Source organism: Anolis carolinensis, chromosome 1, assembly GCF_035594765.1.
Source record: "Anolis carolinensis isolate JA03-04 chromosome 1, rAnoCar3.1.pri, whole genome shotgun sequence".
Classification (NCBI taxonomy): domain Eukaryota; kingdom Metazoa; phylum Chordata; class Lepidosauria; order Squamata; family Dactyloidae; genus Anolis; species Anolis carolinensis.
Window position 1 is genome coordinate 302,259,136 of NC_085841.1, and position 116,125 is coordinate 302,375,260.

Consider the following 116,125-nt stretch of genomic DNA (forward strand, 5'->3'; position numbering starts at 1 on the left):
ATGTTTTTGAACTGCTGGGTTGGCAGAAGCTGGGGTAACAGTGGGAACTCACCCCGCTCTCTGGATTCGAATCACAATCCTTTCAGTCAGCAAATTCAGCAGCTCAGTGGTTTAACCTGCTGCGCCACCATACACTCTGTATAATAGGTGGGGAAAAATACCAGTATATGAATGACCCCATGTTCATCATTGTTATGTGTTCTAAATAAATAACATATGTTGCTAATATATTTACTGCATTCTAGTTCTGGAGTTTGATTGGGTAGCTATTCTACCAGCAGAGTGGATGTGAATCTCCCTTTCCCAGTGGATTCTTCTGCTACTCTCTGCTGCTATGATCAAGATTGTTATCAGAGACCAAAGAAGATATGAACTTTACATGGAGATGTGCTTGTAATTTCTCTTTTATTTCCAGCATAGCCTCAGGTTGCTCATTACGTTCATGGAATTTATCCTCAAACAGGATTGCAATTAATATCTTTCCCTCTACATCGCCTGTCTTGTTCCCTCAAGCTAATCCTAGAGATTTGAGCAATACAGGGGAAAATAGTTTACTTGCTTCTGACGAAAAACGCTGTCTACACTGAACATTTTCTGAATTCAAACAGGAACAGATGCATTGAGGCATGCACTGCAAAACCTTTGTAAACTTTCAACCTTTAGTGCCCCACTGCTAGCAAATGACAAAAGTGACAGAGCGTTATGTCACTGTTTTCCTCCTTTCCTTTGACGTTTCCAAAGCATGGTAACAGGTGTTTTCTATACTTGGCAAAGGGACTGAATGAACAAGGAAGCAGGAAATGGAAAGCAGTTGGATCCGGCTCCAAGTGCAACTCATTCTTTAACCAGCACTTGCAAGAGAATAAAAAAGCACACAGATGTCTTCTGTACGGGGTGGATGAAATCTGGGAGCAGTGATGAGGGGTTTTCAAACAACTTCAGACCCTTCACTGCTTTTTCTTGAAAACACATCTGGTTGAAATATGTCTTGTCCTTGTGCACACACATTTATTAAACTACCCAAAAGAAATGATTAGCATGACAGCTAATATATGAGATAAAGGTATTTTAGACTTTCTTTAAATCAACCTTACTCAAATAGGTTCCCATTAATGTGCTGGACTACAACACCTATCACACCAGTCAGCACGGACAATGATGACGGTTGTAATTAACACTTAGAAGGCACCAGGTTGGTGGCCTATCCTCTCAATTTGATGTTTGTGTGCTTAAGATTGAAATGAAAGAAACTAGGGAGAAATCTGGCTGGCAAGTGCAAAGCAGTTCAGGTTTCAATTCAAGCTATGCAGTTGGTCTTGCTTTAGCATGCTCCTTTCAGTCCTTGCAACATTTCTTTAAATGATAAACAAGCGGAGGATTAAGATGATATAATGGTACATGTGTCACCCATAGGCAGTGTATGCACATCCATCTGTCTTTCTCCCAGACCAATAGATAGATGCAACCAATCTCTTTATAGTTCTGTTTTCTTTATACAATTGAACTAGTTTTTATAAAGCAAGACCAAGTTTGGAAATTTTAATTATTGCAGGAGTATCTTTTGTTTGAAATAATTATGTCCTGCCATTGTTTTTATTGTTGTTGTTGAAGTTTCAAATTAAAACAGAATTAAACTACCAACATTTAAAAGCAATTTAAGGCATATACTTAAAGATGACAAACTAAATAAAACTACAGCATAAAATATTTTTGAAAAAAGCAAAAAAATGACTATAGATCATTTATATTTATCCCAGGAATGGGCAAGTGTGGAACTCCAGGGCCAATTTTCTGCTCCTGGGATTCTCAGAGGCAATAGAGACTACTAAAACAACCCAAATCAAATAAACAAAAAACTGGGAACTGGCTGGAAATTCATTTAAGGTTTTGAAATAAGGATATTTTTATGTTAATTGATGATAGAGAAGTCTATCCCCTTGGATTTTCTTGGTCACAAAAAGGTGGTTGAAGAAGCTTTAGGGGGTCAAGGGCTACCAAAGCAGTCTATATGTGACCCAGATCCATATTGACCCCTTATACTCTTCAATAAAGTGGTATATCTGCACATAACAGGTCAGATATTCCTTATTCCTGACAGCAGAATCCTTTTCAAAGAATTATAATTATAGATATATCTCACAAGTTGAAATTGTTCTGCTGAATGGCAAGAATTACCTGCCTTCAGAGAGGTGCAATTTGGGACTACTTCACAGTTCCTTCTATTTCTGGTGTTTGTGCATGAGTGCCATTCTTTTGTATGGCCGAAAGTTGCTGTTCTGTGTCTTCAAATTATTTTCAAATTCTGATGGTCCTAAGGCAAATGTAGTACAGCATTTCTTTGCTATAATTTGTTCAGTAGGGGTTGGCTTATTTTGAGAGTGTGTGATTGTTTAAGGTCACCTAGTGGATCTCTATGGCCAAGAGGAGCTTCAGTGTGGTCTAGTGGTTTGAGCATTGGGCTACGACTCTGGAGAACAGGGTTTGAATCCCTGCTCGGCCATGAAACCAACTTGGCTAGCTTAAGCAAGTCAAAGGAAGACAAGGACAAGCCTCCTCTGAGCAAATTTTGCCAAAATAGGTTTGACATGAGGCACACAACAACAACAACTCTCAAAGTACTCAAACTGCTAAATTATGCAAAATAATCTAGGCAAAATAGAACCCAGTGCCAAAAAAGTGAGTATAAACAAGACTGGATAAACCATAAATTTGTAGATTTTTTTAAAAAAAACGTAAAACAAATTAAGAAGGAAAATACAAAAACAGGAATTGGAATTCTGGATGCAATTTTGGCTAAGGCTGTATCTGCACTTAAGAATGATAGCAGTTTGACACGACACTAATGATCATGGCTCAATGTTGTGGAATTGTAGGATTGGTAGTTTTGCGAAATGGTACCTCTAGTGTCACAACAAGCTACACATCCTAAAAATCTATATGATGGAGTCATGGCAATCAAAGTGGTGTCAAACTGTTATAATTCTGCAGTGTGGATGTCTGTTTGTATTGCAGGGTGAGAACTGAATAATTGAATTGTGGATTGGATAATCTTGGAGGAAGTCATAGCCAGAAGTCTAAAACATTAATGGTGACATTGACACATCAGAGCTGAATGTGTAAGGAGATCTAATCCACTGAACTCACAACATTAAGAATGTTAATTTGTGCATTTGTTCATTAATCTGTTAAATCACTGAACTTCAAAAACATTGCATGGAATTGCTGAAACACAGTGTTAACAAGTTAACATAATGAGAAACTGTAGTACTGTGTCAATTATCATTGTATCAAAGTAACATTTTTGACAAAAAGTGTTACTGAAAACTTGAGCAAATTAGGAGAATTAATTCATATTTTTGCCAATTATTTCTAAGCTCTGGGCATAGCTGGCTGATTGGAACAGTAGCAGACTGATCAAAATAATTTGGGAGAAGGAAGTGTTCATCCTGAACTATAATAAGATTGTAAGTGTATTCATTTATTCTAATAAGGACATCACTTTGAATTAAAAATTACTAGAGTTTAGACTTCACCACACCTCAGCCAGCTGCAGACTGATATCTGTACAAGGCTTGTCTGCCCTGAAGTATGAAGCAGGGGAGAAGGGTTTTACTGCTGGCAATGTCTTTTGGGAAACACAACTCTGTTTTGTACTACAGACAGGCAAACCTTTTCTAAAAGATTATTCAAAGAGTTTTCCCTGGATTTCTAAGAGGAAAGAGGATAAACTTGGCCAAGGATCTGTAATTTCACCCCTATGAAGCCCTGTAATCTTCATGAAACTCAAAAATAGTGCTTCAGTCTATAATTACAGTGTTATTAAACAGGCTGCAGGGAACAGGCCCACCTGCATTGACAGATTAACTGGTGCTATCAATTTAAAGTTACCATCAATTTGGATTTTCTTTTTTCTTTGCTTTGCATTCAGTTTTAAAATGTTGGCTTTCTAATTCATTAGTTTCTGTCTCTTCTCCCGGTTTTTATTTTATGAAAATGATATGAAGATCTTCAGAAATTAGATCTCTTTAATTAGGATATTTGACCTCTGGAGTTATGATTTTAGACAATGTGAGATCACAATATGTCATGAATGGTTCTGGTGGTGTGCCTTCAAGGCATTTCTGACCTACGATGGATTTAGAGGAAGTCTATCACATGGTTTTCTTGCCTGAATTTATTCAGAGTCCATGGTCATTACTTTCCTCTGAGGCTAAAAGGGTGGGATTTGCCCAAGATCACTCAGTGAATTTTATGGCCAAGTAAGGACTTAAACTCTGGCCTCCAGAGTTGTAGTCCAATCCATAAAGCAATGCACCATATTGGCATTGATATATTTTTGAGGTATGAGCAAATTGGTAGACAATCCCAGGTCTCAAAAAATGTTGCAAAGTCAGAACAAGGTCCACCCAGATACCCAACTTGTTTACAATCACTGCACTTTATCATTGTCCCTCATCCTTGTTGGCTGTTAATATTTTTAATGAGACTTTTCCCCGCCTTCCCTGAGTGCCCCTATTTTATCCTCAAGCCTCACTCGGAGTCCCGCACAAGCTCACCCCTGCACATACTGTACTTATGACCAGGTTTTTAAAGTAATTGATATGTTTTTATGTTGTTTTATGCTGTTTTATGTTGTTTTCTACTATATTGTTATACTGTTTTTAATTTCATGGATTGTTTTAACTTATGTCGATGTTGGACTCATGGCCATGTGAGCCGCCCCGAGTCCCTTCGAGGAGATGGAGGCAGGATGCAAAAATAAAGTTGTTATTATTATTATTATTATTATTATTATTATTATTATTATTATTATTTTATATCAACGGTATGCCAATTGTTTAATGTCCTAAAACTGCTTAGAGGTTTGAAGCATCCTTTACAGTTGCTGCAGATTACATAGGAGAGAAATGTTGTACATATGTACCCTGTAAATGAGACAGTGGTAAGGTCTAATCTTAAGGTTTTTTCCAGCTGTTTGTGGGGAAGCTAAAACACTGCTTTCTTAATTTAAAATTTAGGAAGTCTCTGTGATAACTGTTATGCTGTACAATCAAAATAGTATTTTAACTGTGACAGAACTTTTCAGAGATGATAGTGTTCCTTCTGGAGAGGTGATGTTCAAATTCACACTTTTGGGAGCAACTCAGATTTTTAACATGAGGGTAAGAGAAGAACACAGGCAAAAGCATATGGCTTGCATGCAGATGTCCAGTTCAGGACATTGGAAATTAAAATACTCTTAGGTTAGCTCCAATGGGAGAATATTTCAGCCTGAAAACAGCTGACCAGCAGTGGTTTGTAACCATTACTCTATTATAGCTTGAATGCCTCATTATTGGGAAATATCCTAATATGCCCCACATAAAAACATTATGTCAAAAACAATACAATCAGCCCTCCACATTTGTGGATTTGACTTTTGTGGGTTTGATTAATATGTTCTTTTTGGGAATCTCTAAGTCCTCTAGTCCACCTTGGGTCATCTTGTGCCACAAGTTGCACTGGAGGGTCTAGAGATCCCTAGAGAGGACATTTCTCTGAGCATTTGCAGGTCCTTCAGTGGGATTCAGGTAGAAGGTGACCATAGAATTGTGTGGAAGACTTGGAAAGGTGTTCTCTTGTGTAAAAAAAAAATAGTGTTTTCTTTATTTGCTGTTTTTCCACTTTCACAAAGGTCCTGTGCCCCAAACCACAGAAATGTGGAGGGTTGACTACACAGCCCACATATAGCACCTTATCTTACATCCAAGTACTAACCCGGGATGATCTTGCTTAGTTGATAGGTTAACCCTGTGACATACACACAATCCAGTTTTTGTAGGGGTACCTGACTGGTTTCCACAAAACTGACAGCAGATTTTCACAAATGTTAAGGATATGTGTTGGGTGACCTCTCATGTGCTATCGAAAATCAACTGTTGAGTGCAATGGGACATCCTGCTGCTTCCTGAATGTCCAGATTTGCACCATATTTGGACGTCATGGTGGGAAAGCTCTCACAATAATGATGGTGATGATGATAATAATAATATTTCTAACCCTCCCTCTCTCCCCAAAGGGACTCGGGGCAGCATGCAAGTGCAAAGGCAAATATTAAATGTCATATACAATCATAAAAATAAAGGCAGGTATTCAATGCCATATGCAATCAGAGGTGTACGCAGAGGTGAGAAATCCCATGAATTTCCTGGGACACAACTAGATGGATTATCACTAAATTTGGAAGGTTTAGGCCCTTATATGCTGCCATATAATCCAGATTACCAAATTGTTTAATTCACATTACAGTATGTGCTTTGAACTGGATTATATGAGTCTACACTGCCATATAATCCATTTCAAAGTAGATAATCTGGATTTTATATGGCAGTGTAGAAGGGGCCATATACTTGTAATGGTCTGATGTAAAAGGCAGGCTATTTGGCATGTGGGAAATCCACTTGGTGGAGCACCCCAAATTTAATCCAAGCAAAGATAAGCAGTTTTGCTAGATAACGTATAGGTTAAAGATGTTTGTGATACAGAGGTCACAGGCATATATTTAGAGCAGTGGTTCCCAGCCTTTTGGCCTCCAGGTGTTTTGGACTTCAACTCCCCAAAATCCCAGCCGTCTTACCAGTTGTTAGGAACTGTGGGAGCTGAAGTCCAAAATACCTGGGGGCCCAAAGGTTGGGAACCACTGGCTTAGGGTGTCCCTTCTGTAGCCATAATTTAATTGCTTAATAATATTGAGTTTACTTGACTGAAACTTTTTTGTCCCCAGAGACTGCTCTTTCCTTTTCCAAACTATTCTTTGTTGCTATAAAATACTTGTCTGTTGCTTCTGTTTTGGCAGTTTATCATGCAGAATTATAAACCACTGAAAAAGTTTTCATTTTTGCTGAATTTGGCTGTAGGTAGGGGAGACTCCACTTTGTGCCACCCTTTTAAAGGCCTGATGATGAAAAAAAAAACTCTTTTCCTGGTTTGAAAGTGTTATTTCTTGTTTAACTGTGCAGTACTTACTTTGAAAGTAGTTGTTATACTCCAGAAGCAGTACCTAAATTTTCTACTCGACAGATGCAACTGTCTTTCGAGCTGCATACGTCAACAGCAAGCTAGACTATTAATGGTCAGGAGCTCAGTCCAACCCAGGCTGGCTTCAAACTCATGACCTCTCGGTCAGTAATGATTCATTGTAGCTGGCTACTAACCAGCTGTACCACAGCCTGGCCCACAATAGGGACATGAGGGTGTTTAAAATAAATGTTGTTGTGTAGACTAGTTGCCCAGATTGCTGTGAGTTTTCCATGGAAAATGTATGGCCATGTTCCAGAAGCATTCTCTCCAGACGTTTCACCCACATCTATGGCAGGCATCTGCAGAGGTGTGATGTCTGTTGGAAACTAGGCAAGTGAAGTTTATATATCTGTGGAAGGTCCAGGGTGGGAGAAAAAACTCTTGTCTGTTTGAGGCAACTGTGAATGTTTCAACTGGCCACCTTGAAAAGCATTGAAAAGCTTTGCAGCTTCAAAGCCTGGCTGCTTCCTGCCTAGGGGAATCCTTTGTTGGGAGGTGTTTGCTGGCCCTCGTCATTTCCTGTCTGGAATTCCTCTGTTTTTGAGTGCTGCTCTTTATTTATTGTCCTGATTTCAGCCAAGCTTTGAAGCTGCAAGGCTATTCAGTGCTAATCAAGGTGGCCAATTGTAACATTCACATGTTCCTTAAACAGACAAGAATCCTTTCTCCCACCCTGGACCTTCCACAGATATATAAACCTCCCTTGCCTAGTTTAAAACAGACCTCACAACCTCTGAGGATGCCTGCCATATAAGGGGCATTCATTAAAGATTTCCCTGACCTACTTCCTGTGGACTGTGAGCAATGAAACTTGGTACAGTTATTAGTCTTCTTCATAGCTTTTTTTCCCTTCATGTCAGGAGCAACCAGAGTTGCTTCTGGAGTGAGAGAATTGGCTGTCTGCAAGGAAGTTGCCCAGGGGACGCCCGGATGTTTTGATGTTTACCATCCTCGTGGGAGGCTTCTCTCGTGTCCCCGCATGGAGCTGGAGCTGATAGAGGGAGCTCATCCGCGCTCTCCCCGGGTGGGATTTGAACCTGGCAGCCTTCAGGTCAGCAACCCAACCTTCAAGTCACGAGGCTTTTATCCCCTAGGCCACTGGAGGCTTCATAGCTACCACCTAGGGACACACACTTCTCCCACCTGTAAACACCTCGCTTGTAGAAGTCCACAGGTTGCTCCAAAAGTCAGGTTGTGACTGCGGAAATCAGAGTCTCATCATCTGAAAAATACTTGCCCTTCAAAAATAACTTCATTGTTGGAAAGAGGTGGAAGTCCGATGGTGCCACTGTGTCCAACTGCACGCCTAAACTAACTCTTGGATACTGGAGTTCTGCTTGAGCTCCACTCAGGGCTCCCATTGGCCGGGCGGGAAGAGAGGGGGCGGGCCTCCGCGTTGCCTGATTGGCGGGGCGCCTGTCTCTCCAGGAGGCTGGATGTTTGCATATTTATGAGTGCCCAGGGCTGGGAGGCGTGGCTTGGGGAGCTGCTGCTGCTGCTGCTGTTGAGGCTCGGGGGCGGCGTGTGACGGTGAGAGCGGGGCAGGGATCCCGGCGGAGAGGAAGGCGCCCCTCCCTCCTCCCTCCTGCTCCCCCTCCGCATCTTCTTCCCAGCCTCATGGATTACCAGATCCCCCGGGAAGCAGGAGGCTCAGCTCCAGGAGATCCGCCGCGAGGGGCTTCCCGAGAGTGAGGAGGAGGAAGGCGCCCTCCACCCACAGCATCCCCACCATGGACAGCCTCCTGGAGCCCTTCCCCTCCGAGCGCCTCTTCCCCGGCGGCGCCCCCAGTTTCCTGGACCTGGGAGACCTCAATGAGTCCGATTTCCTCAACAATGTGGTAAGAAAGGGACGACGAGGAGGAGGAGGTGTGTTCTGGGGAAGGAGAAAAGGGGGGAAAGGGCCACAGCCCCCTCCCTAGGGTGGCCCCTGGGTGCATCTTTCTCCTCTGCAGAATGAAGGCAGCTGAACGGCCAGGGCTCAAGGGGAGTTGTAGTTCCGGGAGCGCTCTTTTGACAGATCCCGCGAAGCTACAACTCCATGCGATCCCGTTGCATGGAGCCATTGGCAGCTAAAGTGAAGTCAAGCCGCACCAGTTCTGCAATGTAGATGCATGCACCTACATTGAAGAGTGAGTTTTGGAGAGGACCCGCTGTGTCCCGGAATGGCCCCGGGTTTGGCTTCCAGCCTCCAGCCCTTTCCCGGCTCTCTCTCTCTCTTTTACACTCACTCACTCTCTCTTTCTCTCTCTCACTCTCTCTCTCACTCTCACACACACTCTCTCTCTCATTCCATTTTTATTATACTACTAGCTTGGGTACGAGGAGCCCCGATGGCAAAGTGTGTTAAAGCGCTGAGCTGCTGAACTTGCAGACTGAAAGGTCCCAGGTTCAAATCCCAGGAGCAGAGTGAGCGCCCACTATTAGCTCCAGCTTCTGCCAACCTAGCAGTTCAAAAACATGCCAATGTGAGTAGATCAATAGGTACCGCTCCAGCGGGAAGGTAACGGTGCTCCATGCAGTCATGCCAGCCACATGACCTTGGAGGTGTCTACGGACAATGCTGGCTCTTCGGCTTAGAAATGGAGATGAGCACCAACCCCCAGAGTCAGACATGACTGGACTTAACGTCAGGGGAAACCTTTATCTTTACCTTTAGCTTGGATACCCAGCATTGCCCGGGTTATTTGAAAAAGTCAATGTTTTAATTGTACGAAATGTATAAGTTTGTGAATGAACTACAACTCACATCATGCCAAGTTAACCCCAAAAAGCTCCATCAGTACTTAAAAGTTTGTTATGTTGGTCAAGTTTGCTCTGGATGCATCATCAGTGGGGTTTAGTGTGCTCTCTGGCTGTGGGGTAAACTACAACTCCTGCTAGGATGAGTCAGTCCTCTCAAACCCCTCCAGTAGGTTGAATTAGTCATGGGGATTCTGTGTGCCAAGTTGGGTCCAGGGCCACCATCCATGAAGGTCACAGTTTCACTGGTTATGGGTGAACTATAACTCACAGAAAGGAAGGTCAGTTCACCCCAAACCCCTCCAGCATTCAAATTTTGGCATATCAGGTACGTGTGCCAAGTTTGGTCCAGATCAATCGGTGTTTTGGTTCACAGTGCTCTCTGGATGTCAGTGAACTATAACTCCCCCAAATCAAGGTGAATTTCCCCTAAAGACCTCCAGTATATTTTGCTGGTCATGGGGGCTTTGTGTGCCAAGTTTTGTCCAATTCTATCTTTGGTGGGATTAAGAGTACAGGTGAACTGTAAATCCCAGTACTGACAACTTCAAAATGCCCAAGGCAATTCCCCTCAAAAATCCACCAGTATTCAAATTGGGGCATATCACGTATGCATACCAAGTTTGGTTCAGATCCATCATTGTTTGGGTGCATAGTGTGCTCTGGATGTAGGTGAACTACAACTCCTATAAATCCCTCCAAAGACCTCAGTATTTTTATTGGTCATGGGGGTTCTGTGTGCCAAGTTAGTTCCATGTCCATCATTGGTGGAATTCAGAGTGCTCATAGATCGTAGGGCCATCTGTCCATTTGCAAATTGCACATTCAGACATGATTCCAGCCAGGGCTCGAACCCAGGGTGCATCTATATCAGGCATGGGCAAACTTCAGTCCTCCAGGTGTTTTGGACCTCAACTCCCACAATTCCTACCAGTCTACCGGCTGTACATGTGGAATGAATGCCATTTGACCCTACTTTCACTGCCATGACACAATGCTATGAAGTCATGGGAATTGTCATTTTATGAGCTCTTTAGCCTTCACTGCCTAAGAGTGCTGATGCTTCACTAAACTACAACTCCCAGGATCTCAGAGCATTGAGCCATGATAGTCCAAGGAGTGTCAAACTGCATCCTGGAGTTGTAGTTTGGGCAAGCACAGCTTGGGCAGAGAAGTCTAAACTGCAACTCCAGTGATTCCCTAGCATTGAGGAAGGGTAGTTAAAGTGGTATCAAACTGCATTCATTCTATAGTGGGGGTGCACCCCAGACTAATGCAGGATGAACTTGTGAAGTGCTTTGGGGTGCTTCTGCAATGTAGAGCGAATGCCATTTGACCCCCTTTTAACTGTGGTGGCTCAGAAATCCTGGGGGTTGTAATTTTACAAGGTCTTTAGCTTTCTCTGCCAAATAATTTCATGGCACTGAGCATTAAACTGATACCAAACTGTATTAATTCTGCAGTGTACATGCACCTTCTGTTTGGAAAGCGGCAACATTTGGCCTGATGAGGGAAATCCTAGTTGTGTGGGACTGTTTTGCGGCAGTTCATTGCCTCAGGCAGAGTCATTGCTTGATTGTAGTCCTGGAGTGTTAAGAGGTTCCAACCCTTGCTTCGAAACACCATCACCATCACTCGACAGGTTAATGTGATGAGCCAGGTTTAGGATCCAGATGGATCTTCCTTCTGTTCTGAGTACAAAACGTCACCTCCATGACTGTGTGAACCCGTCCTCTCTTTTCTAGATGGAATCTCTTAGGAGAAGCTCACATTCAGGATTGTTTTTCAATATTGCAAGGCAACAGTTATGATCACTTAATGGAGGGGTTTCATGCTTTTCTAAAGTTGTATATAGCTCAACATATGGAGAAGACAAGCTTGAAAAGTGGATTAACTATCAGATAAGATCCTATTACTTCGGGTGCACCCACACTGTAGAATTAATGCAGTTTGACATCACTTTAAGTGCCATGGCTCTATGCTATGGAGTTGTAGTTTTGCAAGGTCTTTTGACTTCTTTGCCAAACAGTGCTGATGTCTCATCAAACTATAAATCCCAGGATTCCATAGCATCCAGCCAGGGCAGTTAAAGTGGTGACAAACTGCATTAATTCTACTGTGTAGATCAGTGGTTCTCAACCAGCAGGTCCCCAGATGTTTTGGCCTTCAACTCCCAGAAATCCTAATAGCTGGTAAACTGGCCGGGATTTCTGAGAATTGTAGGCCAAAACACCTGGGGACCCACAGGTTGAGAACCACTGGTGTAGATGCAGCCCCAGCTGCTTTTAGTGCTGCAGAGGAATCCTAGGCAGAATCTCTCCCCTTGTATATTTATATGCGTAGTGGCAATTTGATTGCTCATTGGGATTGTAAAGATAGTGACATATATTGGTCATTATTACCGCTTAAGTACACTCAGATGATAAGAACATCCTGTGAAGGCTTCATATCCGTATTAATATGTTTTACCTACTGCATTTACTCATGCCTACTGTGCCATTGAATTTAATGTACACCTCAAATTTCAAAACCCTGAAACCAATTTTTTTTTGCTGTTGAATGTAATGCGCAGCAGCAAAATGTGCGCTCTTTGTAATTTGACCAAAAAAGATTGGTGTGTGCTTAGAATGCCTTATTTAAAAACAAAGGTGTTAAAACACCAAAGCTTTCACCCATGGAAAACAAAACCTTGGGGTGCATCTATGCTGTAGAATGGATCCACTTTAACTGCACATGCTCAATGCTATGGAATCACAGGGTTTGTAGTTTTGTAAAATGTTGAATTTTCTCTGCCAAAGAATGCTGATGCCTCACCACACTACAAATCCCGGGATTGCATAGCATTGAGTCATGGCAATTAAATTAGATATAATATTCCCCAAACAGGAACTCCAAGTGCTCCTGAAGCAGCTTCCCCTTTTGCATGGGCTCACCACTAAGATGACCTTGTTACACAAATCTAATGTGCACCCTCATTTTGATAAAGCAATTTAACCAAAAAAGGTGAACATTAGATTCAAGTAAATAGAATATTATGTCTTTTTCAATGAACCTAGAGTTCTCCATTAGTGTCGAAAGGAGACTGTCTCCAGATGTACAGGGGGATGGATCCTAGATGTTGGTGAAGGGAGAGATCTTCATCATTTTAAAGAATAATCAATCATACACATAGAATCATAGAGTTGGAAGAGACCTCACAGGCCATCCAGTCCAACCCCCTGTCAAAAAGCAGGAAAACACATTCAAAGCACCCTCAATAGATGGCCATCCAGCCTCTGTTTAAAAACCTCCAAAGAAGGAGCCTCCACCACACTGGGGCAAAGAGTTCCATTGCTGAACAGCTCTCACAGTGAGGAAGTTCTTCCTAATGTTCAGATGGAATCTCCTTTCCTGTAGTTTGAAGCCGTTGTTCTGCGTCCTGGTTTCCAGGGCAGTGGAAAACAGGCTTGTTCCCTCCTCCCTATGACTTCCTCTCACATATTGCTATCATGTTTCCTCTCAGCCTTCTCTTCTGCAGGCTAAACATGCTCAGCTCTTTAAGCCGTTCCTCATAGGTCTTGTTCTTCAAACCCTTTCTCATTTTAGTCACCCTTCTCTGGATGCAATCCAACTTGTCAGCATCTCCTTTCAATTGTGGTGCCCAGAATTGGACACAGTATGAACATAGTCTGCCTAAGTATTAACAGAGCAGAACTGAAATCACTGTATCACAGGTAGCAAATGTTTGGCCAATGGCGGGTTTATGCATAGACTTGTTACAGTTAAGGATCTCAAATAATAAGGGGGCCTCTACATTTTGAAAAAGAACATGTATGAAAGTGTCCATTAGAGGAGCATTCCTATTTTTGATAATGCCATTGGGACTTTTCAACTTAATATAGTTTAAAGGAAGAGTGGGGAACTGTGGCCCTCCTGATGTGTTTGGCTTACAGCTTCCATCTGCCTTAGCACTAGGATTGATGCAGAGTTGCGGTCCACAACTATCTAGTTGGCCATCCTGGTTAAGAATTTCAGCATAGCACTGTGTGCCTCACACTCCAGATGTTGTTGGATTTCAAATGCCATCAGCAAATGTGGGCTATTGTGAGGTGTGATGGAAGAACTGTAGAACAACAACTGTGTGGATTGTGCTTAAATGGACTGAATGAATTGGGAGCGTATTTCAGAACACTGATCTGATTCAAAAGCCTTGTAAGAAGATAAAATAAAAATACTGGCTGAAAGAGTAGAGGAATTACTACAGTTTATCCCCAAAGCAAACAGCAGCTTTAAGGATGATTTTCAACTTTCAGGTGAAATGGCATGGGGGCACATGATCTCCAGTTCCTTCCCATAGAGGTGAAGTTGTAAGCCAAGTCATGGTACTTAGACATTTATAGGAAAGAAACAAAGGAGTTGGCAGTATCTCGCCATTTCTTTCCATTGCATTCTAAGGCCAGCCTACACCTGAAATGTGAGCTTTTTCCTTGAGCAAACAAAATGGGTTTATCAGTATTGTAGAGAATATTTAAAAGTCTTTGTTTCCCAGATACACTGTGTTTTCTCCCCTGATTTTAGATTACAGCAGTGCTTTTCAAAGTGGCAGCTTAGTGCTAGCCTATGATTTATTGACTGCAAGTCCATGGTGAGCATCTAGGAAAGAATGAAAGAGTTGTAGTCAATGGGCACATGTTGTTCTTGTGTGCTTTTATTTGTTTCTGACATGTGGTGACCATAAAGCCAACCTATGATGGGGTTTTCTTGACAAGATTTTTTCAGACAAGAGTTTGCCTTTGCTTTCCTTTAAGTCTGAGAGAGTGTGACTTGCCCAAGATCACCCAGTGGGTTCCCATAGTGAAGCACTGAGCCATAGTCCAGTGCTCAAGCCACTATACTATGCATGATGCTAAGCACAGAGAAGGCACCAGATCCTGTCTAAAACTACACAGGGTCAGATCTAGTTACTAGTATTCAAGAGGAGGGACTGCCAAGAAAAACCAGGAGCTAAATAGCCTAAAGACACCAGATCCCAACTGATCTTTGAATCTAAGCAGGATTAGATCTAATTAGTACTTGGATGGGTGAGAAGTACTAGGTGCTGTAGATAGGCTATATTTCAGAGGAAGGAACTGGCAAAACTGACAGTTCCTTGCCTAAGAAAACTATACAGTTCAGGGATGATCATAAAGCAACTTGAAGACACATACACATAGGGTATATTCAAGCAAGGGCAAACCACCTCATAGAATCATAGAGTTGGAAGAGACCACATGGAATATCTAGTCCAACCCCTCATACAGAAAAAGCACATTCAAAATACCCTTGACTGATGGCCATCCAGCCTCTGTTTGAAAGCATTAAAGGAGGAGCTTCCACCACACTCCAAGGTAGTGAGTTCCACTGATGAACAGCTCTTATGGTCAGGAAGTTCTTCCTAATGTTCAGGTGGAATCTCCTTTCCTGTAATTTGAACCCATTCCTCCAAGTCCTATGTAGTTTCCAGGGCAGGAGAAAACATGCCTGCTCTCTCTTCCTTATGAAATCCTTTCAAGTATTTCAAATAAAATGTTTATCGTGTCTTGTCTCAGCCTTCTCTTTTGCAGGCTAAACATACCCAGCTCTTTAAGCCGCTCCTCATAGGGCATGGTCTCTAGACCTGTGATAATTTTAGTTGTCCTCCTCTGGGCAAGAATCAGATTTCTAGACACCTTCCTAATATTGACACAGCTTGTCAATATCCTCCTTGAATTGTGCTGCCCACAACTAGACACAATATTCCAGGTGAGGTCTAGCCAGAGCAGAATTGCTTCCCTTGATTTAGACATTATACACTTTTTGACATAGTCCAAAACCCCATTGGCTTTTTAGATGCTGCATCACATTGTTTGCTCATGTTCAACTTGTTGTCCACAAAGACTCCAAGATCTTTTTCACATGTACCGTTGAATGGTGAATCCGCAAGGTGGTGATGAAAATGTGGTGTTCCAATGTGCAAGAGATGGATTATTATTCTCACATATAAATTGATTATTGATTCTACTTTACAGATGCAGAGGCAAAAATAACTTGTTATGTTCAAATACAGCAGCCGTATATATATATAAATACAAACAAAAAAATACCCTGCAACCTAAATCAGCTAAGGGATGTTCAGTAGTCACAGAGTGCTGCTCTGTTGTAGGAGCAGAGCCGGCTCTACATAATTTTCAAGAGTAGGCGAACAGAATTTTGGCGCCCCCCCCCCCCACACACACCAATTGCTCCCATATAAAATTATCAAAGCAGATAATCCACATTATCTGCTTTGAACTGGATTATTTGAGTCCACACTGCCATATAATCCAGTTCAAAGCAGATGATATGGATTTTATATGGCAGTGTAGAAGGGGCCTTCTACACTCCCATATAAGATTATCAAAGCAGATAATCCACATTATCTGCTTTGAACTGGATTATCTGAGTCCACACTGTCATATAATCCAGTACAAAGCAGATGATCTGGATTTTATATGGCAGTGTAGAAGGGAACCTTCTACATTGCCATATAAGATTATTAAAGCAGATAATCCACATTATCTGCTTTGAACTGGATTATCTGAGTCCACACTGCCATATAATCCAGTTCAAAGCAGATGATCTGGATTTTATATGGCAGTGTAGAAGGGACCTTCTACATTCCCATATAAGATTATTAAAGCAGATAGTCCACATTGTCTGCTTTGAACTGGATTATCTGAGTCCACACTGCCATATAATCCAGTTCAAAGCAGATGATCTGGATTTTATATGGCAGTGTAGAAGGGGCCTTCTACACTCCCATATAAGATTATCAAAGCAGATAATCCACATTACCCGTTTTGAACTGGATTATCTGAGTCCACACTGCCATATAATCCAGTTCAAAGCAGACGCTCTGGATTTTATATGGCAGTGTAGAAGGGGCCTTCTACACTCCCATATAAGATTATCAAAGCAGATAATCCACATTACCCGTTTTGAACTGGATTATCTGAGTCCACACTGCCATATAATCCAGTTCAAAGCTGATGATCTAGATTTTATATGGCAGTGCAGAAGGGGCCATTATCAAGCCTAAAACAGCAGTGTAGTGGTTTGAGCATTGAACGATGGCTCTTGAGACCTGGGTTCAAATTCTTTGCTGTGCTATGGAAGCCCATTAGGTGACCTTTGGTAAGTCACACTCTCTCAGCCTCTGAGGAAAGCAGCAGCATCCTCTCTTTGAACAAGTCTTGCCAAGCAACCCCTGTTATTGGATTGCCATAAGTTAGGAATGGCTTGAAGTTACAATGACCTAATCTCACCTAAAACTAGGAAATGAAGCACCTAAATATTAGGAATAATGTTTGTATTCTGTGTGATAGTGGAATTGATTGTATGGGACTGTTGTGGACTTTCCATCTTTGGGGAAAGATGGTCATCTTTCAGGAATGCTTTAAGTGTGTATTGCTGTATGACAGAATGCGGTTGAATGTGATGGCCATTAAGGTCCCTTCTAATTTTAACATTTTATGATTCTACCAGCCAGTTGCTGTGGCATAGTCAATTGGTCACCCTGATAAGCACTTAATGGCCTTGGAGCCTGAAAGCCTGGCTTATTCCTCCCTGGGGGAATACTTTGTTGGGTGGTGTTAGCTGGCCCTGATTGTTGCCTGTCTGCAATTCCTCTGTTTTCTCTGTGTTGCTCTTTATTCACTGTCCTGGTTTTAAAGTGTTTTAATGGTGGTTGCCAGGTTTTGCCGATTTTCAATGGTTTATATAAGTATGGAATAATGTCCAGTGTGGGAGAAAGAACTCTTGTCTGTTGGAGGCATGTGTGAATGTTGCAACTGGCCACCTTGATTAGCATTGAATGGCCTTGCAGCTGCAAAGTCAATCAGGGAGGGTGGGGACAAGTGGAGCATATATATACCTGTGGAATGATGTCCAGGGTAGAAGAAAGAACTGTTGGAGGCAAGTGGGAATGTTGCCATTGGCCAAATTGATTAGCACTGAATGGCCTTGCAGCTGCAAAATCAATCAGGGAGGGTGGGGGCAAGTGGAGCGAATATATACCTATGGAATGATGTCCAGGGTAGAAGAAAGAACTGTTGGAGGCAAGTGGGAATGTTGCCATTGGCCAAATTGATTAGCAATGAATAGCTTTGCAGCCTTGCAGCTTCAAAGGCTGGCTGCTTCATGCCTAGGGGAATCCTTTGTTGGGAGGTATTAGCTGGCTCTTCCTGTCATAAATGTGGGTGAAATGTCAGGAGAGGGATATAAATAAATTAATAAAAAGCAGGAAGCTGCCAGGCTTTGAAACTGCAATGCTATTCAATGCTATTCAAGCTGGCCAATTCCAACATTCACACTTGCCTCAAGCAGACAAGAGTTCTGTCTCTCACCCTGGACCTTCCATAGGTATATAAACCCCACTTGCCTAGTTTCCAACAGACCTCACAATCCCCGAGGATGCCTGCCCCATGGGCGAAATGCCAGAAAACAATGCCTCCCGACATGGCCACACAGCCTGGAAAACTCACAACAACCCACAAATAAAAAGCAGTTTTAAATCCTGCTCTAAATTTCTAGCCTACCTCGCAGGGCGCGCGTTGCTGGCCTGGCTGCTGCTAATGGAGGAAAGCAACAGGAGGGGGCGTGGCTTCCAGGCACGGGAGAGGGAGGGAGGCCAGTATCGGCTGAAACAGCGCCAAATAGCCAATGGGAGCCCATCCTGAACAAGTAGGAGAGATCCACCCGGCCTTTCCCACTTCGTGTGTCCCTTCCATTTTGCATGTGCAGGCAGCCCTGGCTCTCCAGCTGTAAAGGCAAAGGGGAGGGAAGCCGAAGCAGGTCCAAGGAGGCCAACCTGGCTCTCATCTGCTGCCAAACGGGGGAAGAGAGGCACTGCTTTGTCCCAAAGGGCGCCCGCCCAGAGCTTCAGCGAGGCTCCTTTGCCCCAGCGCCCTCCAAAGCATCTCCAGGAGGCAAGCCCCAGCAGCCTGGACTTCCTTTCCAAACTCAATAGCACCCCTGGGAAGGTGGCGCCCAACGCGGGGGCGTGGCCAGCGTGCCGTGTTGGGCCGGGCCTGTGTAGGAGCCATAAAACTAAGTCCAGTTCAAACTGCATGATATGGCAGTGTAGATGGGGCCATTGAGCTGTGGCAGTACAAGTGGAGTCAAACTACATAAATTCTACAGTGTAGATGCACCTTCAGTTTCTCTTCTAGGCTGGCACCCAGTCCCATTCTTGGAAGATCTGGCTTGAATTTCATCCATGAAAGGAGCCTTCATAAGCAGGCTTAATCTCTCTCCCATTCTGTGTTTATCTACAGATTGCAGTGAACTTTCTCATCATATTCTTGTACTGCTGAATTGACCTTTCTATTGTGAGCGCTAGATTTTGGCTGTGTGGTTTAATCTTGACAGAATGCCCCTATTCATTCATTGTTTTCATTCATGTTGCCAATATTAAAGCAAATTTCAAGTCTTGCTTCAAACACAGTTAACCTTTTGAGCTTTTGTTTGTTTTTAGCCATCACTTTGTAACCTTTTGGCTGGCTTTACTGCACTGATGCAAGGGGTGAGCCACTGGATTTTTCTATTTTTGTCTGTTTAAACTCATAATAAGCATGGAGATAAGTGGATGATAATATAATTGTTGTTGTGTGCCTCCAACCCATTTCTGACTTATGGCAACCCTAAGGTGACCTTATCGTATGGTTTTCTGGGGCTGAGAGTGTGTGACTTGCCCACAATCATCCAGCGGGTTTTCATGGCTGAATGGGGATTTGAACCTCGGTCTCAGAATCATATCCAACACTCAAACCACTATGCCACGCTGGCTCTCAGCAATATGATATTACTAATTAAAATGGTCTGGGCAGTTTCTGAAAGAATCAGATTTCCAAGTATTGGTTTTTAAAAAGGGGAAAATGATGTATGGTAATTAGAGACATTGTATATTGTTAAGTGGGTGCCAGGATTGCTGGTATGTGTGTGTGATTCATATAACCAGGATAATCTAGTGACTCTTGATGTTCCTGAGTGCCTTCTGACAATAACTTTGTACCTATGAGGCATTCTATTTCTTTGTAGAAAAGGTTTTGAATCTCAAATATAGATGTTATTTTACATGCCCATTACTAGTATCTGGCAATCTAAAAGTTACTTGAGGATTTTGTTCATCGAGGTGATTCTCTTTCTCTTCATAGTAAAGGTAAAGGGTTTCCCCGGACATTAAGTCTAATCGTGTCTGACTCTTGGGGTTGGTCTCATCTCCATTTCTAAGTCAAAGAGAATATTAAGCTACAGTGAATTAGTGGAAGGCAGCATGTCTCTCTCTCTCTCTCTCTCTCTCTCTGTGTGTGTGTGTGTGTGTGTGTGTGTGTGTGTGTGTGTGTGTGTGTGTAAGGGGATCCTGTAGGTGATAATGCACAAGAGTCAATGGAGTCTAGAGCCAGGCAAAGTGTGGTCACTGGTCAGGCACTTTAGAGCAGAATTACATTGGAATAAGTGTTTCAAACTAGGTAATTCCAGGTCTTCTAAATCTTCTAAAATAAACCCTCTGACATATGGGAGTGTTGTTGACATTGGGTGGAATTGGCATGGCACTTCATGGAGGTCATGGATTCATATTAACATGAGCCTTTCCAGGTTATATTTTTGAGCAGTAAATACACAGTTGTGACTTACAAAGTTTTGTGAGGAATCCAGACATCCTCCTACAAAGTAATACTGCGGTTGCAACGACATGGTGTTTCCCTTAGCACTCCAGCTGCAATATTTTGCTGTGGGTAGAATGAGATTTTCTACACATACACTCAGCCAACCAGTAGTGTGCCAACCATGGCAGCGTGAAATGTGATTATGTGTGACAGTTTCTGGTGGGTGATGAACAACAGAGATCTCCATTGATGCCTGTATAATTTCAAGATAATTTAAAAGGCACTTAATTTTTCCTCTAAGTAAAAACAAAACATTAAGCAGAGAGCAGTCCTTCACTAACATTTCATTTATTGTTATCATTTGTGTCTTCAAGTCCTTTCTGATTTATAGTGACACTAAGGATTTCTGCAGATCCTGTGGACTGATCAATGATAAATAAGTAGTTCCTAGAACAAATCAGACCTGAACTTTCTTGAGAGGTCAAGGTGACTAAACTGAGGCCCCTTCTACACTGCCATATATCCCAGGATCTGATCCCAGATCATCTTCTTTAAACTGCATTATATGAGTTTCTACTGCCATATAATCTGGGATAATCAGATAATCTGGGTTCAGATCCTGGGATATAGGGGTCATGTGGAAAGGGCCTGAGGCTGTTATACTTGGCCACATCATGAGAAGAGCTGACTCACTAGAAAAGATGATAATGCTTGGGAAAGTGGAAGGCGGTAGGAAAAGATGCAAGAAAGCTATAGTCAAGAAAACTATAGTCCTAACTCTGCAAGGTCTGAGCAGGGCTGTTGAGGATATGGTGACATGGAAATCTCTCATTCATAGGATCGCCATGAATCAAAATTGACTTGAAGGCAGTTAGCAACAACAAAACAAAAACAAAACTATCATGTAGAATTCTATGTATTTAAATCCTGTTCTAGCAATCAAACCACTACACCACTGTAGATCTCACCTTATAACACCTTACTGAATACTTATAACACCTTGCTACAATAAAACGTTATGGTTTTGATCCAAATATGATCATATATGGCAGTAGGGGTTACTTACTGCTTCAAGGACCTTCTTACTTTCCTAAAAGATGATTGGCACAAATAGTTTTGGCTGTAATAGCAGTTATTTCTGCTTTTTTGGTCTATGGTCAGATTTCACAAATGAATACTGAAAAAAGAGGCTGTGTAAAGATATTAAACGACATTAAGAAAATGCAATGATTGCTCTTTATAAAATAAACAAAGAGAAAATGCTGCTTAACATAACTGAGATAGTGTAATCAGTGGTTGTATATGTATTTGAAGTGGAGTGATGATGTTAAAAAAACCCCCAATTTTCCGGTATTAGTCATTCAAAACATTCGTATACTTTATCAGTAGAGAGTCCAGTATGGTTATTTAATAAAGGTAAAAAAAACCCTACAACAACCAAAGCTTAATAGACAAACATGTCTGAAATAGTAAAGAATAGGACCTAAAATACCTGAGTGACCAGGTGGGCTTCCTTGAGTACTGACACTGGACACAGAAAAATATTGGGATCTAGACTAGGTGTGTAGCCTCGATTTAACAATAACTGATCATGATATACTGGTATTTATACAGAAAGGTGCTTTCCGTTCAATCAGTTTTAACTGTGGATGCTCTGAAGAGCTTCTGAACGCTAGACAGACTGTATATTTATATATTTTAAAGGTAAAAGCAATTAAATGGTCCTTTGGGAGTCTAGGTGTGTCAGAAAGCCAAAGCAGATTGTGACATTAGAATCACAAAAGGAAACGAAAGGAAGAAGAAAGAGCTGGCACAAGGAAATTCTCTATGGATATTAACTTTACCATTTAAGTGGTGTAACAAATTATACATCGTCTTGGCAAACATCATACATAGTTTTTGCTGAGTTTGTTCTTGGGTTTTTTAAAGAGCAAATATTGTGTTCACAGTGGATAAAAAGCTCATTTAATTGGGAAGAACCATATGCATTTAATTCTGCTTGAGCTGAAACAAAAAGATTAGCCAGGAATTCCTAGCCATTTCCAGTTCTGCTAGATTCCAAAGCTCAGTGGGACGTTGTCCCAGCTGCTAGGAGAGGTACACAGATGTCTTTGCAACGGGGGCCAGCCAAGCACTGTGTGGCCTATATAGAAAGTGTCATTCCTGCTATTTTATAACTTGCTAGCAGTTAGTTGACCCATAACATTTTTTGAATTATGGTGGGTTAGTCTAGTTTAGCTAGTTTAGCAATGAGGAATGAAAAATATGTCTTGAGATAACAATCTTGATTTTTTAAGGCTCAACAATCTTTACGATTTGGAGCACTCAGCTTTAGTTGCAGATGAACAGTTCCTGATCACTTAACCAAAGCATGTACAAGTTCCTTTAAAAAAAAAACCTTGTTACTTCTGGAATTTTGCAACTCAATCTAGTTGCTAGTCATGTTCATTGGGGAATTTGGGATGCTGTCATTTGAAAAATAATATTCCAACAGAGCCTGGAAGAAAAGACTTTTCACCAACGTCATTACCTCCAGCTCGTTCCTTTATGGGACAAGAAAGGTTGTCCCAAAAAAGAGCTAGCTAGAAGGAAGGAATATATGTTTCAAAATAATGTGGTATATAAGAGATAAATCAATATACAGGCAGTCCACGAGTTATAAACATCTGACTTACAAACGTCTCATAGTTAATAACAGGGTTGAGACAACAGGAGGTGAGAGAAATCTACTTCTACGAAGGGAAATCCACTCCTAAAAGAGTTATCATGGGGAAAAGGTGTTTCAATCGAAGCTTTATCTTCAATCCTTGTTTACACAACAAGCCAATATTTGAAAATGACAGAAAAAGAGGTGAAATCTTCTGAACAGGGGCACAGATAGCAAAGCAAAAACCACAGGTGTATTAACTCTTCTCTATGCTGTCTGAGGCAAAAAGATATATATTTTTGGCTGGAGTTACACTTCAAAAATTACCTATTATGACTTATAAACAACTTCAACTTAAAAACAAACCTATAGAACCTATCTTGTTCATAACTTGGGGGCTGCCTGTACTACTGTTATGAATAATTGTTCTTTGCTACCTTCAAAAATGATTTTTTAAATATCACGTTAAACGTGTTTGATAGGAATTCATTTCCCACAGGATTCTAATGTCAATCTATTGTCAGTTCTAAGATGGTTTAAAAAAAACCCCTAGAAATTAATTTGAACATAACAATTAATGCAAGAAATAATATTCTGAACTACTCCTTCCATTATCGCAACAAGTGTTGGTTACAAGATACTTCTCAAACCCTGCTCCATGGTATGTGATGAGAACAAGTTATTCTTAAAAAGTAATACTCTCTAGGCTCTGCTTTTCTAACATTATGCCCAATCCTGGTGAGGCTTTGTTTTCCTGTTTAGGGTTTCTCTTCTCTCTTTTTCAGTTTTATAGCATCAGAGCTTCAACATACTTAAGGTCCCCAGCAAGATGCTTGGCTGTATAGGCTCCCAGATATGTCATCCCAGTAGGCCACTGAGTCCAGTCCCACACATTTGTTGTTAATTTCGGTCAAACTGGTGACTCATGAGCAAGCTGGACTAGGAAAAGACTCAACTCAACTGAAGTGTAGTGCTGCAGATAAATTCTTCCAATGCCATGGATCTCATCTCAAAGACAAAATTAATGGGTCTGAGAGCAAGTCAAGCCAAAATGACTAAATAGAGGCCATTATATTTTGGATGTATCATGAAATGACATGATTCATTAAAAACACAACAATGTTTGACAACATGAAAGGCAGAAGACAGGAGGGTTGCATTATAGGAAGGTCAAGAAAGCCATGGTATTGCATTTGTAGGACATTAGCTGGGCTCTCATATGTTGAAGCTGACTGGATAGTAATTAACAAAAACAAAATGATTTATTCATTAAGTGATTTACAAGCAGACTTTTAGAATAAATTCTTTCAGGATGGCATAATACTAAAGCCCATAAACACAATGAAAGCGATGATTATGATTAAAAACAGAACTTAAAATAAAACTAACATTTTCAACCACATAGCACCATATGCTTAACAGCTCCAGTAGAAGTCCTGGTACTATCATCTGAGAAATGGAGTTTGGAGCACAAAGCTTTGGAGTGAAAAATATGAATACATCCTTACATACCTACATCAAAAAGTCTGAAAACTTTTGTTGACTAAATCTATTCGACTTCTAGTTTCCTGTTCCAGTAAACAACTTGAAAACAAATGCAAAACCATATTTTACAACTGCCATATAACTGTCAAACAGTTTCTCCTCCACCCTCTATTCCCCAATTTCTTCCTATATTGCATGCAATTAATTTCTAGAACTGGCAGCCACAAGAAGCAGGGATGCTTTGAACCAAGATTAACTGTGTCATTCAACATATCAACACTAACAAAAGAAAGTCAAGAGAAAGTTTGCTTTGCAATATTTAAAGCCAGGTAGCATGATTTGAGGAAGGCAGAGAGGGGAGGAATGGGATTTTCATGCTGATGATATATACTGAAGTGATACTGAAGTGGGGAAGGCAAAAGTGTCATTTACTTATATGCTGAAGGGAGTGCAATATTTGTGAGTCGTGGTGTATGTGTCTGTCTTTTTGAGAAACCATTGTGGACTATTTTTTGCATTATTCCTTTTATTAGCTATACCTTCAGGACCCGGTGGTGCCCAGGTTATTAGAAGAAGGCATTGTTTGTTTTGGGATGTTAGGTAATATCACTGAAGTCTGGTCCAGATCCATCATTGTCTGGGTTCTGTGCTGTCTGGATAAGGGTGAACTGCAACTCCCAGATTCCCAGGGCAATCACCCCTAAACCCTGCCAGTAATCGCAGTTGGCCATGTTGGGTCTGTGTGCCAAGTTTGGTCCAGATCCGTCGTTGGCTGGGTTCAGGGCTCTCTGCATAAGGGTGAACTACAACTCCCAGATTCGAGATCAATTACCCACAAATCAGGCCTATATGCACATCAGCTGGGTTCAGTGCTTTCTGCTTGTGGGTGAACTATAGCTCACAAAATTAAGGTCCATTCCCACTAACCCATGCAGTATGTTCAACTGGTCGTGGGGCTTCTCTGTGCCAAGTTTGGTCCCAGTCCATTGTTGGTGGGGGTCACAGTATCAGTGAAGGTACTGCAAGTCCCATTATCCATGGCAAGTTTGGTCCAGATCCATTGTTGGTTGGGTTAACAGTGCTCTCTGGATGTAGGTCAAGTACAACTCCTGTATCTCATGGTGAATTCTCCCCAAATCTCTTGGTCAGTTGCTGATCAATTTCTCTGTTAACTGTGTGCCATAGGAATGGGTAGGAAAGTGTTACGGTAGAGGCAGTGGGCGGGATAATGCGAATTAAGAAACCCTGGTATGTCCATTCTGGAGGAAAAACAGAACATCTAGGGTGAAATTATCCCAGCATGGAAGCCTTCACTTGAGTGGGGGGCAGAATGGTGTTTGTGGAGGACACTGGCAGGGTTTGGGCTACATGTTCATGGCGCTCACGATAACCTGCATGTCAGTGGAGGGAGGGCCATTGGTGTCTTCTGCTCAGTGGGAACTATAGCTGTTTCTGGAGGTGGGAGGCTGGCTGTGTAAGTGGACACCTCTTCCATACACACATTTTTCACTTTTTTATGTGTATAGAAGAAGATATAGAAGAAGATCATAGCTTATATGACTACTTATGTGAAAAGTCAGTTTTTACTGCTAAATTATCTCCAGTGCATTCTGTGTGGCAAAGAAGGAACCTTTAAGCTTCTTGCTAGGTGTGTCTTCCCATTGTTTTTGGAAACAGCTTTGTTCCTCAACCTCTGGTCATGGTCCTGAGAACAACCATAAATGGTTTGCTGTAAAAAGGAATCCTTTGCTTCTTTGTCCAACATGAAGAAATACACATCCTAAGCATATTTACTGAAAATATATCCTTACTGAATGTCACTGAAATTATAACCAAATACCTTGAAGGCAGCAGATCCTGTTTGAGCTTGGAAGCAAAGCAGGAGCAGCCCAGATTAGAACATGGATGGGAGACTACCAATGAATACTGTAGGCTCTATTTCAGAGAAGGAAACTGGATAAACCACCTCTGAGTATTCCTTGCCTAAGAAAACCTTGTGAAATACATGGGATTATCTTTAAGTCAACAGGCAACTTAAAGACGTGCAAGTGTACACACATGCACAATTGTGTACAGAATTGCTGTCTATCATACTTGGTTACATGTAGTGACCTCCTTTCAATTTAATGCTTATTGTATGTAATTCATATCTTAGAGGCTCAATGTCTTGTAGAATTCCACAGCAATGCTTTTAAATTACGTTAATTCTACAATGTAGATCCATCCTTTGTTGCCCCTCTCTGCAGAATGCTTTGACTACTTTTTCTTGCCCTGGGAATGTCTTTGACTTCATATCCTGCTCCCTATTTTACTGAGCTTTTGCTTTTTCCATAGGTGCCTTGGCACACTCGTAACAAAGCACTCTGTTGTTGCCATTCGCTATTTTTGTTTTCCCCACAAATGTCTCCAGACCCCATTTCTGGAAATAAAGATTATATTTGAAGGCCAGCAATTTGCTTTGTAGCATGCCAGACTCTTGACTGAGAAAGAGAAGGAGTGATAGAAGAAGTGGAGATGGAGATGGTAGTAGTAATGCAAGAGCAGAGACTGTGATTTTGGCAGGTGTCAAAAAAGGTACCAGTGACTAACACCACTTTGAGGATTTTGTCTTCTTAATAGCCAGAATACCTTTTCCCTTTTTAATGAATGCCAAAGTTCATTTTCAGGGTGCCTTACAGGAAACAGTTCTGTACTATGACTTGAATCTTCATGTACCAGGAAGGAGCCTGTGTTACAACATTTGGTCTGCTACTGTTTTGTGCTAGCTTTCAATTAGAGCTGGGAGTAGCCTGTGTTTGTTTACCTTCCTGTGACTTTAGATTTTCCTTGTACATATTACAGTTTCTTTCTATAGGATGAAGGCTGTAATGTCATCTATGTGATTAGGTTCTGTATAATGTCTCCTTCAAGTTTAAACTAATCAAAGCTCTTCCCCCTATTTTCTTTGAAGGCCTACTACTCCAATGAAAACTTCCTTACTCATATTTTATAGAAAAGACATATATTGATCCCATTTTTGAAGACAGAGTTTGTGTTTGCTTTTCCATAATGACAAATGGAGAACAAGAAAATCTGCCATCTATTTAAAGACATTAGCCAAGTCTTATTATATTATGGATGTTGAATAAGATCTTATTTTACTGTTTTCTTTCAGCTTTAGAATAATTTTAGGTGTTTGCATTTCTGTATTTTATTTTCTCTCTCTCCTGAAATCTTTCAGTGGTTAGTGGAGAAAACAATTTCTAAAACTGCATTTCTCTATATGAACTGTTTTTAATAGGGCTTCTGCTCAGGGTTGCAGCCTGATTGGACTGACAACAAGGGCCAGAAATTTTGCTTTAAAAATGAATGCTGAACTTCCACAGAAGAAAAGAATTCAGATTTATCTTATAGTTTGTAAACATGAAGAAACAGACTTGATGGCAGGTATACCTTAGCCGGCATATTGCAGTGGTTTGAGAGTTGGACTGTGACTTTGGAAACCAGAGCTCAAATCCCTGTAGGACTATAAAACCTACTAGGTGACCTTGGGCAGGTCACATTCTCTCAGCCTTAGAGGACTACAATGTGAAACCTCTTCTGAACAACTCTTGCCAAGGAAATCCTGTGACCTTAGTGTCACCATAGGTCAGAAATGACTTGAAGTCACAAAACCACAAAAGTATCTTAGCCACTTCAGTGAGCTAGGTTTGAGAAACAGTAGCCCATATTTATTACATAATTATAGAGCAATTGTTTTGCTTTAATTGCCTCCATTCTGCCCTATAGAATCCTGGAATTCACTATTTAGGAAAAGCTTTTAGAATCCAGTGCCTCTTCAAACTACAAACATCAGGATTTCATAGGATGCGGCCAATACAGTTAATGTGGAATCATAATGCTATAATTGAGTAATAAGAGTGGCACCCAGATGGTTGTTTGGACCCTCTTTTTAAAACCATTACTCGGGATTACAGTGTGAGAATTGCCATTGGGACACATGGCAGTACAGAGATCAGTAACAGGAACCACTTCATGGAGATAAAATGTGATAAAAGGTTTACAATATTGAACTGTGATATATAGAAGCAGAAACTGAGTGTAGGAGAGACCCCATGACTGTACAACCTTGGGTAACTGTTTTGCAGTTTGTGGTTGATGTTGACTTCTTTATGGCCAGGCAGCACATCTTTTTACCTCTATGTACTCAGTGTGGCTGTGCCCTGGATGAGAGCCTATTCTAGAAGAGGTTGGAAAAGTTTCTCCTTTTGGAATATAGCCCCCTGAATCCAGCATGGTCATTAACTAGACGTTATATCTGACCAAGATGCCCTCATTGGCGCAGCAGGTTAAATCGCTGAGCTGCTGAACTTTCTGATCAAAAGGTCAGCGGTTCGAATGTGGGGAGCAGGATGAACTCCTGCTATTAGCCCCAGCTTCTGCCAACCTAGCAGTCTGAAAACATGCAAATGTGAATAGATCAATACCTTCTGGTGGGAAGGTAACGGCGTTCCATGCAGTCATGCCGGCTACATGACCTTGGAGGTGTCTACAGACAACGCTGACTCTTTGGCTTAGAAATGGAGATGAGCACCAACCTCCAGAGTCAGTCACAACTAGACTTTATGTCAGGGGAAAACTTTTACTTTTACCTTATATCTGACCAAGGGACAGAATTATTCTATCAGAAAACTACCCCACCCTCAAAAGTCTCAAAGAGTGCATCTATAATGAATGCAGTTTGACACTACTTTAACTGCCATGACTCAATGTTATGGAATCCTGGAGAGTTCTAGTTCTACAAGGTATTTAGCCTTTATTTCCAAAGAATTCTGGTACCCCACCAAACTCCAACTTTGATTACCACACAGCCTTAACTCCTTGCTGTTAAAGTGAGGCCAAGCTTCATTCATTCTGCAGACCCATGGTCTCTTCTTTAAGAAAGCCAAAGCGGTACTCCCAGAGGTGAGCCTGGGTACATAAGGATCAGCCTTTCCTGACAGACTTGGCTTCAGGACAAAGGTTTATCAACCATAGACCAATATTCTGATTACTATACCAGGCTATACATGCATCTCCAAGGAAGGTTTTCTTCCAGATGAGGTCCTGATGAAGGCATAGGTAAGAAAAAATATGTGTGGCTGTCAAAAAGAGAGCAACTGGAGAAGAAAGAGTGAAAAGAACTAGAGGTGGAATCTGCAACTATCTTGAGTCATCTGGGTCTCCTAGCACTGCCTCGGCTGAACATGTCCATACGTTTCTTCATGGCATTATGTCATCAGTCCAGCTCTGAATCCCACCCCATCCCCCTTCTTCTCACTCTGGATGGCCCTACATCTGGTGTATATTGGGAATGGGTGTTTTGCTTTCCTGCTAATATCTATGGAGATTTCCTGGCTGCTCCTTAGCAGCCGCCAATGTTTTAGGTTGCTTCAGTTGAAGAATGCTGTTCAGCTAGAATAAGGACCAGCTGGACATGGTTTTGCCAGCAGTGAGGTCAATTTGGAAGTTACCACTGTACTTAAAAATACAGTATGGCCCCATTATCTAGAAACTGAATAGCCACGGGTTCACTTACCCACACTTCAAAAAATATTCTGCTACCAGCCAGAGATGTTTGTGGACACCTCTGGGTTCTTGAGTGTGATTCAAAGCTTTTCTTCTGGCCCAAGAACACCATGAAATAGCACTGGAGGACCTAGAGAAGCCCACAAACACATTCATTTGTTGGCCTCTCTAGGCCCTCCTCTATTATTCTTTGGTATGCTTCTGCCCCAAATATAGTCAAGAAGATAGAGGGTTTGCTATTATCCATCATTTCAGGAATCCGCTGGGGAGTCTGGGGAGTCCTCTGCGGGAATCCGCTGGGGAGTCCTCCGCGGATACAGGTGTCATACTGTATACATATGCAATGGATTGGTAGCTGATTCCCACCTAACCCTTGTTGGAAGAGATGAGTGACACCATCATGCTGATATTTACAGAAGAGATTTTTTCCCCTTCAAATACAGTTCCATCAAAAACAAAGGAACTGGAAAAGCCACCTCTGATTATTCCTCACTGAAGCAAAAGTAGGAGATTTTCTACTGGCCTATATAGGAGTGCTGGACTTTTAATGAAGGAAAAATAGGCAGATGTGTTTTGAATATCAGAGTCAGAAATATCGTAAGAACAGAGATAGTTAAACTTGTTTCAGCAATTTTTAGGAATCAGAACTAACAATATGTCATATGAAATGAAGCAACTAGGCTAGCTATGCCTTGCAAAAGTAAAAAAAAAACAACAACTAAAAATCCTGAACTTTCTCGAAACCACTTGAAGGTTTCCTCCAAAAGGCATTTGGGATGACTTTTTCCTTTCCCAGCTTCTACTTTTTGTGTGTTATGATTTCCATTTTTGTTGCCAAACTTATAAATCTGTGTTTTATTTTAACATGCTGGGTGAATCAGGCTTATCTTGTATCCTCTTTTCTCTCTGAATGTGTGCATGCATGCCCAGTAAGGGGTTCTGGAGGCAGTTTTTACCATGTCTGTTATAAGCAATAAGTGACTTCTCTGTATGTCACTAGCGACTGTATTTGGCTTTCATTTTTTAAAAATCCAGAATTTTGACTCTGAACTATCATTCAGATCCTATTCATAAGTATTGTTTGACATAATAATATTATAATCATATTTATTTGTTACCTCCCTCCCTTCATGGCTTGAGATCAGACACAACACAGTTAAAACACACAATTATAAAATACATACGTATATTAAAATCCATAGTGCGATGATTAAAATACAAATACATATATCAAAATACAAATAGAATGTAAATTTAAAGTTCACCTTTTAAAATTGACTGGGTAGGCCTGTAAAAGGTAAGGGTTTCCCCTGACGTTAAGTCCAGTCATGTCTGACTTTGTGGGTTGGTGTTCATCTCTATTTCTAAGCCGAAGAGCTCGCGTTGTCCGTAGACACCTCCAAGGTCATGTGGCCGGCATGACTGCATGGAGCGCCATTACCTTCCCGCCGGAGCGGTACCTATTGATCTACTCACATTGGCATGTTTTCGAACTGCTAGGTTGGCAGAAGCTGGAGCTAACAGCAGGCGCTCATTCCGCTCCCGGGATTTGAACCTGCGACCTTTCGGTCTGCAGCTTTAACACACTTTGCCACCGGGGCTCCGGGCAGGCCTATATGTTATAGTTTTTTTTCTAAACCATCATAATATGGTAGTTCTGTAGAATTCTCTCTGTGGCAAAATATACTTTTATGGGAGAGCTTTATCATGTTAGTGTTAATGACATATTTTCCTGATTTGTAAGTCACTAGTGTTGGAAGATCCCAGCTTGGGGATATTTACCATTTTTATTCTGAGATACCACTATCCTGTGAAGGAACTTTATCATATCAGAAATTATCCTATTGAAGGATTTCCAGAGAAAAAGCAACAACTTCTGAAATTTTTATGCAGAGGCTGGATTGCCGTCTCATGGGAGTGCTTTGATAGTGTATTACTGCATGGGAGGAGGTTGGGTGGCCCATGTGATCGCTTCCAACTCCATGTTTCTATGATTCTGTGATCAAGATCTTTTCCTGAGTTAACAGGTTTATGTACAACCAGGTGTAGAAAGCCTTTTTTGTTGTTGGGTTGCTGTGAGTTTTCCGGACTGTATGGTGATGTTCCAGAAGCATTCTCTCCCGACATTTTGCCCACATCTATGGTAGGCATCTTCAGAGGTTTGTGCTCATGAAGCACAAAACATGTTGTTAGAACTTCCTGGCATTCATAAACTTATTTTCAAATGTAGTGGAATAAAAATCAATGTCTCAAGGCACAGCTTATACAGTTGAGGTTCTCTGTGATATTTAGTTCAGTTATTCTACTGTGAAGTTTCCCTCCGAAGTTCTTTTATTCAAGAATTGCCATCTTAAGGTCAACAACAGAGTGTCCTTGAAGACTGAAATGTTTTCCAACACCTGCAGTGGCTGTCTGTTCCTGTAGATGGTCATCATATACAGTCAATTGTTGGTATTTTGAATGATAGTTTGGATACTTGCAGAACCCAGCTAAATATAGTTCAAGGGCACATTATAGACACTGACTTATTTGCCAATAGAGACATTTGATGGCCAATCAGGTCTCTGACAAACCGTTTTAAGACTGGATGTTGGAATGTTGCTTTTAGCATGAGTGAGTCAATGAAAACATCAAGAAACCGGAAAGCTTCATCAAGTAATGAATAACTCTCAAGAGCTGGATGAATTTGAGAAGCAAGAATTTCAAGAGAAATGTTTTAAAGGACGAAAATATAGAACAAAGTATTCTATTGAATATGAAGATTTGCAGTAATTCCAGACTAAAATTGTTTCATGCAGTGTATTTTGTATTTTATTTACCTGAGTTTTTATGTCTTACTTTTCAATTCAAAATAAGTGGAGAATGATATTTTTAAAAGCCAAATGCATTAAAGTATTCCAGAAAAAATGTAGTTCAGTGTGAACCAGTAGATTGAATAGCATCGTCTAAACAGCACAGTCCATTATGGATGCTTTTATTACAAAGCTGAGATGAATTCCTTATAGGAAAACACAGCTCTAAATATTTGTGAATATAGATAATTATTTGAAACCTGCAGCATATGATTGCCTCAGGATAAACACCCATTTTAATTACTAACATGTTTTCTTAGTCATGTTCTCCATAATACAGGGAGGCACCCAATGTTCTTACTTTTGATTTTCAGCTAAGGAATTATTTTTCCCTTCTTCCAAACAGACCAAGTAAATATGTAAATATACGCATAATAATGTTAAAGAATGTTTCTCAACATATTTTATACCCAGTCTACTGCTTCTAAAAAAATCAATTATGTGGTCAACTTCTGCTGAAAATTGCATTTGAAGGTGTAGCAATTCCTAGAGAGAGCGGCTTAATCAAATACACAAATAATTAATCTGTCAAAATTAAATCTGCAAATATGGAAGGCTGACAGTCCTTTTTATAGTCAACGGCATGACAGACTTTTTCTCTTACACTCTGTGTTTAATGACAAAAATAATTGTTTTTGCTGTTACATTGTCTAGTCATCTTTTCACAATGTACCATCATCAGCACAGCCTTTAATCAAATAAGCAGGCAGACGGGTAGACAAACCATTGAGTCTATGGACTCTAGTACAAGGCTTCTTAAACATTTTCTACTCATGAACCCTTTCTGCTCAAAAATTTTTTGTGTGTGACTTCTTTCTGCCTGAGAATTTTTTTACCCAACCCTGAGTATCTGAGTATATAAAATAGGCATAAAATCAAATGTTTACTGCTTATAACTCAGCATTTGCAAGACCTGCTAAACAGGGTGATTTTCCTTTTTATGAAGTGCACCTGAAGCATTTTCTGCAGAGCCCACTGTAAGCACTACAGGTTGATGCTAACAGATTTATGTAAATATCTAGGTTATATTCAGAAAATTTTTTACTCTTGCCTAATATTTGGTGACCCCAACATTGAGCTAAGAGACCCCATTTGGGGTCAAAGAAACAATGCTCTAGCAGACAGCGCATATGTGTATGTATTGCTTTTTGCATGACTGACACATGCTGATGTCAGTGCTTCAACCTCGAATTGGTTATCTGTGTGGGCAGTGAGTGAGCTTGAGGTTGAACAAGTGGTGACAAAGTGCTGGAGGACAGAGCTATGTGTGCTGTGCAGCCTGTCTTGGCTGTCTATCACCTACTTCTCTTCTGGTGCAGTTGAGGATATGCCTTTTCCCCAGTAAACTCCATGGTTGGTTGTTAAAAGTAGAAATTTAAAAAATGAAATCATATCCATATGTACAATTCTGCAGTTGAACATTCAGTGTTCCATGAATAACAAAAAATGTATAGTATAAGCTGGCATATTGTTGGGAATTTATAACCTCATAGGACAACTTAAAATTGTGCCATGTATTGCATGTAATGACTGTATTCCCAGGATGGGAAAGTTGTCATAGTTGTATTATCAGGATGATTACACAAATGGAAGTGTAGCTGAGTTGTTTCACAATTGCGGGGCAGGCTGCCCTTGTGCAACAATACTGCATGTGGGGGGCAATAGCACCCAATAGAGCCATGGGACACTACTGATGCAGAACAGAGAAGAGAGGAAAAGCATGAGTTCCCTGTACCTGGCCAAAAAATATGTCTTCATCTTTTGCAGTGCCTCGTTGTGTAGTGGGAGCCCACACCACACAAGCTTCCATAAAATTGGAAGAGACCACAGGGATCATCCAGTCCAACCCCCTGATGAACCATAGACATCTTGTATTTCACTCTCTTAGGCATCACTTCAATTTTCTAACCTGATTTTGTGTTGTTTCAGCAATGTATCTCTGTTATCGTAAAGTTATGTGAGGTTTTTGAAATCATGGGCTCTTTTCTGGTAAAGCTGAACCTCAAAATGAAACCACTCATGTCTTGGCTGTGTGTGTGTATGCATGCAAACAGAATGACAGTATGGAAAGTAGAGGAATCTATAACTAAACACTAATAATTTGCTATGGACATCTATAACACCATGAGATTTGTGGCCTGGTGAAACTATTGTTTGCAGCGACCCTGTTGAGGCTTTCAAATATGAAACTCCTTTTCAGCTGACCATTGGTGATGGCCTGTACTCACAATGAACAGCCCCCTACCCTGCAAGATCTAAGCCTTCCCCGACATAAACACTTCACTTCATCCTGGTTTCCCCATTCTTTATAGTAACCTCTCTGGTAGCTGGGCACAGACTTTCCACATGGTTTACTAAATCAGGTTAGAATCCTACTTTATATGCCAAAACTCTTGGAAAACTCTATGCCTGAAAGCACACACATACAGGCACCTCCTGCCAACAGGTTCCAAAAAACCTCCTTGCATGCCATGCTGCCTAGACATATCGCATCACTAAATCCATAAGCAGTCTAGCAGCTGTGAGATTGTGTCCAGTCTGTAAGTTACATCACTATTTTACTGAAAGTGTAGTATTGAAGACTTTTCCATTTTGGCTTTATGAAGACTTCAATGAAATAGAGCTTTACATTTACTTGATCATAGTTTTTCTTGATATTGGAGAACCATTGCAATTCCATTGCCTTTCACATAATACTTGAAAATGGTAACCAATCATCCTGTCACCTGATTTAGGGGACCACAGCATACTTCACATAACTATACATTCTTATTTTCCCTTTCACATTTCTGGGTATTCCCACTTTTTGTTCCCGCTTTTGAGTCTTCTTAGTGAAGAAGATCCTGGAATATCTCTTGGTTTTCCTTCCTGAGAACTTAGTCTTGTTGGGGATCAGTACAGAAACTGTTGTTTTGAGTCATTCTGCCTGAGTACAAGAATATGTTAAGAGGACAAAAATATGATCCTCAAAGTGAGTGATAACATGGAACAGACAAAACTAAAACCAACAACAACAGAAAGCCGAGTGATGAGAACAAAGGCACATCCATTGGTGTTGCCACACATGTTTTGATACCCCGCTTTGTGTCTCTTTGTGGAGAGAAAAAGCGGGGTATAAATAAACATAACAACAACAACAATACAAAAATAGGAAACTAGACACCATTTGGTGATCTTAGGCTTAGCTGATGGCAGTGGGCATCCATGAAGCTCATGTTCATTTGGAGGCAGTTGAGTACTATAATACACAGAAATGCATTGAACTGGTTAAGTTTAAGCATATTCCTCTGTAGAAGAAATGAGTGATGGTTCAGAATGAAGCACTGCAATCTAAGCTAGAGTTATTGTTGGAGACAAAGTGGATTCTTTTCCCAAAAGCTGTTAACCTCCTCTTTGTTGTCCATCTGACAACAAACAAAAACTTTTAGGGCTTTTAACAGTGTGCTGTTTTGCTGACCTTTATCTTTCCTAGTTCAATGGACGTGTTTAAAATGGTTTTAATTATATGGACAGCATGCAATAGTTGACCTTAACTTTGTTTTATTTATAGCTAAGTGCTTCTTACAATTTTTGAAAGATACTTTGGTTCCTAGTAATAATAGCACACCCACAACCCAGACACAACTGTCGTGCTTTATCCCTTTTTATGACAACAGCAAGAACAAACTAACACTCCTGAAGGCCATTTAACTTACACGAATTGTAGGTCCATTCTGCCAGCCACAACATATCCAAAATACTTGTTTCCTACAAACAAAAGTGAGATATGATATTGGTGGGTTTGGGGGAGCAATTGTGGCAGGCTGTATGGCCCCTTAGAGTCTCCCGGGACAGAAAATTGGCTCTTTGCCCTGCAAAAGTAGCCCACCTCTGTTATGTATCACATTGAGCACACTGTCAAGTAAAATAGAAAATTAAGAACCCCTTTTTGCACTGAATAGTTGTGACTAGAAATGTCAAGCCTGCATTGTAATTGAATATGGGATGTATTGTTGCTGCTATGTCTCAAACCTTGAGACAGGGTTTTCTCTCCTCCTGACAAGCTTTTGCAAACAGCGTGCTACAGTAATTAGCTGCTGTAACTGATTTTCATAATTGTTGTGGTTGTGCTCTTTCATGTGGTTTCAAATTTACACTAACCCTAAGATAAATCTGTCACAGGGTTTTATTGAAAATGTTTCTTTAGAGGAGGTTTACTGTTGCCTTCCTCTGAGACTGAAAGAGTGTGAGCTGGCCAAGGTGCTGAGTAAGGATTTGAACCCTAATTTCTCAGAGTCATAGTCCAACACTCAAACTACTGCACCACAATTCATCGGCCCAAATAGAAAGGATGCAATTTTTGACTGAAACTTGTATGTTACCCAGGTGTGAAATGTAAGTATTACTGTTATTAACTTTTGTCAAATTGACTTTGTCATGTTGACCTATGAATGAGATACTTCCAGGTCACCCTGTAATTAACATCATTGCTGGGGTTTTGTAGCCTCGGGGTCGTGACTTACTTGTTTGAGTAGACATCTGAAATGCAACCTTCCCCTTTTCCTGCTGTCTTCCACTCTGCCAAGTATTAGCGTATTTTCAAGGGAGTCATATCTTCTTGTGATATGGTCAAAGTACTTCAGTCTCAATTCAGCCATCTTTGTTTCTAGGGATAGTTCAAGCATGGTTTGCTCCAGGATCCATTTATTTGTATTTTTAGAAGTCCACACTATCTGTTGAGTTCTTCCACAGCATCACATTTCAAAGGAAATGATTTTCTTCTTATCAGCTTTCTTCACCTTCCAGTTTCACAATCACACTTAAAAAGAGTAATTGGAAATGGCATGGACCATTGTTACTTTAGTATTCAGTAATACATCTTTACAGTTTAGGATCTTGGCTGGTTGGTTCCAAGCTGTCCTTCCAAATCCTAGTCTTCTTCTGATTTCTTAACTGCAGTCTCCATTGTAATTAATGACTGTGACAAGGTACAGGGAATTTTGTCGTCAGGAAAGTCAAATGTTGTGGCACAACTATTTCTTGTGCCAGTCAGGAAGAATGATTACTGTTTTATCAGGTACAATGCATTAAAAAGAAGAAAGTTCCTCTGAAAATCCATCTCCATTAAGCCACATTCTAATTCAGTTGAAGAAGTATCTCAAAAACTGATGGCATCCATTGGACATAACTTGAAATCTTACATCTGCCCAGTTGTATCATTTCCTCATGCTTATGGTAAAAACTCTAGGAGATTCTACTTTTAAAATAGAAAAAGAAATGTGGTCTTCTGTATGGGTTTTGTTTTTGTTTTTGTTTTGCAAGGACGAGCAAGGAACTATTTCAAACAAAGATGTAAAAAAATATCTTATTAACAAATTAAGCATTTAAAAGGTAGGCAGTAGGATAGGAGAGGGAAAACTCCAACATCTTTTCAGAACAGAAGTGTAGATATTATGTGTAGGACTAGCAAGAAGGTGACTGGGACAAAAAGGAGGCTTTCTACTTTTCAATTGTTTTGACAGACTGACCAAAGGGAAAATCAGAGAATGGGGCAAAACATCAGATATAAAATGTTTTTTAATTTCACATTGGCAGTTTTAGTGCTAGTGGTTCTTTGCAATTTTGTATGAAATACTTAAGAAATTTTTGAAAAATGAATTTAAGTTGGCGGAAGATTTTTGGTTACTGCCCACTGTATTTTACAAAGTGATACATTGCAACCAGAAGGTGACACCGCTGAATTCAGTGGATCTTACTCCAAGGTAAACACATGTGAGAGGACAGCAATTAAGTTTTATTAGTGATTTGTTTAATTTAGGTGCTTAATGGTGTACATTTAAACTAGAGCATCAGTATTTTTAGCACTCCCTTGTTCTCTCAACTTAATATGTCAGAAGGTTGTCCTAATGTACCTTAAACTGTTTTAATTGTGTCTTTTAAAAAACATTACTGTATATACTCGAGTATAAGCTGAGTTATCAATCCCTTTTTAAGGCTAAAAAAGCCCCCCTCAGCTTATACTCGAGTGAGGATCCTTACCGGCTTATATTCGAGTTGGCTTATACTCGAGTATATACGGTAATCAGTATTGGACAATCTTATCTTAAATTACAGCTTTATGTAAATATTCAATAACATTTAACCTATTTATCTTAAATTACAGTTTTATTTAAATATTCAAAAATCTACTGATGCCTCAATTAATGTAATTTTATTGGTATCTATTTTTATTTTTGAAATTTACCAGTAGCTGCTGCATTTCCAACCCTAGTCTTATTCTCAAGTTAATAAGTTTTCCCAGTTTTTTGTGGTAAAATTAGATACCTCAGCTTATATTTGGGTTGGCTTATACTCAAGTATATATGGTAAATGGTTTTAAACTTTTATATCCAAATAAGTTTTATCTTAATTTTGATTTGAAAGAAAGGTGGGATATACAGACAGTTCCCAAATTACAACCAAGACAGGTTTTGTAGGTTTGTTCTTCAGCTGAATTTGTTTGCAAATCGGAACAGGTAAATTTTTGAAGTGTAACTTCTGCCAAATGTGTGTGTGTGTGTGTGTGTGTGTGTGTGTGTGTGTGTATAGACAGACAGACAGACAGACAGACAGACAGACAGACAGATAGATAGCGCTTTGGATAACATAAGGAAGAGTTAAGACCCCTGTGGTGTTTGTTTTGCTATCTGTGCCCCTGATTAGAAGATTTCACCTCACTTTCTGTCCCTTTGATAATGGGATTTTGAAAAATGTGGCTTGTGGAATTGGGGATAAAGATTCAGTGGAGACACCCTTTTCCCTTGATAACTCTTTCAGGAGTGAATTTCCCTTTATAGGGGTGGATTTCTCTCACTTCCTGCTGTCTCACCCCCTTTCTTACCTATGAGTCATTTGTAAGTCAGATGTTTGTAACTCAGGGACTGCCTCTATACGGAATGGATGGAGGGATGGCTGGATGGCCACAATTAGCATTTTCTTGAGGAACATTGCAGTGAGGAGTATTATATTCCTTCCTCCTCTCCATGAGCCTGTTACTGCTCATCTCTTGCAGCTGCTATTTTTACTGTAAAAACTGGATGCATTTGTGCTGGTAATGAATGGATTTCACCCTCAGAGACCTGACCAGGCAGTTACACAGCTTTCAGCCACTCCTGGTTCCAGACAGGGAGCTGGTTATGATGGAGTCCCTCTGCAGATTTTAATGCTCTGTGATTCAGTCCTCCCCAGCAGAGCCTGACTATACTTTGAGGTTTCACCTCCCCTCCTTCCCTGTAATCTCTTGCTGGCTCTAAAAGCACTTCCAGACTTTGGAAATATGACCAGCATGTCCAGAGACCAGTTGCAGTGAAGGGAATCATCTTGAGTGTCACAGATAGAAGGCAGCAGAAGAGCTGGTCTTTTGAGACACGTTTTTGAATCACTGTAAGAAGATGAGATATACCATCTGGAGATGACTGATGTAGTTTTCTTACATACTTTTTTTTAAAACATGAGAACAATAAAAAATCAAAACACACAACATTGGGGGTCTCTTTACATTCCTTTGCAATGAATAGTCAGGATGGTATTTTTGTGCTGTTTTTCATGATTTGGTTAATGTGGCCACAGAGTCCTGATGTGGTCAGCACTGTGTATCTGTATGAGCTTGACATCATCAGAAAATAAGTCTGTTTCTTTTTTGGACACAAACCTATCAGTTTTTTGATAGAACTGAAAAACCCAAATAGCTGTTTCCCAGCTTCTGGGGGGGTGTGGATCAAACTTTGTTAGATTCAAAAGTATTTAAACTAGATATCAAAGATTTAAAATGTTCAAAATTTGCTATAGAAATTGATAATTTCTTTTTGTGTTGCTCTGTACCACTTTCCCATTTCAAATCTCTCCCCCCCCCCCCCACACACACAAAATGACCTTGGTAGGTGATTGAGCAGAAATGTGGTGGACAAGAACATACCCGCCAGTTCTTGTTTGTGCCTTTTTCAGCTAATGTGTTCATTACAGATGGTGTTTGGTCCTTAACATTCAGAATAACTTTCAAAACCTCTTGGTCCAACAACTCTCTTCATAGCAAGAGCCAGATGATTAACCATACTCATAAAATAGTGGGACTTTTTGGAGGAAATTATATGAAAAAATAGAACAGATTTGATACTTTTTCGCATTTTATAGATGAAAACTGGGACATGCATGACCCAGCAACATCAGAGTATGGTTAAGACGGCACGGTGAGGTAGGACATAAAATCTAGGAGAGATTGCAGTTTATGCATCTTTGTTTAAATCTACTGGGAAAACCAAGACTGCTTGCTTTTTTCTCCTTCCTCTGAGTTAATTGAGTACCCTTTGAACTCAGTTTGTGGCAACTGTGGTAAGTTTGGGACTTGGGGGGCACGGGAGCAGGAGAGAGAAACTGTGACATTTGTAAAGCATCTGAAAAATGGGAGGATGGAAATCCATATATGGATACATATGATAATTTAGACTAGCAGCTTTCCCTAATCACTTGTCCAGATATGTTACATATACTTCAGATCTTGTCACTCCCAGCCAGCAGGGTCAGGCATGTCATAGAAGCCTTATTTACAGGAAACATTCAGGTACTGGTCTTTAACAATATTTTAGGAGTTCCAAAGTTGGGGGGGGCAACCACCGAAAAGGCCCGCTCTCACGTTCCCACGAACTGAGCTTGAGATGGAGGTGGGACCGAGAGAAGGGCCTCTCCTTAATATCTCAGGGCCCGGGCAGGTTCGTATGAGGGGATGTGGCCATCCTCCTTCCGCATCTCCTTTTGTATGACTCCAGTGGCTGCCCCCCGAGTCCGGAGGGCTCCCATCCTCCTTAGAAAAAACACATCCTTCCTTCATGGGGCAGGATGGCAAATAAAAACCTTATATAAAATCAGACAGGCTGATGTCAAAAGCAAAGATATAGGCTTGAGGACTGCTAAGCATAGGGATAGACCCTCACCGTCCTGCCCAGCCCCAAGGGGTAACCACCTTTGGTGTCGTCCTTTAGGCAGTGACCCCACCCCAGCAGGCGTCTTGCTTTTATCCCCCAGCTTCTGGAGGCAGCAGGTGTTTCTGCTGGACCCTTGCTTTCTTCACTCAGTCAGGGCCTGAGCCTGCAAAGAGGCATTCACCAGAAGCTGGGATCAAAGGCAGCGGCAAACAGTTCACAAACAAATGCAATGGTTCCTTGTCATCCTGGAGAGCAGTGAAGTTGGGTGCTTTCCTTGGTCTGGTTCTCTTCAATAGCGTAATAAATGACTGCAGACACACAACATTGTGGTGCTACTTCCATACTCACCTGTTCCAATTTTCTTCAGTATCCTGGAGCCTTCAACTCTTTCCACCAATTTACATTGCAATAGTGGCAATAACCGATATAGTGGAAGCAACCAAGTTGGCCCACCCACAACGGGCAGGCAAAGCCTAAAGTGTAGGGGGGAATTTGACGGCCCTCATGAAGGAGACCAGACTTGGTAACATTTCAAGCTCTGATTTTGACTCTTCAACAATCTTATCCCAACTTATTCACAGCAACCAGATGACAAATAAAGGGGATTGTCATTTTGTGGGTTACACCAAGACCCGATAGAAAAGCTTATGGATGTGTCAGTGAATCAAGTGAATTTTGAAATTCATGTTTTTCTTCTCTTATCTCTTTTTACTCTTTTCCAAAGCAAGGATGGGGACCATGATGCTCTCCAGACGTTGTGAACTGGAATTTCTATCAGGCTTTGCTACCACTGAGGCTGGTAAAAGCTGATGGGAACTGAAGTTCAACATCTGGAGAGCCCCACATTCCACAGATCCGTTCCAAGAGGCTGCAAATTACAAATATTTGGTACAACATCAAAGGAGAAATCTGAATTCATTCCTCTTTGTCTATCTCTTCAAGCATTAAATTAAACTGCTAATAATGTTTATTTTGGGAATCACATGGAAGTGGCCCCACAATGTTACACACATGCAATATGAAATCTCTTTAAACAGGAAACTCTTGAAGAGAATTTGCAGGGAATTCCCTGACAAGCTTTAGTTTATGGTAGATTAATCAGTCTCCTTTAACAGAACAATGCTGTGATTCCAATGGAATAAGTCATTCTTCTCTGAAACTCCTTTGGTATAGCAACAATCCAAAATTTTGTTTGATCCAAAATTCAGTTCAGAGAATAGCCAGTATGGACCCATTGACAGTCAGGCTCTTTTGCCAAAGAAAGAGTGGCATGTTATTCCAAATATGACATGTTTGTCTCAATTGATTGATTATCTCAATAGCCAGATACAAAGATCTAGTTTCTGACCTCAGAACTTTCCACAGTTCTGCAGAGTCTTACAAACCAGAAAGACAGAAGTAGGCAGTTATTTCAGAGGCCCCAGGAGAGTGTTGTGTCAGCAATGATCTAAATCAGTGATTTTCAAACTCTGATCCTCCAGGTATTTTGGATTTCAGCAGCCTCAGTCAATTTGGCCAGTGATCAGATTCTGGGATCTGAAGTCCAAAACTCTTGGTGGAACAAAGCTTAGGAATCACTGGTCTAGATGTGGGGAACTTGCTATCTGATGGGGGGGGGGGGGAAGGATTACTGTTTCCTATTGGATCAAGGCCTGGCACCAATCAGTGTCCATTGGTTCCATTGGTTCCCTTCCTCCCTGGGACCTTGCCAGGACTTAACAACTAGTGACTAGAGGGCTGGCACTAGTAGTTCTAGATCAGTCTGCAAGAGAACTTTTCTAGGCTGTGCTTAATGTATATATGTAAGTAGGTGTATCATGTTTGCATAAAGAACTCTGTGTGTGAGAGTAAGGAAACCACCTTCCTGTTCATGATCTGGATGAGCATCAGAAAGCCAAAACCTCCACTCCATAGAGAGCAGAGGTTTTTCATCTCCCTGAATATAAGCCAGGCCTTGATCTAGGCAGGCACTACATGATTGTCTTTGATCAACACTTAAAAAAATCAGTGGCTTTATCCACTGTAGGCTGCTTGTCTGAATATCAATAGTGCCACAGGCCTACTGGCCTTCAAGTCAGACATGAGATTTCAGCATCCTTCAGTGTAGCCCATGGAAAGAAATTAAGTGTTAGCAGTGCAGGTTAGAATGGAATCAAAAGAATGCTTTTTCTAACCTTAAGCAAAATAGTTAAAATGTACTTTGGGAAAGCCAGGCTTACTACTGTTAAACTAATGCAAACTGGTAACTTAAAAAAAAACTCCTTTGTATAGAAATAGGGAAATTGTGGCTCACTCTTGTTCCTCACCTAATGCAAGCTTCTTCTGCTGTCATCACTAATCAATCATGGGAGAAAAGAGACTTTTTTCAAACACTAGGAACCTGGTGAATGGAAGTTCTAGTTTGCATCCTGAGATGCTGTTGCATGAAACAGTTGTGTTGTGTAACTTGGGTGCTATAGCAGAGAACTGAGCTGTATGTTGCATCCCAGAAAGCTGCTGTATGGAGCTGAATTGGGCTTTGCAGCCTGGGAATGTGTTGGGCTCAGTAAAACTATCTGCTGAGGTGAGGTATTATTTGAAAGATAAATTCAGCACTGTGTAGGTGACTAATAGATCCACATTAGCTATATGGCTTGATTCCTTCTCCCCCACACAGTACATGATTCAAAGGGGACCTGCTTAAGGACCTTGAGTTTGAAAACCACTAATTCAGAATGTTGGCATATGGCAGCATTATGCAACCACACCTTTCCCGTCGGTCCCCAAACTCAGGATGTAAGTAGGTTGTTCCTGGCTCTGTATCCAATGTGTGAGGACCTACTGGACCTCCTTCTTTCATATTTCTGGAAAATGCATGACTCGGATACCATTTAAATCTGAACCACATGGGGATAGAAGGCATGAAGGAGAATTTCCATCTCGCAGCAAATGATCCAGGTTTCTTTTCTGAAAGAGGTGCCATTTCCTCTTGTGGAGGTGCCAGAAGAAATCAGTGGACGGAATGTGGGACGTGAAGGCTCAAATGCAGAATTTGAAGACGTTAGTGTCCGGTATTGTTTTCTGTCTGCCTCTTTTGGAACATTTGCATCTCGGCAGGATGAGATCCCTCTTGCATTATATGCATATATGACAATTGATCATTATCAGACAGCCTCACTACAAAGCATGGAAATGTAGTTTTATGGGAATTGCAACTCCTTCAATCTCTGGCCAGACTTGGCCATTGAGAGCTGGAAAAAAGCAAACTTTTCCTAAGCCTGGTAATTCCATAGCAGAAATTCCATACTCTGACAATCTCTGCAGAAATAATAGGTCCTCATAGTAAGAGCAGCGGATGCAGCAGCAGCCTGCCGAAGTAAATTGCTTGACAGCTTCTTCCAGGCTCTGCTCTGGAGAGCAACCACAGCAGCCATATCCAGATGCTGGAGATTTTGGTTATCTGCTGCATATGCAGCAGCCTGGCTGCATTTTCCTCCAAAACTAACTGGGCTGGGACCCCTTCCTCAGCCCTGTCAAATGCCTGAGGAGCGGCTGCTCCATTCTAGCCCTGCACTCCTCTTGATCTGCTCACCAAAAAGGCTTCTCAGCTGGCAGGCCCTTCCTATTGGCCCTGGGCCGCTAGGAGCTATCCAATAGGCTGATAGGTTTCTTATTGTTTCTTTAGAAGGCCTCTTCTGGGAGTCAGTTAACCCTTTGCAGTGGATTAGATTGGCTGGGATCTAAGGGAGTTCACTGCTTCTTCCTTGATTTCCACGGCTCTCCCTTCCCCTCTGCAACCCCCTCCGCACTCCTTTTAATTTCTCTTCCTCAAGTTTGCACTATTTCCTTTGGAACCTTGCAGCAGCCTTCATCCCATAGATTGTCTAGCCACAAATAAAATCAACATAGACCCCCTCCCTAAAACACTCACATACCCCAGCCAGAACAAAACTTTCCCCAGCTCACTGTGAAATGCTAACAAAAGCTCCCTTTCATTTTGGTTCAGAGAATAAAGTTCATGTTTCCTAAACATAATATTGTAGACATTTTAGTGGATTCTCAAAATTGTATGCAGGTTCTAGATCAGTGGTTCCCAATCTGTGGTCTGTGAACCACCAGTGGTCCGCAAGAACTATGGTCCGCAGCATCACCGTTACAACTACGGCTAATAGCACAGCCCAAACAAAAATTTTTTTTAATTTGTGTCTTCATTTTTAAACCTATTCCTGGGATTATTTGGGGTGCTGATTCAGAAAATTGCATTGGATAGACCACATCAGCTCTAATTGTTAAATATGGTTTTCTGTAGGTGAGCAGATGGCGACTACTGGATGGCATATATTCTGTATCAGAAACTAGAGATGATGTGGTCTATCCAATGCAGTTTTCTGAATCAGCACCCCAAATAACCATACCAAATCTAAAGTTGACCAAAAACTGATTCGTAACCCTTTTAGTACTAATATTGGAGAGTGGTCTCTGGTCAAAGTGGTCCCTGGTCAAAAAAAGGTTGGAAACCACTGTTCTAGATTAATGATGGCACCACCATATCCACAATGCTGGGGTTTCATTTACTCACATTCTTGGGCCAGAAGTCCATCATTTCAATAGGGTTCGCTATTATCCATGAATTTGGGGGATTGTTCTTCAACCTAGATCAGTGCTACTCATAGGGCTGGTCTACCAAGTCATTGGCTACCAGTTCTGGTGAATTTCTAGAAAAGAAAGAGCCTATTATATCCAATGGGCACAAATTTAATGGTGGTCCCTGGCATATTGGAAAGCAATAATTGCCAGCCCTACTCATCCAGCAGCTTAAGGAGAACTGACCTTGTTGATTTTGGGGGTGGGGTCCATGGAATTTGATAATATAATGGTGAATTCATTGGTAACCAAATTTTGTGAGGAAACTAAATAATTTTACAGGGACCAATTCATAATATATCCACCACCACCCCTCTTCTTTTTCTTTCTTCTTACCACAAAATATCCAGTAATCAAGGGAAGGGTAGAATAGCTGCAAAAACCTTTTCAACTGATAGTACTAGGTGATTCCAAAGTATAGCAAGCTTCCAGTGGGAGTTGACTGGAAGTAGAGTCATGATGAAAGACCTAGTACAATGGTTCTCATCCTGGGGTCCCCAGATGTTTTTGGCTTACAACTCCCAGTTTACCAACTGTTAGGATTCCTGGGAGTTGCAGGCCAAAAACATCTGGGGACTCACAGGTTGAGACCACTGACCTGGAGATTCTCACAGAGGTGTTCTCACAGGTAACAAAATAGCAATTTCTTTATAAACGGTTTTTTACTTTCACTGTGATCTTGTGCCCCTAACCCCAGTGAATGTGGAGGGCTGACTATACATTTCAGTAACTCCCTCTAACATTCATATAGGGTCCTTCCACACAGCCATATAACCCAAAATATCAAGGCAGAAATCCCACAATATCTGCTTTGAACTGGGTTATCTGAATCCACACTGCTATATATCCCACTTCAGAGCAAAACATGTAGGATTTTATTCAGATGTGTGGAAGGGCCATGGTTGTCTACTCATCTTGACTTTGAGCAACATATTTTCTCCAGTTTTTGTCCCCCAATGGTCACCATTAATACTGAATTTGTCCCTTCATCACCATACCCACAACTTTTGCATTTCTGTTCCTCGGCTTCACTCCATGCATCTGAGGAAGTAGACTAAGGCTCCTTTTACACTGCCAGATAAAATCCAGATTATCTGCTTTGAACTGGATTATATGACAGTGTAGACTCAAGTAATCCAGTTCAAAGCAGATAATCTGGATTATCTGCTTTGATAATCTGGATTATATGAAGGTATAGAAAGGGCCGAAGTCTACAAAAGCTTACCTTGCCAACTGCATTCTTTCAGTTAGTCTCTAAGGTGCTACAGGATCCCTTTACATATTGATATTCCGTTTTAATATGGCTGTGTCTTTGAATTCTGTTAAAATAAATGTGGGTCTACATTATGGTTTCTTTAAAGGGTGGAGGACTCTAACTAGTGAGAAAGTATATTTTACAGATCACATTCCACTCGTGGATCTCAAAGACCTTAACACACAGCAAGAAAATATTTCTCACTACTGTGAGAATATTTTCTCTCGGTTGTTTTGGATTATATAATAGTACCTCCCTTTCCCACTCTCTATTTTGGCTTCTCCACACAGCTGAATGAAATCCACATTGAACTGGATTATATGGCAGTGTGGACTCCGATAATCCTGTTCAAAGCAGATATTGTGGATTTTCTGAGCTCTACTGCAAAAGGAGATCTGATGACAAACATCGGTCTCTCCATTAATTCAAGGATGAAAATTAGGCCATGTATAGCCAAGAAATATTAGGTTAACAGTGAGGAAGAATGCACAAACTAGGAGAGATTGCAGTAGTTTTCTTTTGCCTGAGTGTGCAGGGAGGGACAAGACTCTATTCCCTCCTTTCCCCCCTCTCCTCACCATAGAGTTAAGTGACTGCAAACTATGTCTGCAGTTTGAACCCAGTTTGCAGCAAATGAAGTAAGCAGAGGCAAAGGGAGAAAGTAGCAGGGGGAGAGAGAATCTGGGACTGTAAAAAGCATCTGAAAATGTATAACAGAGGATTAATTGGGGCTGTCCCTGTCAAATCAGGATACTTGAGAGAGATATATATATAATGTTTCAGAAATAAATGCACACTGATTTAACATGTGTACCCATACCAATTTGTTCAAAGAAGTTTTAAAAACAGTTTTAAAACAAGAGAGAACTATTTTAGCTGGCAAAGGAGTCAGTTTTTTTGCCCCCAGAGCCACATGGAGCACCAAAAACGCCAAAAAGACAACCAACAAAAAAGGTTTTAAAATGTTAAGGATATACAGTAGAGTCTCACTTATCCAACATAAACGGGCCGGCAGTATTTATGAATTTAGCACCAAAATATCACGATATATTGAAAACATTGACTACAAAAATGCGTTGGATAATCCAGAATGTTGGATAAGCGAGTGTTGGATAAGTGAGACTCTACTGTATTATACAGTCGAGTTCAGTTACAGTGGTAGCTTTTAGGAAGAGCCCATGCCATTTTTTTTCACATCACTATTCCTGCTAGACAAAAAATGATGGGAGGGGAGGAAAAGGAAAAGATCCTGTCCAGTTCCTTGATTTCCAAAATACAGTAGAGTCTCAGTTATCCAACATAAATGGGCCAGCAGAACGTTGGATAAGTGAATATGTTGGATAATAAGGAGAGATCAAGGAGAAGCCTATTAAACATCAAATTAGGTTATGATTTTACAAATTAAGCACCAAAACATCATGTTATACAACAAATTTGACAGAAAAAGTAGTTCAATACTCAGTAATGCTACATAGTAATTACTGTATTTACGAATTTAGCATCAAAATATCACGATGTATTGAAAACATTGACTACAAAAACATGTTGGATAATCCAGAACGTTGGATAAGTGAGTGTTGGATAAGTGAGACTCTACTGTACCCAAGAAATCTTAAAGCAGTGGTTCTCAGCCTGTGGGTCCCCAGATGTTTTGGCCTTTGACTCCCAAAAAGCTTGACAGCTAGTAAACTGACTGAGATTTCGGAGAGTTGTAGGCCAAAACAACTGAGGACCCACATGTTGAGCAAACAATTATTTTATGTCCTAAATATGTAATTGGTGGCTCCTAGTTTGACTGGAGTCTACCTTGTCTTATAACTGTCAAAATTTTACGTATTGTTTTCTTTGAAGTCTGATGATTTTAAAATGGATATTGAGTGGTCAATAAGTAATAGTAGTACAAAAACATGAAGTATATATAGTTGGTGGGTTGTTGTGAGTTTTCCAGGCTGTGTGGCCATATTCCAGAAGCATTCTCTCCTGGCGTTTTGCCCACATCTATGGCGGGCATCCTCAGAGGTTGTGAGATATACCTCACAATCTCTGAGGATGCCTGCCATAGATGTGGGTGAAACGTCAGGAGAGAATGCTTCTGGAACATAGCCATACAGCCCGGAAAACTCACAACAACCCAGTGATTCTGGCCATGAAAGCCTTTGACAACAATACATAGTTGGTGTCCGGGGGTCCTTCCAGTTTACCAAGTCCTGATAATTTGTACTGGGCCCTATCCTCCTGACTATGTGCTAAAAACAAAGGATAGGTGGGGAGGAATCTGGGAGTAAGATTACCATAATACTTTGGATCAGATCTGAGTAGCATTAACCAGTTGATAAGACCAAAGCCTGCTTAGATGCAACCCATACGCCATCTGTCTATTGTTAGCCCTGACAGTTTCATGAGTATTAAAATTCACCACGTGTGTATGTGTGTTTTAAGAGTACAAAGAATGGATGGAAGGAATGGGGCTTCTTCTCTTTTGGAAAGTAAAGGGAAACCTCAGCTGTGAATTTGAAGTGCAGCTGGAATTGGGGGGAGGTGGTTTTCATTCCTTATTGAAAGCAAAGAAGGGAAATGCAGATGTCACAGCTGGAACTGGAGATTTGTCTTGGCAGACAGAGAAGGAAAATATTTTTTAAAGAAGCAAAAGAGAAAACTTATAAGAATCCCCTCCCGATTTGGCACAGTTGGCCAGCATGAGGAGAACCTCTGACTTGTGAGTGGCCTTAATCTTCAGGGCTTGGGCTTCCATCCAGTAGTATTGGTTTTGTGCCAGTTTCTTTTTGGAGTATGTTTCAATGCAAGAATGTCAGGATTGGGAGGGTTTGCTTGACTCCAGAGAGGGCAACTTTCCCAAAACGCAAAAATGGATAGAGGATCCACAACCAGGATTGAAAAGAACAAAGGGTCTTGGCTTTTCGAGAATGGCCTTCAGGGAAAGGCAGGGAAAACAAATCATAATTCTATATTTTTAGCATACATAGCCCCTGAGATGATGTATGCAGAGCTTCACAGACTCCTCTGCAGAGGTTCACAAAGGTTTTAATGGTGTGATTCAAGCAGCCTTGATTGTGAGGTTGTGATGGTGAGAATATAACATGTGGTGAAAATATGTTTGGACAACTTAGTCAATCATGCGTCTGTCACCAGGGGTGTGCGGTTGCCACTTGACAGCCCACATGCTTGCCTCAGGAATGAGACAGCTTAAACATGAGCAGATTTTTCCTGTGGAGTTGAAAGATTGCCTCAGAGGAAGATGTCCAGATATGATAATCTCAAGAGGTACCTCTCCTCATATATCTTGAGTAAGAGAGAGAACTCAGAAGAAGAAAGAACAGCAAGAAATAATGGCTTGCACTGGGGGGGGGGGGGAGCCATGGCCCCACAATGGGGCTGGTGAACCTTGGCTACCCCCATCCTGGCTGTTCATTGGTAACACTGCTTTGAAAACACATCTTGTGCTATTTTTTGGCTGTGAAATATGGGGAGTGGGAGAGGACATAAGGTTGTGGAGGGAGAAAAAGCAAACATAGGGTGAATATGAGAAGGAGATAACAGAAGAGAACACTGCAGAGTCTGTGCTTTTAACTATGAGGACCATCTAGAAACAGTTTTCACTTAAAAACAGTATTGTCCATATTTTCCCAAGCGATTTATATTAAACTCAATATGATTTACTCAATGGTGACACGCAAGTTGGGAGGAATCCAGTTTGGGTTTTAGTGTAACCTTTTAAAGGAGTTATGCAAGGTGCTGCCATGCAGGAATGCACAATCAAAGTGCTCCTGACAGATGGTCATCCAGTCTCTGTTTTAAAACTTCAAAAGAAGAAGACTTCACCACACTCCAAGGTTTTGGCTATCTGGAAGTTCTTCTTTGTGTTTAAGTGGCATCTCTTTTCCTCTGGTTTGAATCCATTACTCTGTGTCTCAGGGGCCTTCCCACACAGCCATATAACCCAGAATATCATGGCGGAAAATCTCATAATATCTGCTTTGAACTGGGTTATCCGAGTCCACACTGCCATTTATTCCAGTTCAAAGCAGAAAATGTGGGATTTTATTCAGCTGTGTGGAAGGGGCCCTAGTCGCTGCAACAGAAAACAGCCTGACTTCATCTTCCATATGACATGGTTTCAGATGTTTAAACAAAGCTATCATGTCACCTCTTGGCTAAATGTACCCAACCACCTACTCACAGGGCATGGTTTCTAACCTTTCATAATTTTGATCACGCTCCTTTGAATGTGTTGCAGCTATCAATCTACTGAATCTACTTCCTATAGTCTGCAATTCCAAGAGACATCTTATATCCTTGGCGTCTTCAACAAAGGATCAAATATCTATAAGATCTTTATCTCAAGGTTTATCCTCGATATCGAGTGTTTCAAAACCTGTAGAGTCCTGAAGAATTGCTCTAATATTATAGAGACGCTGAGTCGGTTTGACTCCAGGCCAGGTTTAAGCCAATTGAATTTATAATTGATTTCTTTAGTTTCACATTATATCAGCATATATTATTTTGTAAAGATTGAATGTGCATGATGCACTAATACATATACTGTGTTTACAAAAATCAGTTGGAGTTCTGAGAAATTGTTCAAATACCGTAGACTACTCTATGTTGACTCCATTTTGCATTTAAGTCTCTAAGATTGCAGTTTCTTGAAACATTATATTCTGTAAGATACTGCTGTGTTTTACAACAGTTAACTGTACTTTATTATTGTTGTGAACACTTATGTGAATGTCAAATGTATATGATGCTCTTATATACATACTGTGTTTATAGCATATGTTTTGAACCTTTATAGTTTTTGCGTATCTCTTTGACATTGTTTAGAATAGACATCTGTGTTTATTGATTATTGTATTCCGAGTATTTCTTGCCTAAGAAAACCATATAAAATTCAAAAGGTCATCATAAATTGGCAGGTGACTGAACGGTACATGCACAATATCACCAAGGAATTCATAAAGCTCCACCATAAGTCTACTACAATTCATAAGTGAACTCTCAAAACTCTTAATATTCTTTAAGTAGTCATAAAGTTTTCAATTATGAAATACTTGGCTACTGTCAGCATTTGGTTAATATTACTCCATACCACATCTTAGACATCATCAGACATTATTTCATGGAACTAGGGGCCTAATTGTGGGTTTTATAAGAAGGGGTACCTGAATTTGTCAAAGAAGCAAAAACCACAATTGGACAATACCTTTACTTCTGTTGGATTTAATAAATTGTGAACTTTAGCTTTTCTCGCCTTTCATTGACAAGCTTGGCTTTTTCATATTAATGCAGCTGGGAAGTAACTCAAGTAGACTGTCAAAGATACAGCATTTATCAAACAAACAAATCTATCATTCCTTTAATTTAAAATATTTATTTTCTGTGGTCTATCCTGAATTTCCTGCCAGTCGGTTTCACTAGGTAACATAAAGATCTAATTTAGTTACTTTGGCCATAATAGCTAAGAATGATGAGTGTTTGAAGTCAAACACAATTGGAAGGAACTAGATTGGAGAAGACTCCTTTGGACTCACTGCCTTGCCAATTTTTTTCTATGTCATTAAGAAGTCAATGCATTTTTGTATAAAACTGCAATCTTTATCCCCCAGAAATAAGAAAGGAATGAGAGGAAGAAAAATCTGGCTTATCTTTCAGTTCTCTTCAAACTTTGATTCACCCCTGACTCTATGGACTATGATTCACCCCCTTTAACTCTTGTCTTGCCTGAAATTAAATAGCATGTTCCAAACCTAGTGTATTCTAGGAGTTCTTTCTTATTTAGTGGGTATATGTTCCTCATGGAGTCTTTGGTAATAACCATAATTATCCCTAATCTTAGAATATAAACTATCTTAAATGTAGAATGCATTTACCTCTGGAGGAACCTTATTGTAAGAAAGTGTAGTTGATACTTGTAAATGAGTACATGTCCAGAGATAAAAGGGACAGGCACAGGCAGGATGAAAGCATTCAGTCATTTCCAGGAAAGAAGCAGAGACGACCAGAGAAGAAAAATTATATCTGATCATAGCTTTGGAAGAGTATTGTAGAAAATAGTAGCAGTGCAGTGAACCCCATCAGGCATCTAGTCTAGTGCTTCTCAGTGCTTCATACCTTAATTTCAAGCAATCATTAGATCAAAGAGCTAGGATGCACCATGACCAAAACAAACAACTCACTTTTCCTGAGATGAGCTTTTATATATGCCTTTGAATTGTTTACAATGTTAGGGACAAAGAAATTGCAGTAGAAATAAGCACCAACAGAAATAACAACTGTTGCATTAGTAGCGAGAAAGTTTTGAGGGAATACTGGGAAATGCTATAGAGTATAAATTGTATGGTAAGTGGAAAATACAAAGAATGGAAGTTAAATATGGAGGAAGTTTTGTCAGGGATAGTTTTCATTGTATGACTAAAACATCTGTGTCCCATGTGTCCCTGCTTGAGGGCTGGCGGACCAGTTTATCTCATGTACATTCAGTGAAGAAAAGCTAGAGCCAGAGTTGCCTCAACACAAAAGCTACAATACTTTCTGCTTGAACACATCCAGAGAGGAAGAAAGCACCACCTACTAGGCAATTGGTTCCATTGGTGATCTGCTGTTGACATAAGCTTGTGTCCTGATATTTCTAGTTCTGCTACATTATGCCAGTTTAAGTGACATATTTGGTACAGTAACAAATTTGGAATGATCATAGGGGGGAAACTACTTTTCCAAAACCTTTCATATCTTGCTATAGAGGCAAAATCTGAAATTCTTGAGATAAGCACTCAAAGCCTGAATGGCTAAATCTCTCAGTTTTGCTATCTCTTACATTAAAAATCAAATTCAGGAGAACATGTACTAGTTATAGAAAGTTTTTTAAAAAAAGAAGTAATTGAGCCAAATGAAATGTTTATTCATCATTATGACTAAGAGGTTACTGAACTACTGATTTTTCTTCCAACTGTACTCAGGATTGATAAAAATCAGTAGGTTTTTTAAAAGTTGAAATTAGGACAGTCATTGTGTATCACAGTTATGGATTCATAACCTAACTGTAGCTGCTCTGTATTCACTAACGATATAGTCATGATTGCCACAATCGTATATCCCGGCCCCTCCCAAATTTACTTTACAGGGAAGCAGTCACTTCTAGAAATGAGGGCCTGTTCTGCAGATGATCGCAGTGCAGGTGGATGAGGTTTCCACCTCTTTCTGCTGAATGAAGCAAAACTGTGACAATCAGAAGCAGGAACTTTGTTGCAATTCCTTGTTGCAGCTTTTCCTAATGGTGAGAGGAGGATGGAAGTCTCATCTTGTTGTGCCCTGCTTGCCAGCAGAACATTCCTCCATTTCTTGATGCAGCTACTACCTCCTAAAATGTATGGAGGTTATATCAGAAGACATTATTTAGTCACACATACATAACTAAGTAGGCAATGTTGAACATGAGTTCAGATTTTTACATTTTTAATTGGATTTGGAAAATTTAAAACAATTTTAATTCTTTTAAAACAATAAGCCAAAAGGAACCTATAGAATCAAATATAGAATCATCCAGTCCAACTCCCTGTCATGTGAGAACACAAAATAGAAGTATTCCTGACAGATGGCCATCCAACCTCTGTTTGGAAACCTCCAGAGAAGAATATTCCACCACACTCTGAAGTAACATATTCCACTGCTGAACAGTTCTTCTCATCAGGAAGTTCTTCCTAATGTTTAGGTGGAATCTCTTTTTCTGTATTTTGGATTCATTGCTTCATATCCTAGTCTCTGGAGCAGCAGAAAACAAGCTCGCTCCTTTCAAATATTTAAACATGGCTATCATGGTCCCTCTTAAACTTTTTCTCTTAGCTAAACATACCCAGCTCCCTAAGCCACTCCTTATACGGCTTGGCTTCCAGACCTTTGACCATTTTGGCCACTCTTCTCTAAACACACCAAAATACTGCACAGTGATACTGTTACTTCCCTTGATCTAGACCAGTATTTCCCAAACTCTGGTCTTTCAGGTGGTTTGGACTTCAGCTATCAGAATCATGATCATTGGCTAGGACACCTAGGACTACTGGAAATTGAAGTCCCAAACTCTTGGATGACTAGAATTTGGAAACCAATGATCTAGGTATCATGCTCCTATTGATACAACTTAGGATCCCATTGACTTTTTAAGCTGCTGTATCACACTGTTCAATATACCATCATGTATACTACAATAATTATGAAACTTTTAATTCTATTCTATGAATACATTAGTAGCAGTTTACAGAGACTGGAAATACCATGATCAGTCTTGTTCTGCAGATAGTGTGCATGGAGTGCTTCTTTAGTATCTCTCTCAGCCTCTCTCTATTTGCAGATAGAGAAGGGCATGGAATAGGAAAAAATGGGGAGATAGATCCGAGTAAGGACAAGAAATATTTGGTATAAATACCAAATATCTCATTTCTTGAAGATTAATCTGAAAATAATTGTGAATCGTTATTTTGTGTGAAGTCTCCTTCTAATGAAATCTATGCCTGTGACTATGTAGTGAAGTTGCATCAAACAATAATGTACAAAACATAATAATGTACTCATACTAAAAGAAGCTCTCTCACTAGGGATTTAAACTTGATTTAAATAATTAAAATTGAATCCTTCAGAGAAGCAATTTATTTCAAATCATCTTTCACTTTGTTCCAGCTCTTCATAGAACAAAGTTGAGGACTGATTATTCCCTTTCTATAGCTTTCTCATTGCCTCTCGGCTTCTGTTTACACAATGAGATTGTCCTGGATTGTAGCAGGCAGAGCAAAACAAACATACCTTTCTAATGGAACAGGAACTTACACTCTGTAGCATCCGGGGTGTTCAGGTCAGCTCCTCCCTCAGTTGTTCTATCGGCAAGTCTAGTTCAAGAGATTTCTGTCATCCTACATAAAGAAAACAATTGCCCCTCCTTCCCAATTTGGATGAAAAAAAGCAAGTCATGTGCCACTGACTGGAGTTTTGAAATGATACAGCTTACTCTTTAAAGTAAATCCTTTCATATGGCTGTGAGATTTAAAAGCAAACAAAGAACACTTCTGACATATTTGTTCTGGATCCCAGAAGGATGCAATTAATCCTTTAAAATATTTATTTATGATTAACAAACTGAGCTTTTGTACATCTATCAGCAATACGTTTTGGCTTTGATTTCTTCAGTTGTTCAAAATGTATTTATTTATTTTGTGTCAAAAGCATTGCATAAATAAATAAGTTTAAAACTGATAAAATAAAGGGAGCACAAGCAGCTAAATAATTTTAGACCAAAAACGGGCATCAGTGATTGCATTGTCTGTAGCTTGAAACAGTTCTTCCTCTGTGCATGAGGCAGGGCATTGTGGGCAAGCATACAGGTGCTGAGTTGTTTGTTCTGTTCCACTGTCACACAAAGTGGAGGATCCTTCTAGGTAGTGTCATTTTGCCAGGTTGTCTTTTGATCTGCCCGTTCAACTTCTGAGTCTGTTCAGGGACTTCCAAGTTGCCCATTCTTGGTTTGCCCCTGGAGGAAGACCCTCGTGGGGGGCCGACCAGTTGAAATTATCTGATTTTTCTGCCCACAGAAATAATCTTGCTGATGCTGGAGGAACATTTAGTGGAGTGGTGGTTCTCATGAAACTTTTCATACAGTGTGTGGCTTTCACAGTGTTCAACCTTGCAATTGGCAGCAACTTCCCGTCACACATCGGGGGGGGGGGGGCAATGCTAGGTAGCTTATAAAGTATATCAGCAGGTGTAGTTTTGAGACATCCTATGATTATTCTACATGTCTCATTCAGTGCTATATTCACCTGCTTCACAGGGGCAGATTTATGCCAGATGGGGCAGGCATACTCAGCAGTTGAGTAGGACAAAGCCAGGGCTGATGTTCTTATTAATTTTGGGTTTGCACCCCATGCACTATTGTTCAAAATAAAAGTGAGCTACCTCAGACATTTTATTTTTTCATTGCTTCAGTACACACACATACACTTATTTCATATAATGCTACTTTTCAGACGATAAATTGGTACTGTGCAGAAAAACTGTAATCCAATCACTGTTTTATCATTAAAACCGAGAAGAACTACTATATTTGCATTATTACTCCTATTTTTGTGCTAGCAGCTTGACATGCGAAGTGTGATCTCTGATCACATTTAAGTTTAATCAGAAGTAAATAATATTAGGCATATGCTCGACCTTCAGACTTTGGTAGAATTGCATTCTTTTCCAGGTAAAGCTTTCTTACAATCTATCTTTTTGCCTTGTTCAAATTGTGTTGTTTTATGTGTCAAGCTGCAAAGCTGGAAAAATGAAGGACAATTTTTTTAAAAAAATTATGGCAATTCTAAGCTTGATAAAAAGTTCAGAGTAACTCAATACTAGCACTACTTTGTGAATGTTGGCCTTAGGCATGTCATTTATTATGATTAAATTTAAAATATTATCCTGCGGAGTAGGCATTCCTGCACTACACCTTCCATGCCACACAATGCCTTCTTTTACAAAACATATGCTGCCATTTTAGAAAAACTGTTTTTAGTATTGTTTTTTGTTTTCCAAAATGATGTGTATACATTCTTCCAAAGGGGAATCATGCTTCCAGAAAAAGGGTCATACTTTATTCCAGCTGTTCACCTTCTACTGATGTTACATTTACAGGTGAAATGCATCCTACAAAACTCACTTCAGCGTACCTTCCAACTGTCAGGGACTGTTCTGGTGAACTAATCCTGTGTCATCCCACTTTCTCAGCTGCTTTTAAAATGTCTGCACTTCTTTCTCCCCTTTCCACTTTCCCTTGTATTCTCAGCTCACTTTAATTCAGACTGGAATACCCGAGAGGACTCTAACCCCTTCCCAACGCCCCCCCCCCCCCCCACAAAGGGCTTTAAAAATAAAATTACTTACCCAGCTGCCATTAAATCTGGACATCATTTCTATGTGCCAGGACAGCTCCGGCAGCAGTTTAATGGCGATTGGATAAATAATTTTATTTTTAAAGCCCTTTTTTGGGGTGGGGTGGTTTGGATGTCTTAGTACTGGGAGAACATCTCCCCTCCTCCCAAGAAAGTGTGGATGTTGAGCCAGTGTGTGGACTCTGATGTGGGCCCAATCGGGTTTTTTAAACCCGACTGGGCCCACATTAATGTCCTGTTTGGAACTGCTCTAGGAGATAAGAGAGAGGAATCTTACTCTTCCAAGTAAAATTAGAGAAAAGCAATCTGCTGCAGACTTCCTCTAGCTTATGTGCTCTTCCTCATTAATAACATTTATCATCTTGACACACTGTGATGCTGCTTGACAATAGCTATCCCAGTTTTCATCTGTGAAATGTTGGAGGGCCTGATTCAGATCATTATTAGGTCAGAAAAGAGAAGGCTGAAACATAACAGCAGTGTTAAATAGCTGAAGGCATGTCATATATATGATGGAGTGAATTTGTTTTCTGCTGCTCTGAAATTAGAATATGAACCAATGTATTCAAATGACAAGAAAAGATTCTCCCTAAGCATTAGAAGCAACTTATTTGCAGTAATAACTTTTCAATGGTGGAATAGACTACTTTAGAGGGTGATGGACTCCCCCTCTTTTAAGGTCTTTAACAGAGATTTGTTTGGCAAGCTTTTAGAAGTGGTTTACTTGCATATTCTTGCATGGCACAGGATTAGATTAGATAGCCCTTGCTGTCCTTTCCAACTCAAAGATTATCTTTGTGCAGAAAAAATCCCACATTTGAAGTATTTCTCCATTCTTTGCTCATTCTCGAAGAATTTCTTGGCTATTGCTCAGTGGCCTCTCTTGTAATGTACCAAATGAGGGGGGTGAAATGTTATAAATGGGATAAAGAATAATATTACAAGCACATAACTAGAAATGTTGCTTTGAATTAGTGGATGTTCTGTTGAAGTCACTGAGTCATGTTTAAACTTTATGGGAATGTTTTTACTTGTCTGCCCTAAGCCCTTGTGGCATCAGACAGGACATAAATACTTTAACAAGCAATGAAAGAAAATATTCACAGTTATGATATGAAATAATGATATTCTCTCTGGACATTCAAAAGATGCCTGAATTTCAAAAGGAAATTAAAATGCCCCCCTTTCCTTTTTTTTATTTGGAAACAATTGGTCTTATATATCCCAGGGTGGAAAGGATGCATCATACTGTTGAGCATATGTTATCCCAACAGCCGTATTTGCAAAATATAGGAGTTTCGTCCTTGCTTCCCTTTAATTTTGAAGCGACCATACGCACCTTTCACACTTTACTCACCTTTGACACTTATGCAAATGGATTTTAGACATCTATGACAAAATTGCACCATGGAAATCTCGAATGTTGATCTCCATTACTAGTGGTGAAAGCATCAGAGTGGGTGAACAAGCAAGGAATCTCCACAAAGACTTAGGGAAGAGCAGGATGTAGTGTATAATATGGGGCGAGGCTTTGGTTTCCTGTAGACTTGGGGTGGTGGCAAGAAGTATTTAAGATCAGTCTGATAAGGCTCAATAGAAACAGACTAAAGGTAAAAGGTAAAGGTTTCCCCTGACATTAAGTCTAGTTGTGACTGACTCTGGGGGTTGGTGTTCATCTCCATTTCTAAGCCAAAGAGCCGGCATTGTCCATAGACATCTCCAAGGTCATGTGGCCAGCATGACTGCATGGAGCACTGTTACCTTCCCGCCGGAGTGGTACCTATTGATCTACTCACATTTGCATGTTTTCGAACTGCTAGGTTGGCAGGAGCTGAGGCTAACAGTGGGCGCTCATTCTGCTCTCAGGATTTGAATCTGGGACCTTTTGGTCCACAAGTTCAGCAGCTCAGCGCTTTAACACACTGTGCCACCAGGGGCCCCTAGAAACAGACTAGGAACTACTAAAGGCATGGAGGCATAATATGCTGAGATTAATAAGGTAAAATATACCCTGAAGAACTAATCCATATATCAGTTCATTCTGTGCCAAGACATGGATATCATCTGTGTATGTACTTGTGCACATTTTTAAATATCTATACACAAATACATTGGAAACCTTTTCCATTTGGGGTTTATAAATGCAAGTGCACAAATATATATGTGAGTTATGTATTGGCTGTGATAAACATCAGTAGTGATTTCTATACAGTGAAAGAAATGAATAAATAGATAAATGGTATTTGCTCTAAATTGAAATGTTATACAGAATGTATCTCACAATAAAATATATATATAAGGCATGTTTGATAGTAATCCTGTAACACATTGCTAAGTTATATGACACCCCATTTCCAGGGGATTATGTTCCAAAACGCTCTGTGGATGCCTGAAATTGTGGATATTAGTTAACCATATATTTTGACTGTGCATGGGCTGGAAATACACAGCAGAATCACATTGAGGGACCTGGAATAACCCACAATTTTTTTGGAGACGGGCATATTTTCTTGCAGCGTATGTGAAACTATAGACGAGGGGAGGGTCATACTGTATGTAAAACTGTTGTAAAATTGTACATACAAATTGAGAGATGTAAACTGGAACAAATTAAGGTGTGAAAGGCATGTAAACAGATGCATCAATGTGGGTTTTGGCCATTTTATCATTAGCTTTTTGCAGCAAGAAGAAAATATGGTTATATGGGGTTTTTTTTTTATCATCCAAACAATTTGGCACCCAATATGTCTGGCCCGGAATATGTTTTAGTAGAAGGCCTCCTAGACTTTTGTGGAGGTGATGCTAACCCTTTTTTCACTTGTCCCTCTTTCAGCATTTCTCTGAGAGCTTCGACCACTTCTCAGAGAACATGGAGGACTTTTCTAATGAACTCTTCAACAGTTTCTTTGATGACCCTGTTCTGGCTGAAAAGAACCCTCTGCTGGACATGGATCTGGACCCTCCTACTCCTGGCATCCAGGCAGAGCACAGCTACTCCCTGAGTGGAGATTCTGCCCCACAGAGCCCCCTCATGCCAGTCAAGACAGAAGAAAATGGTGAGTGTCAGGTCTCTCTTGCTGGATCTAAAAACCCATTTGCTTTCATGCCACAGAGCTCCATAGAGCTTTTAAGAGAGGAACAGAGCTGAGACTGGTAAGTTCAGTATGGGCACATATTCAGGTTCTTGGGAAAGTTACTTTTTTTGAACATGATCTCCCAGATTCCCCCAGCCACCATGGCCAGAGTCATGTTAGCTAGGAGATTCTGAGAGCCTTAGTGGTAAGAAAATTCAAAATGATACAGAAAAAGGACATTTCCTGTCAAGGTAGATGTTCTCTGATTAGAGAAATGGAATTAATTACGCATGCCTTTAGTTTTAGTATAGAAAAACTACAGTTACATGTGGCCCTTGGCAGCTCACTTGATGTAGTCTGAATTGATTTGCATGCATCTGATGATAGCAGAGCTGGGGTTTTTTTCTCATGTCAGGAGTGACTTGAGAAACTGCAAGTAGTTTCTGCTGTGAGAGAATTGGCCGTCTGCAAGGATGTTGCCCAGTTTTACCATCCTGTGGGAGGGTTCTCTCATGTCCCTGCATGGGAAACTGGAGCTGACAAATAGGAGCTCACCCTGCTCCCCAGATTCGAACCGCCAACCTTTCGGTCAGCAGTCCTGCCGGCACAAGGGTTTAACCTATTGCGCCACCGGGGGCTCCAGCAGAGCTGGTGATTTTACTGAAATTATTGCTTGTGAATGTGAAATAACTAATACAACTGAACTGAAAATGTGTATATACTTTGCCTCTTGTTGTTTCCCATCAAGCCCACTTCCTTCTGATAGGCGATCTAGAGAAATTCAGTGATGTATTATAACGAGAAAGGAAAAGCCCAGGAAAGGGAAAATAGGCAGGAGAATAAGGTTGCAAACTTAAACATCATCATCATCATCATCATCATCATCATCATCATCATCTTTATTTATATTCCACCCTGTCTCTTCGATAGCTAGGTTGAGATCCTGTAGTGCAGTGGTTCTCAACGTGGGGTCCCCAGATATTTTTGGCCTACAACTCCCAGAAATCCCAGCCAGTTTACCATCTGTTAGGATTTCTGGAGTTGAAGGCCAAAAACATCTGGGGACCCCAGGTTGGGAACCACTGCTGTAGTGCAAAGTATAGAACTACAAAAGGTTGTATCTAAGTTGCAGAGTTATAGCAGTTTGATACAACTTTAACTTCTATGACTCAATCTTATAAAGTCATAGGAATGGTAATTTTACAAGGTCTTTAGCCTTTACTGCAAAAGAGTGCTGGTGCCTAACCAAACTAGATTTACTATGATTCTACAGCATTGAGTTAGAACAGTTAAAGTGGTGTTGAACTGCATTTATCCTACACTATAGATGCCCCTAGGAATCTGTTATGCTGGGGACAAATCACTACTCAACCACAGAAACCCACTGGGTGACCTTGAGTCATATTCTCTCAGCCTCAGAGGAAGGCAAATCTCCTCTGAACGAATCTTGCCAATAAATGCCCAAGATACATTGGATTTGGTGTCACCAGAAGCTGGAAACAATTTGAAGACATACAACAATAATAAAGACATACATAGGATTATGGAGGAGGTTTTAGCCAAACAGAAACAATTCTGATTTGCCTTCTTTGCTGTTTTCTTTTGTTCAGAGCAGCAATAATGTAACAATTTCTAATCAAAGCAAAACTCTGATATATGGTGTAAAATAGCCCAGATGTGTGAGTGATTTCTGTTTCCCCATTGGGGTCTGCTACAATGACAGACTAAACAGGGGTTTTGGCTTCATGACTCACAGCAGAGTCACCCACTGACTGGTTTAAGAGAGGGAAAACATTTATGTCTTACAGTCATTTAATGTGATAACTAACAATTTCCACCTTGGATCTTGTCCAGTAAGCTGAGCTCTCACTCATTATATTCGCTAAAGATTGTTAGAGATGTTTCCACATTTTAAACCAGTGCTGGTTGCCTAAAGTCTGCTCTCTTCTGAGCTATAGTTAATACGCAATCTTTTTTTGGAAATACATAATGGGTTGCTTTTAGTTCATCCTTCCTGCATCTCTATCAAATCTAGAAATGAACAAATATTTATTTATTGTGTCCAACATGAATATAAACAAAAATGAGGCAAATACAGGGGATAAATATTTTATTTTATCTATATTTGCTTTCCTCTCAGAATTAGAGGTCAATAATAGTTGATTTTGACAAGTAATGGGAAAAAATAATGGAACCTAGAAATGTTTTTTTCCCTTTTGAATTGTTACTAGAATATCCAGCTTAAAATATAGGGAAACTGAATTAATCTTGATCAAATCCTAAAGGGACCAGACTCCAGTCAAACACAGTATGACACAAATACTTTTTCAGATGTTGATGTGTGGTCGGTGAATGCATAGCTGAGTTTGACCCACACCTTACCCAAATTGATTAAATTCGTGAACAACTATATCTGAAAAAGTAACCTTTCAAAGTTTTGCACTTTCCTTTAAAACACTCTTCCAGTCAACTCTTAGAAACACTATAAGCACATGTTGGTCTTGGAACTAAATGTTTGTACTCTGTGTGACATGGCTCCTCTTGCTATATTCTCTTTAAAAAAGTGGAATTGTGTGTTCTTTAGACATAATTTGCATAATTTCCTCTTATTGTTCAGAATTCATTCTGTTTCTATTAATCCTGGAAAGACACCAGCAGGATTCAGGGAACTGAAGAGCTTCCAGTGTTTGTAAATATTCAGCACATATTATCCACTGAAACGTATCATTAAAATTGTAATTATTGGGAATTTTCTGTAATGGGGAAAAAGAAAAATAATTATGTTAAGTTAAAAACCTTTGGAACAAATGTATGCATCTCTTATGCTTGTGTGGGATTGCAGTAAAGTCACATTCACTAGGCTAAAGAAGGCATGGGCAAACTTGGGCCCTCCAGGTGTTTTGGACTTCAACTCCCACAATTCCTAACAGCCTACCGGCCATTAGGAATTATGGAAGTTGAAATCCGAAACACCTGGAGGGCCCAAGTTTGCCCATGCCTGGGCTAGAGGCAGAAAATCTGCAAATGAAGAAATTGCTACATTTCACCCAAGAAAATGCTTCTCTCAGAATTTCTAGGTCTTGCAGCACAGCTTTATGATCAACGTTCACTGAAAGCTGAACACAGAATCATATTGGAGGACCAAGAGACTTTATTTTATTTTATTATGGATTTATTTTATTATGGATTTTATTTTAAATTAAATCCATGAATAATCAAATCTGTGTACAATCATATCTATAAAACCCAAAGCCACAAGTGAGGAGGGATGACTGCATTCATACATCTCCTGGCTTCAGGCTCCTACTTAGAATCATAAGACTATAGATGGAAACAACCTTGGAAGTCATTTAATCTATTCACAATTCAATCTATACATTCAGTCTATACAGAACTGCCATTCAAGGCATGACAAAAACATCCCTGCCAGATTGCCTTTCAGCCTCTGCTTAAATACCTGCGGACAAGGCAAGCTCACCACTTGCCAAGGCAGTCTCTCTTCCACTGCCAAGCAGCTCTTATTGTCAGACTGTTTCTCCTAGTGTTTATCTGAAAGGGCGACTTCACTTCAGCTTCCATGCATTGGTTCAGATCCTGCTTTTTGAAGCAATAGAAAACAAGTCTGCTCCAGTAATCAAAGCCTCTCTCTGTGCATTAAAGCCTAACCTTCCGCTACCTGGCTGGAAAAATCCTGCGGAGCGTACCATTCCCACTCCAAGAAGGAGGCCTAGTAAAAGGTGTCCTCTTACCCCCTTCCTTCCCTCTTCTGGCAAGCCACAGCGGCAGTCTAGAGGGATTCTGAGGTTATTGGGTGTGGGTGCCCAGATGTCTGAGCCCTCCCTGGCACTTGTGTCTTGGGTGTGGAAGGAGCAGGGGCTGCTGCCTCCAGCCAGGGCTCATTGGTGCTTGTGGAAGACTAAGTGGCTTTCTTTCTTACCAGTGGACTTCTCCACAGGAGACGGAGAGGAACAGTCATTCCAAAGCCTATTTTTAAAACAATTCATTTTGGGATAATTCATGATGACAAGATATTTTTAGAGCAATCCCAGTAGCAGACCTTGTAATTTGCGGGACCATGTGGGTGTCCCGGTGGTTGAAGGACAACAGTTGGCTTGAAAAGAGAATGGCAGAGATTCAGTTTATACAAGAGACCGGCCCAAAAAAGGACCTTCCCTTTAGTAAAAGCAGGGAATACGTTTCCCTGATGTGGTCATTGGTTGTCCAGGTTGAGTGACACCCAAACATGAACAAGAGAGGAGGCAAGGACGCAAATTGCTTTTGTAGGTTTCTGGGTTTTTCATTATATGATTGCTTGGAAAGAAGATGGTTTATTTATTTAACTATTTATATCCTGCCCTCTATCTAAAGATCTCAGGGTGGTGAATCAATCTGAGTAGTTTCAACAGCATAAAAATACAATGAACTTTGAAAGGCTAAAAACATATATTATTATAATAAAAACATATCTGGAAATGAAAGGTTGAAATCGGTTAACATAGCTTAACATGATTTTAAGCTATGAACATTTGTGGGATTATGTCTCATGTAATGGTAAAACTTTTACTGAACTGCTTCACCGTAAGATTAAGGATGATGGCATTTTGTTCCATCATCCTTGAAAGACAGCTCAGAAAAAGCTATTTTTGGACTATTGTTCCCAGGATCTGCAACTAGCATTGCCAGCAGACATGGTGTTTAGGGAACTGGGGGAGGAGCTGTCCAAGTATTTAACTTTTCCAAGCTCTGGTGGAAGGCAAGGTAATTACCCCTTCATACAAACTGTCAATGAGCTATACATTTGAGTAAAACAAGTGGGATCTGCAACAAGATGGCTGGCTAGAAATCATATATAATTGTCTCCCACAGAGTCAGTTACTATTCATTGACCATAACAACTGTCCCTATTGGTATGTGTTGGCTGTTGCCCAAGGTGTTTCCTTCAATAAACGTTTATTTCTGCAAATGATATGTTCTTCCCCCTGCCCCAAGATTCCTACTGAAATATACATTTGTACTCTATCTTTTGTGTTTGTGCAATTTTTGGTGCATATAGACTAGCAACTGGAGACCTGAAATTGCTGTTGATGGTGCAGTGGACTACAACTCTGAAGATCAGAGTTTGATTCACTGTTTGGCCATTGGGTGAATTTGGGCAACTCACACTTTCAGTCCCAGAAAACCTCTCGATAGATTCGCCTTAGGGTTATCTTAAGTCAGAAATGACATGAAGGCAGACAATAACAACACCAACATACATTATTGCGATGTTGTAAATCCAGTGTAGGTTGTGATTATTTCACCTATACTGCTAGAACAGAATGTACATGCTCCTTGTTAATCTGCTCCTTCCATGGTCCTTTGCCCAGGACAAAGCTTCCTAAATCCTGCTCCTCCCAAGTCAAATTTGAGAGCAGTAATGGAAGTAACTAGTCAAACTGGATGAGCAGGAATCCTGCATCTTAACTGGGGACATATCCTAGCAGTTTACAAGTTGCACCACAGGGCTCCTTCATTCTGGAGTGGATTTCATTAACAGCTTTTAAAATGTCCCATTTTCTCTTTCCCACTTCTCTCCTTATTTCAATTGCTGCAGACTGAGTTCTAAAGGAAAAAGTAGTTTGCACTCTGGTTACCTGGCAAGAGTGGAGAAGGGGAGCGGTATCTTTCCTTCTCCAATAGGTTTAGGCAAAGGCAAACTGCAACAGACTGTGTGTGCTTTCGCATTAATCATTTCTGCCATCTTGACCACAGTCTGATATTGCTTGGCCACATGTGTCTCAGTTTTGACCCGTAAAATGCTGGAGGATATGTTATTGTTTTTCCTGACAGTTCCATTCTCTGCACTGTGATACACTTAAGTGTGTAAATTCAATAGCTTCCTTATATCCATAGATTATGAGTCTTTCTTGTCTATCATACACATTCCAAATATCTGACTGCATACATAGTATCCATGGAAAATTGCTGAAGTCAGTGCTTTTGGTGTCCTGAGCACAGCAGGGAGCAACTGTCTTTTCAATGTTTTATAGTTAATTTCTTCCTTTAAAATCTCCAGTGGGCTGATGGAATGTGGGTGTATCAGCCGAGAAAGCCTTCCCAGATTCAGGCATTTGTCATCATCTTTTAAAATGTCTATTCTCACACAAAAGGTCACTATGTGTGCTCTGATGAAGACTTTCCCTGCTTTGTGTTATTGTTGTTTTTGTTGTTGTTGTTGTTGTTGTTGTTGTTATTATTATTATTATTATTATTATTATTATTATTATTCTACCAGCTTCCCCCTGGCAATGGACAGAACAGGTTGAACAAGCCATCTATCCTAAGGAAATGCAGATGCATGGGACAAGAAGGGTGATTGGCTCCATATACTTAAAGTGAACTGGAAATACAAATATTCACATGGGTCATTGGCACAAAATGGTGAAAAGGATGAAAGTTGTGGACTGTGCTCTTATACTGAAATATAAGGGGGAAATGTGTGGCCAGCTATGCCGATCTCACCATGATGTATGTGAGATTAACAAGGTCACTAGGAAAATGTGATGTGAACAAGAGTATTTTGTCTCTGTAGACAAACCCTAAATTTGTACCTGAGCTTAGCGACTAGCTATGTTCTCTCAGTATCTATGGTACTACACGATCTCTTTGCATGTTGTTTTAAATTGATCAGATGGATGCTATTGTATGCCACACTGAGATCGCTATACATAGGAATATTCAAATTAATTAAATAAATTGACTTGGCACGAAGAAGAGGTAAACCGTTTATCCTTTTCTTGTTGCTTGGATGACGTTAAGGGATAAATTTTAGCAGTATGGTTCAACTAGTAGTTACTACTCAAGATGGATTTATGTTACCTCCAGTGCTGGATATAGTGGGTTTTTGTGTACCAGTTGCTCAGGAGAGTGACATGGAGGATACATATGCACTTCTGTCTTTCTCATGGCCTACTTGTGGACGGCTGAACAGCCATAGTATGAATACTATAGGCAGTGTTTGGGTCCATCCAGCATGACCTTCTTCTGTTCTTGTGCTTGTGGCATTCCAATGAGGTCCATCTATGTGGGAACCGGGCTACACTTTGCCAACAGCTTGGATGTCAGCACAAAAAAAGTCCCTGATGTTTTATATTTAGGGAGTCCATATGGGTGACAGATGTATAGTAACAGGGCGGGAGAAAGTGAATACACAATCTTCTCAAAACAATACCAGTGGGTAGATTTTTCAGTCATTGGCGTGTGAAGCAGCTAATGACAAGAACAATTTATTACACTCATGTTCCTCTATTTTTCTGAAAAACTCAAATACAGTCAAGAAAGATAGTTGATTCATAGAGAGAACAGCATCCTGCCTTGATTCTAGCAGCTGAGGAAAGGCTCTCCCTCCATCCCAGCTGCCATTGCTCTGGCCTTTCAGGAGAAAACAGCAGTCAGCATTTGCTGGACTTAATCCCCTTCTGCTCTGCCATTCCCTTTTCTAATATTTCATCTGAAGAAGTGCTTTATGTCCAGGAATGCTCATGCATAAGAAAAATCAGTTAGTGTTAAAGTGATGTCACAGTTCTTTCTTTTTCTTTACCCCTGTCTTCCACCTTTTTATACACTGAGAGACTAAGAACTTTATCACCACCATCCCACAACTATCACATTGTTGGAGCAAATGGGAACATTCCATATCTCTATAATGCTTCTCAGCAATCATTCTGTTATGCTACTTTGGCAATTTATGGCCCTGTACCCCATCTTCTGCACCACCTGGTTAACTCCCCATGTATGCCCTCCCCGTCTTCCCCATGTATGCCCTCCAGAGCAAAAACATGCTTTTCAACTTTTTTATTTTTGCTTGAATTGTACAATTACAGCAAATTGATCAGATTAAAAAAGATTAAAATTCAGCTCAAATTGATTAGAAAAGGTGGGTTTTTACTCTTGAGTTAACACTTATTTTGCTGAGGTAATTAGGGCAAAGGAGGCATTACTAATAGGGTTTTATTTTTCCTGAATGAACATTGAAGCTTCTATGACCATAAGAACTATTGGATGGGGAATGTCCATCAAACCTGCATGTGCTCTCCCCACTTTAATAATAACTTTATTCTTATATCCCGCCACCATCTCCCCGAAGTGACTTGGGGCAGCTTACATGAGGACCAAGGCCAGCATAAAAAAGAATCACAATGTAAAACACAATTAAAAACATATAACAAATAAACGATATAATTAAAACAATTAAAACCAGAAAAGTAAAAACATCATAAAAATTCATAATCAACCGACATCAACAACCATTAGCCAGAAAAAGTGGGCATGATCAGATTTCAGAGGGCAGGGCAAGGGCTTATGCAAAATGCAGATTATAAGGCCACGGCTGGGAGTAAAGTGCTGAAAAATCAAAACAATAATTTAGAGCTGGGCAGGCCTGATTGGGAGCTAAGCCGTCATTCAAAGGCACATTGGAAAATCCACGTTTTCACATCTTTATGAATGTAGACAGGGAGGGGGCTAATCTGATCTCCCTGGGGAAAGAGTTCCAGAGCTGGGGGGCCACCACCGAGAAGGCCCTCTCTCTTGTCCCCAATAACCGTGCTTGTGATGGAGATGGGAGCTGTCCGTCAACTGTTTTTGCCAACCCGATTTGTTGCCTACCGAAATATTCCCTCTGATAGAAAGAAAACAAGTATACAGGCAGTCCCTGAGTTACAAACATCCAACTTACATATGACTCCTAATTACAGCAAAAATTGAGACAACAGGAAGTGAGAGAAATCTACCTCTAGGAATTGAAATCCACTTCTTTAAGAGTTACCATGGGGAAAAGGTGTCTTCACTGAAGCTTTATCACTAATCCTTGTTTCCATGAAAACCCAACATTTTCAAAATTCAATTGTCACAGGGACAGAAAGTGAGATAAAATCTTCTGAGCAGGGGTACAGAGCCCAAAATAAATACTATTTTATGCTATCCAGAACTTTTAAAAAATGGCTGGAGTTACACTTAAAATCTACCTGTTCTGACTTAAGAACAAACCTACAGAATCGATCTTGTTTGCAAGCTGGGGATTGCCTGTACCCCTCCCTTGTTCAACAGTGAAGGAAATGAAAAAAGAAAGGAATAATATGCTTGGAATATGAGGGGGAGGGAAGGGGAGAGGAGGAGAGTTACACCTGCCACACCACATATCTGCTGGTGTCGAACTGCAGCAGAACAGGCCCATTGTATCCGTGAAAAGGTGTGTTCCATCAATAATTGAGATGAGAACCATCAGCAAGAGAATGACATTCTATAGGTTCTGGACAAACACATTATTATCCTGCTGTAATAGAAATTTGCACAGCTTGTGTGATAAAGTCCCAATATAGCTATTTCTTTGAAAACTACTGTTTTCTTGTGTTTCCTGGTTGTTGTTGTTTTAGATTGTAAGCCTGTGAACAAGAAATTGGTCAAGAGTAGGGTGAAAAATGGGGTGAAGCGTGAGGTATAAGTGCTCTAAATAATAAATAAATATGACTCTCTCTCTCTCTCTCTCTCTCTCTCTCTCTCTCTCTCTCACACACACACACACACACACACACACACACACACACACACACACATATATATATATATATATATCTCGCATTATGGTAGATTAGTGACTGAAAGACCAAGAGCTAGTCAGTGAATTTAATGGACAACTGGAGTTTACATTCATACTTCCTCGACCTTTCCCCAATACTCTCACAGTGAAAGATTAATTTCATCAGGGCTTAGTCCCTGTAGTCCTCTCTCAAAACAAAGCATAAAGGGCTTGTTCAAATGAAGAGGTGCTCAGTCTTCTCCATGGTTCACACAGTCCCTTCCCAACGGCATCTTTCTGTAAGCTGGATTCATTGGCACCAATCTGATGGAAAGTGAACTTCATGACAAAGTCAATAACTCTTCTTGGATTATAACTTCCAGAAACCTTAATCTAACATGGCTAGTAGCCATGCTGTCTGAGGGAATTTGCAGATTGTAGTCCAAAAAATAAATTTATCTCTCTCTCTCTCTGGATTAGTTTATGTATACACACCCTCCCTTTTATTTTTAAAGTAATATCCCCCTCACCCCAATTTATATGCAGCTAGGGCAGAAACACACTGAAAAGTTATATGCTTAGTTTAATTCCCAATCCTCAAAATGTTGCTATGTGCTTTCTGTCTTACTAAATAATGGTGCCAGTACTAGTTACCTAAAATAGATTGAGTCTATTGTCTCTTAAAATTATAATCAGCTTTTAATTGTATTATTTTGAGGTTCAACCCATGACTGACAATGATATATTCCAAAGCTTATTAACGCAAGTGAAAAGGGGAAAGATGACTTTCAACCCCCTGGCATTATATGAGCCCTGGATTCTGCATATTCTTGGCAGTGTTCTAATTTATGTAAGCCATCCATTAATTAGCTTAGTCCTCTAACACTGTGTGTCACAAGCTTTTTTGTGCCTTGTTATATAGAGGCAGAAAACAGGATCATTCTGGGATCACATTTCCAGAAACTCTTTCCTTGGATGGTTGAGGATTTTTAAAAGGCTCTTATATGATGATGGTTGCATCGATAATGCATTCCTTTATTTATAAGTAGCTCCTGAACAAAATCTTGCAGCAGGAATGGCTCCTTTTCAGGATTACAGAGAACAAAACAACCATTCCATCTGACAAGATATTCCATCTCATTCCCTTTTCCTTCACAAGAGCACAAAAGCACTTTCAGTCTTAATTACCGTAGACAGTTTTCAAAGGGTGTTCAAATGCACATTTCTTTATTTCCCTCCTAAAGATTTGTTGAACTTCCTACAGTCCTGTTTGTTGTTTCTTGTTATGCTGATTATTTTTTATGTGCATTCAAATGGACTCCAACTTATATCAAATGTATGGTAGGATTGTCTTGGAAAAATATATTCTGGGGGTTTGCCATAGCCTTTCTCTTCATCTAAGAGAGAAGGGGGGGGGTTTCCTAATGTCACCCAAGGGGTTCCCATGGCTGAGATGGGAATTAATAATAATAATAATAATAATAATAATAATAATAATAATAATAATCAGAAACATTCTCAAAAATAAGCTCAATGGAGGCAGTACCATCAAGGCCATAAACACCTGGGACATACCTGTCATAAGATATACTGCTGGCATCATAAGCAGGTGAAACTGGACAATTTGGACAGAAAAACAAGAAAACTCATGACCGTTCATTATTTACTGCATCCTCGCAATGATGTTGACCGGCTGTATCTGCTTAAAAGGTCTGGTGGCAGAGGACTTTTACAAGTAAAACAAGCAGTCGAAGAAGAAAAACATGCACTGGCAGAATATGTAAAGCAAAGTGAAGAACCTGCTTTGATTGAAGTCAAAAATCAGAAACTTCTCAAAGCCCAAAGTTCAAGAAAACTGCACTACAAACCAGAGCTGACAGCTGGCACAACAAAGCATTGCATGGGCAGTTCCTTGACAAAATTGAAGGAAGTCCTGATTATGGCTCACTAGTGGAACACTGAAGAAGGAGACAGAAGGCCTGATTCTTGCAGCCCAGGAGCAAGCCATCAGAACAAATGCAATTAAGGCCAGAATTGAAAAATCAGCTGATGACCCAAAATACAGAATGTGCAAGGAAGCTGATGAAAACATTGATCATATCCTCAGCTGTTGCAAGAAAATCGCACAGACAGACTACAAACAGAGGCACAACTATGTGCCCCAAATGATTCATTGGAACTTATGTCACAAGTACCACCTGTAGTAAAGAACTGGTGGAATCACAAACCTGCAAAGGTAGTGAAAAATGAACACTCAAAAATACTGTGGGACTTTCGAATCCAGACTGACAAAGTTTTGGAACACAATACACCAGACCTCACTGTTGTGGAAAAGAAAAAAGTTTGGATTATTGATGTTGCCATACCAGGTGACAGTCAAATTGATAAAAAAACAACAGGAAAACTTGGCCATTATTAAGACGTCAAAATCAAACTGCAAAGGCTCTGACACAGGTGGTCTCAGTGGTAATCGGCACACTAGGTGGCATGCCAGAAGATCTCAGCCAGCATTTGAAAACAATAAACATTGACAAAATCACAATCTGTCAAATGGAAAAGGCCACCTTACTTGGATCTGCGCACATCATACAAATATACATCACACAGTCCTAAATGCTTAGGAAGTGTATGACTTGTGATTTTGTGATATGAAATCCAGCATATACATCTTGTTTGCTGTGTCATACTGTGTTTTTGTGTCAGTAAAATAATAATAATTTTATTCCTATACCCCACCACCACCTCCCCGAAGAGACTCAGGGCAACTTACAAATGGGACAAATGTCCACAAGACATAAAAGCAAACACAATCAATAAAACAGAACACATTCAGAAGGAGTATCATAAAATACAACAACCAAAATAAAACAGACTAAACATTACAGAGTAAAACAGATTATATTGGAGCTCCATCAGACCAGGTTTCACCAAAAACCAAAAACAAAATTCTAAAATGGGCATGACCAGGCTATAAAAAGGCTAGGCAAGGGATAGTGCAAATGGCATACCATAGGGCCAGGGAAGTGGATGAAGTGCAAAACAGAACACTGTCTGGCGAACAAGGGACTTGGCATATATAACGAGGGACTAATCAATCTCAAATGCCTGCTGGAACAGCCAGGTTTTCAAATCCCTACAAAAGGAGGACAGTGTAGGGGTTTGCCTAATCTCCCAGAGTCCTAGTCCAGGACTCTGCTGTGTTGGCCCCTCTTTCTTCTATAGCAATAGTTCCATTTTGGCTACAGAAGGAACAGGGCATGGGTGATTACCTTTCAAAAGTAATTTGTTCCATTACTGGTTATAGTGTTGAAAAAAACAGCTTTCTTTGCATGGATGGAACAAGTTGCCTTTTTCTATTACTTGTGCTGGGCATTACTTTCTGAAAATTTTGAAGAGAGGGAAAAGACCTTTGGATTGCTCAGAGGATGGCATAAGGGTTCGATAATTTCTGAGAAAATGCCTTCAAAAGTAGCTTCTGCAGATAACTTGAAAGTGCTTTTTGTTATCCCAATAAAAGTAAGCACCAGTCTTATACAGTACATTGCTTTTAAATTTTCACTGTATTATCCCCTCATCATCCCAGCCTAACTCCTGTAACATTGTTGTTATTATGTATTTTTCAAGTCTTATGGTGAACCTAAAGCAAATCCTGTTACAGGGTTTCTAGGGCTGGAATATGTGAGAGAGGTTGTTATCCATGTGTAGGCTATAGATCACATTTGTATTCTTTTTACCCTTTTGTGTATATGGCCTAGGAGCACCCCTGGCATATGTAATGGATACCTTACAGGGTTGGTGAATGGCCTGCCTTGCAGGGCTGTTGTGCGGCCATTATTCAACACATGTAGGGAAAAGAAGTGATACAGTGCCAAGGTGGTGGAATGTGATGTAGAAATGTAGTCTGAAGGGGACTGTATTTTGGAATGCCTTCCTGTATTTACAGACTCCCTGCAAACAGAAAATAAGCACAACTGGTGAGAGATAATCTGGTACAGAAACTTTTTCTCTGTCCTACCTATTTTCTGTTTGCAAGGAACTCCTATGTAACATTCAGATACGATCTGAAGTGTCACAAGTCTGTTTTACTACCCTAGTAGTAAAGGTAAAAGTTTTCCCCTGACATTAAGTCTAGTTGTGTCTGACTCAGGAAGTTGGTGCTCATCTCCATTTCTAAGCCGAAGAGCCAGCGCTGTCTGCAAACACCTCCAAGGTCATGTGGCTGGCATGACTGCATGGAGTGCTGTTACCTTCCCGCCGGAGTAGTACCTATTGATTTACTCACATTTGCATGTTTTCAAACTGCTAGGTTGGCAGAAGCTGGGGCTGATAGCAGGAGCTCACCCTGCTCCCCAGATTTGAACCACCAACCTTCCATGGGCTTCTTTTACTACCCTACTTTCCTATATTACCTTATGGATGTAAGTTCAGAGAAGAACTCATTCATTTCTTCTCAGGCTCACAATTGGCCATGAAATCTTCTTTTCAGCTTGTAAGTCATTGTGCAGTTAGTTTCTGCCAGGAAAGAGCATCACACTTTGTTACCTGCCTGCTCTAGCAAGTAACATCTGTTAGGGAGCCCAACATCTGTCGGAAAGAGAGCAGCTGGTGAGGAAGGAACTTGTCAATTCTGTACTCAAACCTCCTGCTTGACATAACTTGGATCAAGATGAAAATGAAAATAGGACGAGTTCTCTTTCTAAACATGAAGTTTTCATTAAAGATGAACATACCATGGGGAGTTCATTTTTTAAACATACCGATTTTCATTTCACCAGTATTCTATGGTGTTCAAGTAGAAAGAAGACAAACCTCTAACCTTAGAATGGTACAGCTGATAGTGAACTTGCAGGAGAATTGACAGTGCTTCTGCCAAGACCAGATATTCTACCATGTGTCCAAGCATCAATGTTGAGGAGTGACAGTCTGCAACCAATACAAAGAACAACATGTATTTTGCAGATTCCAGACAAGTCCTGTTAATCTCCTATAAAACAGACAGTAAAAATCCCACAGACTGTTAAAATTGACATTAATTTTATGAAATAAGGTTTGATGATATGACAAGGCTTCCCTACAATTTGTTAGAATGAGTCAACCAGTTGTGACAGCAGGTGGGAAAGGATATTCCTTCTGAACGTATGTCCTCTTTCTTTACTCAGAAGACAGAGTCTCACATGCCTCTCTAGAGTTAGCTTCCTTTCTACATGACAACTTCATGTGAGAAAGTGATCACATCCTGTCACTATTTGGGGGGGGGGGGGGACTGCAGAAGAAAATGGGCTTGCTAGTGGAAATGTGACCTCCAAGGAGATAAAATGGGTCCCTGGTGTTCTACATCATCCATCTTCAATCACAGATCTCCTCAATCCACCAAATACTGTTAATCTTTGAGTTTGCTTGCTTACTCCTCAAGGCAAGACCATAGGTGGTTGTTTCCCAAACAGCCATGTCTAACACCATTTTCAAGGACATTACCTTGACTTCTTTCCTTAGAAGATTAGAAGAGAGGAGTTGCCCTGCATGCAAGGACATACCCAGTTCATTCTTGAGGAGTTAGACCATCAATTGTTTTAGAACTGAACAAAAGATAGACTTATTAAATATAAAGCTCGTAAGATTGCCACTACTGTAGCTTTTCCTCTATATTAGAAAACATTTGGTGGAGAGGGCAGGCATGAATCTTGCACTATCTCCCTTCTGCATAGCTAAGTTTTAACTTGACTTTGATATGGTTCTTTTTGTAGAGTTGGAAAATGGTATGTGGTCTCTCCAGCACAAGCTTTGTTCCATCATGGTGAAGCAAGAGCAGAACATGGCTCCTGAACTCCCTGAGACCCAGATGTCAGCTAATGAGGTCCCCATGTTGAACCTCAGCCCACTGCAAAGGTTGCCAGTCCCTGAAGAGGTGAGTCCATTGCCCCGGGAATGCCTCTCACTATCAAAGCATCCAAAGTTCAAGCTTTGGTATTACCTATTGGCTCTTCACATCCTTTATTTTAAATCAAAGACAGGGAATCTCTTTCAGCCCAAAATTACTTTCAGAAAGCTTTGCAAACACCACATTCCAGTAGAGCGTATTGCCTAAGGTTGCCATGTTAGGACAATCCAAGACCCTGGAGGGTTATAAATAAATAATAAAAAATAAAAAATTTCTAATCTGCCCTATCTCCCCAGAGGCTCAGGGCAGCTTACAGACATAAAACTGGCAAACATTTAATGCAGTTTCAACAACATAATACATAATACTATACGAATAATTTAAAATAGAATCAAACAATGGCTGATAATCTGGTAAGGAATGAACCTTTGTGATGTCATGGGTTGTGATGGTGATTTTACAAGGATGACATTACAAAGAAGCATGATATATTGATCAGCCACAATTGCACAGAGTATGCTATTCAAATTCAATAGACCTAGTCTAACAAATACACAGATGTGTATATGTGTATTGATACACCTCATATTGGCGCTCTTGCCTTGAGATTCTTCCCTCCTGTCCTGAGGACTAGAAAAATGGGTCAAGAATCTGAGCTCTAATAACCATTATGAGGCTATAGGAAAATTGGCATAACTAAAAAATAAAGTAGCTTTATTTTAAAGCAGTTTTTGCTTTAAAATTCTTAGAAGACACGTTTTAACTTTTTAGAATAGGAAAAAGCTCTGAATTTGCAAACCTTTTTTATAATGTGAAAAGAAATGTGGCCATCTAGGAAATTCAGAGACCCTCAAGAAGCCAGATTTAGTCCAGAGTGGGGCCCAGGGTGGGTTAATCCTGGTGAAAATGCCATTCTAAGCTGGAAATTCAGAGAGAAAAACAGATCGCTCATATTTGAGATATCCGAAAGAAAAATACCAAGAGAATGTCTCTGGTTGGAATAGTTGTGAGAACTGAATGCAAAACTTCAGTTCTGGAAATATGTGCTTGATATTTGCAAAACATATGAAGCCTGTGTAGATCATTTTACTGATTGCTACTCGTTCAAATAGGAAACAGAGTTAACATCATCAGCAAAAGTGGCAAACTACCATTAAAATCAAATTTGTACAACACAACTCTTGAATATAACGGGGCTCCTTTTTTGCTGTTCATTGATGTTTTGTTTTTAGGTTTAGTGTGCTCCATTAAATCAGTCAAGTAAGGAAGGGAAAATCCCCTCTGGATGATGACTTGCAAACTTTCATTCTACGGGGAAATTAACTTAAATGTTAAAGGTTTGCCCAGTTCCCTAAATGACACAAAAACTGCATGGCACCTATTAAACATTTCATAATTTTACAAATAACTCAGGTTTGTAAAAATTGTGGTTGAAAAATATATTCCATATCTGTATTATTTCACAGGCTCCCATAGAGATGACACCCCAACCTGTAATTAAAGCTGAGCCCAGAGAGGTGAACCAGTTTCTAAATGTGCCAACAGGTAAGAAAAATTGCTTTTTTAAGATTCTTCCAGGTTGGACTTGCCTTTTGCCACTCTACTCTAAAAGCTTGACATTAGCTCAGGGTTCCTCTCATCCCAAATTGACCTCAAACGAATTTGTGGCACTTTATCGATGTTTCTGAGTTCGCAACTTATAATGTGTACTTTGCTAATCTATCATTGCAACCTCACAGTTTTTAATTCTATGTTTTAGTAAGTATGTTTCATTTTTCTGGTCAATGTTTAAATATTATAACTGGTGCATGTTATTGTTTATTGGTGTATTGTACATTGTTATTGTTTTGTATATGATATTTCTGTGAGTTGCCCTGAGTCCCCTCCGGGGGAGATGGTGGCGGGATACAAATAAACTTAATAATAATAATAATAATAATAATAATAATAATAATAATAATAATAATCGTGGTTCCTTTTTTGATAAGAGTTAAGGTACAGCACAGCATTGACCTGTGAATAGGTCAACCCAGGTGTTTTGTGTTGATTTTTTTGACTAATATTTCTAGACAAACACGTATATAGAGTACATTGAAGTTTAAAGTGAAGGTCAACAGTAGCAATAGTGAGAACAAGGAGAGCAGATGTTCACCAGGGCTTTGAGAAAGGACCAAAAGTGTGACACCAAAAACCAAATTGACTCCAGGAGTCTGGGGCATGCATGCTATCATTGCTAATTAAAAAATACCATTTTTAAAAATCAAGTTAAGGGAGGAGGCTGAGGTGGCTCTACTCACCTTACACAGAGCAGTCTCCTGCACTGTCCTTGTGCTTTCTAGATGTTTGCCAGTCTACAAACATAGACAGCTATCAGATTTTGAGATTTCCCCCTTAAATCCTTATACCATGCTCATTCTTTTTATGGTATCTTGCAGAGCTCCATAACAGTGTAATTCAGTTCTTGATGAGATCTAAAATTCTGTCCACTGTCAGTGCATTTAATGGGTGTTTTTATTAGTGGGGTTGGGGAGTAAGTTGCTTTGGAGCAAGTCATTAGAAGAATATTAATATATGGGGCCAGATTTTATGTATCACTGTAAAGGATCTCAATTTCCCCCCCTGAAGGATAATGACATCAGGAATGCAGCTTGGCAGTAATGACACACCACAGAGGGGGCTGGTTGGCAGAAGCCAGCACATTTATTTATTTACTTTAAAATATAATATCACTCTTAGGTACAGACTACTCATTTTGAAGTGAATAAACAATGTTTCACACAAAATTTTAGGCACTTTGAATATTTGACTCCTTATTTATTTCAACAAAATAGGATTTCTTTATAATGTAGCCTTTAGCTAGTTTAATAGGTTTCATTAGCAGTTCAGAAAACTGGTAGATCACACTGGAAAGCTGGCACTTAAGCAAATCCAGGTTCTGGCAGGCATTTCAAGAGAGTAGTGTCCAAAAGAACTGGAAGAATGGCTGTCATGATGGGGGATCTTTCACAGAACACAATTATACTATTATAATGTGTGTTTAACTGGCATGGTTGCATCCTGTAGACTCCTGGCATTTGTATTTTCGTTAGGCTCCAATGGAGTCTCTGGCTGAGATTTTTAAGTGCCCCCCACCCCCAAACTGCAAATCCCAAATTCCACATGATGTTGTTGTGATGGTTAAGTAGAATCATAATGCTACAATTGTTCAGTGTGAAAAAGCTCTGGAAAATGGCAATTACATTATGTAGCTCATTCAAAAAGAACAGAGGGAAGGAAGTAGATGTATATGTCAAGAGCAGGCATACAAAACATTTTATTCTAAAAATAAATAAGAAAAACAAGAATACAGTCTGAAAGATACTTTGCTGAAATAAAAGGTTTTCATGGGAACAGTAATTAGCATGAACAGTAGACTTCAAATAACCTGATAGCTGACATAGAGCAACTCTGTTTATTCTGTTATAGTCAGTAGCTCAGATGAATCATGCAAACAAATCCAGCTGCATATTTCCTCAAAATGCAGCAGGTTCTGTCTCTTGTGGTGCTAGTATATCTGAAATAATAGTTTCCAATTTCAGTTGTGTCTCATTTTATTTGTACCAAACAAAATAAAAATGCCAGGTCATTCCTAGATTGCCCTATTTTACAAAGAATTGTCTTGTATCTATTCAGATAATTAGACAGTCTATGAGGGACATCTACTTTTACTGACAGCAATAGTCCAAAGACTAGTTTTAAAATATTTTATGCTAGCAGTACCAAAACTTTGACATAGGAGATCATAAAGGATGTACTTTACTCATCACTTCGTGTGTGCCACCCAAAAATCCAGTTTTAACTCACAGCCATTGCCATTGTTTAAATGAGCACCACAAACTTAAACTGACTGCTTTTTGAGTCTAGAAAACTAAATGCACACTTCAGTGCTGGTGTCTTTGTGTAACTCTTCCTAATCTTTGCAAATGTAAAGCAGCAGAGAACAATTTTGGTAGAATGAGGACCTTTTGGGGTTCACAAATCAGGAGAAGTCCCCACTTGTTTTTAAAACCCAAAGTAATGTGTATTCTCTTAAAATAAATGCAATCCCCGACTTACCTGGGCAACAAGGTTGCAGGTGGGGGTGGTAGCAGAGCTTTGTTTGCCATTGGGCAGCAGCAGTAGCCATTCTTCTTTCTAGCTTTCACTCGTAACCTGGGAAACAGAACAGTTAGCCAACAGGCCACCATCTACCTGGCTGGAGCAACCCAGATGTGGTCTTCACTCTGATCAGATAGCCTGGTATAAAGTCAGATGTCAAAGCGAGCTAAGATCAGTTTACTCCATCCTAAAATTGTGAGTGACTGCACAGATGCTTTTTGACAAAACTATAATGGCATATGGCATGGGCCATGGATTTAGGATTGAGTAACCAGTCCACTAGGAATTGGTTGAAAGGGTCCCATTTGGAGCACACAGTGGATGTGGTCTGGAGGTACAGCAGAGGGCTGAAGCTTTCCACACACTCAGATGGCTGAGGGACCAAAGCTGAGGCAGCCTAACAGGACCCTTTCATGAGATCCCTAGAGGATCTGGCACTAGACTGGATCTGCCAACTCGCTGATATACAGGCAGGTTGATTAGTGCTTGAATCCAGGCCCATGGATAGGCTAACCCTGTCTACACCTGTAATCAAATAAAGTTGTGGCCTTTCCCCCTCCAAGTTATTGTATCTTTATTGTTCAGGTGCTTACCTTGCACCAGAACACACAAACCCAAACCACATTTTTTCTGTAAAACAAGGTTACACACTTCACTTTAAAGGAGAATCTTACTTTCTGGGAGGTTGAAGGAATGCAGTTTTCTGATTTTAGTCATTTCCCCAATATGATGGTAGCTGTTGAAAAAATCAGATAGGAGGGCACATGCAACCGGGACACCCTCTGTTACCTGTTTCTTTTGCAAGACATGTTGCTGTTTTGGCATTAACTTGATCACCAATCCACCTCCCATTCTCCATGCCTAAATTTCACCTGGATATGTTTTTTTCTTTCCTATTTTTCTCAATCCATAGACTTACTTTCTTTATGAGCATGAGTGTTGGTACTATTAATGTTTTCCCTCTACCTCCCAAATTAGATGATTTGGTGCAGATGCCTCCTACCCCTCCCAGCAGCCATGGCAGTGACAGTGATGGATCGCAGAGCCCTAGATCTTTGCCTCCCTCCAGCCCTCCTCGCCCCACTGCTCGTTCCTCCACAGCAATCTCTTCTTCTCCTCTCCTCACAGCACCACACGTAAGCAAGTACATGGTCAGAGCATGGAGGTCCCATGTGGCTCTTTGTAAGCATGCCTTCAATACAGTGAAAGGATGTAACTACTTGGTATTATTTACCATCTGGAATTCCTTGTACGGGTTGAGCATCACTTATCCAGAATGCCAAAATACTCCTAAATTTCATAGTGTTAGCATGGATGGTTGAGACAGTGACATATTTGTATGCAAACTTTGTTTCCAGCACAAAATTATTACAATTATCTATACACCGAATAAAAGTGAAAATCTGTATGTATGTGGCAGAGGTGTCTCCTTACACAGACAGTCTCATGCCTCCACAAACAGTTGCAACTCCCAACACTCAGAAGATACTAGTGGCCCTCCCACCACTGACATGCAGGTTATAGCGAGTGTCGTGAACATATAACCCAAACCCTGCCAATGTCCTTCCCAAACACTACAGCCCACCACATTTCATCCTAGATTTTACGAGTTTCCTCCGTGACAGGCAGGCATCCCAAGGTTCTCCATTAGTGTGGAATTTGCATTACCCCACCCACTGCTTTTCCTACCCTTTCCTGTGGCACACAGCACACAGAGAGGAATTCATCAGCAACCCAGACTGGAGAGATTTGGGGGACTGACTCAACCGCATGGAAGTTTTAGTTCACCCTGCATCAAGACAGAGCACTGTGACCTAGATTCCCTAGTAGGTACTGGGATTGTAGGTACTAGGCACTCTGAACTCCAGCAAAGATGGACCTGGACCTAACTTGCCACACAGAACCCTCATGACCTCTTTGGAGGGATTTATAGGAGTTATAGTTCACCTACATCCAGAGGGCACTATGAACCCAAACAATGATGAATCTGGACCAAACTTGGCATGTATACCATTGAATACTGGTGGGATTTAAGGGGAATTGGCCTGGACATTTTGGAGTTGTAAGTACTGGGATGTATAGCTCACCTGCAATCAAAGAGCACTCTGGACTCCACCAACAATGGACCTGGACCAAACTTGGCAGACATACCTGATATGCCCAAATTTGAATATTGGAAGGGTTCTGGAGAGACTGACCTTGATTTTGGGAGTTGTAGTTCACCTGCATCCAGAGAAACCTAGGAATTGTAATTCACCCACACCAAACTGAGAATACCTAACATCCAAAAACAAACAGTGCCTTTTTCAAATAACCTGGGCATCGCCAGACCCCAAAGCTAGTTATGTATAAATTAACCTCAGGCTGTGGGTATAAGATGTACAAGAAACATAAATGAATTTCATGTTTGGATTTATGTATGCAAATACAGGTATTCAAAATTCCAAAATCCAAAACACTTCTTGTCCCAAACATTTTGGATAACGGATGCTCAACTTGCACTGATACAACCTATGCCTTGAGGACATAAAAAGAGTGATATTTCGTGGCAGCAGGATTATATACAGCAGCCTTCTCCATCCTGAAACCCTCCAGACGTGTTAGATTGAAACTCCATTTCCTCATCAATGGCCATGCTGTCAGGAGATGATACGAAGTTACAATCTAACATATCTGGAAAGCAGACTGGGGAAGTCTGATATGCAGGATGCCATTTTGAGGCACATATTAAGTTCTGCCAACATTGGTTCTATGTGACTTGAAAACAAAGTTTGACAGGGTGTCATCCATGTATAGTGGAGCTTAGTGGCTCCTATGTCATTGAGCTCAGGAGCATGATCAACAAGACATTTTGATGCCTAAAATTTAGAACTACTTGCCCCATGAGATCTATTGCCCCCCCCCCCCCCTGCTTTGGCTATATTTTGCTGTCACATGAAAACATTCTTATTCCAATAGTCCTTATGTCTAAATGTTGTACTTCTTAACACCATTTTCACTCATTTTAATTACCAATTTGCTATATTACTCTCAGTTCTTTTAACTTTTTTCAAAATGTTAATTAGCTTGGGCCCTCTGCACATTTTTTTCTCAACAGTAGGACTCAAAATGGCTTATAATATTAAAACCAATACCAATTACTGCACATTTAAAATCTCACTCTATCTCTCTGTATATGTATATCATCTCTCTCTCTATTAAAATGCAATTATTCCATGCTGTTAAAACCATTTCCAGTTCATTAAAAGACAGAATATATTTTTCATTATTGATGTTAGCTACTATGGGGTTTTTTTCAGTTTAAAAGATGAACGCATATTGGCCCACACATGGTTGCCCACACATATACACATACATGTATCAAAGTTAAAATGTGTACACATCTAGTAAGGGGGAGTTGCTAAGCCTGCAACTCTCTCTTAGGGAGTTTTTCACACTCCATTTTGGATTTCTCTTTCCATTTCAGCTCAGCAGCCAGTGCTCCCTTTAATACAAAGTCTGTTTTCTTGCAAATACCATACTTAATATAGAAACCAGAAGTAGCTGCATCAACAAACATAGAATGTCACTTCATGCCTTTGATGGAAGTAGACTTACTTTGGTGAAAGCTTATGCTACCAATTTTATTCTCTTTGTCTCAAAGTTGCTACAAAATCATGGGGCACCTTAAACTCCTAAATTCTAGTTCAGTAACTAAATGTTATCCACAATATTGAATTTTTCCTCTTGAGAACTATAGTTTCTTCCTCCTGTCAGCCGTGTTAGTAGAATAGCAACTTAGGAAGATTGCATTTTGAACCATTATTACAACTGTGGATAGATCCTTCAGCTAGAGATGTCCCAGATGTTATCTCTTCCATTGATTGTTTACATTTCTCTCTTCCTCTACCTTCTCCCACTAACTGAAGACAGTACTTTATATTTTTGATGAGCAGGACTATGATCCATGAAAACTTCCACTGCAATAAGTCTATTAAAGGCCTGTGTCACAAGATTCATACAGACTGGAGAACTACAATATCCCAGGGGACAAACAAAATTCTCTACTCTTTAGTTTATTATGTTCTGTAGTTAAGGAGTACTATTTCCCCACCATCACTTCAAATCATATAATACTTTGAAGTCTCAGGCTGTAGTATAATACTGAGATACTGGTTGTTTTTGAATGTGCAGTAATGGGCACAGAGTTAAGCCATCAATCTAATTTGTCACCAGGAATCTCCTTCCATTTCTCCAATTTACTCACTCCCTATTTACCCATGTATTGGTGAAACCTTTTGGCAGGGGATTCCATTTTCCCCACAGTAAAGTATTTCTTGGTCTATATTCTGAAAAGGTGGTTCTTCTTGTTTCTAGAAGCTACAAGGGACTTCAGGGCCCCTGCTCCTAACTGAAGAGGAGAAACGTACTCTGGTTGCTGAGGGCTATCCCATCCCAAACAAGCTTCCTCTCACCAAAGCAGAGGAGAAAGCACTGAAAAGAGTTCGACGGAAGATCAAGAACAAGGTACGTAACCACGGGATGCACAACAACCTTCCCAGGTTCATAGTCTCTTCCCCCCCCCCCCCCAATGTGTGTTGATACCTACTTTTTTCTATGTATAGTGTTTCAGGAATCTTGCTTGGTGGTGGGAATTGCCATTTGGTGCTTGCTGTGTATTCACTTTCTGGATTTTACCTATCTTTTATAATTCTCTTAAAACAGTGGATCTCAACCTGTGGGTCCCCATGTGTTTTGGCCTACAGCTCCCAGAAATCCCAGCCAGTTTACCAGCTGTTAGAATTTCTGGGAGTTGAAGGCCAAAAACATCTGGGGACCCCAGGTTGAGAACCACTGCCCTAAAATATAGCGGCACTGAGGAGTGGCCAAAGAAATCAAGTATTGGAGCACACACATCAATTTGGATTTTTTTCTTCTGCTATATCTTGATATTTTTTGAAAAAGAAAAACACTCTTAGCGGTGGGAGTTATTGTCTGGTTATTTGAAACCCCCTTGAGAACTACCATTACAAATACCTCAACCTCTATCAAGGTTTGTCTTGACTTAAGGAGGTCTGTTTTTCTGTCCAATCTCACTCATGTGTTATTCATGTCCCTTTTTTGACATTTGCCTCATCCCCCACTAGTGTAACAGTATACAATACACACTGGTTGTATCTGTTCCTGCATTAGGTTCCTGAGATATATCTGGGGTATTTATAGCCATTTATGTGATTTCACAAGATGAAAACATTTGTGCTTCCCAACTACAGAATTTAGAAAACCAAATAGTTCTTTACCCTCCCCGATGTTCGCTATACTAATACATCAAATGGTAATTAAAGATAGGGATAACTTTATCATTCATGAAAACATGTTTCAGTATATTACTACTCATTTACAAACTGGCAATTATTATTATTATTATTATTATTATTATTATTATTATTATTATTATTATTATTATCCACATCTCCTCTAGGCGGGTTACAAAATCGCTAAAAACATCTAAAACAGTGGTTCTCAACCTGTGGGTGCCCAGATGTTTTGGCCTTCAACTCCCAGAAAAACTAACAGCTGGTAAACTGGCTGGGATTTCTGGGAGTTGTAGACCAAAATACTCGGGGACCCAGAGGTTGAGAACCACTGATCTAAAACATCTTATAAAATACACATATTAAAACGTATTTCTACAAAATACTTATTAAAAGACACAGAACAAAGCTGACACATAAGATGCAAGTTTAAATTTTGTGATTAAAACTGGCTGGGTAGGCCTGGCGGAAGAGATAGATCTTCAGTTGTGTTTTACATTCTGACAGCTCATTTAGCTCTCAGAGCTCTTCCGGCAAGTCATTCTACAATCTTGGGGCAGCTGATGAAAAGGTCCTCTGGGTGGTGGTTGGCAGTTGAGTTCTGGCTGGCTGGAATAGCCATCCTCCAGAGAACCTAAATGTTTGGGGTGGATTGTACAGGAGAATATGATCCTGTAGGTAACCTGGACCCAAACCATGCAGGGCTTTAAAGATTAAAACCAACACTTTGTAGTTTTCCCGGAAACTAATTAATAAAAAATTATAATAAAACTTTATTTATATCCTTCCCTGTCTCCCCGAGGGGACTCAGTCAGTCGAGTGACTCAGTGTGGTGTATAATATATTCACTCCTGAATGTTCCTGTAACTAATCTGGCTGCCGTATCTTAAACCAACTGGAGTTTCCAAACTTGGTACAAAGGTAGCATAATGTAAAGTGCATTGCAGAAGTCCAGCCTTAAGGTTACCAGTGCATAACAGATGGTAAGGATGGTTGGTCTCCTCAGATAACTGTTGAAGAATAATTGCTTCCCAGCTAAATGAATATTAATGCTAATTATGGATCATTACAAAATCTGAGTTTCCATCTTATGAACATACAGTATGCACCAAGGCCTCATACTAACTGTGACTCAGAAGCAGCATCCTAGACAAGAAATCCATCTGGCATAAATTTTGTTAGCTGGTTTTAGAAATTCTGATCTACAAAGATCATTGTCTACAAGTTGGTTTCCATTATAATCATAACCTAAAGTTGATTCATCAACATTTAATTGTTTTTAAAAAGTTGTGTTGATGTAAGTGGGAACTTTATAGATGGTATCCCAGGGTCAATCTAATCATGTTCCCTGAGATTAACACATTTTCTCTGCCACAGGATTTCCTCACAGATATATGCCTCAGCCATTCTAGTTGCAAATTAAGCTTTTATCTGACTTTCATCTGATCAGTCAAAAAAAGCATGCTAAGTGCAAGACATATAAACAAGGACAAGCATGCAAAAGACACGTTTCACCACTTTGAAACAGCATCTCTTCTCAAAACACTAAATATTGTGACTGCTTTAAACCTAGGTAGAGTACAGTCCTATTAATAGATGAGGTGCAAAGAGGACATAGTCATAGTTTTAATGTGGGTTAGCATTGCAGTTTGAAATACAGGAAGCTAATGTGTACTGATTCAGATTAGGAGTCTACCCCAGAATTATCCATTTTGTCTATAGGTGGTGTTCTCCCATTCCTTTTGCCAGATGACAGCAACTAAAGCTCAGATATTTCTGCACATAAAGCACATGCTCATCTGCATGAACATATGAAACTTCCCTACATGAGAAGAAGAAGAATCCTAGTGGATTAGTCCAAAGATTTACCCAGTCTAGCATTCTGTTCCCACAGTGGCCAGCCAGATGGCCTGAGGGGAAAATGTCCTCCTAGCAGATGTTTTCCTAACAGCAGACTTGAGGGCAACAACATCCTCCCAAGTTGTGTTCCCCACTAACTGGTATTCAGAAACACATTGTCTTTGATAGTGTTGGTAATATTTAGCACTCATAGTTTTAATATACTTCTCCTGTGTTACCATTAGTCCATCTGGGCCAGTTTCTTTTGATCTGACTAACAGCAAACTTTACATAAAACAGAAAATCCATGAACAAACTCCCATGGTTTTTACAGATTAAATGTAAAACAGCAGGAGGAAACCCATGTTAGACTGTGCTTAATGGGCTACAAACGGGCCTTTAACTGTTTTCTTCCTTGATTTTTTCTCCAATTTTAATCATGTCCCTTTGGAGCTGCTATTTGAAACCATTACAACTACTTGCCAGTATTGCCCAGAAAAAGCAAATAACTTCGAGGGGCAGGGAAAAGCAATGCTTCTGAGTCAAATGCCCCCCCCCCCTTGTTTTTAAATGATCAAAAGTATATAAGGTATCTTGGGTTGGATTAACACTGCCATATACTGCATTTTGAATCTGCATAATATAGTCAGTGTAGACCCACATAATGCAGTTCAATGCAGTTAATCGACATTATATGGGTCCCTACACTGATCATATAATGCAGATTCAAACTGCTTTATATGGCAATATAGATCCAACCTAAGTCAGAAATTACTGTATCCGATTTAGTTTGACCCTCATTAATATTTCCACCCTCATTCATCAGATTTCTGCTCAGGAGAGTCGGAGGAAGAAGAAAGAATATGTGGAGTGTCTGGAGAAAAAGTAAGTTGGTTCTGCTTTCTGAGCAACCTCTTTAAGTTAATTTTAGACTGGCAAGGTCACTGGTTTCTCCTGCACTTGACTGAATACTGAAGATTACTGGATCTGCAAGATGGCAAACCTCTTCAAAAGGCACACATCCCTTTTATGTGACACCTCATACAAATGTTTCTTCTTTTAGGGATCAGTAACTGCCCGAATACCTTATTTATTGATTTCTCAGTTTATATTCTGCTTTTCTCTCCAAAATAATTTTCAAGGTGGTTCAAAATAATAGTATGTTTTGTAAAAAAAAACTAAAAAAACTAAAACACAAAACAAGCCCATTTTGTGACTCTGATGGACTCTAATCCATAAAAGCATTAGTCAGACTTCTTCAAGCTGATGCTCTGGAGATGTTTTGAAATACAGTTCCTGTCATTCACAGTGATCAATGATGGAAGTTGTCATTCAACCTATTTGGGAAGGAAATTAGTTTGGGGAGGCTGGATAATGTATGTGTTAGTCTTTTTAGTGCCACTCATCTATATAAACATTATAAAAAAATCTTTTTTTTAATGCTTTATGAAGGCCACCAGATTCCCAGAGAGTAGGATGTCAATTGAATAAATAAATGTGTGTAACGTTGTGTGTTTTATCGTGCACTTTAAAATAAAATCATATTCCCATTATGTAAATGACACATGAATGTGAGAGGGAAGATTGTTTTCTGTAAGCTGTTTAAAAATCTCAAAGTTAACACTGTGGTTTCCCAAGTTCTGTAAATTGTTGAGTCAAGATGGAAGACCAGCCAGAGTTGTTCCCTAAAGCCTGTTTCCATCAATGGGATTTGCTACAGGGTGAGATGTCAGTGGTCTTGAGTTTGCTACCAAATACACTATTCTTCATTCATTCTCTATGATCTCACTGACCTTCCTTTGGGAGTGAATGTGTAAATGAAAAGGATATTATGTTTATTTATTTGTTTATTTACCCAATTTCTACCCCGCCTGTCTCTACTCCACAAGGGACTCAAGGCGGCTTACATATGGCAGCTATTAAATGCCTTAAAGCATATACAAACAGTAGACTTAAAAATGTAATTAAAATTAGTACATATTAAACATTTAAAAACATTACATTCAACATTAAAATCATGTCATCCAAAAATCATAGTCCAAGGCCATTCTGTCATCATTCTACATATTCCATGTCAATTATTGCAATGTACTAATCGCTGAAAGCCTGATCCCAGAGCCAAGATTTTACTTTTCTTCTGAAGGCTAGAAAGGAGGGGGGCGATCTAATGTCGCTGGGGAGGGAGTTCTACCACCGAGGGGCCACCACTGAGAAGGCCCGGTCGTCCCCGCCAGCCACGTAGCGAAGCAGGCGGGACTGAGAGCAGGGCTTCCCCAGACGATCTTAATTTCCAAGTGGCTCATAGTGGGAGATACATTTGGGCAGGTAAGCTGGATCAGAACCATTTAGGGCTTTATAGGCTAAAGCCAGCACTTTGAATTGTGCTCGGTAGCAGACTGGCAACCAGTGGAGCTGGCAGTATAGGGGAGTTGTATGCTCCCCTTATGCCCCTCCGCTGAGCAGCCTAGCTGCTGCCCATGGGACCAGTCGAAGCTTCCAAACAGTCTTCAAAGGCAACTCCACATAGAGCACATTGCAGTAATCTATACAGAATGTAACAAGAGCTTGGACCACCGTGGCCAAGTCAGACTTCCCAAGTTACGGGCACAACTGGCAGACAAGTTTTAATTTTGCAAAAGCTCCCCTGGCCACCGCTGAGACCTGGGGCTCCGGGCTCAGCAGTGAATCCAGGATCACTCCCAAGCTGGGAACCAGTGTCTTCAAGGGGAGTGTAAATCCATTCCACACAGGCTGTAACCCTATGTCCTGTTTGGCTTTGTGACTGACCAGGAGGACCTCTGTCTTGTCTGGATTCAATTTCAATTTGTTCGCCCTCATCCAGTCCAACACAGCTGCCAAGCACAGGTTCAGGATTCTCTTCATCCATGCAGTTCATTGGACAATTTTGGTTCCAGCCATCATCTTCTTAGCTTATCTTAGGCTAGGCTAGCCAGCTTCACAGGTCTATAGTGAATATGTTGCCAGGTGTTATATAAGATGAGGCTCGTATAACTTTAAACATTAACAGATTGCGGAGCAGGAGTAGATACTGTAAAGCTCTATCAAGGAGGACTAAGGCCTCTTTTACACTGCTATATAAAATCCAGATTATCTGCTTTGAAACAATTGTTTGAGCCATCTTCTCTCATCACAGCTGTTGTGGAGAAAAGAGGGATAGGCACAGAAGAGTGCCCAGCTCTCTTCTTTTTGTGCCAAAAGAGATCATCCATTGGACCTGCATAACTTCCCGAGAAGCCAAAATTATCTGGGGCTCACGTGGGATAATTATTCCAGGACTATTGCTAGTTCAGCTACATCTGAAGTTTTTCCTCTTTGGATTCCAGGTTTCAGTGCCAGGGTTTCTCAGTGAACTGTAATGTTAAATAGCTATCTGTTGTCTTTCCACTGACTATTGAAGATCTTTCTGTTTTCTTAGGCACCTGCATATCAGCCATGTGAAAAGAAATTATTTGAATTGGGGTGCAATTTTAATCGTTTTAAGGGCCTTTAAAAACTGTTTTAAAATAATGTTTTAATATAGGTATTTACTTATTTTAAACTTTGGCTGATTGTTGTTTTAACTCATCATGAGCCTCATTGAGAGGAAGATGAGATATAAACAAAAAGTATATGCATTTTGGGGGAAAGAGTGTTGTGTGTGGTTGTCTCTCTGTTGTAATCAGCACGGCATCTTTCTCTATTTGAGGTGCTCTGTAGACACTCTGGACCAGGCATGGGCAAACTTGGGGCCTCCAGGTGTTTTGGACTTCAACTCCCACCATTCCTAACAGCCTCAGGCCCCTTCCTTTCCCCCCGCAGCCGCTTAAGCGGCTGAGGGGGGAAAGGAAAGGGCCTGAGGCTGTTAGGAATGGTGGGAGTTGAAGTCCAAAACACCTAGATGCCATAAGTTTGCCCATGCCTGCTCTGGACTATGATGCCATTAATCCCCAAAAAACATTGTTGACCTGATAATAATACAGATTGCCTATGGTAGGCACACAGTTTGGGAAGCCTGCATTTAGGATTTGTTTTGAAAATTAGACAGAAAATTCAGATAATCCAATTTTCAGATGAAAAGCTATTTGAGCTTTGTCCCAGCTGTTGTTTACTGAACCAATATGTACCCATTAACTTCATGTCTGGTCCTTATGGAGCAGATTCTGGAAAAAAAAAGGTGTGGACATTTGGGGAAAAGTGTCTAAAGTGGGCTTTTTTCCTCTCTCCCTTTTCCAGAGTTGAATCATATACATCTGAGAACAATGAATTGTGGAAGAAAGTGGAGACGTTAGAAAATGCCAATAGGTGAGTGGGACCAATGTTGGTGTTTGGGTGAAAGGTGCTGCCAAGCAGGAAGTTCGGGAAGATGCTGGGAACAAACAGAGAAAGTGAAGATCAACACGCTCCTTTACTTCTTGGCAGATCTTGAGCTGTTCTTCATGTCTTGGGGTCTTCTTCCTTCTCCTTCAATAGCAACAGCAAGTCAGCTGGATATGGTTAGCCAACAAGGATATTTGCGTTGGGACACAGAAAAGAAATTTTCAGCTGAGTTAGACAGAGACTGGCAGGCTTCTCCTCTCTGTCCTTCCCTTCCATCATAGTGGATTCTGGAGCCATGGTGATGCAATGGGTAAATCCTTGTGCTGGCTGGACTGCTGACCTGAAGCCTGGGTTGCTGACCTGAAGATTGCCGGTTCGAATTTGCAAGCCAGGGTGAGCTCCCATCTGCCAGTTCTAGCTTGTGGGGACATGAGAGAAGCCTCCCATCAAGATGGTAACACACTGGGCATCCCCTGGGCAACATCTCTGTAGACGGCCAATTCTCTCACACCAGAAGCAACTTGCAGTATGTTCTCAAGTCGCTTCTGACATGATTAAAATCCATGATTAGTGGATCCCATTCTCAACTCTAGCACTTCAGCTCTGTTGCTGAACTTGACTCCAGAGCTCTTCTTAAGCTGACAGGCTCTTCCTGTTCTCAGTAGTCCTCTTGGCCTTGGGTCTGCTTGTCTGTCAGCTTAATTAAAATCTACCTAGGAATGGCTTCTAGTATGAGGCTTATCATCAATGTCAGCTCTGAAGGGAAGAAACTCAAGTCAAGTGGGACTGAGTTAAAGAGAGAAAGCTGTAGCAGTACTGATTTGCGAGCTCCAGAAATACCACAGTCAAAAATTAATCTCTTGAAAGGGTTTATTGGTAAAGTGAAGTAATGTCAGACTCTTGCCATTAATGGTTTCAGGGAGATCTTTTAGGTCAGGGGTTCTCAACCTATGGGTCCCCAGATGTTTTGGCCTTCAACTCCCAGAAATCCTAACAGCTGGTAAACTGGCTGGGATTTCTGGGAGTTATGGAGAGAACCACAGGTTGAGAACCACTGTTTTAGGTGGTGATATGTTTTATTTCTCTTATTTCCCATGGGGTGTTGTGCTTGTTCCCTGCCCTCCACCCAAAGTTCTGTTCTAGGGTGGTATCACAGGAAGGGCTACATGTAAAGATGGAATATAGCCAATTGAACTGGGTGTCATTTGAAGCTTTTGATATTCCTGGATGCAGATAAGAACAGTGAGGGAGACCCTACTGTTCCACGGGTCCTTTTCCTATGGTTTTTGAAGAGAGAATAGTGCTCCCAAGAAGCATGAGCAGTCTATGGAAGGCAATTATGGCTACAGAATGGAGTTCTTATGAAAGGCCTGTTTTCAAAAGTTAAACTTTTGTATGCAGGTGGTCTAGAATCCTAAAGACTGGTGCCAGATACAGTTTGATAGCTCTGTAGTCTAAGCGAACTCTTAGAATCATAGAATCATAGAGTTGGAAGAGACCTCATGGGCCATCCAGTCCAATCCCCTGCCAAGAAGCAGGAAAAACTCATTCAAAGCAACCCTGACAGATGGCCATCCAACCTCTGTTTAAAAGCCTCCAAAGAAGGAGCCTCCACCACACTCCGGGGCAGAGAGTGGAACCACTGCTGAACAGCTCTCACAGTGAGGAAGTTCTTCCTAATGGGTTGTTGTATGTCTTTCGGGCTGTGTGGCCATGTTCCAGAAGTATTCTCTCCTGACGTTTCGCCCACATCTATGGCAGGCAATCTTAAAGATGTTGTGAGGTATGGAGAGAGAGGAGGAGAGAATACTTCTGGAACATGGCCACACAGCCCAAAAGACATACAACAACCCTGTGATCCCGGCCATGAAAGCCTTCGACAACACATTATTCCTAATGTTCAGGTGGAATCTCCTTTCCTGCAGTTTGAAGCCGTTGTTCCATGTCCTAGTCTCTCCAGGGCAGCAGAAAACAAGCTTGCTCCCTCCTCCCTATGACTTCCCCTCACATATTTATACATGGCTCTCATCATGTCTCCTCTCATCCTTCTCTTCTGCAGGCTAAACATACCCAGTTCTTTAAGCCACTCCTCATAGGGCTTGTTCTCCAGACCCTTGATCATTTTAGTCTTCCTTGTCCAAAGCTTTGGAAATTGTACTTTTTTAAAACCACAACTCCCCAAATACCCAACTAGCAGTCCAAAAAGTTAACTTTCTCAAGCTCTTCACTAGCATGTACTCTTTTCCTCTGCCTTTAAATCAGGGGTGGCCTAGGCTCCATCAGGGGCTCCTGCCTTATGTGCCACAACTTCATCTAAGTACCTGGAGTTGCATAACAAAGAGACTCTGACCATAAACTGAGCAGTTACCTGCACAGTCCAAGGGGTCCATATTCCTATCTGTCAGCCTCTTTGCCCCAATAATTAGTTTCCTCTTGTGCTTCCTGAGAAGAAAAATAAATCCACTGCATGTACTGATGTGAGGAAACAACTGGAGGAGTTTGCCTGCCCTCCTGTGAAGGGCGAAACAAGAATGAAGTGTTAATTGATAAAATCTGGGCAAAGCAACTCTCAGGAAACAGGCCATTCACCACCACCACCACCTCTTTTTCCTCCTCTTTATAAATGTACTGTTGACAGTCAGAAACAAGAGTTCACCTTCCACTTCGAAGTGGATTACTACCAACCTCCCTGTTCTGTTTTACCTAAAGTTTGCAGAAACCCATGGTCCAATACGTCCACTTCTGATTTTAATTACTGAAGCAGGCTCTGGACTTTTATTAACCACAGAGCAGCTGCCTCCCAACTTGCCGTTTTGTGGATTTGTTTGCTTACACGCACACACCCAGTCTTCCCCAACCACAACTGGCGGTAGTCCAAAACAAAAGGTTGCAGAAGGCTGCCATAGATAATTTAGCTAGTTGCCTGTAGGAGGTAAGGCTGGAAACAACTTCTGTGTGTCCCCACGTAACTTCTGTGTCCATGTGATCCTCCTGGCAATGGAGAGCATTAGTCATAGTACATGCAAGTACCTGGAGTGCCTTTTCAAAAGATGCAGAGGTCTTTCTTCCCATAAGATGGGCAGCTACCTGCACAATCCATGGTATTGCTGTGGCTCTATCTGGAAACCCCCTTGCCCAAAGAATTGGTTTCTTTTGAACAGGAATGAAACATTCACTGCCTGAGCAGCATTCAGCACTGTCCACGCTTTGTCCTTATATGTGTACAGACACAGCCTGAGATGCTCCCTTTTCAAGCTCTTTCAATTGGATGCAGAGATTCCTTTAATGTGTACAGCTCCGGTCACACAGGGAAAACGATAATCAATGGCCCTTTTATCCTGGCTCTGTCCCCCCACTTAATCTTACCACCGTACTTGACCTTGCGCTTGAGCTTTTCAGGCCCTTGGGTGCCCCTCTGCCCTCATTCAAAGGTTCTTTGTCACATTCATTGCCTCTGATTGCCTAACAGGAGGTTCTGACCTTACCTTTCCGGTTAGAAGATGCTCCCTAGAGACCCGGGAAGCATCAAACACATTCTCTGTTTTGTTTTTCCAGTGGTTTAATGTTTTTCAGCAACGTAGTAGTAGATGCGAGAATGGCTAATGCCTGCCATCTGCTGGACAAACAATGAACTGTTGCGTGTAAACTCCACAAAATCTGTAATTTCTCCATATTTTTTGCTGCACTAGATCTTTCTCCCTCTCATTCCCTTCCTCCCTGGTACTACTGTCTGCGTACCTTGAAGTAGTCATTGTGAAATTACTTCCAGTTGTACATATTTCAGCCCAGCTTTAAATGTATGGTTTACTGTGGAGAGGAGCAATTACATGACATTACGACAATGCATGCCATGCATTTTCAAAGAGAACATATGTGGGAACATCTATCAACAAAAACTCAGAATATTAAAGTGACAGCAACAGATATGATAATGTGCATTTCAGTGTTGCTCACAAACCATGAATCCTGCCATCATAGCAGGAAAGTTTCTAGGATTTCTTTTATATTAAATGTAAAGGATCTGTACAAATTTAGTATTAGTGCTTGGCAAGCAGTCTCTTTTGTATTTTGTTTAGGATTCTACTAAGCGCTTAGATGTTCAAAAGGACTTTTAGTTAACATTTACATTTTTTTTCTGTGCCACAGGCGACTTGAGAAAACTGCAAGTCGCTTCTGGTGTGAGAGAATTGGCCGTCTGCAAGGACGTTGCCCAGTGGAAGCCTGAATGTTTTACCATCCTGTGGGAGGCTTCTCTCATGTCCCTGCATAGGAAACTGGAGATGACAGATGGGAGCTTTCCCCATTTCCCGAAGTCAAACCGGCAATCTTTTGGTCAGCAGTTCTGTAGGCACAAGGGTTTAACCTATTGCGTCACCGGGGGCTCCAGTATACATTATATACATTTACATTACAGTGTATCAGTATTCTGTATTGATGAACATACTTGTCACACTGTTTTCTGAAGACACTGAATGTTTAGTTTCTTTGATCTTGGTTTTATTTCAATAAATTGCCTTGAGTTTCAAAAAGTATATTCATGTAATGTTAAAAAGGAATTTTTATTTCCTAGGACTCTCCTCCAACAATTACAGAAGCTACAAACTTTAGTAACAGGGAAGGTTTCAAGGCCGTACAAAATGGCTTCCACACAGACAGGGACCTGCCTGATGGTAAAGTCTGCATGTTTTCCATTCCTTATTTTTTTAGGCATGACCTGTATTTCTTCATGTAGACATCTTGCTCCCTAAGGCATATTAGATTTGGGGCATATGTATTTTTAACCAGTGAAGTTGAACCTTCCTGAAAATTCTGGCTGGCATCCTGTTAGTGATTTAAGCCGGATTTACGTCTGCATATGTTTTTTGGAGAGGTGGTCATTACAGAAGTATTCTCTATGGTGAAATGAAAAATCACACATAATTCACATTTGACCAGTCCACACACTGTCTTGCCAGAGAAAATATATGCCACACAGATGATCAGTAATGAACAAGAAGTTTACTCTTCAAAATGCGGAGCAACATATATACAGCCATATTTACAATTGCGTTGACTCACATAATATCCTTTGAGAGAGATTTAAATAATCCTTAGGTGTCTATGTAAAACGGTGGTTCTCAACCTGTGGGCCACGGCCCAGTAGTGGGACGCAAGAACAAAAATCTGGTCTGCAAACCTCCTTCCTCTTTATTTATTTTATTTATTTTATTTCCACTCCTTTCCGCAGAGCTGACTATTGCATTGGATAGACCACATCAGCATAGATTATTAAATATGGTTTTCTGTGGGTAAGCAGATAGCAACTACTGGGTGGCATATGTTCTGTATCAGAAATTAGAGCTGATGTGGTCTATCCAATGCAGTTTTCTGAATCAGCACCGCAATTAACCAAACCAAATCCAAAGTTGACCACAAACTGACTTGTAACCCTTTTGGTACTAATATTGGAGAGTGGTCCCTGGTCAAGTGGCCCCTGGTCAAAAGAAGGTTGGGAACCACTGATGTAAAAGGTCTTCTTCAAGCAGCCCAGAAGCAAACCTCTCTTGGTAAGATCCTGCACAGAAAACGATATGTAACAGTTGCCAAACTCCCAGGCTCAGTTAGCTCCCTGGGTGTAACCCAACCAATGTGGACCCACCTACCCTCACTGACCGCCTCCTCATCCATTCTGAAAGGCTTTTTTTTTTTTTGCTTCAGTGCCAAAATAGCAGGCCTGAACTACTCTGAGTGGTATTGTTTAGAATAATGTTGCTCCGTCTCAGCAACTACCTCCCACACACATACGTATGCAGGGTAAGATTTGGCGTCCCCTGTATGAAAAGGATTTGTATTCCTATTGTCTTTTTATTTAATCCTCCCTAATCTAACTTGGACTGTTCTTGCCATCCATTAATATATAATCCTGGCAACCCACTGAACAGAGCTTGGCATACTGTGAACTGACACAGAATAAGTTCTTTTAAAATATAGTAGATAAGAGGTGCAATTTTTCCTCTATCTGCAGTGTTTTTAAAAAAGAGGCCAGGCACTATTTTATTGTATATTAATTTGACTTTTCATTTCAGGTATATACATGTCAAAGGTTTACAGTACCATTCAGCCTTAACTGATAACTTGTCCCAGGAATTTTAGATTAGATTTTTATTATTGCAAGTTACATTTTAAAGGCATTTGAAACCTGAACTGTATGTATTTATCATTATTGTGATATTTTTAACCTGTTTTGTGTTGTGAGTCATCCTGAGAACAGGGCAGTATAAAATTTCCCTAAATAAATAGCCAGAACTAGGTTTGTGAGTCAATCTGAGATAAAAATAACTCACATACACAATTTCTTATCAGTTGCTGTATATATGTTGCCTTCATTGAAACCTTAATTACTCTTAGTTTCAATCTAAAACCTAATATGACAAAATAAGTTGATGAAGGCTGCCATGTTTTTCTGTTGTTAAATATCATGTTCTTTTTTACCATTGAAATGGTCTTAGTGCATTATGAATGAAGGGATCTCTTCTGGTGGATTTTCGCATCAGGCAGAAATGCAGCAAAGGAATGTTTTCTCCATCGCTTGACAGTGATGTCTAAATACTTGTTTCTGAGAATGTCATTTTAAGACTATCAAGGCTAAGGACCCCTTCACATAATCTGTATAATTTGGTTCCACTTTAATTGCCATGGCTGCATCCCATGGAATCCTGGGATTTGGATTTTGGTTAGTCACTGTTGGAAATAGCAACCTCCCAAGCCTTTCAGTATTTATTTGTTAATGTATATAATTGCTAACCTGTATTCTATGTGTATGTTGATTTGCCAGTTTAACTGTACCTCTTTGGTGTGGAAGGGATTATAGATATGTGATTGTACTGAGCATGTTCAGACTCAGGACTCAATTTTGTATTCAATATTTGTTTAACACCTCAATGGAGGTGGATGCATGTTGTTGTTTGGACTTCAGTAGAAAAATATGACTTATGGACTTCAGTGAGTACAACTATACCTAAAGACTATGGACTATTGATTAAGAATGATACCCTGTGTACTCAACATACAAAGAGAAGTGCATCCTATGTATAACTGAACCTTAAATAATAAACGTGCCTGTATGGTGAATTAATACAAGATATTTGTGAGTAAACAAGATACCGTATGTTATTTTTCAAAGAAGACTTTGGTTTTTTTAAAATCTCTGAGTGCATATTTTAAACTAAGAGATATCAAGGGAGTGTATATCTTTTGGGCAACTGCAATTACAAAGTGCAAGTTGCAACTGCAACTGCAACTTCAGCTTCAAAGAAACAACCATCCTCTGCTAACCAAATATATTTTTGTAGTGCCATGTTCTTTGTCCTTGGCAGGTCAAAGGCATGGTTCTTCAGTTTAACAGCAGAGTTACCTATGTGCCATTACATAAATGCTTATGAGTATCACTTGTTCAAAAGGTTGACTTCTAACAAGGTAATGCTTTTCTTGACTAGTGGTTTTCAAAAGGTGATCTCTACATGTTCATGAACATTCATATTTGCCAAACAGATATGACATCATTTTTTCCTTTTCAATAAGGTTATGATTGTCATTTATTTCCAAAGACATATGTGCCCAGAGACTGGATGCAGTTATCTCCAATAGTCACTAGGGCTCTGTAGTTGAGTTTTAAATACTCCTCCCAAAGGCTGCATTTACACTTACTAAGGTAATCTTGGAGGACCATGTTCTGAAGATGGCCCAGATGCAACACGAGAGCATCCCTTGAATCCTTTGGTATCCAATGTTTGACCAGGCCAAGAGTGTATTGGAAGTTACTGCTGCTGTTTTGCCACCTAGAAGTAGCTCCCTGGGAGAGCTTTGCTGGCAACATTGCTTTTGTTGAGGTTACATCAAGGAGACTAGCCATGTGAGCAGCAGAAGTGATGTCACCAGCAAGGCACTGCCAGAGAGCTGCTTATGCTTCAGCCATGTGTCTGTTTACATGTGGACTCCAGGTTGGACTGGATCCAGCACCGTCCATCCTTCCACACCTCAAAAACACTGGAATCACTCCAGAAATTCCTGGAAGAAATTGCAGCTCCCCTTACCTTGGATTAAAGCCAGGATGCAGCACTATTACTATAAAACCACTGTAGGTTATGACGATCCCTTGCAGCAGTTGCAAAGTGAGTCCATTTTATCTGGCCCATGTAGACATGACCTAAATTGCAAATCAGTCTTTCTTTGGATGTTACAATGGCAGTTAAAGTGGAATTATAGATTCAAGTCTGAGGACCCTTCCACACAGGCACAAAATGCAATTGGTTCCGAGCAGCATTGAGGCCACATTATCCAGCCCTAAGTTGCCTCCATGACAGGAGATGGGCCAGTCAGCCCAGCTGTGCCAAAGCCCTTTCAGCAGGGCTGGATATGGGCTGGACCTCCTACCCTCCCTGCACCCTCATCCTCTCCTCCCAAAAAAAACTACAGAAAATCATCCATTACCATTACTGCAGGATCTGTACTTCCCGATTCAGCATCTTGCTGGAAGCAATGGAGACTGGGATGAGTAACCCCCCCCCCCCCCAATCTCCTCAGTTGCTTCATAAATCAGGAAGGACAGATCCTGCAGCAATTGTAAGTGGTGACTTTCTGTAGCTTTGGGAGGGAATGGGGGCAGGAAAATACTGTCACCCCTTCTTCGTAGGCTACTTGAGCTTGGGGGATATGGGTTGGCTGTGGGGATGTGGTCTTGGATACCACATTGAGATCCCAGATGGCAGTGTCCACTGCCAAAACATCGGGAAAGGTTCGGATCTTTCTGGATGATTCAGACCTTTTCCAGTTTTTTTTTAACCCAGACTAAGTGAGCTTCCTCGGATTCAATTGTCTGTGTGATGTGTGGATGCACCAGGCTAATGTGATTCTACTATCCATTAAATAGTAGAGTTGATAGGGCCCTAGTCAGCCAAAAAGCTCACTGAATGACTTTGAGTAATTCATTATCTTTCAGCCTAATTTACTAGACAAAATAGCTTGAATGGTGCATTTTGCTGAGGGCTGCTTGGAGGAGTTTATTTATTACAATATTTATATCCCGCCCTTCTCACCCAACAGGGGACTCAGGGCGACTCAGGAATGGCAGGATTAAAATGGAATAAATAAAGAATACATGAATATCATTAATCCTAATACCTAGATGACAGAGCAATTGGTTTAACTGCAGCTATAACATCAAAATGTCCATGGAACAATAATACTGTACCAGTAAAGGCTCAAATAAATGTGTATTCACACAGTGTTTCTGTTAACTGTCTACATTGGCAATTTCTCTCGTGTCTCATCCACAGGTCCTAGTTGTATGCTTTGTCCTGGTCCTGGGCTCCCTGGTGCCATGTCTCCCAGAATTCTCTGCAACATCACAGACAGTAAAAACAGCACCAACAGCAGACATTTATACAACTAGTAAAAGTGAGTCAATTTTGACTCTTTTTAGCTATTAATCCCAGAAGAAACTGCTTGGAAAAGTTATGTTTTTGGGGTTGCTGTGAGTTTTCCAGGCTGTATGGCCATGTTCCAGAAGCATTCTCTCCTAACGTTTCACCCACATCTCTGGCAGGCATCCTCAGAGGTTGTGAGGTCTGTTAGAAAACTATGCAAGTAGGGTTTACATATCTGTGGAAGGTCCAGGGTGGGAGAAAGAACTCTTGTCTGCTTGAGGCAAGTGCGAATGGCCAGCTTGATTAGCATTTAATGGCCTTGCAAATTCACAGCCTGGCTGCTTCTTGCCTGAGAGAATCCTTTGCTGGGCAGTGTTTACTGTCCCAGATTGTTTCTTGTCTGGGAATCCCGTTTTCTCAATGTTGTTCTTTATTTACTATCCTGATTTTAGAGTAATATTTTTTGCCATTCTGACTGAATATGTTTCCTGACTATAGTAAGAATATAGTGTTATTCTTCTGTCTATTTGTTTCTTATAATTGTAAAGATTCTTCATTCTATTTTTACTTTACCTTCAGAGCTGTTGGCTTTAGTTTATTATTTTCATGTCTTTATACCAAACCATTCAGTAAATACCAGCTTGCATTTCCAAAGATTATTCTTGTCTTCCTCAGTTCAGTGCTCCATCTCCACTCTTCCCGATACGAGGAGAACTGAACAAATAAGCAGGAGGTCTCCCTGACCTTGTAAAATAAAACCTCAAAGCAAACTTCTGATGGACACTAGTTAAAACTATCAGAGTACTGTGAGACAGAGGAAGAGCACTGCCAATAAAAAAGCAATGGAAACGGAGAACCAAACGCATATCTAAGATCATGTGTGAACATGCATTGTACTTCTGGGGAAAAGCAAGAATGTACTGGGCCCCAAAACAGATCTGAAATGCTTCAGGAAACCTGCAAAGGAAAAGGGATTGTTTTTGTTTAGGATTCTTATGTGCCCTCCATTACATTAAGCCCTCTGTTTGAGAGGTTTTCGACCAAGGTCTGATTGAAAGGAGTAAAAGTTCAATGTATTGTCCAAGGCTTTCATGACCGGAATTACTGGATTGCTGTGAATCTTTTGGGCTGTATGGCCAAGTTCCAAAAGCTTTATCTCCTGATGTTTCACCCATATCTGTGACAGGCATCCTCAGAGGTTGTGAGGTACCTCACAACCTCTGAGAATGCCTGCCACAGATATGGGTGAAACGTCAGTAGAGAAAGCTTCTCGAACATGGCCATACAGCCCGAAAGACTCTCAGCAACCCAGAAGTAGTTGTTATTTGAGGCAGGGCCTTAAAGTCCCCATCAACAGGAACCCATTCAGTAGGTTAGCTATAATATATTTCTCTTTGGGATGTGTATTATTTCTACAGTGGAGTGAGAGATACTGGATTTCTATTTACCCTTTTCAGTTATTTCAGGACTTGCTGCTCTTATAAATCAGCATGTCCAACTTCTGTCCAGCTACCTTTAAAAGACTTTCCAGTTTCCATTCTCTTCATCTACTCCTGTGTCCAAGTTTGAAATTTGAAAACACAAAAAATAGGCCCTAATCTTGATATTCGCATCTGCATTGAAATAATGTGACCCTATAATTAAATAAGGCTAGTATTTCTTTCTAGGGTAATGAAGAAGGATATCCAATGGGATCAGTAGAGTCACTGGTTTTATCATTTTTGATTTGTAGGCAACCTCACACCTCAGAGTGGATTTTATCAGTTATTTCCAATCAGGATATATCTGCAACAATGTATTAGGATGCAAGGAGTGGGACACTGATAGTATTTCTGTATCAGTGCTGACTATGGTCTTCTCTGCTCCTACAATCATTGTCACTGCAGCTACATGACAGTTTATCCTCAGCCTTGTCCCCTGAGAAGCTCTCACTGTCTTGTTAACCCAACAATCAAACTTACTTCTAAAACCTTTCTGGTTAGTTAATGTTTGCAACACAAGATGGAAACAAAAGCCCAAGTCGCACAAAAAGAAGTCGAGAAGAGAGAACAAACATATGGATTATACTACTGTGCACTGAAGGTCGAGGCTTCCATGATAGAAACCTCCTGCAGTAATTTTTTTAATGCTAGGGGAAAGACAGACTGTTTGCCAGAGCATCAAAAATTACTTATTTCAGCTGGAATTCTCAGGATCCCCCTGCCAGCATGGTAAGGGTTCATGCTAGTTAGTGGATTCTGGAAGCTACAGTTCGAAGAAGTAACTTTCTATGGCTCCATCTACACTTACCATTTAATGCAGATCGAACAGTATTATATGGTCAGAGTGTAGACTCATATAGTGCAGTTTAACTGCCTTGAGTTGCATTATCTACACTGAACATATAATTCAGTTTGATCTGCAATGAATGATTAGTGTAAAATTGTAAATGAGGCCATAGAAAATGCAGTTCAGTGTGGTTTATCTGCATTGAGGCCCCATCTACACTGGCCATTTAATGTAGATTGAACTATATTATATTGTCAGTATAGACTCATATAATGTAATTTAACTACATTGAACTGCATTATAGAAGACAACACTAACCATATAATGCAGAGTAGGTCGGGGCTATGCTTTGTTATTTGTTCCTCTCTGCCCTGTGGACTACTACTATTCCATCATTGCTTTTCTTTCCCACCCTTTCCTTCCATAGATTGAAGATCCATAAATGGCATTGCCATTCAAGATGTGGATCAGCTAGGTTAACGTTTGTTAGCATGTGTAAGAGCTGGTGTTTGAAATCATCCAGAAAGGACTATCACTGACTCCAACTACACTGCCGTATAACGAAGTTTCATAATTGAGTTTAACTGCATTCAACTGCATTATATGCTTCTAGGCTTGTGCTAGAAATTGATTGTGCTTTTTCCTGCACGGCAGGGGGTTGGACTTGATGGCCCATGTGATCTCTTTCAACTCTATGGTTATAGGAAATTTAGCATTATTTTGGGAGATACCATTGGCTATCCATAACCTGGAAAGTTACTGTTAAAAATTATTCCTGTTCTTATATAGTTTAGAAAAATGTATTGTCTCTATTGCTTGATAAAAGAGGAAATTGTATGGAAATTAAGTCTTAGAACATCAATTGTTTTCCATGAAAGTAACTTAGAATTGATGAGAAGAGGAATAAAACTTGAAAATGCCTCTAAACAAAACATAACTAGAACACAGTATTCCATGCACCAACTTCCTCTCATTGTGTTGGCTTTATGGTGTGACTTACTTGCATTATCAAAACAAAAGAATGGCTTGTTGCCAGTAACTATGTTATTTCCGAGTTCTGTATGTTTGAGGGCATGCGTTGATTGGGGAGATGTTGTATAGTGCTACATCAGGGTATGATTTCTGCAAAAGAAATGCCAAAGTCAGGCTTTGGGTCCCAACAGTGTATTAGGGAAAGTATGCAGTGAACTATAACATTTTAACAATGGAAATCACCATGTTTTCTGGATTTCATTAAAATGGTTAGAGAGTATTAGATCCATTTTAGTTGCCACTTTGCTTTTTTATTGTAGATGTAACAATTGCATGATATATAGAAATTCAGCTTGTTCAGATTTTGTTGGTATAAAGACAGAATAAGGGAGTATCATGTTCACTGAATTATTGTCTCCTATGTAGATCTTAAGGGCATGGAGTTGCGGGGGAGGCCGACTCAGAACTCTGCAATATAATTATAGCAGATGGTCAGGATGTTTATGTATATCATGAGCACATATGTCAATGTATTCTGGCACATGGCAATATGGTGCAATGTTTAGTGGGCTGGATTGGGACTTGGGAGATTCAGCTTCTCTTCCACAGTGATCCATGAATGTCCCTGGTTAACCTTGAGACAGTCGTTCTCTTTCAGACTGAACAAACTCACAGCATTGTTGCAGAGACACAGTGAGAAAAATAAGTGCTTCCTTGAATTGATTGGAGGAAACGCAGCATACTATAAATATATCTAATAAGAATGCTTACTGAATGCCAAAGAGCTAGTGCAGTCCATTGACATTATAAAGCCTTGTTCTTAGCACCTAACAGACCTCTTCTTTTTGCAGTTCAGTCCCGGAGCCTTCTATTCTACGATGAACACGGGGGCTCCTTAGAGGAGGGCTACAGCTCCTTCATCTCTGTGGAACATCCTGAAAAGTGGGAAGCTGGAAAAAATGGAGAGGAAGAGCAGCCACCTCCAGAGCTTGTGCACAGTCCACTGGTTGTGCCTCATGAAACTGCCAAATATCTGCACAAATCTCAGCAGGAGGGAACAAATCAGACCAGCACAGCTGTCACTCATCCCAAGGAGCAATTCCATGAGAGGTGAGCAGATCCACTTTCCAGCACCTACCAAATATCCTCAGAAAACTTGAGCAACCCCTTAAAACAGCAATAGTAATAATAATAATAATAATAATAATAATAATAATAATAATAATAATAATAATAATAAGCTTTATTTATATCCCACCCCCTCTCCCCGAAGGGACTTGGGGCAGCTTACAACACAAACAAATATAATAAATGATATAACACAGACAATAATCATATATCAATTAATAAAAACAAAATAGCACAAAAGTGTAAACATAAATAAACAGTTTGAAAGACTATTTAGCCCTCCAAATGTGTCTGTGTGTGCGTGTGTGTGTGTGTGCGTGTGTGCGTGCGTGCGTATGCCATTTAAAACCAGCCAATTCCTATGATCAGGGTATCCGGCATTATAAATTATAGTTCTAATAACCATTTAAAGTCCTGCCCAATAAGGTGGATGATACTCTTAGCCATTATCAAAAGCCTGCTTAAATAGCCAGGTTTTCATCTCCTTCCTGAAACTTATGAGGGTGGGTGCTTGTCTAATTTCTTTGGGAATGATATTCCAGAGCCGGGGGGGGGGGGGGCACTACCGAGAATGCCTTCTCCTTCGTACCCACCAACCTTGCCTGGGATCGAGAGGAAGGTCTCTGCGGCTGATCTTAGGGCCTGAACAGGTTCAAAAGGAGAGATGCAGTCACATAAAAAGGCAGGACCCGAACCAAATTGGGCTTTATAGGCAATAACCTGCACTTTAAATTGAGTCTGGAAGCAGATCAGCAACCAATGGAGCAAATCAAGAATAGTGGGAGAGATATTGGAGCATCCATCAGAGACTTGAGTCTGATATGGGAAGAGACAGCATGTGGCAAAATGATTAATTTGTATTCTTGTTTTCTTTCTTTCCTTTTTCTGCAGAGAGAGAACCTCCAGTGATGCAGCGGAATACTTATAGCAGTTGCCAGTCCTCAGGGCCTCTTCCGTCTGGCTGCAGATCCTTTCCCAGCTGCATGATTAAAAGCAGCAATCCTCTGCACACTGACCTGGGAGTAAGTCCCCTTGGACCCAGAGGGCCTTACTCCTGAGTCCACCTGCTTAGGAGGGAGTACACTGTAGGGGGATTGGGGCTGTAATCATAAACATACTTTCTAAGGATTTAGACAGGTTGAACATAGTGAAACCTACTTCTGTGTAAACATGCATAGAACTGCACTGTCAGTGGGAAAGGATGCTTCATTTAGACATCTCTAAATTCGCCTTGAGTTCAGCGTCTTGTCCCTTCTCCCCTTTGTTCCCCAGTGCCAACACTGGTCTTTCTGTTGAGATTCACCTTGATTTGCAGGGATAAAGAGTTGGCAACATAAACATTAATCTCTAATTTTTCCCTTCCACACTTGATCAATGTGGCCACTGGTTATAATTTTTCCTCCCTATGTAATAGGTCACCAGACATTCTCCACTTCTGGCTGCACAGTTCCAATTACGTACTGTGTAAACTAACTCCAGCCACATGTATGTCAATTTCAAGAAAAAAATCATTTCTTCCTTCTGAAATTGTATTCTGTATTGTCTTAATTTTTGTATGACACGTGACATTTTTAAAAGCTGTAAAATGAAGGTGGAACAAAGTTACGTGATTAAGTGTCCAGTTAGGAATAAGAATAGTTTGCAAAGGAAATTTTCACTTGTTTCATCAGATAAAAATTCATAACATCAACCATTGTGTTACTTGTGTGGCTGCACACTTGGTATCAAACATACTGAACTTCATGGATTTGTTTCTGAGAGTAATATACTACCAATGTAGTCTTGTCTCATCTTCTTGCCAAAATCCTGATTCATTTTTTTTTAAGATTCTGTTTTGATGCCCATTTTTTCTTTCACCAGAATTTAATCATTGTAGAAAAAATGCATATTCTTTCTAAGATGAAAGTACCATGCACAGTTCAGTGCTTGGAAGCTTTTGCAGGAATGCTTTGGAAACCCTCACATAATGGGATTAAGAATCAATGTCCATCATATTTTCAGTTCCTTCCAATTCCATGTATCCTTCCAATTCCATTCTCTTCAGGTATTTGGATTTAATGACGTCCTTGTTTGCTCTTGTAGTTTACCCTGAGAACATGAGAGTACAACTGGAAGGATCTCTACAACACTTGTGAAAACAAGTCAGTCTGACTGTGCCCACTGGTGTAGCCACAGATGGTTTGGATGTACACATGTTTCCTGAACAGCTCCATTCTTGTACTGTTTTCCTAGTGCCATTTGAGACAGAAGTATGAAATTGCAGGCTTCACTTAAATTTCTATTTTAGTAGAAATGCAAGAATCAGTACTTGGTCTATGGCCCCTAGAATTCCCCAGTAAGCTTGCCAGTACATTGGCAACAGCATTTCCAGCTCTGATAGGAGTGGAGTGATCCTCTATAGCCATTCTTCAATGAAGTCCACCAGGGCCAATATACCACTGCAGCTCCCCCCATCCCACTTTCCTCGGCCCAAAACTAGCACAAAGAACCACTCTTCCATTCGTGCATATCCTTTTTATCTATTCAGAAATTCTACTGGGCATAGCCCATGTGTGCCTCCAATTCACAATGTTGTACAGAGACCAAAAGCAGAAATTGTTTGTACATAATGAACCTTATTTTGTATTATTGCCAATCCCTTAAGATATTGTATTTTGGAGACTCTCAGATCCTATTTTCTGTATTGTATTTTATTAAGATTTATTGCGGGCTTGGCCTCTATGAACTTCCTCCCTTTGCAGGGTCCTGTTTCCTCTTAGCCTACCAGCTGATGTTTGCTTTGTTCTGGTTTTAATATATCACTGTTTTCCTCCTGTTACTAGCTCTGCAATTGCTTTCAAGCAGCAAAATTAAAAAAAAGATTCAGCATCAGCTCTGTTGTTTAATTTTTTCATTATTATTTAATTGATGAGCTATTCATTTAGAAAATGCTTAGTTAAATGCAGTTCTGCCATCATCCCATGAATAAATGCATTCTCCCACCATCAACAGAGGCAACCAAGCGGAAGGGAGTGCTTCTCTAAGGGCTTGTTCGGAAACTTTATTACTGTGTTCTGATGTCAGCAAGTTCCCCACAAGTCTATTACAATAGTCCCAGTCCTACAGAAGAAGCCTTGTAATCATAATGTAATATAATATTGGCATATTAATTATATTATATTTAATACAATATATTGGATAGGAAGTCTTGTCGCATAAGAGTTCTCCTTGGGAGAAAAACATATTTGTTTTTATATATTGGCTTTAGTAAAATATGCATATTTCCTCGTATGTCACAAGATCTTAAAGTGGTATACAAGTAAGGAGAGCCTGCATGGACTATTGGTTTCAGCATTGGTTTATGTTGCTGGCAAACAGGGTTCAAATCCCTGTTCAGCCATGGAAATCCATTAGCTGAACAAAACCCCTCTGAACAACCGTGCCAAGAAAACCCCATGGTAGGCTTGCCTTAGGGTTGCCATGACTCAGAAACAACACAGATGCACACAACAACATAAACATAAAACATTTTTAAAACATAAAACATTTTTAAACTTACTGTTTTGAAGCAGTAAGACATTAGCTAATATGTGTGCTTGTTACTATTTTTTATAATAACCAAGTTTTTAAAGGACCAAAGATGTGGCAAGTAAAAAACGGAGATAATGACTGCTTTAGATCCCAAAACACCCATATTACACATAACCATGATGTGCTGACAAGATGTTCATAGAATCATAGAACCGGAAGAGACCTCATGGGTCATCCAGTCCAACCTCCCTGCCATTCAGAAAAAGCACAATCAAAGCACATCCAACAGATGGCCATCCAGCCTTTATTTAAAAGCCTCTAAAGAAGAAGCATCTACAACACTCTGAGGCAGAGAGTTCCACTGTTGAACAGCTCTTACAGTCAGGAAGTTCTTCCTAATGTTCAGGTGAAATCTCCTTTCCTGTAATTTGAGGGTTCATCCCATTGCACCAACAAATCCAAACTAGTGCTGGACTCCAGTCAATAGTGGTATCATCACTAGAAAAAGAAAAGTCTTACAAGTTACACTACAATAAAGTTTATCAATTTCCCAAGGAATTAAGTGTGTGCAAGAGCTCTAAGGTGTTAATATATAAAAGTGCTAAAGGAAATTCAAAAGTTGCTACCTTGCAGATGGTCTTAAGAGGCTTAAGGGTTGCTTAAGAGCCATTGGGAGGTCATTGTGGAACTTGATCATGATAGTCTTTCAACCAGAACAGTGTCCTCTGGGGCAGCTTCAAATAGCATGGCTGTCCTCGTAGGTATGGGCCAAGTCACACAAGTGTCACATAACACTCTGCACATGGAATTCTGCATCTCTTCTATTGAAACCTCCAGGCAGTGTTTGCAAGGTGGGACACACTGACTGATATCAGCTGGTCAGTGGGTGAAAGGAATGGTGCTGACACACAGGCAGCACCTCACTGCAATTCTGCAAATATGAGAAGAGAGCTGATGCCATCTTTCAGAGAAAGAAAGAGGGCAATCAGATCTTCTCTTCAATGGGCTGATTATGCATACCTTTCCCCTTAATAGGCGTTTTATGAAGTGGCAAACACATCTATGTCAAGCCCAAAAGCTTCTGAATGGAAGGAATGATTGGGAGGTTGCCAGAGAAGAAATAAAAAGATCATTGGAGAGCCCAGAATTGAAATGCTTTTTGACATGATGGAAGACACTTCCCCCCCCCCCCCCAACTCTTTGGCTCATTCAACCAGCTTCACAGCTAGGTTCTTTGTGTTGTTGTTTTTTAGATCCAAAACAAGAGCCAGGTTTTCCCAAACTCTGTTCTTCCAAGTGTTTTGGGCTTCAACTTCCAGAATTCGCAACAAGGCAGATGAGACTTCTGACCAGACTTTGGTGTTAACTGATCTAAGTAATTCCAAAGTGCATGGATGTCACCGGCTTTGTGTTTCTGTAGAAATAGAAGAAACATAAGATTTATTATATAGATTTGTTGTCATCTTTTATCCCATTGTGTTCATCTCTCCATTTGTAGAATTTGGGAAAGTTGCATTGTGGTACTACAACTCTCAGAATTCGTCTAAACTCTAAACCAGTGTTTCTCAACCTTTGGATCCCCTGGTGTTTTGGCCTACAGCTTCCAGAAATCCCAACCAGTTTACCATTTCTGGGAGTTGAAGGCCAAAACATCTGGGGACCCACAGATTGAGAACCACTGCTCTAACTAACAGAGGAGCAATCCCAAATGCTGAATTCTACCCTCAAATAGGATCAGCACATTGGAGAGCTACCTTCATTTTCAAGCCAAAACCTGAACCCTGGGATCTCGTTGATTAATCGTGGCAGGGACAAGTCAATGTCCGGAAGAGTGCATTTGCAATTGAAAGAGAGAACCAAATGGACAAATTGTACCCTGTATCCTTTGAATAGGAAAGAGAATTTTCTTAATGTTACCTAACATTTCTTTAGGCGCCCACTCATCTCCTCAGAAACCCTGTGCAGACCTACAGCTCATTCCTATCCCACCCTACATAGCTGAGGAAATACCAGCATTAATAAAAGAAACCCAGGACCCTTTTCATGTGCAGTTGCAGCATTCTGTTACCACTTCAACTCCCATGACTCCATTGTATGAGATCCTGGAATGTGCAGTTCTGTAAGATCCACAGTTTTAACTCTAGGCCTCCTGTTGCACATTTTGTGACTTTTATTTTTAAGATCCCTCCCTGAATCAGATACTCGGGGTTAAAGGTGAGCACTACAGGAGATAAATGGCCGTACTGCCCAGTGGATGGAATGTGTGGCAAGTGTGCCCAGTTTTTCCTTTCAGCTCTTAAATGGAACAGGCACATTTATAGGAAACGAAAACAGAGAACCATTTATTACACAGCTAGTGTCACATGGTGATTTAAGTATTAGTCTACAACTCTGGGAACCAGAGCTTGAATCTCTGCTCACTCAGACAAAACAAAACACTGGGGCAGCTTTGGTTGAGTCACATACTCTCAGACCCAGAAAACCTTGAGATGGGGTCACCAAGAGCTGGAAATGTCTTCAAGGCAAACAACAACAACAACAAAACAACAACAACAACAACAACAACAACAACAACAACAACAACAACAGAGATGTGTTATCTTTGTTCCTGACATGGTGATCCTAAGGTGATGCTATCACTAGGGTTTCCTGTGTCTGAGAGTGTGTGACTCACCCAAAGACATCCAAAGAGTTTCTGTGGTTGAGCCCTAGTCAAGCCCTAGTCTCCATTTGGAGTCCAAGCCACAATACCATGCTGGCTTATGAAAACAGCTTACGTCCCTAGTATAGATTCAACAAATGGGAATCTCATTCTTGTGAAAGCAACTGTCCTACATATGCTTTGAAAACATGGTGTGTTTTGTTATTGGGTTGGGGAGTCATCTATCTCATGCCAAGATGTGCTGACATACCTTATCATCCGGGGGAACACTTTCAGGATTTGAATTATGGCAGTTAAAGTGGTGCCGGAATGCTTACAGTGGCCTAAGCAGGGCATGGATGATGCGGCATGTCTTCCTTTGTGATGCACCAAGCGTTCCATGACAGTTAAGGCTGGAGTAGGGGGCTCAGAGTGAAGCAGTTAGTGGTAAGGATCACAAAGGGGCAGCAAATGGGAGATTATTTTTCCTAGTTTTGTTTTGTTCTTTCACTTTCATTTTAGGAAAGGAGAGAAGTGCCTTTCCCCATAGATTTTCTGACTTGGTTATCTAAATGTCTCCTTTACTTTGCATTCTCCTGGCAGGAATGATCACCATGAATGTTATGGGGCAGGATAGAGGTCAATATGAGATGAATATGATGTAGTTTGCCTGTATAGATAACATTTGAATGAGACAACAGAAGACACGTTATAAGGAACTGAAACACAACCATTTTCTTTTTGTGAACTACAAATATTACTTGCTACATTTTCCTAAGGAAATTATTATTGAAGATAATGAGAAAGATCTCAGTAAATGAGGACAAATCAGTCTAGGAGGCCACAGTAAAAAAAAAAAAACAACCAAAACAGGAAGATCAGCAGGAAGGATGTTTAAAAGCAATGCTTTTGGGTTGGAAAGATTAGCCATTTACAAGAAACATTGCCCAGGGGACACCTGACTGTATTTACTCAGCCTTCAAGGAGGCTCTTTCCGTATCCCGCCCCAACCACTATCACTTGTAGTGGTCACCTTTAAGCCTGAGGAAAGATTGTTGAAAGCTACAATGTGGTTGCTGTTGCCCGCTTTTAGTCAAAAATTATTTAGCCACTTGTGTTCCCTCTATTTTTTTTAGCATTTTGTACTTATTTATGCAGTTCTTTTGATACGACATAAAAGCAAGAAGGATTTTCAACTCCCAGGTTAAGTGATTTGAAGGCATGAGTTTCTTGAAACAACAACAGTCACCAAGTACAATATCTGCAGGAAGGATCTGCAATTACCAGGTAAGATATCTGAAGGAGTGAGCTTCTTGAACCCGCAGCATTCACCAAGTACAAGATCTGCAAGAAGGATTTGCAATGACCAGGTAAGAGATTTAAAATAATAAGCTTCTTGAACCCACAGCAGTCACCAAATAGAAAGTCTACATGAAGGATTTGCAACAACCAGGTAAGGGAGTTGAAGATATAAGCTTCTTAAATATGATGATGATGATGATGATGATGATGATGACAACGATGATGATGATGATTTGCAGATCCATCACAGGCTAGATACCTCATGGTTAGAGGGTTATCAGACTGATGTGTAATCATGGAATATGACCATCCATGTGGTTTTGGAACCCACTGTGGATCCTGGAACCAAACCCCAGCAGACACTGAAAGCTGATGTATTTTACTTAAGGGGTTGTTTTTATGAAGTTGGAAGTTAGTCATGCCCCAGTTGTTATTACTGTGGTATAAGTAGTCTTCCATCTCAACCATCAATAAAAGTTTGATTTGTATACCTATTTTATATACCTATATATCCGGGGTCACATAAACATATCTTGGGCAAAAAGGGGACACAAGTTGAGAAAGCCCTACATCAGACAACCAACAAGGAAAAGCTCTTGCCTTCAGGCTTACCAAATGTATCTGGCTAACTGTTGGAAATGGACCCATCAAATTTTAGGTTTATTTTCAAGTTAATTTATGTAAGGCAGAAGGTAGAAAAGGGGAACAGACTCTTTCTTTTATTGGTAGGAGTAAAAAGATCACTAATAAAAAAGGTGGTACTGTAGAGTCCCACTTATCCAACGTTCTGTATTATCCAAAGCAGTTTGCCTTTTAGTAGTCAATGTTTTTGTAGTTTTCCATATATTGCAATGTTTTGGTGCTAAATTCATAAATACAGTAATTACTACATAACGTTACTGTGTATTGAACTTCTTTTTCTGTCAATTTGTTGTAAAACATGATGGTTTGGTGCTTAATTTGTAAAATCATAATGTAATTTGACATTTAATAGGCTTTTCCTAAATCCCTCCTTATTATCCAACATTTTCGCTAATCCAATGTTCTGCCGGCCCGTTTATGTTGGATAAGCAAGACTCTACTGTACTTGGAAAGGTTTCGCTTTTTTGGAACTCAAAACCAAGCATCCTTTTAGACAGCAGTAATTGTTTCATTCCAACCCCCCCCCCCCCCCCAAAAAAGACATACCATAACATCTCCTTATTTTAACACAAGTCTGCCTTATTAGCAGGAAAGCTCTCACAAAAGGGACAACATCCCTCAGATATGGTTAACAAATGGCTGCACCTCATGTGAAAGGGTGGGTCTCCTCTGTGCTGTTGTATCACAGGGGCACATTTCCTCTTTGAGTTCTATGCCATTTACACTTTGGCAGAAATAACCTTCCTGAGGGTGCGTCATTCTTCCCTCACTTACCTTTCAGAAAACAGGTGGGCTGGTAACCTGCACTGAGCGCTGAGTACTTTGTCAAAGGAAAAACAAGTTGATGATTATTTCTGTGCTGCACAGACATGATGTGAAAGTGGAATAGTGCCTTCTATTTAAAGTAATTGCTCTAGTTACTTGAGAACATTTTTGACAAGAGAGCAAGGACCCAAAGTAGATTGCCACCGTGTGCACCGTCTCCCTGATATATTGCAACCAAATTTAGTTCAGTCCCCTTGGGAAAGTGATTTGCTCAAAGACAGGTTCTCATTACAATGAAATGCAATGTTTGACACACACACTCAGGCAGATAGACACAGATCCATATACACACAGGGGATTCTTAGAGAAGTAATAAAAATAACACTGTCATGCACTACAATGTGCTGCAATCACACTTGGAATACTAGGTGCAGCCCTGCTCGTATCACCTGAATGTTTTTCAAAAAAGATTATAATGATAGTCAATTTCAGCATAAAAATAAAACTGGAGGGGGGGATTGGGCAGCACCCGTAAAACTGACTTATTTTAGCATGAACCTTTGCAGATTTAAATCTACTTAATGAGATGCATTAATGCATTCAAGCCATGCAGGGCAAGGGCACACTTAGCTACCAAATTATTTCATCTTTAAATACTTCATTTTGGGGAATATAATGTAC

The 116,125-nt window shown here is 40.4% G+C and overlaps 1 protein-coding gene and 1 long non-coding RNA gene across 2 annotated transcripts; one reads left to right on the plus strand and one right to left on the minus strand.

Annotated features, from left to right (window-relative positions):
* Positions 1–8,540: 8,540 nt before the first annotated feature.
* On the plus strand, positions 8,541–109,455 carry creb3l1 (cAMP responsive element binding protein 3 like 1). The gene is made up of 12 exons (XM_008104748.3): positions 8,541–8,897; positions 61,551–61,773; positions 77,092–77,252; positions 78,692–78,770; positions 82,341–82,498; positions 85,719–85,868; positions 89,322–89,380; positions 92,729–92,797; positions 97,383–97,482; positions 102,127–102,247; positions 106,308–106,566; positions 107,476–109,455. Exons 1-12 carry the CDS (start codon positions 8,790–8,792, stop codon positions 107,510–107,512), a joined length of 1,524 nt encoding a protein of 507 aa, XP_008102955.1. The 5' UTR covers positions 8,541–8,789; the 3' UTR covers positions 107,513–109,455.
* A 1,857-nt stretch (positions 109,456–111,312) lies between these two features.
* On the minus strand, positions 111,313–113,192 carry LOC134295449 (uncharacterized). The gene is made up of 2 exons (XR_010002016.1): positions 113,007–113,192; positions 111,313–111,508 (listed from the first exon to the last, which is right to left on the minus strand). It is a non-coding gene; the product is annotated as an uncharacterized LOC134295449 (long non-coding RNA).
* Between the last annotated feature and the right edge of the window lie 2,933 nt (positions 113,193–116,125).

What these genes read in the sequence shown, in the direction of transcription:
- creb3l1 (XM_008104748.3), top strand. Translation starts at nt 8,790, where the DNA reads ATGGACAGCCTCCTGGAGCCCTTCCCCTCCGAGCGCCTCTTCCCCGGC. An exon ending in ACGTTAGAAAATGCCAATAG is followed by an intron (nt 92,798 to 97,382) that starts GTGAGTGGGACC and finishes TTTATTTCCTAG; the next exon opens with GACTCTCCTCCAACAATTAC. An exon ending in CATTTATACAACTAGTAAAA is followed by an intron (nt 102,248 to 106,307) that starts GTGAGTCAATTT and finishes TTCTTTTTGCAG; the next exon opens with TTCAGTCCCGGAGCCTTCTA.